This window comes from Lygodium microphyllum, chromosome 26 (assembly GCF_053477565.2).
Source record: "Lygodium microphyllum isolate KBCC chromosome 26, Lygodium_microphyllum_v1.1.10, whole genome shotgun sequence".
Taxonomy (NCBI): Eukaryota; Viridiplantae; Streptophyta; class Polypodiopsida; order Schizaeales; family Lygodiaceae; genus Lygodium; species Lygodium microphyllum.
The window spans coordinates 91,077,918-91,222,096 of NC_141160.1; the positions used below are offsets into that span (position 1 = coordinate 91,077,918).

A 144,179-nucleotide genomic window follows, 5' to 3' on the forward strand; every position below is an offset into this window, starting at 1 on the left:
GTTTTTGCCCCTCAACATACCACTGTGCTAATAAAGCTCACATGAGACATCATAATGAGATCAACTGGGCAATGCATTCCACATACTCATATACTCATGTTGTTTCTACCCTACAAGTTACCAATAATAGGATTGCACTATCACAACCATAAAGAAATATGTATGCTACATGGTTTTCCTCAACTCTAAAAAGGTTATCCTATTTATGGCCTACCTATTTCTATTCATCGTGATCTGGTCCATAGCCCACTTGGTCAAACTTGCGATGTTAATAAAGCTCATGTGGGACACATGATAATGAGATTAAACTTGCAATGCATTCCACCACTAGCATTAATTTCACCCCTACAAGTTCCCAATAATAAGATTACATTGTCAAAACAATAAAGAAATATACGAAAAGAATGACCCCACTTTCAAGTTCAAATTGTTCAAATTTGGCTTTCCTCAACTCTAGAATGGTTATATTTTTTGTGGCCTACCTATTGCAACACCTTGCGATCTTGTCCATAGCCCACTTGGTCAAACTCCATCGGCATCATGTGGCACATTAACCTATTTGAGAAACTTAGAGAGTTAGTTTGAGTTTATTGTTGAGACATCATTAACACAAGGTATGTAAAACTTTAATGTGTTAGAATAGAACACATTTTATCAGCAACCACATTGTGTTGCAGAAATTGCAAGTTGCAATGTTTGCTTTCAATTTCATTGTGGCCTTTTCCATATACAATTTACCAGCTTGAGCCAAGGCCTGTAGTGGAACATTCATCTACAAATTGTAATTTATATCAGGCCTCTAGCTGGAACATTCAAATCGACTATTCTTGCCGCACTTTTCTTGAAATCAAAAGCTTCACCTTTTGAAGATGGTTCTCTGTAAACATCTACAATTTTGCTAGTCTCACATGATTTTTATAAAAACTTGCACTGCCACCCTTAATACCACTTAAACTTTTTTCTTCAAATTTATTACTCCAAAGCATACAGATTATTTATCTAAGATTGTGATCAATCGATCAAAGTTAATGTGTCGTTAAATAAAACCATGGTCTTTTCGGTTTCTGAAGAAACGAGAACCTTTGCATGGTTCTGCAAGCAAACATTACACTCGCCTCTTTTTGGTGAAACCACCTGGGACAGATGTGTCAAACACACATCCTCCATCCTAGTGCAAGAATATGATCAGTGATAAAATATGATCACAAAACCCAAAAACGATCAGTGATAAAATATGATCACAGCAAGAAACAGAATGACTACAATAGGAGCCTTGGAAAGGTCAACAAACCCACATACATAACGAACACTAAATCAACAAAAGTATGAACCCGAGCGACTTGAGCTATGGTTGTAAGTCCAGGTCCAAACACTACTTGAGAGACAACCATTGTCTTAAAGAAATTTCTTGGACACTTCTTAAAATGCTTTACAATTCTAGGCTCTTCCAATAATACAGATAAAAAGCCACACCTAAGCAACGAAGCAAAAAGCCCCATATTCACATTGAAACACACAAGCTATGTCACCAAATTCTATTGATATTTATCGATCAGCAGACCTACTTTTCTAGGAACCATTATAAGAGGAGAACAGAAAACCTTTTCCACCTTTGACATAGGATACCTTCAAGATCAAACAAATGAGACATGCACTAGTACACAACTTTGGAGATCAGATTGTGAAAAGCTGCACTCCAGCCTGTAGAGCTATTATGTCTCCATTCATAGCTGTTGGTTCATCAAAATTCTTGAAATCTTGACTTTCCAATTGTGATCTTGATAAATTGCAGCCAACCTTGAGCTGAGAACTCGGATGAATTTAAGGTTGGACCATTACAAGCAAGCCTGAGCAATCCCCCTGTCAAAGAGGTCTGTGATCATTGTAAATTACTCTAAATGCTCCATGAATCTGACAGAATGAACATTAATCTGTTGCTTCAAGAACCATGTAGCTATATGGCACCCCGTCCCTGTGCCAGCAATGCATCAGCTGGTATATCAAAGTAGAGGGACAGGTTGTACCTTGTATTAATATACATGCTGATGTATTCAATCAGCAACAATCAAATAGATGGCTGAAGTGTTCCACGAGCAAGGGTGTAATGTGCCCCTAAGAGCTATGCCATTCCAAACCAGGCAGACATGTACCAGATAAATGTTTTCCTTGAATAACCGGACTGTTAGCATCGAGCTGTCCTCAAATCTGCAGAGCCTATGTGTTGCTAGGCCTGCCTTTTCAGAAATTTAACCAGAGCCAATAGAATAGCTCCTCAATTCTGTACTTGCCCAAGCTGCTGCTTCACCGTCAATTGATCAGAAGAAAATGGCATAGAAGCAGTCAATTGGAACAGATCCCACAGCAGCCACATGTTTGCACTCAAATGAGGTAAGTCTGATCATCTTCTCCTCATTCACTAGCTTGGTTGACTTGGACTTACCTTTGAAATTCTTGCACGAGAATCCTCTAGGTTTGCCTCTGTTGTCAACATAGAGGATGTCAGAGAGGATGCACAATTCACACCATTTGTGAAGTTGGAAGGGTTAAGGGGCATTTCTTTTAAGCCATGTTCGTTCTTGGATTCTTCAACTGCAGGCCTTGAACTAAGCTTTTCATCTAGGGCATCCAGCTCTTTACGTCTACTCTCTGACGGGATGTCTCCTTCACAATATCTGTGCCACAGTTTTCGATATGCTCCTTCCAGATTACGGACGAAGCTGTTTCCATTACAAAGGTGAGACTTCAGCATACGCTCTCTGAGATTCATCCTAGTGTGTGTTAGCATCGGCAAGTCTGATGCAAGATCCAGTGCTTTGCTGACATACTCATCTTCTGTCTTTGCAATCAGTTTTTCCAATCCTGAGGGGAAAGAATAAATGTCAAGACCCAGGTTTTTGTGAAAACAAGCCCCTCAAAAACAGTATATAAATGAACTTGTGATCAAAGCGTACCAACTTGATGCAGAAGTGTCACACCAACATTGTTGGCATGCACTGATCCTGCCATTGTGACACAGGGAACTCCCATATATAGTGACTCACATGTAGTGGTGGTACCAGCATATGGAAAGGTATCCAAACTACAAACAGCATCATAAGCAGTTATGATGAAAATGTTTAAAAAGACTGCGGAACAAAACAATGTTTTATATGCAGAAGAAGACATAAACATAAATTCTGTATATTTGCAGAAGGTAACAAAGATTCTGCAGATTATCTGACATGTTATATTTGCAGAAGAACGCACAATCACACAAATTCTGTATCAAAGGCTCATTCACAGGAACTCTCCTATTTAATTCCATAAACATGTAGCTTGCAAAAAATGAACATATTTTTGTGCGATCAGCATGCAAGCATCAGCTAACAAGCCATGCCAGCTTATGATATGACATAGTAAAAAATCCACAACAGTATAGCTGAAAGAATGCCACCTTGAACTAGTTTTAATCTCAAAACATCACTCACACGAGTGACCCAAACTACCAAATGCTCCACGCAGGTTAAGCATAACATAATCATAGGTTTGCAACTGCATTTGGCAATGTCACAACTCAGTATAGGCTATGGTGGTAAACCCACATAATGGGATAGAACATGTCCACCAATGTGACCCAATTGGGTGTGTGTGACCAAAACTTGACTTTCAAGCATATCAAGTTTTACTTGAGATACCGACAAGATTAATATATTGGAGTGTGGACTAGGTCCCTAGAATGCACAGTTGCGAGTCTGATTGTAGGCACCTTTGCTGGCAAGGACTTGACTTTCAAGCATATCAAAATCAGACTCGCACACAAACAAAAATCATACTTCGAAATGGGCTAGATTCCCAAAATGGACACTTGCAATCAATACAACAATAGAATCGTAAAGGTTTATTCAAATGTGCATGTGGCTGATAGATTAGAATGCACATATCTATTCATAACAATTTCCAATTGGGATTCTAAAATTTGTCTTTGCATTGTACTTTGAAGGGCTTGCATTCGATAGACATATTGGGAGGTCTCTACTTTTTTAAAGCCCTGAAATGATAAGAAATGGGGATGATAATTCATATCTATCCTGACAGTTTTCAGCAGAATAAGGAAAGCATTGAAGGAAAGACTAGTGTCCCGATGCTTCTCATTCAAGCTACCAAGTGTCCCTCCATTTGTTGGCCTTCATGACATAAGAGAGCTAGTTTTCCCCTGTCTCATTTTCAACAAGTTCATTTGCTGTAATCCACCATACAGCAACTGATCATGGCCCCAAAACTGGTTACAGCTATCTAGAACATCGTCTTCCACTTCACCATAATCAGATCTCTCAACTCCCCTCTTCTCTTACTCCTGTCTTTAAGAACAGCAGGATCTATATACTCACTTCCAGGCCCTACTTTAGAGCATTCCAGTTCTCTTCTTCTACTTTGGAGTGACAAAGGAAGCCATGCGAATACACAAATCATTAACCACAGAAAAAGCCTAAATTTCTGTCACTCCGACTCTCTAGTTTCTAAAATAATAGTTGTTTCGATACATAGTCGGAAAGCATGTGAGCACACGTGCATTTGTACATCTTTGCATGATTTGGGAGGGCGGATGGTGCTAATCCTCACTTTCACAGTTATTTTAAATTTTTACCTGAGCTACCCTCAGGTTGAGAAAAAATCACAATAACATGGAACGCAGGATAGGGACAGGGATGAAGTCAAGGAATGGCCAAAAGCAAGAGACCAGGATGATGGGCAGGGATGGGCGGTGAGACAGCACACATAGATCACATTTTAAATTTCATTATTACCAAATCTATATATGTGATGTGGTGAGTGAAGGGTTGCATTCTGTTCGCATACACCACATTTCGTACGGTGTTCATACCGTACGGTACCATACAAGTTCCATGTGTTCGAACTTTATTTTTTTAAAATGACCATTATAAAGAGACCGTTGGTGCTTTTTCCCAAAAAAAAAAAGACCTTTTCTTTTGGCTGTTATAACTTCAAATTTGTAAGTTGTCCCTCCTTTCAAACTTGTAATTTCTCCCTCATCTCTCCTTACCTCACACACAAATCTGCCTCCATCTTCTTCAATCTCCCGCTATTGAGCTCAAGCCTCCATTCAAACTTCATCGCCCTACTCTCCTTAATCAATTCACACACAAATCAGCCTCCATCTTCTTCACTCCCTCTCTTGAGCTCAAGCCGCCATTCAAGCTTCATCACTCTCCCTCTCCCTCCTCCTCTCCCTTTTCCTCACCTTCTCTTCCTCTTCTCTCCCTCTCCCTCTTCCTCTTCCTCTATCCCATCTTCTCTTCCTCTCCTCTCCCTATCCCTCTCCCTCTCCCACTCCCTCTCTCACTTACAAGTTTCATACATACATTTTACACCCTCTCCCTATCGCTCTCCCCAACCTCTTTTCCTCCCCTCACCTCCTTACTTCTCATTCTTCTCCACGATGACTAGGCCTCTTCAATTAGAGAACCTAAGTGGTGGATGCTCCAATTCGAGAGTTGGAGTATGATGATGATGGGAATGTCATCAGTAATGGCTCTCCACCTTCTGATGTATCCGGGCCCGATGATGACAAGTCCTCATGAGTCATGATTCATTTTGTAGTTTGTCATTTTGAGTCCTTTTATGAGCATTGAGTGATAGCATGTGCCATGGCAGATGCCCTTTTGTATCTTACAGTACTCAATCAAACATTTTACATGACTCTAGTTTCAACTCTTATACGGCCTTGCAATTTTTTTCTAAACTCTTCATGAAACTTTGTAATTTCCATGATCTATCTTTAAGTTGCACATTTTATATGTGTGTAGGCTGATTTTATATATAAATTTATATGTTTTTTTAAAATGAGCATATGAAACTACGTATTTTATTCTTAAAATTTTTGTATACATTCCATACCGTACATATTCACATATTGAATGTTTTGTACTAAATGTACGAAACTACCCTAGGTGAGTGTAGACATGAGTGGAGGTGTGCTATTACAAAACATGTGTATGCAAGCATACGTACGCTTGTCATTTTAGAAAAATTGTGTGCTGGTCTATATGTGTATGTGATGTGGGCACATTTTGTAAGAGACTATTTCAACTTCTTGGGAATCTAGAAAGATCCACAATACCAACTTATATCAAGTTATATAATGCATTGGTTACCCCAGCTGCACCAAAAGCTACTAGCTTGCATCTGGTTAGCTCAAAGTCACTACAGAGCATTCACTTATGCTCAAGTGACCTACGCATTGATATGGCTACAACATTCTATCCAATGCACGAAGTGCTAGGATAAATGGTAAATATTGCTTACTCCCATGCTTGCTTATAATAATTTACATGTTGCTTATTCCATTCTTCATTTTTTAAGTTGTAACTCTACAGAATCCATAATTAGTAGTTATTGATGACAATTCTTGACTCTTAATACTCGCATAGACATTGACACATGATCCATATCTTGGTATCATGATGTGCTAGTATGTCATAGGGACGTGAAAGTTGTAAAATGCTTTAATCTTACTAGTAAATTTTGATTAATTTAATAATCAAATCTGCAAGCTTGTAAGGCACATGTGATGCACATGGCAATTATTTCATAGTAATACACCAAGGGCCTCAAGGAGTTAGTGGATATCAAAGGCAAAAATTGTGACAAGTTATGCCACTAGTGACTAGGCATTAATTAATTAATACCAGCTTGCGGGTCAAGTGAGATTAGGGACAACTCCATGTTTGAAATGGCCTAGCCAATTTAATTATGGATGGGCACATTTAATTTTGAGCAGGGTCAAAAAGGCTTAAATTAATTTTCAGAATTAATTAATTCTGAAAATTAATTTAATGGTTGGAAATAGCTCGAAATGGGAGTAGAAGGCTGCCATTTGGCAAAAATATCCATGCAAGTGAGAAAAACGTTTTTGGGGCTGGTGGAGGGGCATTAAGTATATCCAAGCCGCGTGTCAGAAAGGAAGGGAGCTGCTGATTAGTTCTCGGCCTTGAATTCAGCCATTGGAGGCAATGGACAGCAACCTAGAGGCTAGAGGAAGCAGGCAACAACATTTATAAGGCCATTAGCTGCTGGCGACAGCATTTACAGGCAAGCCACAGAATTCTAATTACAAGATAATCTCATGTAGGGGCAAAAGGTACAATGATAACTTAACAAGATACAGAAAATCCCACAACTTGGGACCTTAAGTATAGACAACAAGACTCGATACGATATGAAGGATCCCACAACTCGGGACGTAGGTATGGATACAAGATATAAAAATTACAACATCTCCCTCGACGGGGATGAACAAGATACAAGATAGTACTAGACAAGATCTTGTACTACGAATACAAGGTGACAAGACAATAGGAGTATAATGGAAGACAAGACAAGACTAGATGCCATGACTAGACAAGAACTAGAAGTCGAACTCAAAGTTACTTGGAGGTCTCAACTCCTTGAGCTCCCAAGACTGGCATCAGCAAGACTAAGGAGCTCTATAGCGAGCCCCTCCTTTTATAGGTGTTGGAGGGTGGCTAAAGATCTTCTAGAATGTTCCATGATGACATCATTGATGATGCATGCAATGACATGGCATATCTTCTAGAAGGTTTTACGATGACATGGCAAGGGTGGGTTCACATGGTTGGCTCGAGGATGTCCTGTTAAGGGTGCATTCGTATGGGGTGTGGATTCATATGGCATGAGCAAGAATTAATCTATACATATGATCATGGCATATCCGTGATATCATCCCCTTCTCTAGCGACGAGTTCCACAAGGAGTAGCTCAGTGGTTTGGTCCAAATTTCGTTGGATTCCTCTTGTGAAATTCTTTAACTTTGAGAGGTGCTCTTTGGAGATATTCTGTAGGTTCCCAAGTGCGATCATTGATGTCATATCCTTTCCAGTCAACAAGGTATTCTAGTCGACCTCAGGAGATCCTCAAATCTAAGACATGCTCAACCTCAAATTCCTCATGATCTTCAATCTAGACAAGTGGTGGACAATTAGATCTCTCCCCCTTCAGTGGTGAGCTATGGTATGGCTCGAGCAAGCAAACATGGAAGACTAGGTGGGGTGGATCTTCATGGTACTAGGGAGTTTGGAGTCGATAAGCAACTGGGTTGATTTGGGCTACGATAGTGAAGGGCCCAAATCTTTGGTGGTCTAGCTTGGTAGAGAGCCTTGTTGTCTAGAGGTTATACCTAAGTAACCATACTTTATCGCTGACTTTGTATGTTGGATGTTGAAGAGGATGCTAGTCCGTATATTGCTTGTATTGATTTTGAGCCTTTTGGATTTATTGCTTGAGTTCTTGGTACATATTTGGTAGGTGTAGAGCTTTATCTTGGGCGGCAAGGTTCTCTACTTAATTGGAAAGATACACATCCATCCTTGGATGCTGGCTATAGTTTGCAAAGAAAGGAGTTTGCTTGATAGATGCATGGATACTATTATTATAAGCAAACTTTGCGAGGACCAAGAGCTCAAACCAATCATTCTGAAGGTAGTTGATGGTGCAACGGAGATATTATTCCAAGACTTCCTTTACCCGTTTTGTTTGACCATCAGTCTATGGATGATTGGTTGTGGATAATTTAACTTGGACTCTAAGGAGGTTGCAAAGGCTCTTTCAAAAACTAGATATGAATTGGGGAGCCCAATCACTAATGATGTCGTCTGCCAGTCCATGTAATCTGAAAATGTATCTGCAATAGCTACGCTTGTGATGGTCTTGGTGGTAGAGATGAAATGTGTCATTTTTGTGAACCTATCTACCACAACAAGTATAGAGTCATATTTGTCTGATTTGGGAAGATCTGTTATGAAATCCATGGACAGAGAAGACTAGGGTCACGCTCGAATGGGCAAGGGTTGCAAGAGGCCATGTGGTTTGTGACGATATACCTTGGCTCTCTTGCAATTATCACATGATTTTATATATTGCTTAACTTCTTTCCACATCTAGGGCCACCAAAAATCTCTTGAAATAAGCTCTAAGGTCTTATTAACTCCAAAGTGTCATGTTGTTGCGGTGTCATGGCGTTGTTGGAGTACCTATCTGGAGTCTCGGCTTTCTTGGAGGAATGTAAAGTAGATTCTTATAGTATAACAATCCATTAGTTTCCCGAAACTCACAAATTTCATTTCCTTTTCCCTCTTGATTTTTTCTCTTGACATTGTTGGCCAAATCATTGTTGACAGGGCTTCATGGATTAACTGAATCAAGGTAGGGTCATCTTGGTGACAACTAGAGATGGCTGCTAGCTGAAGGTGCTCTTGCTTGAGTAGTATTACTCGTTGTTGATCAAAAGCTTTTTCTCCCTTCTTAGGCGCCTAGTAGGATCTTCTTGATAAAGCATCTGATTGGCATTGTTGGCGTCTTGGGCGATAGGTGATGACAAAGTCAAACCTAGATAAGAAGTTACTCCAACAAGATTGTCTTCAATTCAAGATGCGGGTTGTCATAGAGTATAGATGATAACTTTATGGTCTGCACCCTCTAGACGCCAAGTATCAAAGGCATCTACAATGGCAAGGAGTTCTTTGTCATGGATCTCATAGTTTACCTCTAAAGGGGAGAAATTCCTTGAGTAAAACGCCGCTAGATGCATATGGCCATCATCTCCATACTAGGACAAGATGGTTCCGAAGGCATAGTTTGATACATCGGTCTCCAAGAAAAATGGCTTGGTAGAATTTGGGTGGACTAGGATTGGGATAGTGGTGAAAGCAGTCTTCAGGGCCTGAAAGGCCTTCTCAGCTTCTGGGGTTCATGAGAACTTTGATATGAGTCTGGTGAGTGGGGTGACTATCTTTGAGTAATCCTTGATAAATATCCTATACAAGTTGGCAAAGCCAAGGAAACATTGGACATCGCGGACACGTGGGTGTCTGCCAGTCAAGAATAGTCTCGATCTTATTGGGGTCCATGAAGATCCTTCTCTGGGAGACATTATACCCCAAGAATTCCACTTCTATCTAATGGAAAAAACACTTCTCAAGTTTTGCATATAGTCCTTTTCCTTTGAGCTTTTCCAAAACTAATTTTGTATGGTGCTCATGCTCCTTTGAATCTTTTGAGAATATCAAGATATCATCCACGTATATAACTACAAAATCATCTAGATACTCTCGGAAGATATCATTCATCATATGTTGAAACAGTGCATGAACATTGGTGAGAACGAATCACATAACAGCATACTCGAAGTGACCATACCTTGTGCGGAAGGTTGTCTTCCATTCGTCTCCTTCTCTAATCCGTACAATATTGTAAGCCCTTGTAGATTAATCTTTGTGAAGATCTTGGCTTTTCCAAGACATTCCAAGAGCTCTAGTATCAACGGCAAAGGGTATCGATTCTTGATTGTTATCTTATTGAGTCCTCAATAATCCATAGACATTCGAAGTAACCCGTCTTTCTTCTTCATGAACAGAATTGGGGCTCCAACAGGAGACTTCGAGTACCTAATAAACCCCTTGGTTAAGTTCTCATTAATGTTCTTGCATAGTTAAGCTAGTTCATCAAGGAAAAGCTTGTATATGGATCCGAAGGTGGTTAACCCCTCTCATGGAGTTCTACGGGACAATCATATGGTCTCTGTTTGGACAAGGAATCTGCATTCTTTTTTTCAAAGATATCTTGGAATTCTCGATACTAGCTTGGTAGCTTGACTCACTCATCATTACTAGATTCTTGAGCTGGTATATCATACATCATGTAGGTCCGTTCCTGCCTTGCTGTGTGCATAAAGACTTTCGCTCCTAGATATACCGACTTTCCTTGATTTTCACGACCTGTAATCTTTTGTTAACCCACTCAATTTCTGTGTTGTGCTTCTTTAGCCAAGGCATCCCAAGGATGATTGGATTTATGGGACTAGATATGACATTAAAGCATACACGAGATTTATGGTTGCCAAGAGTTACCATGAATGGTCAGGTTTCCTTGGTAATATCTCCAGATGCTAGAGGTCTTCTAAACACGACTTCAACTCTTGCAGGATTGATCTTTTGGAGTATTGGAATCCGATATCTATTCACAATGCGAAGGCCCTAGAGTCAACCAAGGCCCTAGAGTCAACCAAGGCTTTAAGGAAAAGGGTCTTTCTCAGTAGGATCATCTGGACTATGACAAGGAATGTTTCCATGGATGTGACTGGGATCAAGAGACCCTTTCTTATATCAAGGTCCGGTTGTATGGTCTCATTTACAACCAAACATCCTCGTTTTCTTACTAAAGGATGGTTGCATCAACTCTTAGGGTTCTTGCTCTCTTATTTCGGCAATTTAGGGCGATGTGTCCAAGGTTTCCACAATATAGACGTAAATGATTTTCTCTTCCTCTTTGCTTCTCTTGTGAGGTCAGGGGTTGGAATTTGGTATAATCTATTTGTACCAGTTCAGGCTTGGTTTCTTCTCTGATTGGGGCTAGGTTCGATTGGCAAGGCCTTAAATCTTCTCCCTTTTCTTGCTTTCTCTCGAACAATCTACTATCACACTGGATGCCTTACATGATACAATCGTTGAGTGTTTTTGTCTCAAGCATAGTGAGCATGAGGTCCTTGATGTCATCTCGAAGACCCCGTCTGAATTGGTTGGTAAAATACTACTCATACTAAGTGAGGTCACAGATTAATTGCCTAAATTCAAATACATAAGCAAAGACAAGGGGGTTACGTTGTCGTAGCTTCCAAAGTTTTGTTTCTACTACTTCACCAGTATTTGCAACTCCAAATGTGAAAGTGAGCTCGCAAAGAAATGCCTCATAGTTATAAAGTTTTGGCATATTCTTTTCTACGATTCGGGCCAACCATCATAAAGCTTGACCACCAAGCAAAGTTCCAATGAATCCCTCCTTGGAAGCATCATTTGGATATCTATTTAGTTGCATGCAAATATAGAGCTTTACTTATTGGAAGAATCCCATGAACTTCAAACGGTCACCAATGAACTTCTCTAGTATGCTGATCTTGGGTTTTCTTGTTGGGGATTGATCAACACACGGAATCATCTGATCACTTCCTCTATTGTTCTCCAAGTCTCAGATCTTGTCTTGCATCTCTCGAAGTCCAAGGCCTAGATGCATAAGGTGTTTTATTTGAAGTTGCGCTTGTCGTTCATTCAAGCCTTGAACTTGTTGCTGGAGGTTTTGAAGGAAGGCCACAATTCTTTCAAGGGTCGCCTCCATAGTGCTCGGTAGGGCTAGAAAGTAGTCTTGCCAAACTGTTATGGGAGCACTAGATTGTGCTCGAGAAACTAGACTAGATGCAAGATTTGTTACAAAAATTTTGATTATAAGACTCAATACGATATGAAGGATCCCACAACCCGGTACCGTAGCTATAGATACAAGATATCAAAATTATAAGATCTCCCTCGACAAGGATGAACAATATACAAGACAGTACTAGACAAGATCTCGTACTACGAGATTACAAGGTGACAAGCCAACAAGAGTATAATGGAACACAAGACAAGACTAGATACCATGACTAAACAAGAACTCCAACTTGAAGTTACTTGCTTGGATGTCTCGACTCCTTGAGCTCGTGAGATTCACTCAATATTGAGAAAAAAGTTTATGTTCTAAAAGGAATTCTCGAAAAAAAATATCGCTTATCTATAGATTTTGAATTGTTAATCAACTAGCAACCTGCAGTATTCGATCTTTATCAAGCACACAGTAGGATGCAGGCGATGACATGGCATATCTTCTAGAAGGTTCTATGATAGCATAGCAAGGGTGGGTTCACATGGTTGGCTCGAGAATGTCCTATTAAGCGTGCGTTGGCATGGGGTGTGGATTCATATGGCATGAGCAAGAATTAAAGCCAGATTTTTGGATAGCAATAAGAATTATGTTGCAAACCCTACATTCTTGCAGAAATTATGGTTAGGTAGCCACCTTGGGACCCGTGCCATCAATCATGGGTGTCGTACACTGAAATCAGTTGTTGAAATTCAAGGAATTGTCAGGGATTTTAAATGGCTAGCTCATCTATTCTGAATTGGGGTAGAATATCCAGTTGTGGGTTCCATTTATGCAAGTCTTAGGTGAAAATAAAGGGGCAATTGACCCAAATTGCTTGTTGATCATTTGTACAATAAGGGGCATATGGATCAACAAAGGAGATTGTGGAATCTTAGCTTGTACTCAATTCATTGGCAATTCAAGTTAAAAACATCCTGCAAGGGGCACAGGTTTTGGGGCCAACAAGGTGTCTATTGTCCAAAATTGTTTAGGTAAAGTGTGCATTTCAACTTATGTTTATTGATTAAAACCCATAATTGAGTGATTGATCAAATTTTATCATTCTCTCTAGAAAGAAGGTTGGTTGCATGGTTCCATTGCCGAGATACCCCTCAATCCATGATTTGGTGGGGCCAAGGCACCTTATTGCAAGCCAAAAGCTTTGTGCTAGTGCTGATTTTTGTCCTCAGCTGAGTAATTACAACAAGACGTCTTCATACAGTGGCATGGAATCAAGCAACAATGATGCCTCTTAGTATGGATATTCACATGGGAAAGAAGGAAATGCAAGGAAATGCAACACCTGATCTTGGACAAGGCTCACATGATGGAGACGAAGCTTAAAATGTCGCTCTTGGGCAAGATGCAGGGCCTTCAAGGTAAAATGAGATTGATGGTCCAACAAGAGGAAGAGGAATTTTATGATCAATTCAAGAATTGGATGAGAATAGCATCAAATCTCTTTACTGAATTGGCAAAGGATCCTTAGTTTGTTCGCTTTTTGAATGCTCATACAAATGACAAGGGCAAGAAGAAGAAGTCACGTGTACACCATAAGGACAACAAGGTACACTGAAAATAATACCAAAGCCTTCACTTGAAGCTCCCAAAGAAGCCAATAAAGAAAAACAGTTGATACCTACATGGCAAGGTGTGCAAATGCGAGGGCATCATGGAAGTGCCAATCCAATGAATTTTGGATAGTCGGACATGTATGCATGCAATGATGGGACAGCCAAGATACTTTGGTGGTAGCACTATCTTTCATGCAATGGTTGGACAACAACCACATACGGGAATGTATGCCACAACTCCCTATGGTATGCAACAGCCAATGCATGGTGTGCAAGGCCCAATGAATTTAGGTATGGCTGGAAATGTGCATAATCCTATGTATGCTAGCATTGGCTTGATGCCTACGGCACAAAGTGGCATGTTTGGTAATGCATCTATATCCCCAAATGCATATGGAGCTCAAGGAATGAGTACCGATCGTGCAAATACTTCTTTTAGATTTGCTCATAATGTAAATATAGCAATTGCACCCTTTCTACAGTTGCCGGCGTATGACAACTTGACTCCTAGGGAACCAACAAAACACTATGATGAGGGTGCAAAAGGAGTGAAGTTTGAGTCCTTCAATGGTATGCAAGATAGGCTGAAAGCTTTGACTTTCATCCAACAATTTAATGTAGCATATACAGGGGGAAACTTCACTGAATCCTCTAAGATTCGGAAGGCAACGACTTTCTTGAAAGGAAATGCATTGCAGTGGTGGTCCACACTCTTCATGCAAGGAAAAGCACCATCAACATGCATACAATTCAAGCAAGTTTTTGCATCAAATATGTTGACAAGTACCTTTGAGGTGGACACCATGATAGCTGGGAGTAAGCTTGATGTAAAGGAATGCAAGAATTTAGAGTAATACAATAAGAAATATTGGGCTGCATTGCTGCCCGACACTTCTTATCGTCCAATATCCCTTCATGAGCAAGTGGCAAAATATATATGTGAGCTGCCCAAAGGAATCAAGGATTTTTGCATAAAATCTACAGTGTCTAGCATGTCTCAGCTCATAAAGAGACTGCTACTACAACCAATGCTTTGCTGCATAGGAAGAATCTAGGCTTCCAAGAGAGTGGGAAGAAGCTGAATAAAAAGATCTCTAAGCCTAAGAAAAGGGGCAGATCTGAAAATCGACCTGAAGGAGGTCAAAATAGCAAAGAAAGGGCTGGAAATCATTGGCACAGCGTAGGGAATTAATGGCTGCAAATAAATGCTTCATTTGTGAACAGGATGATCACATTGCAAAGGGCTATCCCAATAGGCAGCAAGCTAGAAAATCAAAAAATCAAGGAGAAGAATTCAAAGGGTTGCACAATCCCTCACTATCATACTCTGACGACAACCCAAAAAGATAATGCACATAGAATAATGTTTGCAGGTCGTCCATGGCCTTCATCTTGTGTAAAAGGTCCTTAAACTCCTAGAATACACGTCCAAGGTTTACCTTCCTATATCCAACTCTAATGATTTGTGAAAATCTTCAAACTGTTTTATAAAACCGATTGAAATTGGGCCCATGTCTCGAGCTTAAGATAAAGCCCTACCCACCAAGCATACGCCTTCCTTTGAACCATTATTTATATATCTGATGCATTGCATATCATCAAATTGATACGAGTCAAAACATGCCATCCATTTGGCCAAGCACAAATCAATATTAGTCTCATCAGGTTCCTTCTTCTTCCCTTTGAAGGGTCATGTTGCAACTGAAGAGGCAACTTACACATGGCTGTGACACAAACGGAAAATGACGAGAGTATAGCTCAATCAACTATCATTATAACCCTAAACCCTCAAGATCACACCCATCTTATGTTCAAGATCAGGAGAAGTCAAAATGACATTCTCCATACATTGGGATTCATTCACAACAGGTATCTCAAACTCAGCCATGTTGTGAGAAACCATGGTACTTGAGAATAAGGAGAGAGAGAGAGAGAGAGAGAGAATGCATGAGATAGAGAAAGCAAGAGAGAAAGAGTATTTTAATGTATAAGTGTGAGAGCAAGGTTCAAGAGAAAGTAGATGAAAGTAATGGTTTTTTAATTGCTGCTGGTAAGACGAGACTGTGCAGAGGACTGCATTTAATGCAGGTCTAGGCACCCGTTTTCTTTTTGGGTGGGGTGAGCTTTGGACCATTGCAAAGGTCTATAAGTGGTTTAATTGGGGAAGTTGAAAAGAGTTGAACCATCGAGTGCACATCAACACAAAACATGGTGCTGTTCATGCCAAAGACCATGTGGCTTGCGACAGCCCCAACACATGGAGATTGAAGACATCCCGAACCTTCATCACATCAGGACACACAAGGCCTGTGTATACCTTCCCCACATGCCTGTGAAATCATCCCTGGGCCACTGACTTCAAGTCAGCACCCAAGCGCCCAACCACGAGCTGCTTGCCCAACGCTCGCCCTCCTGTACTCCAGCTCCCACTGCCAGAACACAGTTGGTGCACTGCTCTCTGCCTCCAGTGTTACCATCACAATGCTGTAATCCTCCCCTAACTTTGACAACAACTTCACTTCTCAACAAGTTCACATCCTACCATCACACCAAGAGGTAATACCTGCCCATCACCATGGCACACTTTCATATTAAATTCATTTTGGTAAGAGTTTGAACTGCAAACAGAACAACATTAAAATGCCTCTAAGGTACCTCAAACACTATCTGCTAGCCAAATTAGGTGCCTAATTCCAATCAATGGTTTTATATCACATATTGTTGCATCATGAAACTGCCAAACTTCCAGCTGCCTTCTTGCAAAATTTAATGAGACTGAGAGCTTCCAGCATCCCTGCTTGCAAAATTTATTGAGAATTAAGCTTCATAAGTCCTGTGTTTCTGTAGATCTCAGCATGATCTTGGATGCAAATCAAAATCACTCACACAAAAACGCAGAACACAGACTATTTAGAGGTTATAAGGAAAGACTCTATGTCAACAAACTGCAAAAATGTGTGTGTGTTGCAGGTACATTCTTTGTATAACAAGGTATGCATCTGAAGATCCAAAAGCCCAGGTAGTTCTTTTGGGTACTATCCACACTTAAGCCATTTCATAGGTTGATGTGGTACACCAGTAGCAACAATAGCCCAAAAAGATGATGACAAGGTGGAAAAAAATTTATAAGGGCAACAAGGATGACCCTGTAACTTGCAAGGACAATCTACTAATACAGAACTTTATTCAGCTTAACAATGAAATCATTTCTCAAGGTTATGCATGAAAACCAACCTGATATCCATGAGTGCATATGCTTGCATATGATCGTGATTCAAGAGAATCAGAGGCAAGAGATCCACACGGAGCGACTCCACTCCTAGCCCCTCTAACTTTGTAAGGAATGTCTCTCTAACGCTTTCACAGCAAAATGGTTTGCATTTCACTATCAGTCTTGCAGTTGGAATTGCACAAAGTATTCTTGCCCATACACGGAGAACACGGGATGTGATCTAGTTATGCAAAAAAGCATGATTTAGAGTCATTAACTACTCATGCCGCATGGCCTACTTGCAAGTGACCAAGCTGGTGATGTTAAAAGAAAACTTTAAGACAATTTTTTAGACTATGATTCCAGCCACCTTTGCAAGATTGTTAAAGCTTCCGAATGTTATAAAACCATTTGTCAGAGCTGGTGCCTGCACAACTGGGCCTGCTTCTGGAGATGGTGTATAGCACAAGAAGCAACCTGGAAGTCTCACAAGCTCCTCAATGTGTCTGGCAAAAGAAGGAATAAAGCAAATAGGTTAGCTTCCTGCACTGCACTGGGCACTGGGCATCACAATCTTCACAATTACAACCCTATTTAGTTAAGTACTCTGTTTACTTTTGTCTGGTTGTTGGAGGATCAGCCAAGGCATCAGTGAAGCGGTAATCTATTGTTGGAAGCCCAGTTGTGTTTGGATAGCCAATCCAAGTAGCCTGTGAAAATTCACTTACAACTTCAAGGAAGTAATAGATTTGTTCTCCTCTTGCTGTTCAGCTAGAACCAAAAATAACAAATAAACATTTATATCAGACCTGAACAGGTGCAGGCCTGCATGCCATCACACCAAGTTTATTATTTGCCGTGTGCCCAGTTAGTTCAACCAAGATGTCAATTTTATCCTCCCTTACAAGGCTGGCTACCACCTTCTCATCAATACCGTAGATCTCTCTCCATGTACCACCTTTCTTGATAACCATATCTTTCAGCCGGTAAGTTTTGGCATCAGCCTAACATTAGGAACCAAAAAACGTAAGTACTTACAGCAATAGGTAAAACATATGCACAAGGATCTGTCCTAAAAGACTTGATATGGATATGCACATGGCACCCAGCATCTGCATCCATTGTTAAAGACAAGCATGAGAAAACCTGCTCCAATACATTCATCATGCTTGGCTATATTTCATCACAGGATAAAGTCAATTGATATGCATGTCCATCTGCAAGCTGTGCATATATAAAGGAGGTATCTAATCAAATGTAAAGAGGCACTGAGAAACTAATGAATGAGCAACCTTGCAAAAATTCACAAGAATGATGAATTAGAAAATTCAAATGCTAGGATATCTTTAGCAGTTTCAAGTGCCAATTGATTTTAATCCACTCATGCTCTAAGGCACTCAACAAGATTGAATCAGCATAATAGAGGAGAATGCTCTATTAGTCTAGGTCCAGATTACAAGGAGAATGATGATGTTTTATTTCCCTGAGCATTTAGATCCTTAATTCTCTGCAAAGGGCTTGGAGTATGTTTTTTGCATACTTGGTGCATTTTGTGGACTAGTATATCCACACTAGGTCCACTTAAACTTGCACCAAAGTCCAATCAAATTATACATGATTAAAGCTGGATTCAGCCTGAAAAGCCGCATTGCTCAGCATCAAAAGAATGTCAAAACGGCTTCTTACCTTTACCACTGCAGAATACACCACCACTTTGTAGCTAGAGTAATTATGGTAGACAAGTGGGGCCTCAACAAAATAGGAAACTGAATGTGTGAAGTAATCAGGTGAAATGTATCCAATCACTAGACAACGGTCAGCATCTTTCTTATTGTCCCATGATGTGAACTCTGGATAAAGACGACAAAATCGCTTTCCCCACTCTCTGCAACAAATTCACACAAAGACAAGTCCTCTCACAAAATCAGCAAAAGAGAGGTAAAAATCTGACAAATGAGAATCAACAAGTCACCAGACAAAAAACCACCATACACAGTCACAGAACTTCTCTCTATATTCAATCTAATCAATTAAAACTAAGCCCTTACTTAATGAATACAATATGACTTAAAACCTAGAAAACATATATATCTCAACCTAAAGTCCAAGAGTAAATTGTAATTGTTCACTAACTAGTTAGAAAGCAAACCTCTCTCACATAACTTGTAAAGTAGCAACTCTAGTTTCATCTGCGCAACTCTTTGGTAACTAGTTTCTATACTCAAGTTTTGATGCACATCCTAGCCAGAATCATAGGAGAGATTAACCTAAAACCATAATCAGATTTGACACAATTCTGTACCCTGACTAACTGGAATGAAGAAGATAGACTGTCAGAATGACAGCCAGTAGAAGGAAAATGTAGCATGAATGAGCTGAACACAACTGACTGCACAAACACAGGACTGTTTGCAAGGAATATATGTGAATGAAGAAATGCTGCATAAACTGAGCCCATCACAGAAACAGCAGGCTGCATACAAGGATAACCAATAAATCCCAAAGGCAACAAGCAGGTAATAGACAATCAAAAGACCCACAGAATCAATGAATGATTAAAGGGACAAGCTCCTAATGTGCCCAATAGACTTAGGGCCCATAAACACCACCTCTTAGATAAAGGCTGGACTTAAGCTCCGAAGGAGCTGAAATGACAAAGAGCTGCACTCCCAAACAAAGTAGGTTACGCATCATATGAACCTGGAACATAGGGTTTGCACTAAGAACATGGAACATATGAACATCAAAGCACAGTGAGCTGCCACAGTGCAAAACCAACGACTACAAGCAATCTCCCTTAAACACATTGTCTCCTAGTTAGCCACACAAGCAGCAGTGCACTCCACATCAAATGAACAAAGAGTAATGGTGGGTTGCTTCCGTCCACTCCAAATCCATTGAAGAAAGAAGAATGGTGGGTTCCTTCTTACTACCACATGAGATTGCCCTTGAACCAAGAATGACTCGAAATCCAGATGATTGCTAGTGTCCACATCACCTACCCAATCAAAATCTGTGCTGCCTGCCCGAGTGATCACCTCTCCATAGATGATCCCAGAGGAAGGATGGTGTTATATTTATAAGGTAAATTACGGGAAACATGCACGAGGGATGACCGTCCGGGGCCTTGGGTGCCCGAACGGGGTTTAGGGGAGCCTAGAATTAAAGAGAGTCCAGGAATAGTAGGACTCACCAACTAATGACGGTTGGCAATTGGATTATGATGCGAGTGGCTAGCAATAACTAGGCAAGGCTAGGAGGCAAAAAGTAGCTCGTGCCATTTGAAAGTCGGACTATGTTCCCTTCCGTTCTCTTCATTTTTTTATCAGTCGATTTATGACATTGGTATCAGAGCTGCCATCGCATCCTGTTGGAGCCGTCCAGTCCTGATTTTGTTAGTCATTCGTGAAGTCTTTTTCAGGTGATTACAGGCGAGGGCCAAGCGTTTGACGGACACGTCACCCGTCATATGTTAAAACTGGCCGTGTGGAGACGAAAAGCGAAGAGACCTCGCATGGGGGGGGTGAAAAGCGTGAGACGCTGCAAGGAGACGTCTCTTCGCGTGAGACGCCGCAGGGAGATCAAAAGCGTGAGACAGTACTTCACGTGCCTCACGTGACACCAATTGTCTTGGGAGAGCAATCATTCAATGGTTCGTCACCAGCCAACTGAAGTTAGGAGCCAAATCCGTTATCAGCTGATTGAAATCAGTCAGACTCGTCCTACACATAAAAGACATACTGGTGGTTCACGTGATAGTCCCGTTTTCTGCCAAAGAACTTCATTTCCGGCGTGACTGGCTTAGTTCGGGAAGATAAAAATTATTCCTCACTCTTCCGGTTTATTAATAAAACCAGCAACAGTTGCCCTGTCATCATAACTAGGGAAGTACTTTACTTTGTATGCCAATTTCTTATCTTTGCTTTCCAATTCCAGTGTATTAATGGCAGAAAAAGGGAAAGAAGGAGTAATGGAAGGTTCTAGTCCTGGGGACCACCCTATGGTAGATCCCCATGAAATGGAAATGCAAGAAGAACAGTGGGAAGAATTCTTTGCTACACGAGAACAATTTGATGATCTTACTGCTCGTGTGCCGGCTCAGGGGGTTCAAATGGAATTTTTAACTCAAACACTCACTGAAATAAAATCTCAATTAACTTTATTGTTAGAAAGGGATAAAAATAAGATAGAAACCTCGAATATCCCATCTTCATGGAAACATTTAGATGTGACTATGCGAGATCCTAAGGAACCCCACCACAAGTTGAGGGATAATCCAGTTCTAAAAGATATGAAACCCCCTCAGTTTCACGGGGAGGAAAAAGATAGAAATAAAGACACAATCTTTAATTTTCTCCAAAAATGGGAAGATTTACATAAACTTAAAAATACTCCACCACATCTCCAAGCACTGGAGGCTAGTTTAACTTTGGGGCCAAAAGCGTATAAATGGTGGCGAACTTTAAAGGAGGCAAATAAAATACCTGAAACTTGGGCTCAATTTGAATCCGTCTTTTTAAAACAATTCCTTCATGAAAATGAAATGGAAAGAAATTGGGAAGATTGGGATTATGTCAGACAAAAGGGAAGACCCCTGCTGACATATTTGGAGGAATATCGTGAGATAATCCTCAAATTGGAAGGAATAGATGAATTTCAAAAGACAAGAGGATTCATTAGGGGACTAGATAAGGCCTATAAAAAGGAAGTAAAAAGGAGTTCACCTAAGACGCTGGAAGAGGCAATTAAATTTGCATTAATCAATGAAGATAGTACGCGTCCAGGTACACTCACTAGGCTCACTAATATAGAGCCCAAGTCTAAGGAATTGGAAACCTCAAAATTTGTGGGTAAATTTAAAAGGAAAATGCCATTTTTTAAGGGGAAAACACAACCTTTTGAAAAGAAACAATATGTAAGGCCAAAGTTAAGTCCAGACGACTTTGATAAGGCCAAAAAGGAAAAGTTGTGTTTCAATTGCCTATCCCCTAACCATACTGCTTGGAATTGCCCTCAAAGGAAAAAGGGGGAAGACAAAGGAAAGGATAAGGACAAGGGCAAGGGAAAGGAAAAACAAATCCATATAGTGCAAACCTTAGAATTAAAGGGGCATGAAAGGTATAAATCTTTAAAGGTCTTGCACATGGATGTACAACACAAGTGTTGTATGTCAACTTCTATGTGGCAGCCTACCTTTGGGCCACATGATTTAGTTAGAGTGCATGGATTGATAGCTAGAAAGAGGATTAGAGTCATGATTGATGACTCTGCTACCCACAATTTCATAAATTATGCACTTGTCGAAAAATTGAAACTTCCCCAACAAAAGAGTGGACATCAATATGTTGTTCGTATGATGCAAGGTCAAGATAATAAAATATGGGATACAATGGTATCCAATTTGGAAATTGAGATTCAAGGATATAAAGATAAACTTGATTTCCAAATTATGAATACGGAAAGAGCCGATATTGCTCTAGGGAGGGAGTAGCTATGGGGATTGTAACCATCCTTAAAACGTAGTTATCATCATAATACACTGGAATTTGAAAGGGATGGTAAGACTTTTGTCATTCAAGGTGAACATGAAGTATCTGATAATCCTTTGTTGTGTTACGCTGAGGTTCAGAAGCTGATAAAGAAGGAAGTTTGTGAGGTATACATGTTATGGTCTCTTCCTGTACAAAACACTTTTACTTTCCGTAATATAAAGCAACAATTTTTTTATGTTTATGAGTTGAATGTAAATAATGAATTAAGTAGTTTGTTAGATGAATTTAAAGATGTGTTTCCTTCTGATTTACCTAGTGGCCTTCCACCAGATAGGGGTGATATAAATCACCCAATTGACACAAATAAGCATACACACCCTATTTCTAAACCACCATATAAGTTAAGTGAAACACAGCACCAAGAAGTTGAAAGACAAATTAAGGATTACCTTGATAAAGGGTTTATACAACCCAGTAATTCACCTTGGGCTTCGCCAATTTTATTAGTAAATAAAAAAGATGATTCTATGCGACTTTATGTTAATTATAGAGCACTTAATAAAATAACGGTGAAGAATAAATTTCCTATGCCCAAAATGAAAGATCTTTTTGATCAATTACAAGGGGCAAATTTCTTCACAAAGATAGATTTAAAATCAGGCTATCACCAAGTAAGAATTAAGGCACAAGATGTTCCTAAGACAGCATTTCGTACAAGATACGGGCATTATGATTTTTTGGTGATGCCTTTTGGCCTCACTAATGCACCAACTACCTTTATGAAGCTGATAAATAGTGTCTTACGGCCCTATCTAGGACATTTTATAGTAGTCTTCTTGGATGATATCTTGATCTTTAGCAAATCAAGAGAATAACATTTGGACCACTTACAATTGGTATTCCAACTGTTAAGAACACAATCCCTTTATGCGAAGAAAACTAAATGCGAGTTCTTCCCACAAGAGGTCAAATATTTGGAACATATTATCTCGAAAGAGAAAATCAAGATGGATCCAGAAAAAGTAAGGGCAATTATTGAATGGTCATCTCCAAGGAACCTAGAAGAGCTGGAGATCTTCCTAGGTTTATCTGGACTTTATCGTAGATTCATTCGAGATTATGCCAAAATAGTTGTTCCAATGACAGACCAACTTAAAGGGAAAGGAAAGAGCTTTAATTGGGGAACAGACCAAAATGAAAGTTTTCAAAAACTTAAGATAGCTATTGCTACAACTCCAGTACTATTAATTATGGATCCCAATAAACCATTTGTGGTTGAAGCTGATGCTAGTGATAAGGCGATAGGCGCGGTCTTATTACAAGAGGGTCGACCAGTTGCTTTTGAAAGCAAGAAATTAGACCGTGCAAAAAAGAATTATTCTGTTTATGAGAGAGAGCTGTATGCAATAGTACATGCAATGAAAAAATTGAGGCACTATCTGTACGGTGCCAAACTTTTGATCCTGTCGGATCATGAAAGCATTAAGTGGCTTAATGATCAACCGGATCTACAAGGGCATAAAGCCAGATGGGCCGAACTCCTCCAAGAGTTCAACTATGAGATAAGATATAGAAAAGGAAAGTATAATATAGTAGCTGATGCACTCAGCAGAATGCCCATCATAAATTAATTGAGTTTTACTCAATTCACTTCCGACTTGCTTGAATCTTTAAAAGGGAAATGCCAGGTTGATCTGGCATATTCCAACATATGGGAAGCAATAAAAAATGGGGATCCAAATGAAAGTGCTTCTACTGAGAAAGCAATATCTGAGGATGTTCAACAAGGAAATGGAGCATTAGGGGTTGCTCAAACCGGATTCAAGTGGAAGAATTTTACCATTGATAATGGTTATTTACTCTACAAGGGTAGCGTATGTGTCCCGAAAGATACAGAAATAAGGCGCCAGATACTCTTTGAGTGTCATGATATCCCTAGCGAGGGACATCCAGGAGTTAATAAGACTTATAGTCTTATTAAAAGACAGTTCTATTGGCCTGGAATGAATAAGGACGTCCTTGACTATATGGTCAAATGTAATAAATGCGAGGTTAATAAAGTTGAAAGATTGAAAATGGGAGGACTTCTGCATCCACTAGAGATTCCTTCAAGAAAATGGGAGAGTATCTCCATGGATTTTATTGTTGTATTACCCAGAACACAAAGGTGGCACGACTCTGTGTGGGTGATTGTGGATAGGTTAACCAAAATGGCTAGGTTCTCAACTGATGTTAAAACACCAAAATTGGCTAGATTGTTCGTAGAGAACATATATCAATTGTATGGCCTTTTGGCAAATATAGTTTCTGATCGGGATAGAAAACTTGAAAGTCAATTTTGGCGTGCGGTATTTAGAAAGTTGGATACTAAACTTAGCATGAGTACGGCGGATCACCCGCAAACTGATGGGCAAAGGGAAAGGGTTAACCAAATCCTTGAAGATATGCTTAGGGCATATGTAAGTAAAAGGCAAACTAATTGGGAAGAGTATCTACGGATAGCAGAGTTTGCATATAATAGTGCCAAGCACTCTTCCACTAGATATAGTCCATTTATGTTAATGTATGGGTTTCAGCCCAAAGCTCCTCATGCAGTAGGACTGCATAAGGAAAAGGTTCAGGCAGCTAAGGATTTTTTGAAGGATATGAATAGTATGTTAAAATTTGCTCAAGAAAATATTAAAAAAGCTCAAAATTAAGCTAGAGCTTATGCAGATCCTCACCGAACAGACATCTCCTTTGAAGAAGGAGAATTGGTCTATCTTAAGGTGCCTGAACAAACCAAAACCATGAAAACGGGACAATGTCCAAAGCTTTCACCCAGGTATTGTGGTCCTTTCACAATACTTAAAAAGGTGGAAGAACTGACTTACAAGCTCCAACTACCTGCTGGTAGTAAGATACATCCAGTTTTTCATGTAAGTAAGTTAAGGAAGAAGTTGGGTGATTTGGATAATCTAATCTTAAATGATAATATTGAGGAGCTATTAGATGACCAATCTAATCCACATGAACCAAAAAGAATATTAAATGTTCGTAATAGACGAACAAGGAATACTATTTATCAAGAATGTTTGGTTAAGTGGAAAGATTGTTCAGAAGAAAGCTCAACATGGGAGCGAGTAAGTACCCTAAGAAAAAGGTTTCCCAATTGACAGTTAGACCTTCCAAGTATCGTTTTCAAGGACGAAACCAATTCTTAAGGGGAAGAAAATGTTATATTTATAAGGTAAATTACGGGAAACAAGCACGAGGGATGACCGTCCGAGGCCTTGGGCGCCCGAACGGGGTTTAGGGAAGCCTAGAATTAAAGAGAGTCCAAGAATAGTAGGACTCACCAACTAATGATGGCTGGCAATCGGATTACGATGCGAGTGGCTAGCAATAACTAGGCAAGGCCAGGAGGCAAAAAGTAGCTCATGCCATTTGAAAGTCGGACTATGTTCCCTTCCGTTCTCTTCATTTTTTTATCAGTCGATTTATGACAGATGGTCTTGCACATATTGGAGAACTTGCAAAGTTGCATGCCAATGAACCAAGAGAGCTTCATTATCATGAGCATGTGTACTTTCAATGCCTAGCTTTGGCATTATTAAGTTGTGCACATGTGAGGAGCACATGTGGAATGCAACTCAATTAAGTCACAATGACAAACTCGGTAACCCAAGCAAACAGTGGGTGACATTGGCAAAAGTTGTACTAAGTTATGCCAAGCATGTACTTGTGGGTACTTGGAGTTAGTTCGGGGTCTAGGCCATTAATTGGGCCATTGAATGTCCAATAGTGACATTGTGGGACTAGGCACTAATTTTTAAATTAGTGCTATTAGAAGGCTGCCACTTGTCAAAATCACCCACGCAAGCTAACGCAAGGCTGTTTGGGGGTTGGTTGGGGGTCATTCCACCATTTAGAGGCTAAGGGAGGAAAAAGCTACCACCAAATGAGATCTGACTTCTGAGAGAAGCGACAACTAATTGCGCAGTGCGAAAAGACAAGGGTAGCAAGTTTCCTTCTCCACCTCAATGAGAGGCAGCAGTGCTGAAAGAGGAGGGCTCATCAATCAAACTAAAGATTTACCCCCCTTCAAAGCTCTTGGCACCACCAAAATTTCCATTAGACCTACCATTCAAAAGATACCCCTTTCAGCTGATTTTCTGTCTCGTCCTATGACATTTCCTCCGCACTTCTTAGCAAATTCCAGCCATTGGTGAATAGCACTTGAAGAATTTGCTGCTGAAACCCTAATTTGCAGCAATCATTAGGGTTTCCACAGCCACCTTCGGATCTCTGCTCAATTACTCAAGATCTAGGTACTTCGTGTACTTGTTCAAGGCATTAATTTGCGATTGATACGAGGGGTAGCCCATTCCAAAATGATTGTGGCCCACATTCAAGAGATTTAAGCCCCAAACTGAGCCCCAATTGTTGTACAATCAAGGGGAAATTTCTGCCCAAGCACTGCCGGTCATTTATGATGACAACCATTTGTATTGAAGATTGAAGGAGATCAGCCTACATTTCAATATACTTCAACCTTATAGCAATACAAGAAAAAGAAATAGTGCAAGAGGTACCCATTTGTTAGGGCCAATCATGTGTTAATTGTCCAAGATAAAGTGGTAAAGTGTGTATTTTACTTGTGTATCTAGTGCCTGTTGTAATTCGAGTAAAATCCGGTTATCACCACCCTTGCCAAGAAGGAACGCTGGTTGCATTAGTGCATGCAATGGGTAAGGCAACTAGCAAGGCAAAATCAAGCACCCAACCAAACACCTAAAGAAAGTGGCTCATCATGAGCTTGCAAGGGTTGGGACCCATAGGTAAAGCAATAGCACAGCAATCAAAAGTGAAAAATGACTCTAATGCATACATTTCATGAGAAATGAAGTTACTCATAGTTCCTCCCATCCGTCTCTTCATTGGCAAGCCCCCATAGCTTGCATTTTCCTCTTATTCTCTAGCAGATTCAGATTTCCTTTCAATTCAGATTTCCTCAACTAGAATGCTCGGTCTTAAACGATGCATGAGATTCTTGACAAGAATGGGATGGTAGTGCCTCTAGATCTTCAGCTAGCACCACTCTTTTCGAAGCCGAATTCATACTTATTTCAACATAGTGACGAACACAATCACCCAATTTTAGCAAAGATCGTTGAAGTCCAAGCATTTAAAGTTCAGCATGCCTTATAGCCTTCCTAGGAATAAATTAGCTCTTTCTACCGATGGTGGTGCTAGTTCCAATTGTTGAACCTATTTTCAAACCTCCACTGCCAGCTTTTTATTTAGTGGATGAGTGTGAGAGCACTAATTTAAGACTAGACAATATACACTTCTATAACAATGTAAGAGTCCAGCACCTTTCCTCATGAATAGTGAGGTCAAGTAGGGGAGAAGTGTATCACTAATGTGACCTGGCAACATTTTCTTTAAGAACATTAAAAGGCAAACAATTTTAAGTGAAAAAATGTGATCAAACCCTTTTAGAAAGATCTTCACAACAAGAATCCATAAGTAATCTAGGTTTTGATATGGCAAAATGGCTCCAAACTATCAATTTTAAGGTTGAAGGGTGGGATTTCCTAACTTGGATAATCTTGTAATTTACATTCCTAGCTTGGAAGTCGTTCAAGAATTTCTACATATTTGAACCACTCCTCATACTCAATTCCAATCTTGTGAATTTTCAAATGTAAGTCTTCAACTTTAGATCCATAGGAGAACAAAGGGGCAAGCTGGTTTTAGACGTGGATACACCACATTGGACCATATCCTCACACTCAAGGCAATCATTTGGGAGGATTGAGCCGGAGATGAAAATTTATTGTTGCTTTGTGGATTTCTATAAGGAATTTGACATAGTATCCCAAGCACATTTCATGCAAAGATTGCAAGAGATTGGACTGCGAGATGGTATGCAATGGGGCATTTGTGCATGGTACAAGAGAATAAAACACGGATGTTTGAGAGGATTGATAGCACCACAAGAATAAAACATGGATGCCCACTTTGCCCACACTATTTGGATTATACAGAGACGAGGAGTCTAACTACATTGATAGGAAAATGAAGCTAGAGGCAATCTCGCTCGAGTATTGTTATCGACCCTATTATATGCCAATGATATTGTACTCATTTTAGACTCATCCAAGGGCTTGTAGCATCACTTGGATGCACTATATCTATTTTGCAGAGATAGAGATCTCATAGAGGATCTTGGAAAAACCAAAGTCATGGTATTCAACACTTTAGTAACATGGGTAACTTGATCTATGTACTAAGGAAGGCAGCTAAGGCCTGACCGACTGGTGAATGGCTAAGCAACACTAGGAGCCCTTGAGAGCTAGTGTATGGTTGTCTAACACTCTAGTCACAGCTATTCTATATGAAGCCGAGGTTTGGGATTGCAACCTAAACCACAAACGATTGAGGCTTCTTCTTGACTAGACTCGCCAAGAGCAAAACCACTATGATGATTGGGATTGCATAGAGAGGTCATTGATAATGATGATATCATGCATGATCATGAGTAAGCCCTCCACCGCCACACCCTATCATTAGTGCAAAGTTAGCGGCAACACCTATGGTTGTGAAGCCACACTTTAGAGCACTCACTTTCTTACAAAGGCTATGATAGCTACCATTGCCTTACTTACAAAGGCTACAAGAGCTCCCACACCACAAATATCCCAAATTGGCATTGACCTCCTCTAAACAATTAACAAGTGAGAGCCTAAAGGAATGTTGCTACTCATACATGACAACTTGGATGAGCTTCTATGGATTGAATAGCGCCTCTACCTTTAGGACCAAACATAGGAGTTGAGATAGGGAGAACATAGATCCAACAGTCTCTACCTTTAGGACCAAACATGGAGTTTTACCAAAGCCACTTTCTACATGGATTTGTTGTCTCACCACATTATATGGACACACATCTCCCAAGTCATACCGGCTGCTATTAGACAGATGCGCATCTCCTCCCATCAACTAAGAACATAGACAAGCAAATGTATAGATATCCAACCAGAGGATCAAATGTGCCAACTCTGTGAGACAAAGCTCTAGATATAGGAATACTATATATGCTAATGTACGATGTACTATGACATACAGGGGAGGTATCATTGCCTCTTGTAAGAGGACTTCAAACCTCTCTGCCAAGTCATTGAGTACAAGAACCAGAGATGTCTAGGGCTTTTACTTCTAGAGCTTCAAAGGCACCACACATCACTACTACAAGAAAAGAGACCAACTCGCCTAGAGGGACCCAAGCAAAGACTAGTGTAGGATTTCTTCCACAAATCAAATTTCGTAGGCACTCCTAGTTGAGTAGGCACGAAGTAATTCCACAAGGTTCCACCTAGAAAAGTGATATATGGCATTCCTACACTTGTCATTTTCAGCAAATGCTTGTCATTGTAACCTCTACCTTCCACTTTTCAGCACCCAAGGCCCATACCTATAAATTGGAGATCTCTCTCTCTTCATTTCCAATAAGCTCTTATACTGAAATCTCAGCCACATGCTTTATATTCTCCTACGTATCACTCATCCAAGAAGTACTTCTACCTAGCTTGATCTAGTCCAACCACTAAAAGAAGAAAATCAGCTTATTGCCTAGAAGTATGCCGAAAATCGAGCTTCAAAACCCTAATTTTCAAAATTGCAGCAAATCAATCATTTTGTATATGGTTAAGGCACTTAGTCCCCACGTTCTCTCTCTCTCTCTCTCTCTCTCTCTCTCTCTCTCTCGTAATGGAAAGTTATATTATATCAAATCACATAGAATGCAAATGACGGCAAAGAAACACACGAAATTTTTGTATGCCAAGTAAACCAGGCCCTCCTTAGAGAGAATGTTCATCTGCTAAAGAAGGAGAACTAGCTCCCGCTATAGAAGACCCTTGAGTCTACATATATGTAACTAGCCTTCCTCCTCGGATAGGGTGGTAAATAACCTGATTAAGCACTGTTTACAGCAATTAACTTCACTCTGCCATATAATCTTCGAAATTGAACACCCTATTGGCCCCAAAACTAGCACCCTTTTGATATTTATTTAACTTAATTGAAAAAGAAGTTGATGTACAATGGGGTTCTCCCAATCCCTTTCAATATTCCAACTCCCCTTGCTGTCCAAAATAACCAACAAGTCTTCAATCTGATTTGCCGCTTGATTCCGGCAAGCAATTGGCCTTCACTTGCTTTGATGGAGATGGAAAATGCCCCAAATTCATTGATTTGCTAGTCCCTCCACCTGAATTTGACTGAACACCTGAATTTGAGTGAAAACAGCTTAAGCCCTATTGAATCCAAGTCTTGGAGCTTCCAATTTCTGGCACGCTTCCCAAGGCTACTGCCAAACCCTAATTTCTTCTTCAAATTAAGATTTACGGCAAAGATATCTGAAATTTCCTAGCCTTTTTGTAATCGCAATGTTGTAATCTTCAGAGCAAGACTATAGAAAGGCTAGGGGATGAGAGAGAATGCTGAGGACTAAGAAAATTCAGACTTTCTTCGCAAGGAAGTGAAGAAAATATGTCATTTAGTGCTACTACCCTGTCTCAACAGCTTGTGGATGCAAAAAACTAAAGAAAATTAGTCATTTACTACTGTTGCCCTATCTCAACAGCCCCTCTAGATGCTGTCACCTGCTATTTATTGGTCTTCTCCTACCCCTGGCTGCCTCAAAAGGTCCTTCAATGGCTACAAATCAGACCAACAGCATCTCCTCCCCCTCTCTTGCAAGCTGAATATACTAAAATGCCTCTCTCCAATCTCTAAAGATGTTTTTAAGTCTTGTATGGGCATTTTTGACAAGTGGCAGCCTTTCCAACTGGTTTTTCCAACCTTATTCATAATTAAATATGAATTTTCAATGATTAAATCCTAAAAATTAATCTGATAAATATTTTAATGCCTTGAAAGATAAACTGACTGGCCAATAATTAAATGGGCTAGGCAACTTTCATTCCCAAGTATCTCTGTGCCATCTTTGACTATTAGATTGGCGTTAAGTACTATTAAACATCACTTCTCTAGTGCCACTAACTGTCACTTATTGCCAAATGAATGACCTAAGTCAACAACTAGCACCAGTAACCACCAAGTACTTGTGCGGCATAACTTATAGGAACTTTTGCCTTTTACACCCCATGATTTCCTCCAGTCCTATGCTCATTAATTTACTCGAACCCTAGTTACGTCTCACATGTGCAACATTCACTTAACCATGTGATCAAAAATTAATCCACATGTTAAGTGAGCTTGCAAAAATACATGTCCTCATGACATATATATCCCAGCATAGTTAATGACATATGTTTCATACTTTCATAGATGTATAGATATAAAAGAATGATGATTCAAACCCCCACACTGAATCATATGTTGCCTTAATCTATTTCTAACAAAACTAGAAAAATATAAGAATGATAAGTTGAACCTTAATATGAATTGTAAACATTTCAACAAAGCTTACATTTTGAAGCATAAAACACATTGAAATTTGACCAGGGGACTATATGAATTTTGAGAGAGCTCGTGCAAGTTGTAGAGCACTCAGCATACCAACACGAGAGAGAGGGAGAATGAGACTGAGCACTCAACAATGAGCACACTGCATAGTGCAAGGACTAAGCACAGACTACCATGTCTTTGCACAAGCTGAGCATACTGCCCTGAATAAAAATTTCTACACACGTTGCTCTGGTTCTGCACATTGCACATGCTATTGATTGATCTTGTTGGATGCACATGAAGAGGCTAAGCCTTGAGCACAAAGGTTCCACGCGTAGCTAATCCGCAAGATACCAAGACTGCAGGAAAAACGTTGCTAAGTAAAAAAAATAGTAGTTTTAACCAATCAAGAGTTGTCTTCTTTAAGCCCAAAAAATGGGTACATATGAGATGACTTTTCATACACCTACATACCAGATATCACTAGATGCAAATGAGATGGCTTTTTATACGCTTGCATACTAGACATCACTAGATGTCTAGTATACTGAATCATACTTCTCTGAATACAACAATGTGTCCCTAGACACGAGAGGCCAAATAAAAACTGAATGCATTCCGGATGACCAAGTTATGCCAACACCCCCAAAATTTGAGAAAGTGAACAATATCTTCATATGTGGCTGCGCAGAAGTGGTTAAATTTTTCCTTGCCAAAGGCCTAGTTAGAGGGAGTACAAAGCCAGCCCAATTACAACGATCAAAATATCAAACAAGAAGAACGATATTTTTTGGCCACAGAAATCTATGACGAGAGGATTCCACACTGGTAATGCAAAAGAAACAATTGCCATTTGAGATTCGGGACTTGGAAAGAACCAAGGCAAGTGGAAGTTTATCAATCATCACTATCCAAAGAAAGCCTTGACATTTCAAGAGAGTCTTATTTGGTCATCCTTCCATTACAGCCATTCTCCACCAAGCCTTAGATTTGTGAAGGCCCAAAACAACATTGGCTTTGGTGACCAGTCAATGGTCATCTTTGATCATGAGATGATTTACCTCATTAGCCAAAACCTTTTCAACATTCAACCATCCAACAACATCCCAATCCTGTCAAGGACAATCAGAGTCAAGGGTGCATACTTCGGGAAGTAAGCTGATTTTCCTCTTTAGTGCTTGGACTAGATCAAGCTAAGTGGATAGTGCTTCTTGGATGAGTGATCGATAGAAGAGTACAATGTATGTCATTGAAATTTCAACATAAGAACCTATTTGAAATGAAGAGAGATCTTCAATATATAGATATGGGGCTTGGGTGCTCAAAAGTGCAAAGTAGAGACAACAATCGTCAAGTGTTTACTGAAAATTACCAAAATGGCACATGTCCTATGCTAGATGTCACTTGTCACTTTTCTAGAGAAACAATGTTCTAAACCTTCTACTCTAAAAATTTCTAGAATGATTAAGAATTTGAGATAGTTACTCAAGTCAAATTTAATCCTTGCAAACAGCATTTCCATTTGAGTAACTTCCAAAGATAGTAGCCTCCTAATTTTTTAGAAGTTTCTAAATTTTTATTCTAGAGAGCTTAATTGTATAGGTTCGCCCGTTCATGGTTTGTTCCTTTGATCCTAAGCATGATGGTTTTGCTTTCTGAAACACTCATTATATGGGCATCTAGTCAATGTGACTACTGAAGTGAAAAGATCTTAGTCATTTGGGCATTATGGCCAATGTGACCGCTCGACTAAACTTATAATTTCTCCTCGACATCTCGTGAATGACGACCCAAGTATAATTAGAGGGCATTCTAGCCATTCACCACCATTGAATAGCAAGATCAACATTTAACTATATTTTGAAACAATCAAATAATATAACTTGCCTTTCAAAGTAAATGAGCATCAAATTAATTTGAATCATTGAGCCAATATGTCTTGGTTATAGTTGATATACAAAAGGTTGGTTACATCTAGAACGAGTAAGTCAAACAATCCTTCATTGGGTGCCATTGGACCTTCTACAGAAGTCGTTTCCATGAGGATACTTAAGGATTCACCAACAAAGAGAAACATATGTAGAACTAACCGATAGTGTTGGGAATGTGGCAACACGGGCCCTAAATGGTGGTATTACCTACACAAGTCCTCCATCTTCCAAACAAAAACGGACAAAGACCCAAGGATGATGATTAGTGCACATAGCTCAAAAAAGTAACCAACAAAGAGCCGCAACATGAATCTCAACCTCCAAATTACGTTTTTCTTCCATGCTTTTCGGGGTGCAAACACGGCTTCAAGATACCCAAGAAATATACGTATACAGCAAGTCCTTTTTCCATAGCTCCGCATGGATATGTTAGGTAAGATCATTCAAGGTAGTAGCAAACCGAGTAGAAGCGGCAAAAAATAAGACCATAGGTAACATGATAGTTTCGGCAACATATGACATTGAATAGCCAAGCCTGAGATTTCTAATAAACAAACTTCGCCTTAAATTTTGTGCGAGATACAATCTAGCAATGCTCGGTTGTATATCAAAACCCAAAGGATACCCTAGATCTCTAGTGGCATTTCCATGGGGAATTACCACGCCTTGCCATACCAATTTTGCAAGTTTGATTTAGTAAAATTGATAAGAAGGATTTCGAGGCATTAATATCGAGGCCACATGCATGCCCAAAAAGATTCCAAACATCCAATGCCTTGCGGAGATTGTCCCTTTCAACTTCTCTCTCTCTCTCTCTCTCTCTCTCTCTCTCTCTCTCTCTCTCTCTCTCTCTCTCTCTCTCTATGTGAATCCATAATACTAACATATTGTAGCTAAAACAATTATATACTAGGCTATCTAGCCAACATTACATGTACATGATAACAGTAAATCTCAAGCCATGTCAATATTATAGCATAGTAATCAAAGCTACCCGAAACGATGGTTGAAGCTTCTCTTTTTTAAAACATAGTAGTGCTCGCAAAGAATAAATTTGCCATAGTTCAAATCCTTGAATCCTTGCCACATGTGATAAAAATGCCCAATGCAAAATTACATTTTAAGATGCTTTAATCTTGCCAATAATATTTGATTAAATTATTAATCAAATGTACAAGGTTGTTTAGTACATGTGATGTACAAGGCAGTTATTTCATAGTAGCAAGCCAAGAACCACGAGGATGTCGCAGGTGTCAAAGATAAAAGTTATAATAAGTTATACCTGACAGCTGCTAGCAAGTACTCCGTATCAAATTTTGGTCTACACCAATTTATTGGCCACTAACGTCAAGGGTGACATTAAATACTACGCATTAATTAATTAATCAATGTCAGTCTAAGACCTAATAACTACTCGAGGATACTTGGAAGACAATTTTGCCTAGATAATTTAATTATTGGCTAGTGAAATTAATTTTTTAAACACTAGCAAAACTATTAAATTAATTTTCACAATTAATATTCCAAAGATTAATTTAATAAGATGAATAATACTAGAAAATGGGATTAGAAGGCTGCCACCTGGCAAAACTTGCCCATGCAAGTGGGGAAAACGTTTTTAGGGGCTACTGTAGTCTATTCCAACCACTATGAGAGAGGAGGAGGTTGTTGATGTGATTTGCAGCCACAAAGGATCAATCCTACAACTAATAAAAATTTGGAGCTCTGCAAGAGCAGGTGACAGCAGCCCAAGGTCCTTCTAGTCCAAGTGACAACATACAAGAGAGCGCAACAATCTTTTTAGTAGTCCTAAGCTGTAGCTGACAACTTCCATGGCTGTGTGAGTAGAGCAGCAATTGTTTTTCAACTTTTCTGGTGATGAAACTCTAAAATTTCTCTCTATAGCATTCTCTCTCATCCCCCAACCATTTCTAAAGTTATTTCAATCAATCTCTAGTGCAAACTGTAATTTACAACAAAAATTAGGGTTTTAGCAGCCGCCTCAAGATGTGTGCTCAAAATTGAGGGCCTAAGACTTTAATTCCAACAACTGAAATTTAGAAATTTCAGTGATATTCAAGAGGCCGGCTATCCAATATCAAATTTAGGGCTGAATTTGTCTTTCAAGGAGCAGGGTAAAGGCTAATCCAAAAGCAAACCAAGGGAAAAATTGGTTTGGGGGCTTGTTGGTTAGTTTTGACAACAAGAGACACTTGGATTATCAGAGGAGGTCACAAAATCTCACTTGTACTCCATCCATTTGCAATAAAAGTTAAAGAAATACCGCAAGGGGTGCCAGTTTTGGGGTTGACATGTTGTCCTATGTCCATGATTGTATGGTAAAGTGTACATTTCAGTTTTGTGAATTTTTTACTTGCTGTAATTAGTGCTTAATCAGGTTTACCTACCACCCTATCCGAGAAGGAAGGCTGGTTTCAGCAGATTACATCAGTCCTCACCCTCTCTATTGCTCTTGGCACACTATATCCAACCTACAACCCATTACCATCTGATGTCCAGCCATCATCAACTGCAGCCCCTCCACCTAGCGATTGTCCACTACTATTGGTGCACTTACTGTCCCAAATCTACCGCAATTGCTGTCCCTGTTGGCCGCCTTGTCGATCAATATCATCGTTTGCTTCAGCCGATGTGTTTAGGAGAGCAGTATATTCTTGTGCTTATGGAGTCTAGCCCTCCAAACTACTATATTTTGATTTATAACATACTACCCTTCCACACACGTTTACAGATCTCAAGATCTGTCTTTGATGGGCATCACTTTCTGACTACTTCCATTGCTCTGCTTTTAGGCATCTTGTACACTCGTTCATTTACAGCATACATTTATAAGAGTTCCCTTTGTTCTCTATTCTTGCTTTGTGTTTTAGTGTTTATTGCATTCGTTTCATAGGAGAGTAAAATTTTATTGCTTTGCTTAGCATTTGATTAAAAGTCAATCAAATGTGGTAATATGACTTGCACATGTGAGATGCAAGTCTATGTGACCGAATGGCAAAAAGGGACCTCTATGGATATAGCCTTTGGGTTGGATAGAGTAGTTATATTAGTAGCAACTCAAGGCATAATGCATTGACATGCACTGTGTGGGAGTTATCAAGGACCATAACATGGTCAGACATGCCAGCTAGACTACCTTGCCAAGCTATAGAAGGAAGACCCCTCCAAAGCCATCGTCAATCTAGCTTTCATGTTGTTAGAGTTCTTCCAACTACCCTTAAGCTCTTCGTCTATCATCTGTCTAGATCACTATCTAAGCTTCACAATGGAAGCGCACAGGTGAACAAAGCCATCTTTGTATCAGTTCATTTGAAATTACATAGTTTCTGTTCTCATTCTTGCTGTGTATTTTCTACTCCTTGCTCAAAGTCTATCCATTGTGCGTGTAATTTCTACATGGTACTAGAGCCTAGGGGGCTCCAAGAAGTGAAGAGTATCCGAGAGACAAGGGCTTCAACATCGAAGATGAGAAATGTCGACTCTGAGAAGTGGAGTATGCGAGAGATAAGGGCTTCAACAACGAAGAGAAAAATTTTCGTCTGCTACATCAAGTGGCGGTCCGAGCACATCAGATGGTACACCTGCTATACCAGATTCAAACACCGAGGATTCGTCCACCAACCCTCAGCAAAGGCATGTTAGTTGCTCAGATTCTATTTGTTGTGCCGAGTAATTTCTACATGGTATCAAAGCCCAAGGGGCTCTGAGGAGTGAAGAATACACGAGAGGCAAGGGATTCAACAACTAAGAGGAGAAATCTCATATGTTGCATCAGGTGGTAGTGTTGGCACATCAGATGGTGTTGTTATACCGGCAATGTATACTGAGAATTCGTCCACCAGCCTTTAGCGAAAGCAAGTTAGGATATACAAACTACACTTTGTGGAAGTTTAAAATCGCAACTATTCTTGATTCTTATAAGCTTCTAAAGACAATGTTGGGGACTGATCCAAAACCACAATCCACCCCTAACCCATAAAATTCAAGTGTTAAGACTCCTCCAAACTGACCCAAAACCACAATCCACCCCTAACCCATAAAATTCAAGTGTTAAGACTCCTCCAAATGCAATTCTTCTACGAGCATGGAAATGAAAAAACGCAAATGCATTGTGTGCCTTAGTTACAAGCTATTCTTATAGTATTTTGACATTGATTTAATATATAGCCAAGGCATTAGAGGCTTCGAACGTGCTCATGAATTAATACAAAACATGAAATCAAACAAGGATTTAGAACTTGGAGAATCAAATAGCAACAACAGAGAAGTTTGTTGAAGGAGAGACAGCTTAAGCATTCATCACTCAAATCAAGAATCTACGCAACCAGATGACTGGCACTAGGATACAAATGATTAGTGAGGAGCTAGCTCAAAAGTGTCTTTGGATTCGTCCACCAAAGTTTTTTTTTTTTGCAAATAAAATGTGACTGATTATATATACTCAAAAAAAAAAAAAAAAATGGAGTGCTCCTACTCAACAAACTAGCTAGAGCTTATGAACGTCACAAATACATCATGTATACAAGCCTCTCAAGGCTGTCTCGAGGGGATGGGGGCAAGAAGCCATGGAGGGGGGGTATATCGCCATCTGGGGCTGCCTACATGCATCACGAAAAACAGATATTGGTCCCCCCAAGTGTGCATGAAGTGTCATCAGAGCTCCTGACGAGCCCTGGACTTACCCTGCACCTGATCCTATCAGCTGCAGAGGGAGTGGATGATGGAGGTCCAGAGCTCTGCTAAGGTTGCCTGTACTAAAAGTCTCTCTCTACCAAAAGCCTCCTGATATCGCGACTTCCAAATATGCCAACCAGTAAGGCTCCCTATGATCTCCCATACCTTAGAGCGGTCTATTGTGGGCTCCAGCAGTAGAGGGTCCTTCACCACTTCCCAGTAGGTAGTGAAAAAGGCCTTAGAGAGGCCATCCTCTCCCAGGCATTTCTGCATATCCTATGTATGGAAAGCCTTCTCTAGTTCCTTCTCTGTGAAGGAGGCTAGGAGGGAGCATCCCATCTCCTCTAATACGAGGGATAGGATGTGATCCCAGACCTGCTGTCTACATCACTGCCCTCTAGCTGAGGCTGTCTCCTACTGGAACAAGAGACTATAGTAATCGGTGGCAATCTCCATCACCTCGTCTGAACGAGTCCTCCCATACTAATCTTGAAGGTTGCGTATCTGCTCTCCTAAGGTGCGAGGCTAGTGCACCTGAAAAAACTCCCTGCACATCGTGTCTCCCTTCCGCACCCAAAAAGCTGCTGAGGTGCGGAAAGAGAACTCCAAGCGCCTGTCCTCTAGACCAGCAATGGCTGCTTACGTGCGCACCTCTTGTACATGGAAGGTGGGACCCCCCGGTGTCTCCTGTAATAATCTCTGCATGGCTGCAAGGTCTTGCGAGAGTGCTCTCTCCTCTTCCTAGCTCTGTTGTCTGGCCTGTATGGCTGCCTCTTGGCAGATTCTGCTCGACTCAGCTAGGACCTCTGCAACCTCCTCTTTGATCAAATCCCTCCTACCCCACTCCTTGATCCAAACCTGTTCTATCTGTCTCGTCACCTCCTCCCTTCTATAGATCGAGTTAGGAATCCGACAGGATCGTGTATCTAGGGCAGATCCTGGGGATCTAGTGTCAAGAGAACCGGGCAATGATCGGGACAATACGTATCGGCGAACTGCCCAATCTGACCTCCCAAGAAACCTGTCCAACCGCTCAAGCAAAACTCCACCTAGCCGCCTGTATCCCCAAGAGAGGTCCAGTGACCTCTCCCACTTGTGGAAGGCAAGGTCTCTATAGGCATCGCGTGCTCCTACTACCACTAGAAAGACCTCGCAAGCCTCCTACTCCTCCCCAGCCATGCCTTGGTAGTTTCTGCCTCTACCATGCTGGTCCTCCAAAGGTTCCACGTTGTTGAAGTCTCCTCCATCCGCGATCTCCACCCATAACCTATTGCGTGCCGTAACCTCCGTAGGGGCATAGACATTGAGAACTCCAAGACACGACTCCCCATTATCCAATCAGATCCATAGAACCCTCCCTGCCACTATCCTCACATGATCCCGTACACAGACATTGAGACTCGGGCCAATAGAGGTGCATACGCCTCCACTCCTGCCATGGGCACCTATGGCATGCTCCCAATAGGTGTGCGAGCTGCCCGGCAGAACCTTCCCTACCCGCTGGTAGGCCTGGGTGGGAGTGAGCTTGTGCTCCTGTAGATGTAAGATGTCAAGCCGTCTGGCAAGACTAGGCTGCAGCTCCTGCCAAACAATCAACTTCCTGAAACCATGTGCCCCACTATAGTGGAGACTATTCACATTCCACGATGCAAGGTGTAAAATCATGCGAAAACCTGCAACTGACCGAATAGACATCTGTTCTGTGTTGAGGCTGCTAATGAGAAGCAAAAACTATGGGACATGCAAGTACGCTTTACCGCGGTCTGGACAGCGAACTCCAATCCCCCATGGTGGCCCTCGGCCAAACCATAGGGGTGATAGATGCTCCAGGTGGTACTATCAATCCATCTAATGCTGAGAGTTGTGACTCTATACACTAGTAGACACGGGCCGCATCTTCCAGAAGCCACTACATCACATCCCTCGGAGCTCTCCATTGTGGGGGGTCTCAAAAGATCATGCTCAAGTGTGGGACCTCGGCACCAACCCACGAGTTAATGTCCATGAGGCAACCAAGCCAATGCTGTGCAAATAGTGCTAGTCCTTTTCCCATCCACTGGGCATAGTTGCACTCGTACGTTGTACAAACTGGTTGGTACTACATGGTTCGTACCGTACCGTACCGTACGAATTCGTATGAAATCGTACCAAAAAACAAGCACCTTTTTTTTTAAATTTACGTGGTGGTTGTTGTTGGTGATGGTTTGGGTTGTTGACTGTTGTTGTTGTTGGTGGTGGTTTGAGTTGTTGACTGTTGTTGTGCTGGTGGTGGTGGTGATTTTGTAGCCTTGATCGATCAACAAAGAAAGGGGGTGGAAGCTTGATTAGACTCCTCATAAATGTTTTCTTATGATTTATCCTAGAGCCAAAGGCCATACATAAGGTATTCAAGCAGTTCCAAACGTTTCTAATTGATGTCCCATCATTTTTCACAATATGTTAGTGTCATCAATAAATAAATTCAGCACCATTTGAGAATCATCAAGTAGCTTAATCCTATTGATTTTACCTTTGTTCACAGCTCATTTTGCACCACCCAACCCAAAGCATTAGTACACATTGCTAATAAAACTAGGCCAGAGGATAGCTTGGCCTAATGTACCTTCTGAGAGTACACGAATTAGTGAATATACCATCGGTAGCTACTTTAGCCTTAGCAATGCTATAAATCTTTTACCAAAACCTTTGGTGGTTTGTTTGGTAATTGTTGGTCTCACAGGTCATTTTGGCGTCTTGTAGATGTTAATAAAGCATCTCATGTCATTTCACCTCTCTCTCTCTCTCTCTCTCTCTCTCTCTCTCTCTCTCTCTCTCTCTCAAGCATGCATACCTCTTATTTGTATGATCATTCATGTATGATGTATCCACTCCTATGTATGTACTTGTAAGTTGTAGCGCATGTTGCGCATGCGGCATATGCCATAAAGGTTTTGGCATGTTACCCTCAAGTATTCATCTTATATACTCCAATAGCATTGCTGTTTAGACTCTTAACATATATTCTATCATCTATAGTTCAAAATAATGAAGTTTTTTTTTTTTACTAATATCATACCGTACCTTATAACTTAGGTACCATTTAGTACTGTATTTTATCGTACCGTACCGTACTTTTTGTACGTGACAACTATGTCACTGGGAGATGTGGTCCACCACCTGACTCTTCAACTCCTCAATCTTTGTCGTTGTCCAATCCCTTAAGTGAGAGGACCGAAGGAAAAAAGCGTAGTTTGGTCCATCCGATGGTGCTAGTAGATGGACCTTGCTACTCCTTGACTTACGAACCATAAAAATCACCACCTATAGAGGTAATGGAAACTCTCCGCACTCCGCAACTCTCAGGTAGGACCATGGGCCATTGCGAAAGAACTCCTGTGGCAGCAACTGTGCCTGTCTCAGGAAGGTGTGACAGGCGGCAGGGGCAAATGAACTGATGGCTGTATGGGATGGGGAACACTGCTGGTGCAAGGAGGATGTGGGCATGTATGGGTCATCACCTCCTGTGGGAGGAGGGGGGCTAGGTCTAGGGGGATCACCTAAAACGGGTGCGGATCAAGGGGGGTGCTCAGCAAGGGGGGTGGTGGAAGGGAAGAGGATCGAGGGATGGTCAGAGGTATGTGGCAGTGTTTTATCTGGGGGGGGGCGGTGGCGGGGGGGATGGGTGTAAGGGCTTTGTAGCTATACCATGCCGTTGCTATCGATTGCACCTATATAGGGAGTAGTAGTGACTCAAAGCCCTGCCTTGTTTCCACTCTACGTGTGATTCCCTATACCCAATGGTGAACCTCTTATGTGCAGCGTCACGAGGGTGTAGTCCTGGGATGTGTCTATGTTGTCCTGCTTTTTGGATTGAATAATACAAGTGTATACCTTGAGCTCATATATCGTGTTACCTTTCTATGCCGTGTTGAGTGCGTAACGAGTGCAGGTTTATCACACTTGGTATCAGAGCGACTGTTGCTCGGAGTGAAAGACAATTAGATGGTATGTCAGGCATGCTGGAGTCAATATGGAGGAACATGCAGATGAAAGAAGAGGAGGAAGAAAGGAGGAAAAAACTAGAAGTAGAGCAGGGCTATAGAGAATGGGCGATTCAACAACAAGAAGAGGAGAAAAGACACAGAATGCAAGAGGAGATGGATAGAACGGGTAGAGAGGAGACATCTAGGAGGGCGCAAGATACAAGGAAGGAGAAGGAGAAAGTAGTAGAATTAGGAAGCAAAAAGAAAGGCAAGAAAAAGGAGAAGAAGCACCATCGCAAAGAAGAGGAAGATAGTAGTAGTTCAGAAGATGATTATGGAAAATTCAAGATGCCCCAACCCGCCAAGTACAAGGGAGAGAGAGATGGGTTGGTTCTGAAGAAATGGTTCGCAGAGGTAGACAGATACTTAAAGTATTCACGAATAACGGAAGACAGGAAGGCGAAGGTGGCAGCCATTTACTTGGAGGAGGACGCTGCCAGTTGGTACCTGCTGGAACAAGAGCAGGGCCACACCATCCTTTTCGTGGGAAGAACTCCAGGAAGAACTAAAGGACTACTTTATTCCAAAGATGGAAAAATTCAAAGTGAGAGATGAATGGAGGAACCTCAAGCAAACACAGGGAAAGATGAAAGAATATGTCAACAAATATAGGCAGATCATGCTGCAGCTACCAAACATGGATACAGACACTAAGCTACATGGATTTTTGTTTGGGATGCAAGAATGGGCTAGAAGAGATATGGAGAGACAGGAGCCAACAAGCTTAGCAGAAGCCATGAGAATGGCCGAACGACTAGTGGACCTGGAAGGCAGAAGAACAGCACAAGGGAATCAAAACACGTTCAACAACAACTTCAACAACACCTTCAACAACAACTCATGGAACCAAAGGCACGGTGCTCCTAGAGGAGCATTCACAGATACAAGGAGCCAAAACACCACCACCACCACGGCCGTATCACAGACCGCCTTAGTACCAAGAGGAGCAGCAGGAAGATGGGGAAACAATCACTACAGGCCAACCCCTAGCATATCGTATGGGCCCACAGGATCAAATACGTCATGGTGAAGACCCCCAGGCACGTCCGTCGGAATCAGATGTTTCAAATGCGGGGGTCCCTACTACCAAAACAGATGCCCAATAGAAGATACAGCTTCGTCAAGTGAATCAAGGGTGAATGCAACTAGTGCATACGGAGGAGAAGAACCACAACCACCACGAATCCAGGAAATCCCAAATGGGAGTAAAGAAAGCATGGACCACCCAAGGGTAGGGTCAGTTAGCGCCCGACCCCAATGCATGGCAGCCAGAGTAGCAGCAGTCCACCATCTATACATCAAAGGCCAAGTGGGTGAGGGAAACCAACCTATCATCGTGGACACAGGAGCAACACACAACTTCATGACACCAGGGTGTGCAACAAAACATGGATTAAAACTGTCGAAGACCCCAGAAGGATTAACAGTAACATTCGCACAAGGAGAAGCCAAGGAGGTGAAACAAGTCTTTGCAGTCCAAGTAGAAGCCGACAAGTGGAAAGCGAAACTCAACTTCTTGGTAATCCCCATGGATGATTTTGAAGTGATACTGGGCTTGGAATTCTATGGCAAGTATGTCATTGCAATGTTTGGTAAAGGTGTAAATGAAATGATGCTAGATATGCAAGGAGAAGGCGTCAGAGTACCATGTGAAAGAATGCAACTGCCTGGCAGGACCCCAATCAAAGTGCAAATGAAGGAGAATAAGCCAGGAGTATCATGCCAAACAGTGAAACCAACTACAACCCAACCAAAGGGCCAGACCCAAAATGCACCGGTCTAGGGGACCATTATCAGGCCATGTATCATGACATGCAGTGCCAAGCAGGTCGAAAAATCAGTCAAACAAGGAGATATGGTCTATCTGTGTATGATCCGACCGATTGAAGAATAAGAGAGTGGCAAGAAACCCAGACAACAGAACAAGCAAACAGAGGTGGCAGAAATACTTGAGGAATTCAAAGATGTGATGCCAGCTGAGCTGCCCAAGGGTCTACCACCCAAGCGAGATGTGGACCACAAAATTGAGTTGATCCCAAGGTGTGCCCCACCGGCCCGAACCCCTTATCGCATGAATCACACCGAGCTCATGGAACTGAAGAAGCAACTACATGAACTAGAAGAACAAGGATTCATCCGCCCTAGCAAATCCCCCTTTGGTGCCCCAATGTTATTTGTAAAGAAGAAGGATAAGGACTTAGACTCTGTGTAGATTATAGAGCCCCCAACAAAATCACCATAAAAAACAAATACCCCATGCCCCTAGTGGAAGACCTCTTAGATAGATTACACGGGGCCAAGTACTTCAGCCGTATTGATCTTAGATCAGGGTACCACCAAATCTGCATAGCCGAAGAAGATATCCCAAAAACAGCCTTCCGCACCCGATATGGTAGTTTTAAGTGGTTAGTATTAGGATTCGGCCTAAGCAATGGGCCAGGCACATTTTGTGGCCTCATGGATGGAGTCTTTAGACCGGAGATAGATATCTTTGTCATTATCTACATAGATGACCTCCTAGTCTATAGCAAAACCTTAGAAGAACACAAGCAGCACTTACGCCAAGTTTTTGAGAAACTACAGCAGCATCAGTTATATGCCAACCTGGAAAAATGTGAGTTCACAGTAAAAGAGTTGGAGTTCTTAGGCTTTATTGTAGGAGCAGATGGAATCAAAGTGGATCCTAAGAAGGTGGAAGCCATCCAAAGATGGCCTGTACTAAAGACTGTAAGAGAAGTGGGGGAGTTCCTCGGCTTCACAGTATTTTGCCAGAGATTTATCAAAGATTACAGCCTCATCACTGCCCCCCTCTCCCACCTCACCAAAAAAGATCACCCTTTTACATGGGAGAACGCGCAACACGAAGCCTTTGAGCAGATGAAGAAGTGCATGAGCCAAACTCCCATCCTAAAGGTGCCGAACTTTACCAAACCCTTTGAAATTTCTACAGATGCATCCGACTACGACATAAGAGGTGTACTGGTACAGGAAGGTCACCCCATTGCTTATGAGTCAAAGAAGTTCACCGGTGCTGAAACAAGGTGGACACGCATGAGAAGGAAATGTTGGCAATCATACACTGCTTAGAAAATGGAAGCATTATGTTCAAGACAAGCATACAGTCGTCTTCATCGACAATATCTCCCTTAAATACTTCCAATCTCAGCCCAAGTTATCGGCAAAGCAAGCCCGCTGGCTAGACTTCCTAGCCGAATTTGACCTAGAGATCAAGCACAAACCCGGCTCTACTAACAGGATAGCAGATGCCTTGAGCCGGAAAGCTGACCTGAAAGCTGTCAGTGTGGTCAGTAGCAACTTCATAGAACTAGTCAAAGAGGCCCTAGAACAAGACCAAGAAATGCACAAGATAATCAAAGAAGTGGAAGCAGAGAAGACCCCACATGGAATGTACACATTAGAGGAGGGTATCCTATTCTTAGGCAAAAGATTGTATATCCCCAACAATTTGGAGTTGAAGAAACTCATACTGCATGAGATCCATGATGGTAAAATTGGAGGCCACAAAGGGCAAAGCAAAACCTTGGAGGCCCTTAGAAAGCAGTTCTTTTGGCCAAAAATGAAGGAAGAAGTAATAGACTACATCAAAACTTGTCCCACTTGCCAATTGGTCAAAGCACCACGATCAAGACCAACAGGTCTACTACAACCATTACCGGTACCCAACCACCCATGGGACGTCATCAGCATGGACTTCATTGTGGAACTACCTGAATCACATGGGTACACAATCATCTTTGTAGTGGTGGACTATTTTTCCAAACAGGCTCACTTCATCCCAGCCAAACCACCACTGAATGCCAAGAAGGTAGCACGCCTCTTCTTCACACATGTATTTAAACTTCATGGCTTACCACTGGCCATTGTACATAGAGATGGAAGATTCATGAGTGACATGTGGAAGAAACTTTTCAAGACTCTGGAAACACAATTGAGATTCTCATCATCCTTCCACCCAGAGACAGATGGATAGACAGAACGAGTCAACCAAGGCATCGAAGATTATCTCCGAAGCTATGCCCGAGTGGATCAGAAAGATTGGGCCTTGTACCTTGATGTTTTGGAATTCCACTAGAATAGCTCCATACACTCGGCAACCGGATACACCCCCTTCGAGTTAGCAACAGGGAAAGAAGTCATTACACCATTGGCCTTAGCATCCGGAGGATGCAGAAGAATTCTTGAAGAAATGGAGAGACCGCAATGCATCAGCTAAGCAAAGCCTAGAGCAGAGCAAGATCACCATGACAGAGCAAGCAAACAATAAGAGAAAGGCTGTACTATTCGCCAAAGGAAACATGGTCCTAGTGAGCTCTAAGAATATGTCACTTCCCAAAAACATGACCCCCAAGTTCAATCACCATTACTATGGACCCTACTGAATCACTCAAGTGCTGAACGAAGTCACCTACAAGCTAGACCTGCCAGACAATGTCTGTGTTCATAATGCATTTCATGCTCGTCTTCTACACAGGTTTTATCCCGACAACCAATGGGGACGGCGCGTACCAATGCTCCATTTCAACGGTCCCTTCAAAGTAGAAGCATTCCTCCGACGCCGGGAACAAAGAGGCTTCCCCAAATACCTCACCAAGTGGCGCGGGCGTCCACTCAAGGAGACCACTTGGATCTCAGAAGCGGAGGGCAACGAACGCGGAAAGGATGCCTTCGCCCTTTGGCTCGAGGACAACTCCCCTGCTCCTTCCAACGACCCTTGAGCCTCTCTAGCACTCCAACAAATAATGCGGTTCTCAATCATAGACCCCAAACGTGCCTCCACTCCTCAAATGTAATCGAGTCGAGGGTGGACCCGCATGGTAGAAATCATCAAAAATAACTCCATCAAACAAAAAGCCCCAATATCCTAGTGCGGCAAACACTGGCCAGTCTGATAGTATAGACTGTGTTAAGACCCCGCGGTCCCCTTAGACCGGCAGACACTAACCAGCTTGCTAGGAAAAGCTGCGTTAAGGCCCCGGATGAGTCAAATAACAAACGCTACCCTTAGATTGGTGAGGTCAGCAATCCAGTAAGCGGGGGTGAGTGTAAGGGCTTTGTAGCTATACCATGCGGTTGCTACCGATTGCACCTATATAGGGAGTAGTAGTGACTCAAAGCCCTGCCTTGATTCCACTCTACGTGTGATTCCCTATACCCAGTGGTGAACCCTCTTATGTGCGGCATCACGAGGGTGTAGTCCTGGGATGTGTCTATGTTGTCCCCCTTTTTGGATTGAATAATACAAGAGTATACCTTGAGCTCATATATCGTGTTACCTTTCTGTGCCGTGTTGAGTACGCGTAACAAATGCAGGTTTATCACAAGGGGGGGGGGGGAGTCCTGCCGGGTGGCGTGGACAAGGGGTGTTGCGGAGTGCTCTGCCGAGGAGACGCAGCTCGCCCTCATGCTCCCTGCTGTCGAGGCTGCATCTGAGAAGTTGACTGCAGCTCCACCTGTCGTCTCTGGACCCGTGTGAAGCTAGCAACGACCACCTGCAGCCCTGTCGGCGAAGCAGCCTTGGCTCCAAAAAACGAGCAATCTGCTGCCTAATGCCCAAAGTCGTAGCAGCCCAAGCATTGCCCTAATTGCCTACTCACAATGATCTCCTACCTCAATCTCCAAGAACTTTGGTATACTATTTGTGTCTTTCATGGCCACTCAAACCTTTAGGACTAGTGCAGTAGTCACTACATCCCCAAAAGACAGGAAGAACTATACTGAAGAGTCGTCCAAAGTCTTCTACTAACTGGCGATACTCTACCGCCAGTCCGAGGAAAAGTAAAGTCATTGGGTATCTGAGAAATCTCGTGGAGCGCAAATGACTCCACAGTGAAGCCACTATACCAGGGAACCATGTAGATGACCCCTTTCGTGGAGACATAGGGCAAGCTCTTTACTAACTCACGAGCTGCGTCCACTGAGGTAAGTCGAAACATGAAGATCCCTCGACCCATGAGGACTGCCTTCACAATCAGTGTTGTGCCAATGCACAGCGTGAAGTGGAGCCAATCCCGCAGCTGGGCCCTCGATGGGGAGTGTCCAACGACCTGACCAAAGATTCTTGTTTCTTTCAACTCCAACTCTATGGCACGGACGGTTAAGAGCTGTTCCTCAAAGAGAATGATGCGCAAGGTGTTTGATTGGCAGGGCACTTCCAGAATGCGCCAGTGTCTGACCAGAGGTTTCCATTGCACGTACCTGCTGGGAACCTATCTTTCACGCTCTTGTGCTAACGGGGGGGGAGTGGCTACAAGGGGAGAAAGCAACTAGCGGGCCCAGGGCAGGGGGGAGCAGGGCACGCAGCCACAGCGTAAGCCTGGCGAGAGGGCAGGGCCCACAAGGTAGGCCTCGCAAGAGGGGGGGGAGGAGCGCAGGGGAGGCGGCCATAGGGTAGGCCTGGCAAGAGGGAAGAGGCCTAGTGAGAGGGCGCAAGGCAGGGAAGAGGACTAGCACTGGCAAGGGGGGGGGGGGGGGGAGGGAGAGGGAAACCGGCACAGTCGACAGTCGAGACGGGGGGAGCAACATTACGTCCTGATGGCAGGAGCTTCTATCGCTTTTTCTGAACACCCTTCTTAGTGTTTTCCACCAAAGTTTGATGGATTCGTAACTGCCCTAAATAATCAAAGGAGACCCCAAGCTTTGAGATTTGAAGAATTTTATGCACTACTAATGGAGAAGTTACATCTTAAAGCCCCAAAAGGTAGCAACAACGAAGATGATGCATTCTTTGCCAATGCGAAAGAAAAAGGTGATTCCTCTACCAACATTGACAACAAAAACAAGTGGTAAAAAAAAGTTTCAAGGAGAATGCTTCTACTGCAAGAAGAAAGAACATGCAATTGCAAATTATGATTTCAAGAATACAAATTAAAAGAATGGCACCATGAAGACTAAAGGAAGGTGACAGCCCATACGACTAAAGCAAAGTTGGAGTTTTTCATGGCAACCATTGAGAAAGTGTATTTCTCAGTCCAAGAAATATCCACCACTAACTCATGGGTATTGGATAGTGGTGCCTCCCATTATATGACCAACAAAAAAAATGTCTATATAGTTCTATGAAGTCTCTACCATAATCCACCACTGTGACGGTTGGCAATGAAACAAAATGCCCTCCTAAGCACATAGGTACTATTTCCTTTGTTGCTTCAAACGATAAGCTCAAAAATCTTTCAAATATATTGTATGTTGCAAAGATTAAGACAAATCTGCTATCAATTGTTTTTATAATTCATCGTAGCCATGAGGTAAGGTTCACTAAGACAAGTGTAGAAATTATCGACAATGCTAGTAAAGTTCTCAATAAAGGAGAAAGAAGAAACAACCCGTATGAGCTAAGTGCTCTTATAGCTACCACTGGTGTGGGCACAAGTAAACTTTTGCATGAAAGATTTGGTCACATTGGTTTTGTAATATTAAAGAAGATCCATAAGAAAGCTATGGTTATTCGCCAACGTGCAATATCTAGAATGAAGAAACCATGTGAAGCTTGTATGATGGGCAAGCAACACAAAAATGCACTTCCACAAGAAAGAAAGAATAGAGCGAAGGCACCTCTAGAGTTTGTGTATGGTAAGTTGTGCGATAAAATCACTACACAAGCCTTAGAAGGATCTTCTTATTTTATGTTGATCATCAACGATACAGTAGAAAGATGTAGATGTACTTGCTTCATGATAAGGCTTAAGCTTTTGGCAAGTTTAAAAAATGGCTAAAATTTGTTGAGAATGAAACAGGAAAAAGTATGACGAAGTTTAGAACACATAGTGGTGGTTAGTTCAACTCAAAGAAGTTCGAGGACTTTTGCAAGAGCAAAGGGATTAAGCATCAATTGACAACGCCTATTACACCTCAACACAATGGCGTTGTTGAACGCCGAAAAATGCACCATTGTGAAAATGGCAAGGTACTGCCTACACCCTAGACGCGGAGGAAATCGCGATCCAAGCTAGCCATTGCTATCTACAACAGTTTGCGCCTGTTTCCAGCCCACCACACATTCTTCCAAGCTGATTTCAGCATGCTAATTACTGCTGCTGGTTTTTCCTGCGTTTTTCGTCTTTCTCTCTCTTGCAACTTGAGTTTATTGTTTTCTCTCTCTTGCAGCCAGCGTTCTTAATATTTCTCTCCTCAATTGAATTTTTAGTATTTCTCTCTCTTCACCTACGTTTTTAGACATTCTCTTTCATACACTGCACGTCTACGTCAAATCCAACCTTTCTTGGCTGCATTTGTTGGTGTTTGGCATCCAGAGGCTACCTTGCTACAATTCAAGATCCGTTCACAATACGACACTCTCTAGCTTATTACCCCTGCCCTAATCCTTGAGATACAAGAGTTCAAGGTACAATATTCAAAAGCTGCATAGTGTGTTTGTTGCATAAGCATTGTATATTCAATGATTATATCATTTCAATCATTCTCTGTGTTCATTGTCTCTGAGTTACCCTATCCCTAACTATGTTCTTCTATCAATATATGCTTTGTTGTACAGTGTTATTTGTGTTTGTGTGTTAGGGTATTTCTTCACATGGTATCAGAGCCAAGTTCTCTAAGAGAAACCTAGGCCTTGATCTGAAAGGTCTACACAAGAAGCAAGAACAACAAAAGGGCATACACTTGCTGCCAATGACTAGCTAGTCGATCAACACACCTTACCTTGGATTCCCCTTAAAGCAATTTCCCACCACTTCTCACATTCAACCTAAATCCATCGAGGAACGAGTCGGAGTGGACCTCACAACTTGCTTCACAAGCTCTCGATATGGCCGGACATTGGACTACCATGGAGTTCCACAACCTTACGAGATCACTGCAACTGATTATAATCTCATTTTGATGCATAGAGCCGAACAGCATATAGAAGGTAAGTCTGAATTTCACCCTTTAGATTCGGTGCACCGACCTACTGACCATGCAGGAAGGGCAGAATCTCCACTTAGAACTAACAATCATACTTATCCTCTTCAATGCCTTCATACTTATCCTCTTCAATGCCAGGTATGTCTACCATTTCAGATTCTGTTAATGATGATTTCGCTTCTTCTATTGGTATGGATGATTTTCATCATGATGAACGTACGCAAAACAATTTCTCGTTTATGAGCAATGAGGAAGACAGATATTTCTTTATGAACTCAAGACTAGATAAGCAATTGAAACAACAAACTATGAGTACTCCTTCCTCTTCTTTTCCTTCAAAAAATTTTGTTTTCAAAGATCAAAATGAGGTAGGTGCATCTTCATCATCATCATTTCAATTTAATGCATTTAATGGACAAAAAGAACCCACATTATTTCCCACATCTACACCTATCACAAATCCATTTAATATCCCTCCCATCCCACCCTCTTATTCCACTACCACATCCTTTCATCCTTCATTAAGTGCACTGCATATTGTCTCTCATGTAGGATCACGTGTTTTCATTCACCACACCGAGGGGTTCTTCAACCTTAGGCAGAGCCATTAGGACCTCATCTCTTCGTCGGATGGTGTTCCACCTTTTTCTCACACACTTTCGAGATCATTGTAGCCTGGGTATTCCCCTCAGTCTCTCTGGAGTGTGGATCAATTGATGCCACAATTTGTCTCCATGGCATTACCTAATGGATCCTCTGGTAATTATGCCGTGTCCCAACCAACACTTCGATAGGGCTTATGTGTCCCAGTGCCTCCACCTCCACCGGCACCTTATGGAAACATTCATGTTTCAATGCCTCCATATCAATTGACACTCATTGGGCACTCATAGCCTATTTCTCTCTACCCACCTCTTCCCCCTCCTCCTTACCAAACACCTCCTCCACCACCACCACCACCATCTTATCCTCCACATCTATCTTACCCCACATTCCCGACACCTCATGGTTCTACCTCATCTTCCGCAAAGCATGCATTCAATAATAAGACTCGTTATAACATGTCAAACTTTACAACGTAGTCGAACTTGATGAGACATGTGCTTGACTCACGGAACCTCTAGGATCTTGTGCAGAGGTTGCAACCCCAACCCGATCCCGCGCTTGTTCCATGCGAGGCAATCCGCTCATGGAAGGCTGAAAATGCCTCCGCTATTGTCGAGTTGATACAGGGCTTATTGCATGAGTTTCAATCTCAACTTCAATATTTTTCTTAGCATCAAAGTGATAGACACACTTGACTGGCCGCTATCCGACTCGGGATAGGACCCATCGAATGAATCTTGACCATGAGCTTTAAAACCTCAAAACGTTTGACCGAGCTGACTTGAAAGTCAACTTGGTTGAGTATTGATATCTCCTTGCCGAATTCTCCACTATAGTGACTCCTAAGTCCTCTCACGATCAAGTCACATTGTTTCTTAACAAGCTCCCATGTAAGTACTTCAATTTGATGCAGCAAGTGGTTTCTCTGTCCAATTTACCCACATTCTATGAATTTGAGTATTAGCTATTGCGTTAAGTTTCATTTGAATTATCCCTTAAAAGGGACTCTTGTTGCTCATTCTCAGAAGGGGTCGCATGGGACGAGCAAACCAAATCAAACTTCAAATCAAAATCAAAATCAAGGGAATCACAAGAAAACTCCCAATCTCAACTCAAACCCGGGTGACAAAGTGTACCTAAGAAGAATAGTTATTATCAACATTATCAAAAGGCTAGCCGTTTTAACGACAAGTGTCCATCAAAGGCAACAGGCACAACACTGAAACCCAACTCACAAACCCCCACCCCTAAGTCCGACAACCCCCCATCAGGGGAGACAGGGTGATGGTAAGCGACAGTGGAAAGGTCAGACCCACACTGCCACCAGTCAACCATCTCAATTGACAACATTCTCAACTCCAGAGGGTTTGTTTGACTGGTCTGCAGAGGCCCACATTGTCTCCGTAGACACATCCGATGCGAGTCTCGTCTACATCTATGAGTTGCCTCCCATCGAGGTTACCGCAAAGGCCCACTCATCACAACCGAGCACATCAACACATATTTGGATTGTGGACAGTGGAGCTACACATTACATGACTCCTATAGCGGACATCTTCCATACCCGAGCCCCTACAGCCAGGCAGATCCATAGAGGAAAAAACTCCTCGGTCAAGATCCAAGCTGAAGGTTACGTCAATTTTACCACTGACAAGGATTCGGATTGCTTCACTGGACAATGTGTACCGTGTCCCTCAACTTAGGAAAAGTTGTTGTCTATTCAGCAACTTTGCCAGTTGGGGCAAGCAATTTTCTTTACAGCGACCACAGTCGAGGTCCTTGACTCTCAGACTGGTCTAGTGATTGCTCGCAATGAGGTACAACCCAATGGCCTATATCACATGACCCATTTTCTTACCGAGCCAACAGCCGCTGAGGGCTTCATATTCCATAGCTTTTAGGCATTAGCCACATCTTAGGAGCCTATGAACAATGAACGTCTTAGGCATTTTGGCCTAGGGTATCTTGGCTATGACTCTCTTTATGAGTTGTCTCATCGTGAGATGATTCAAGGCCTTCCTCGCCTAAAGCTAGCTAGAGATATCTGTAGAGCACGTCCACTCGTGAAGCAGAATCATATCCCATTTTCTCAACAGTCTATATATAGAGCTAAGGCTTCTCTTAGATTGATTCACGTTGACCTTTGTGGGCCCACATCCACTATTGCCTTGAACGGCACGATGTACTTCTTTTTTATAGTAGATGATCATTCAAGATACATGTAAATGTAGTTCCTTGAGAATAAGTCCAATGCTTTCACATATTTATTTGCTTCGATAATGTCGGTTCATAATCAAATGGATCATCGTGTTGATTGGATGAGGAGTGATAATGATGGTGAATTCATCTCCCATAAGTTTTCCAAGTTTTTACAGAAACATGGCATCTCTCGCCAGCTCACCTCTACCAATTCCTAGTCTTAGAATTAAGTCGTAGAGCGTTGGAACTCGGAAGTCATGGAAATGGCATGCTCTATGCTATTTGCAGCATAACTCCTTGTGTGCCTTTGGTTTGAGGTTGCTAACACTATAGTGTACATCCTCAACCGGTGTCCAATTGCTGCAGCTCTTCCTCAGAATACCCCATACAAGGCATTCATTTGTTCTCGGCCTGTCATATCCCACTATCGGAGTCTTCCAGTGTCGTGTATACACGCACACCCCTAACGATAAAATAGCGAAACTTCTTTAGTTAATTCGTACTAGGCCAAACTTAGCTTCCTCGGTCAGTATTTCACATCACCTAGGATGTCACGTTGGATTGCATGTCTTCATGTGTTGTGTTATTTATGGTATACTTATTATTATGGCCTCACTTATGGTTCAGGTTCATCTTTACAGGGGTACACTAATTCTGATTGGCCACGAGATTTTAACACCCAGTGTTCCCATGGTGGCTACCTCTTCATTTTGGTCACAGCTCCCATTTCCTGGTCCAACTGAGACCGTGGCGGCTTCCATGGCTGAGGCTGAGTATAGGGCTCTCTTCTAGTGCTGAAATTATATGCAGCTAAGCATTAGAGCAAAAATGTCTTTAGATAGTGAGATGGGATCAAGGAGAGATGATGCCTCTCGATTAGAAAATTCACAAACTGATGGGAAAAATGCAATTCCCGATCTTGGACAAGGCAAGCAGCATGAACAGCAAGCTGATAATGTTGGTTTGGACCAAAATGTGGGTCCTTCTAGGCCTTCAAAAGTTGATCATCGCCAAGAGGACGAGTCCGCCATCTCACACATCTAAGTAGACACCCCTCTCTTTCTGTCTCAATCACTGTGGTTGCCAAGGAGGCTAACCTAAGCAAATTGGCGAGGTGTTGGCATGGGGTGTTGTGGTGGGGACGCCTTGGACATTGTGATACTACACTAGGAGATTAGTGGGGGGCCCTAGGTATTGTGGTAGGGGATTGTGAGTTGGGGGTTGAAGAGTATTAGTATTTATTAGTTAAAGCTAGTTACTAGGGGAGCTTACGCATGGCTTATTAGTTATTAGTAAGGCATGGGTTAATCAATAAATAATAATTAGTTAAAACTAATTAATTAGTAATTAGTAAGGCGTGGCTTAATTAGTTACATTAAATGATTAATTATTAGTACAACATGAATTACTTAATAATTAGTTAAAACTAATTAATTAGTAATCGATTATTATAAGGAGGCTTAGGTATAGATTAATTAGTAAAATTAAACATTATTAATTATTTATTTATTAATACTAAATAATTATTAGGGGACTTAGTTATGGATTAATAATTAGTTAAAATTAATTAATTTGTCATTAATTATTATTAAATAATAAATTATTAGTATGGCATGGATTAATAAATAGTATTTCTAGCTAGTGTTGTAGTTAATTGAGTAATTGGTTAGAGATTGTGTGTAGTTAGTAGTTAATATTATAGTACAACCGTGCATATTATAGTTAGTAACTAATAAGTTGATTATATCATTGCAACACACACACACACACAGTGAGAGAGAGAGAGAGAGAGAGAGAGAGAATGTGTACTTAGAAATTGTCTAGTTTGCTTATTGGGTTTTGTCTCATCACTACAAGCTTTAATGAGGAGAAATTCGATGACCAATTTCAAGATCGACCGAGGACAATACCTGAAATGTTTATGCAATTGGCAAATGATCCTCACTTCATGCACTTTTTGAACCCCTTAAAGAAGGGCAATAAGGGCAGCTTCAAGACAATAAGATGCACCAAAGGAAGAGGCAATATAACAACATGATGTTCCAAACAAGTAGAGCACAAGCAAATGCTGCTAGTGGGGCAATTGATGCATATGCAAGCCCAACTTGGAAGTGCCAATCCAATGTTTTTTGGACAGCAAGGCATGCATGCAATTACTCGGCAGCCAAGTTACTTTGGTGGTGGTTCAAGGCCAACTTGGAAGTGAAAATCTTATGTTTTTTGGACAACAAGGTATGCATGCAATTATGGGATAGACAGGTTACTTTGGTTGTGGCACTAGTTTCCATGCTATAGTGACACAAGTCCTTATCATATGTACCAACCAATGCATGGTGTGCAAGGCCGAATGTATATGGGTATGGCTGGTAATATACATAACTCTATGTATAGCAATGTCAGCACAATGTTGAGGCAAAAAGTAGCAAGTTTGGCAATGTATATACGCAGCCCATTGTGTTTGGGACTCATGGTATTAATGCTGGTTCTACAAATGCTCCATCTAGTGTTGGTCATGAGAAAAAATGCAGCTAGTAATGTATGCAATTATGGAAAAATATATCTTAATATGGTTGCTAGTATGCAAATTCCCATGCACAATCATATTGCAATGGTCTAAAGTATGCAAACAAGAATGTTTCCTAATGCATCTGGTGCTCCTAGCATGTCAAGTACACATATGGGGCTAGTTAACTGGATGCAATGTTTCATACTAGTTAAGTTGGAATTCCAATAATCTGAAAGTATACAACATCACAACGCTTAAGGGGAGAAAAGGCCTACAACCTAGTGGACGTTTCGAGGCAAGTAAAGTTAGCGATGAACTTTCCGTATACTTCTTGATAAAGCCTCAACATTGTTTCACCAATAGATGCAAAGTGGATGGAACAGGATGACTTGGCAAACCATCTTCAATTGCTACAACTTTACTGAGAAGCCTTTCAATTAGAATTGCCTTTGATCAATTTAAGAACTATTTATGGTCAGTTTTGGGATCAATTTTTTATCAATTTGAGAACCGTTTATGATTAGTTTTAGGATCAGTTTTTGCATTAGTTATTGATCGATTTTCGCAATGCGTTTATGATCAGTTTGGGATCACATTTGCACTGACTTGTGATGAATTCTCAAATCAAAAAGTGATCAATTGCTACTCAATTTTCAATGGTCATATTCCAACGAAATATCATGTATGCTTTTCCATTGGCACAATGGAATGCAATAGAGGACAATTCTTGAGATTTCAAGGGGATGATCTATCTCAAGGACGTGAAATTTTATTGCTTTGCTTAGCATTTGATCAAAAGTTAATCAAAGGTGCCAATGTGACTTGCACATGTGAGGTGCAAGTCAATTATTTCATAGTGTGGAACCTAGGACCTCAAGATATCAATTGGTGCCTATGGCAAAACATGTAATAATCTATGTCTGACAAGTACTAGGTGGTATTTGGTATCAATTTTTGGCCTAGGCCAATTTATTGGCCACTAATGTCAATGGTGACATTAGGAACTAGGCATTAGTTAATTAATCAATACCAATCTAAGGACTAATAATTGCTCAACAATACTTGGACAAGAAATTGGCCTAGCCAATTTAATTATTGGCTGATGGAATTAATATTTTGAGTACTAGAATAATTATCAAATTAATTTTCAAAATTACTATTCTAACAATTAATTTAATAAGCTGGATAATGCTGAGAAATGGGATTAGAAGCATGCCACTTGGCAAAACCTGCCCATGCAAGTGAAAAAAATGTTTTTAGGGGCTAGTGGAAGTCTATTCCAACCATTGTAGAAGGAAAGGAAGCTGTTAGAGAGCAAGCACGAGCTACTGCTGCGATTTGCAACTACCATGGATTAGTCCTACAATACGTGACGGCAGTTTGGAGCCCTCCAAGAGCACGTGACAACAGCCCAAGGTGCTTCTCGTGTAAATGACAACATACACGAGGGGGCAAACTATCTAGCTAGTGGTTCTAAGCTATAGGTGACAGCTTCCATGGCTGTTTGAGCAGGGCAACAGTAGCTTTTCATTCTTTCTCAAGATAAAACTCTAAAATTTCTCTCCCTACAGCATTCCCTCTCATCCCCCAACCATCTCTCATGTTATCTCAACGCTTTCCAACAGTTTGAGCCATAACACGAAAAAAATTCAATCAATCTTTGCTGTAAACTCTAATGTATAGCAGAAATCAAGCTTTGATAGCAACCTTGAGATACATGCTAAAATTTGAGAGCCTAGGACTTAAATTCCAGGAGTTGAAATTGAGAAATTTTAAGGACTTTCAAGAGGCCATCCAACAATATCAGACTTGGGGCTGAATTTGTCTTTCAACAAGTAGTGTGAAGGCCAATCCCCAAGCAAACCAAGGTGACAGCGAGAGACACTCACAAGGATTAGGATCATCTATTTGTGTTCCTATCACTTTTTCCTTTTCCACACTACATGTAGCTATCCACACATGAATGTCGCTTTGTACCCTGGTACATTGTTAGTAGGAATGCCACCCACTAACATTGTCCCTTACACACACCCACAAGTGAGAACACCTGTCTATCCTGAGACACCTAGGATGGGTATCACCCTCACTTCCCTTGAACATTCATCACTCTTTCTCTTGGCCTCTCAAATGCAAGGATATCCATCCTCTACTTATAGTGTGTCATCCCATACTCAATGGCTCACTCCCATGCATGGATTTCCATCCTTTGTCTACAGAGTCTCTATCCCTCCTTCTCTCGCTGCTCATGGGGTTACCATACCCATACGCAATCAACCCATATCCAACTTTTGAATCCACTGTGCATACATCACATATGCATGTTGGGTACTTCATTCCCAAGTGTACTCCACTCCCCTCCCCCCTACCCACCTTACCCACCCTACCCATACTATTCTTCCCTCAAGACTATCACTCCTATTGCTTTGGCCAAGAATGCCTTTATGAGCAATATTCATTTCAACAAATAATATTTCACTACTTGGTCTAACCTAATGCTACAAGTGCTTAGAGTCTCAAGGTTTTTGGGACTTGTAGTTCAATTAGAACCTATGCTAGACCCTTAGCTGGCCCAACCTGACCATATTCATCAATGGAGAGCTTGCAATGTCACAACAAATATTGAGTTAATCCAAATTTAATTCCTCAATTCCATTCTCACTTAGTTCGCTTTTTCCTAGCATCCAATCATGGAAGTCATCTCCTTAAACCAGTATGTGGCAAGAGATTGTCGACCCCAACGCATCAATATTAACTCTAAACTCCAAGAGTTTTAAATTAAGGAATGGGATGAACTAAATATCAACTCGATTGAACAAAGGCGGTTACTTGCCAAGTTCACCATTGCTAGCTCACCGAAGCCAGATGATGGGTCACACTTTTCTTAAACAAGTTGCCTTCTAAATACTTTCACTTTCTACAGAACATCATTTCATTGTCCTAATTGCCAACCTTCTATGAATTCAAATGTCATTTCTAGTGTTACACAAGGCTACATGACCAAGTTCACAAAAACTCCTCATTTAGATGGCCACAACTGCATCCATGAGCAATACTCTCCCTAAACAACCAAGTGCGACTACGGGTCCAGATCCTACACCACTTGCTCCTTCAAGAACACATGCCGCTCGACATAATATATATGGTCAGCCCTCTCCTCCCCTACCTTATAGGTCTCCTGAAAGCTTGGATGAGTGGTCTACTAACCCAACTCTATTAGCTTTCTCACTAATAGCATTTTTGGTATCCATTCAAACGTCTCATCTTGCACCCCCACCTCGAATTCGTTCCCCCCTTGCCATGAGTTTCATTAGTAGAGATTTGATGATGGCCATGCACACCAATGACCACACATTTAGGCTAGCACCCTTAGGGTGCTCTAGGCTAGTCTAGCTTTTACTTAGCACTCTTTACTTCCGTCAGCTAGTCTAGGCTGGTCTAGCTTTTACTTAGCACTCTTAGTTCCTTAGGCTAATGATTCACGCTCATAGGCAACTCTGTCCTTAAGCCACTTGGGCTTAAGGATTTCCTTCATTGTCTTCCGTTGCATCCATATATTCCCACATTTTCACTACTTTATTACTCTTTATTTTGGATTTACTTTTGTTCTATTTTTCTTTAAGCATCTCACTATAAAGCTCTATTCTTGTAGATTCTAATCTCTTTTGCAAGGTTGCATATTGCCATCTAGAAATAACATGCAAGTTTGCATTGGCCCTTTCTAGGCTGCAGACATGGGAAGCTCGTTGTTGCTTTGTGGTTTCATCATCCTTGGACACTTGCTCCTCTACTAGCTCAGAGACACCCCCTCCCCAAATGGATCTTGCAACCTCTCTTGATGCTATCACACTTGTATCTTCTCCCAAACTCCTCCAATTGGGGTGCTTCATCTTCATCCTTCATCATAGTTCTCAGCACCATAGGAGGACTGATATTAGGTTCCTCTTCCTGCTTCGATCTCGACATCTATGGTTGAGAGAAGGTTCTTACCCTTCCCTTGATACGTAGAGGTTTCAGCACTTATCTTCACCATTGGCCTCCCTTCCTTGTTGCATCTACCCTTTGCATTGCATGATGATCATCTTCTTTGAAAAAGATTGCTCCAGTAAAAAGTGAACAATTTTCCCACGAGGGACATTGTCCAAGTGGTACCTACTACATGTGCATCCTCACCATATAGCATTCCTCTATGCATCTCATTGTGCAAATCACCCCTAAACAAATCCTGGGCTATTTCCACCAAGAGCACTCTTACCACTATACTTTCGTACTTCAACACTTTTTTCCTTCATCTCACCAATACCCTTTACGGGCGGTTGGAATACACTTCTATTTTTTGGTGTTGGAGTTTACCATCTCTTTATTTTCCCCCCTATGGGCACAATTATTCCCTTTAAAAAAAAGTTCAAACTGGTTCCATCGCCTTTATAAACACATTTATGATATTGAAAGCTAGCAAGGATAACCTTTGTAAAGCATTGGAAGTTTGGGATTTGTTTGGCCATGCTTTGGGCCATCATATTAATGCCACCAAATCATCGTTGATCAGCTGCACCAAATCAAATTTGCAAGCATTTGGAAGGCATGGGAAAGTAGTTCCACGTGGTCATGTTGCCCGACATTTCAGCTACCCTTTGGGTGTGGATGTATAGCCTCAACAATTGCTACAATGGATTTCTCAGAAGTTGAGTGCCAGCTTTCTCTATTGCAAACCTCAATCTTGGTTTCATGTCTACCTTAAAGGGGTACATGCCATTATGCTACCCATGCTTGCTTATTATTTGCCTCTTTTACCTTGGCCCAAGAGTGCCTAGCGTAACCTTACGTTGCATATTCGTTTCATGCTATGGGAAAAACATTCAATGCATGCTAATATTTCTTGGATTTACTAGAGCCATGTTTATACTCCAAAGAACATGGGTGGTGGGGCTATCTTGGAGGTTGAGACTCACATGGTTGCTCTCTCTTTGTCACTCTTCCCATACCATGTGTGCAAGACATCACCCCCCATGGGTCTCTGTTGCTTGCTTTTTCCTGTAAGACCAGGGAGTTGTTCATGGTAGTACTAAAACTTCAGAGTTTAGAGTGGCGCATATTCAATAATGACTCCTTGCTCTCAATTTTGTCTTCTGCTCTATTGACCCATTTGATATGCTCATGGAACACAATCCTTCAGAAGGTGACTTGGCATCCACCAGAAGATAGATTGCATACTAATTCCATGCAGACCGAATTATTCACTATATCTTGCTTACTCTCATCGAAAGGGAAATAGAAAGACCATTCCAAGTTCAATCATATGGCGTGTCAAGGCTCGGTTTCTATTCAGATGCAACCCTCAAGCTTGTGGCATGCTCATGTCCTTCCACACAGCTAGATTCCTCGTGGATACCATAATATGTGGGACATGGTCTCCAGGCTTTAGCAAGATCACCACCCCTTTCCCACTCTTGATTTGGATTGCGCTAGGCAGGATTGGAGACTTGTCAAGCAACGTTTCTGGGCCAAGGCACCCAGCTAGTGCTTATCCAAGTCTAGTGATCAATTCCTCATTTTTCTAAACTTGTACATCTTCCAAATGGGCCACACAATGTAGTCTACCTAGATCGAACAGCCATATTTGCATTTTCCAAAGTATCACACACACAATCATCCTACCACGGGGATAAAAAATCCAAAAACTTGTCATCCTCATAATCAAGTAGCTAATCCAACCATCTCCACACCGGATCATAAGGCATCAAGAGCTCAAATATCCCAAGTAGCATGTATCTCTCTACATCCAACCCTAACAATGATAGCTCTTCAAAGCTCTGTAGCATCCCAATCCCCATAAATCCTCCTAGATCATATGGCATTAAAAGATCAAGTCCAAGTAATGTGTATCTAGCTACATCCTACTCTATGGAATCCATAGGCCCTCCTAGATCAAATGGTGGAGGTAACCCATCAAACATATTGTATCTTGTAAATCCCCTTGGATAAGAAGATAACCAAGAGGTAATAATATCGGTATCAATACCCCTGTTAGGCCGGTTTCGGCTCCTTCTTCTTGGTCAATGTAATCACACACTTCATCTATATATTTGTGATATCCCCCCAAGAGCATGTACATGACCTGTCACTCTCTCATACAATGTATAGATACCCCATCGTATAGTTTCTCGTACTCTAATATCCTACATTCTCTACATAATGCATGTACTAGGCACTATATCAAAAGATTTGCGCAAATCTACAAAGCAACAATAGACCCTCTTATCTCAAGCTTGATCCTCCTCGATAATGACTCTTAGTATGAAGATATAGTCCAATGTAGTATATCCGTGTTTGAAATAAGTTTGTCATTGTGCTCTCTTTCCTTGCATCTCAACCTACTCATTTAGTTCATGTTCCGGTATAGATCCATATATCTTGGACGAAATATGGCCGATCATGATAGCCCAATAGTTGCTAGGGATCAAAGGATCACCACTCTTAAAGAGTGGAATTATAGTATTGTCTGACCTGCTCGTAGGGAAGCCCTCACATACTGCTCTATTGTATATATGTGCCAAGATGGGTACTAGTATGTTGCAAGCATGTGAAAAATGTTCTACCAGTAGCCCATTCTCATCCTGTGCCCTCCCATTTTGTAATTTATAATTGCATCCCTAATCATTTTCCAAGTGAAAAAATACCACTATGTTGACCTACAAGCCTGTAAGGACTGCATAGGTGGCTGTCCTAGTAGATCATACAACTCTCTTCCATAGTCAAGCCAAGCATATGGTGATGTAATTCTCTTTATGAGGGGTTGTCTTTCATGAAACATCTTCCATACACTCTTGCTATCCTGTACCAAAAATAACTAATATATCTCTACTTCTCCTTTCGCTAAGTAGTCTCACTTCTTCTTCCACACAAGGCCTTTGAAGAAAGTCCTTGCTTGACAATGTGCTCAAATGCCTAGCTCCACTTCTCTCTGTAAGGTAGCTTGAGTAACTATGCACTCATTATCAAATCAACTATTGTGGGAAGCACTAGAGGGTGTGGGTCTACATCCAATGTATGTAAACTATTCTGCAAAAAGCTATTGTAGATATGTGAGGTGTCTTTCACAAAGTGGTATTAGAAAGGCGTGGTGCTCCATGTTTCATATGTCCACAAGAGAGCATGAAAGTCAAAGCATGATCTCCTGCTATGAGAATTGGGTTCTTAAATACCTAAAAGTTTTGGATGTCTGGCATCAATGCTAGTGAGTCTATCAAGTAATTCATAGTACTTACCCCTCCTTTGTGATTCCAACATGTCAAAGTGTCAAATGCTGGTCGTTGTGGCAGACAATTAAAGATGGCTAGTCTATGTGCACTTCCGAAAGCCAATACTTATGTCCCATAGGTACTCACTTCTTTATCCTGGGCTCTCTTGCATAGGCCTATTTTATCTATGTCAATCTCTTTGAACATGGCATTATCATGCATATAAAATTCACTTTGCCTATCTCCAGTGCATGTATTGAAATCTCCCACTAGAAATATGTCCCCAATGCTAGCATATCTCATAATATCCTTGTAAAGTACAACAAAAGGAGATCCATCTCATGTGGCGTAGGCTAACTTTGCAAGCAAAAAGCAACAAATTGCAATCAATATATCCCGTAGTCTTCCTGCATGTATCCTAATCCGTAAGTATCATGTATCATTATCTCTCTTCATTACCTACACCATCCCTGTGAGGTCTTCTTGATGTAGTATCGCTACACCTCCAAAACCCCTAGTGTTTCCTAGTTTTCTAGCTGCTCGATAGAATGCACTCTGCCACACGTATCCTTGGACGTCTAGCAATCGGCTACCTTTACATTGGTGTGTTTTTCTGCACATGGCTATGACTATATTTCGGAAGCTATCTTCAAAGTAACCAACATCCAAGCATACAGCTGCATTACAATTCCATATTTACATCCTAAGTCTCTCATAGGCCTCATATTGTCATGCAATCCTTAATGACCCATCCATCTCTATAAACAACCCATTTTCTCTCTTAGCAGTCTTCTAATAAATTAGGCATGTGTTCTCTACGATGTGCTATCTGTATTGGAATAAGATCCTCATCCAAATCAATCTTCTTACCTTTGAGGGCTCTCCTCTTAGAGAGGAAGGCCTTTTTTTGTCTATGTCCACAAAGCGAAAGATTAAAGCCTTGGACTTAAGAGTCCTCTTTTCCCACTCTCCAAGCACTAACTATAGGTACATCTAAAGCCCCCATTTGTTTGCAAGTGTCTTAGCATCTTCCTGTGGGCTTCTTTTCTCCTCCCATCCTACTACCCGTACAATTAGTACCCTAGCTCATCTCTGGGTCTCTTTTTCTAGAGTAGCATTCATTACCTCACTCTTGTTCATTGATGTTTCTTTATTATTTTCTTACTACCTCATCCATGGGCTGGCCTCTTCCATCTGTAGTTCTACCCATGACTGAAACTTCCTTTCACATGCCTTTAGTGCCTCTTTCTCTCTTTGTAGTTCTTCTTGCACATTTATTTCTTAATTTTGAGATGTATCCAATTCTTCCCTCACTTCCAAGATTTCAAATTTGCAAGCATCTACCACTTTCTACATTTCAATTTTCACCTGCAATTACAGACAATATTTGCACCTGCAATTCATTCTTAATCATTACTTGTATATCTTGTATTTCTACCTTCTCATTCTGCTATTAGTTCGTCCTTGACCCGCTCTCGTATTTCTTTTTGCAACTCTTGTCTCATAATTCGTAGTTCCAAGCGAATCATGAGATATGTATCAAATATATACATAGATGCCACACTATCCATCACTAGACCTATAACTATCCACAGCTCTATTGCAGCTATGCAAATCCACAACCTTGCAATTGATATTTTTAAGATTTGCCAAAGAACCTTAATTCGATAATCTATACTGGAACGTTTTATTGTTGCCTTTAGACCCAAAAATGTCATAGCAAATGTCCTTTCCAAAGCATGCTGAAAGGCTGCAATTTGATCAGTTGTTCCCAATAACAAGCATATTATAAACATAAAGAATGAAAATTGCGAAATCTAAATCGTTATGCCGACTATAAATATAAAGTTCCCCTATAGGATTAACATGGACACCAAAATGCAGCACATGAGAACGAATATGGTTGTACCAAGCCCAAGAAGCTTGCTTTAAGTCATAAAGAGCTTTAGACTTCCTTCCAGCTGCATCCCTTGCCTTTTGAGCCTTTGACTTCAAAGCCTACAAGTTGCATCAGACGAACGCGGTCTTAATATGGAGCTGATGTACATGCCAACGGACTGGGCAGCAAGTGCAACGACACATCTAACGGTGGTTGTGCAAGAGGTAGGAGCAAAAGTCTCCTCAAAATCATTGCTAGGCATAGCCCTTAGCAATTAAGTAGGCTTTGTACGGTGTACCTATCCACATAACCATCATATTTCTTTTATAGCATGCTTGCTTGGCAGTAGGTCGCAAAGCTCATTCATAGCATCCATCCATTGATCATCTGCAAATACATCTATGTGACAAATGGGTGTCTTGATTGCATATTGTAGCCACTAATGTGCATGCCAAAATATCCCCCTGATCTTGACAGCTCAGTTGTAGGCAGCCAATGGAGGGATTGTTTGTTGTCCTTTAAAGTCTCTAGGGACCTGCTTTGGCTGCTGAATCTCAGCCCATGCATGCTCCAAAGCATCATGTGAAGGAGAAAGATATTCCAAGGTGAATTAAGCTGAAGTTTCTACTGTGAATCAGGCTGACTAAGTGGCTGAGAATGACCTGCAATGGGTGGAAACGAGGCCTTAGGAGACTCATCAAAGGTAGAACCACTTGTGCACAAAGGTAGTAAATGCCAAACACATAAGAGGCATCAATAATGGTCTGTTTTTGACGGTCCAGCAATGGAGAAGTGGAATGTTCAGCAAAAATATCATCTTTGTTGATAGTAATCTTGCATATTGAAGGGCGAAACAAGCGATACCTTAGAGCATGTCCTAGCCCCATGAGGAGTGATGGTCTTTGAGGCTCTTGTAGGGCACCTCTTCAAAACATACATGGCACACATAACTGCATCCAATCAGAATTCCTTAGGCAAATTCCTACTCTTAAGCATGCACCTGGCCAACTCCATAAGAGATTGATCCTTGCGCTTTGCTACTCCATTTTGTTGTCAAGAGTAAGAAACTAGATTGTGCTCATGGCTCAAGCAAGCTCAACAAAGCATACGTGTGGAGCATTGACCTATGCTCATGACGCATAGTTGCCAGGAGCTATGGAAATGGAGAAACGAAAACATGTTTTGGATTCATGAAATTGAGTTTCAGCCTAAAGGCCAAAATGGCAAAATGGGGAAACAAATTTTATGTCAACTTTTAGGGAGCTTTTTATATTAGATATATATTAAGGGGTAATACCATTTGAAACTTCAACATCTACACCAAACACACCTAAATTCCTCAACAATACAAAGTGTACATTTAACAAAGTGTACATTTAACATGAGAAGAGATTGAGGAGGATGCATGGTACTACCACACTCCGTAAAATCACAATACATGAGTTTCTAGAACTCTGAATATCAATACTCAATATAAAGGACAGCCATGAATGATGATATCATCATATTATGTCATTTACACTCAAAAAAGAGAGTAAACAATAATGTGGAAATATAATAAATCATCCAAATGCCAATGATCCATGAAATGAATCATGATTCATAATTAACTACGAAGCAAAGCCTAGAATGTACTATCAAAATGATCATGATCTCACCAGTATGATGCATCTACTATCATCTAAAGAGAGTGTCACTCTATATCATCCAAAGGGATCTCCTCTGTCTCATGCTCCTCTAAACTACTATCAATACCACTAGCACTACTAGTGGTAGAGGAAGAGAAGGCAGCATTATAATTATCATTATCATCAATCTAAGAGGCCAATGAAGCTGTAGGCCTACTAGATGAGCCTTGTAAAGACGTAGAAGCAAAGGTACATCAAAGTCAAGCTCTTCTCTATTACATCCCTAGACATCTAGATGGGCGCTAGTACAATTTATCACATTGGTTACAAATTGACTTCAAGCAAAATGCACTAACCACACTTCAAGATTAGGGCAACCAAGTCTTATTTACAGGTCTTGAGGCCCTATTGAGCACATGCATTATGTGATCACCACTCTTTGGACTCTTAGCCCATTGGCCCACACATCCGTACACCAAGATGGTGTGGGCTGGTGGTATGGGATGCCAACCCTTGGGATGTGGTCGTGACAGGAAGTACTCCACTAAGGGGAGCAAGCGAAACACAAAGACAACACCCAAAAATGCACGCCAATACTGAGAGTGATCAAGTAGCCTATATCCAAAACATCTTTCCCGAAACACATTTCCGATCCAAAACGTGTCGACCGTGTCTCTTTTCTATATCGGCAGCCCAAGATGCTCTTCCGTGCAACTATTTCATGAGGGAAATGGTGCTTCTACTTCATATAGATATGCTCAATTATTTAGAGATCCTGTTCAAGTCTTTCAAATTCCATCCATTATATACTGATAGTATTACTACTTTGAGACTTCTATGATCAATGCAAAGAACGTTTAAATTTCTTAAGTTGTGCTTGGTTAACTGCTTCCCAAGTAACTACCAATTGGATAAATTGTGGGTCTTTTCACTTATGTTTGGTTGTTTATTAATGCATCCACAAACATTTTGATAGTTGTATATTGTCGGTATATGTATAGACATGCTTGTGATAACATTGTTACTCAGTTACCTCGTCACATGCATTTGCTATTTGGAATGCCTGGTTGGATTCTATCAAAGAGCAATCAAGGTGAATTGCCATGTTTTCAAGAGAGAAACATGTAACCAAAATGGAAAAGAACTCAAAAATTGCACATAATATTTTTCATCAATGTAATTATTTTGGAACCCCTAGCTTTGGGCATAATGACCACAACATGGTAGTGAAGGAAATGGCATTGGGCATGAATGGACAAAGTCTAAGCCATGTGGCACAAGTGCAAAGCCACAAATGAAGGTTAAACGAAGCTTTCATTAGTTTGAAAGTTAGGACCTTAGAATTAAGTCACACTAAAAGTTCCACACAATGAGCAACTGTCATTAATGCCACTCATGGGATTTCTCAATTGGCTGATGCATTTGTAGAGCCTATCTAGCTATTTGCAGCTCTCATCTCTCTCATTTTTTAGCAGCCACAAGTTTGCTAAAAACCCTTCTTCTTAGCTTGCTTCATAATTTGCAAGTTTCAACTTTGGAATGTGAAGACAGCATGCATGTGAGACAAAGTAGCAGCCAATCTCATCTTGGCATGTGGAATCAACTATGTAACTCCACAACTCCGTTAGCAATAGGTATAGCTGCTGTTTTTTAACCTAAATCTCTTCAAGGCAAGTTATAACAGCACTACATGCTGAGATCTTTTGTCTTCTCTAGGATCTCAATTATCATGCACTTTCTGGACAATTATGTCACAAAAGAATGCTCACACTTCTGTTGTCACTGATATGTGGAATGTCATCTTGTATGTAAACACCCAGAACAACGTAGTATGCTTAACAATTATGAAATTCGCTTGTTTTCGAGACTTAATATAAAAGAGAATGAACACTTAAAGCTGAAAATGAATTTACTCACAAAATTTCAGCCATGAAAATGTAAAAGTAATGAAGACAAGATTGAGGGTTGAAGATGGACAACCCTCCCCGAAGGAAATGTATTTCTGCTCAACCCAAGTCCCTTAGGGAAGAGCTCAGTTACAATCAACCTGAGAGTGAGGAGAAGTAATTCTCACTCTCACAAGATCATGCAAAGATGTACAAACACACATGCATTATCTATTATGCAATGATAAAAACTGATTTTCTTTACAGTATGAGAGAAGAAAGAGGGGAAATCAGCCTTTCTCCATCGTTGATCAGCAGTACATGGATAGGGCTTGCTTCTTGTTGCTAAAATGGAAGAAAGAGCTCAAGAAGGAGGTGCTGTAATGAATTTACAGGCTTGCTGTCCTGTAAAACAGCAATGATAGAAGAGGGAATATGGAGGAATTTGATAATGGAGAAGTGGGGGATGATGATGGGGATGGATGGGGCCAGTTTTTGGCTATCTGTGGGTGCTGTACATGAGTTTACAGCAAAGAAAAATGATGCTGAATGAAGAAAAACGAGCTTTTATTTATAGGATAGGGAAGAGCTAGTACAAAAGGGGAAAGTGGAGTAGCACAAGACAAGTGTCCAGCCACATGTCATAAGATGTGACAAGTGGTGGGACACTTGGAAACTTGTGTGACAAGTGTCTTGACACTTGTCTCTTCTCTATAGCCTTCTTTTTTGGACTGAATATTGTCAAGAATAGAAACAACCAAATTTAGTAAGCACAATCAGAGTACAGAATTTACTATTTTTTAGGACTAGCATTTTTAGGCTAATTCGAGACTCCTAAAATTTAGGGACCTCCTAAAATTTAAGGACCCCCCAATATGGGTGTCATATGAAAGCTTTTTCCGTGTACATCGCAAAAACGGTATCAGAATCTTCATGTGACTTTCCTATGCAAAAAAATGTGCATTTCAAGCTTTCAGCCCACACATGCACTTTATACGAGCATTTCATGATCATGCTATCTTGTTGATTGTAACTGTCTGTTCTGGCAGATCTAACCCACACTTCAAGGCATCAATCCTTTCTGTGTGCAAGTCTAACCCTGATATGCGTGAGTTCTGGTCACAAGCGCCCAATCGACCCATATAGGTGGAAGTGTGATTTATCTTTTCTCTAACCCACTGCGTGGGTCCACCATAACCTATGACCACTCATCAGTGGCCAGCTCCAATGCGCTTTTCTTTATATCTAATTAGTACAAAGGAAACAAATTTAATAAATCATTATATAGACAAATTAATGAAAAAGGATACAAATTCTGTTTCTATAGAGTTGTGACATTGTAGTTCAAGTATGTGGGACTCTGCATGGGCAATTATAGATAAAGGCCGTGCCACTCCAACAAACCATCCACAGAAATAATTAAGAAAATGTGAAATGTGAGCCTTTTAAGTGCACAATGAAGCATTCAATGACAAATGTTTAACACATCGTACATGCACATTGTAACATTTAATGTTTCGATGGCTTAGACATCTTAGTATCACACTAAACATTAGGCATCATTTAATGTTATTTTAATGTGGGCATGGCAAAAGGGTCATTCAAGTTAATTTCACATGTAGAAGCTCAAATGAGAATGGAAATCTACCAAGTGACAGATCTAATCAACACTGGGATGCATGCAAGTGTATCTTCCATAGATGCTTGCTGGTTTATATTGTGAGCAGCAAGAGAAGAGTGTTTTGCTGCCATCCCTAGGTCTCCAACCAGCACGGTAGCATCTCTAACAGCAAGGCTGCAGGTTGTAGGCTGATACAACCATCAAGACTTAACTCCATTGTCAAGTTGCCACAATCAAGGCAGACATGTTGAACAACAGAAAATAAATCTCTATCTTTTTCTTCTCCTCTCTCTCTCGGACTAGGCAAACTCTATAATATAGCATATCAAAAATTAGGGTTTGATTGTCTACAGCCAATCAATGGGTAGGGTTTGCAAAGATTGTCTTTTTAAGTGTGGAATTGCTTGTTGAAGACATTCCAACCAAAATCCCCAATTTACCCCTTCTTTTGGGTCGCCAAATCGTTCAAGATTCAATGGAGACATTAAGGCAAATGTTTATGGAAATGGAAGTTTGATTTCCAACTATTAACAGTATCAAATTGAGCATCTAGTCTCCATGCAAAATGATGTCAAAAATTAGGGTTTATGAAACTTCTTCAATTTGGCAATGAACTCAAGGTGTTTAGCTCCAAGACTACAAGACAATCAAAGTTGAGACCTCATTTGACAAATCGAATCAATTTGGGAACTAAGATTCATGTGAATTCCTCATTGATTGTGGTCTGGCAACAATTCCAAGCAGGGTAGTCATGTACAATCTGCCCAATCCATGGACTTAGTACGGTATTGAACATACATTTAAAAAATGTCAAATGATATCAAATGTTTCGTACAGTCATTAAAAAATACATAAGAAATTAAGGGATAGTCTAGTAAAGATTAGTTTTTTCAACATGAGAGTGGCTACCCATGAAATAGAGTGTCACAAGCCATTACCTTTTCAATACGGTTACATGCTTTGAATTTATTGGTTCAGGAGGCTTAGCGGAGATAGAGGAAGAGGAGATGGTAGCCCTAGAGAGAGAGAGAGAAAGAGGAAGAGGTAGAGGAACAAGAGGTGGTAAGAGAGGTAGAGGAAAAGGAAGAGATAGAGGTATGGAGCTTGAGAGGTTGAGGTGCGAGCTTGAGCTTTGAGTAGAGAAGAAGCTTCAAGATGGGGAGTGAAGTTCGAGAAAGTGCACTTTTAAAGGAGGGCCAGTCAAAAAAGGTAGCTGAAAAACTGTCATTTTGGACTGCAACAGTTAGAAAAAGTCAAACAAGCACTTTTGGTTCAAACTATCAACAGTCACATTTTGTGTGCAAACCGGATTGGATAGATCTTGGATGGATCTGATGGACCTGAACAGCTACAAACCAGATGGGATGGATCTGTCCACATATGAGATGCAACCCTTAGAATCATCTATTTCTCTTGCATAGTATGTGTTGTAAGTTTACGTAAACTTCCCCCCTTGTAGATCAAATCTACAAGCCTCTTTCATTTGTCACAAGATATCCCTCTATAGTGCAAGGATTCATGGGAACTGTGCAAGACAAATATCTGAGCAAATGCTCCACAAATTTGAGCTTATTTGCTAGTTGTCATTTCTAGGATTTGGCAGGCTGAAGTCTTCAAGTAGACATCTAAAAGGTCAAGAGTTGGTGAGAGATCAGCAATGAAAATGACCAAGTCATGGAGCACCTATATTGATTGTGTCACAAGAGACTGCCATTACCTAAGTTGTTGTAACTTTACATACACTTCCCTTTTTGTAGATCAAATCTACAAGCCTGTTTCACTTGTCACAAGATATCCCTCTATAGTGCAGAGATTTGTGGGGACTGTGCAAGACAAATATCTGAGCAAACGCTCGCTTAATTTCTGGTTGTCATTTCTAGGATTTGGCAGGCTGAAGTCTTCAAGTAGACTCGTAAGAGGTCAAGAGTTGGTCAGACACCAACAATGAAAATGACCAAGTCATGGAGCATCTATGGATTGATTGTGTCACAAGAAACTGCCAGTACCTAAGTTGGAGCATTCTTTACTGTTCTAATTTTTTCTGAATTGATGCAGAACAGGCCACCAAGCACGGGGGCCAATAGGTGTCATGTGTGGGAGCACTCTAGCTCCAATTTTGTGTGGATTTCAGTAGCTGAATTTACTGTTTGCTGAATTAAGTGTTTGCTTAATTAAGGGCCAAGGCTTACTACCCTTTGGGTCAGAAGGCCTGTTTCAGTTCCTAATGCTGCTCGTCAGGGGATTTCCTGCTATGTAGGACCTGCTGATTGTGGAAACTGCTCTCAACTGCTTGCATTGCGTACTTTGATCAACTCGATTTCGCAAGTAATAAGTGATAATGAATTTTGGCAGCAAGTTTTAGCGGCACATTGACTGTTGCATGTTTGAAGAGTGTGTTCATTCAAATGTTTTACATATTAACAGTAAATAGTTGAATACTGCGTCAAATTCAGCAAAGGGGCATTCCATCTTGTTAGAATGCCATCTTGTTACATTTTTTTAAACTAAAGAGTTTGTGCATGCATACTATGACCATATTTATAAGTTCCAGGTTCACAAAGAAGAGACAACCTGTGAGCATTGAATAGCTTATCATTGTCTCCCTCATATATGTAGTTCATTGCTAGCAAACGATTCTGCAAGGACCTTCTAGCAATCAGGACTTAACACACAGTATAGCAGAAAAGTGTGCACACAAAATATCCAGGCTGATTTCCTAATATATAGTTCTGTAAGCAGCAATTTAAAAAACGAAGTTAATAACAATCTGTGTAACTTAAGGACAGACCTGACCAGCATTGCGGGAGTCAGGATCAATCTGCAGGCACCGCTCATATGCTTCGATTGCAAGAGAAATGTTCCCTGCATCTCTGTGGAGCACCCCTGTCCATAGGATATACATCTTAACGATTACAGCTGTTTAAGAAGTATAGCAAGTAATAACTCCTCATGTATACAACTAGAGTGTCCATTAGTTGAGACAGTAGTGGCCCTTTAGCACACAGTTTCAAGCAACAATCCATGGGATCTTAATTGCTAAGTAGGTTGCATGCTAGCAGATGCATCCACTGCACTGACCACAGAGACAGTTTGCCATATACACCAGTAATATGCACAGCTCAAAACTTTTACTCTCTCTCCCCATAATGCCCCAATTTAAATCCTGTATAAGGATAACATCTTCACTTTCTTACCCATCTCCTACTAAACTTGACCTCTGAACACCTCCACGTGCAGAGCTATGGCTAGTGCAACACACAACACCAATGCCTCCAACAGCGACTTGGGATTGGTGAACTAATGTATAAACATAAAGACAACATATACCATTGAAAATGAAGAACCACACAACCTCAAGCCTGCTTGACACATTATATCTTGGTCAGTTATATTCCAATAAAGTAGGTTGTCACTTTTGCAAACTCTGCCATTAATTGATGCAAGCTTCATAACTATAGGAAACCTGGCATTACCAATAGCACCTAAAACAGAAGCCTACTGTCAAAAGCCTAGTTTGAAACTTGACTAAACTGCCAGAAATTTGGCACTGCTTCTTTCCAAGGCCCAGCTAAAAGCAATCGCCAATGCCCATATAAAGCTGCTGTTATCACAAGAATCATGTACTTGTAACAGAGCAGGAAAAGGCTGGTGACACAAAAGTGGGATAAAAGTTTAAATGGAGGTGGTCCAGTGCTACCAAAAAAACCACCTGTAACTAGGTGACTCAGTCCAAGCACAAAAGAGGATGCACACAAGCAGAACTGCTCTAAAATGCACCTAAATCCCATGTCTTCCATAGTATGGCTGGCAGAATGAGAGATAAGATCATTGACCAGGAACTGGAGCAAATATAACCCTGGAAGTCAAGGAAAGATGATGTCGAACACATTGGTTGCTTACATAGCCATGCCAAACATTGTGAAACCCAACTGCTAGGAACAGAAGACCTGCTGTCCATGAGCAAGAACACAGCATAAGGAAAGCTATGGGGCAAGCCTCTTTATCAGAGAATGCTACTGGATAAAATGTGGCACAAGTCAGTGACTCACAAGTGAGCATTGTATAAACAAATAAAGGCTAAAAAATTAGCATAAAACCAACTCATATTATTATTCAGACCTTTGTAAACCTCCTTCCACATAGAAACGCATATGAGCTTACCCAAATTATTGTAAGCCTCCGCATATGCAGGATTTGCCATAATGGCCTTCTCAATCATGCTTGCAGCAGCATCCATTTTACCCTGCATCCAAATTCAATGGGGGATATTTTGAGTAATACACTTCCATTTTCATAGCAAAGCCAGGACCATAATGCAAGGTTCCACTTTTTATCTGAGTAGTTATTGACCCTTTACCTGAACTGTATACACTACACCAAGGTTGTTGAGGGACTGGGAGAAGTTTGGCTTTATAGATAAAGCCATCTGCAAACGAACAACTTTTTACACTTCTGCATGCCTATAGATAGCTTCACACATCCACTGCAGAAGCAATACAAGTCTCTCTACGAGCACTAAACTGACTTGATTAGGTTCTCTCATACATAGGATATTCCAAATACAACAAACATACAATTAAATCTTCTTTAGGAAGTATCTTTATTGAAACCTGATAGCACTCAACAGCCTTGTCAAGATTGTCTCTATCTTTGTATATTACTCCCAGGTTGTTGCAAGCCTCTGCACAATGCGGATTGAAGTGCAATGCAAGTTCATACATGACAATAGCCTGAAATGGAAAAATAATGATTTCAGAAAGTGGAGAATAGGCACTCCCTAAATATATCTTTGTTGTAAAACCTAGCAAAAAATTGTACTCATCTAGCATTAATCCAATAAACTGAGATGTTTTGAGATTATAGACTTACAAGATATACACCATGAAAGCAAAGGTTGTCTTCCGTACAAACGCACAAAAAATTGCTCAACCAAATTCACACACAATGTAATTGCAAACACAGTCATCTACCTGACATAGCCAGATCATATAGACTCAAAGAGAGAATTCCCTGGCACTGACCCTAACTTGACGACTTTTGAGCAAGGTAATCTCTAAGGGAGTAAACTGACTGTAAGAACTAAGCAAAGACAAACAAAACTGCTAGCATGAAGTTTGGTATCATATAAGAGCTAAGTCTATGCTGTCCATGAGAAAGCTAACACCAGCAATGTTACCGATTTTCCACATAAGGGCCAAGAACTATTGTCACAAGGGCAGGTATTTTTAATGCTTTGTTTAGCATTTGGCTTGGGCATTAATCAAATGTGCACATGTGATGTGCAAGTCAATTAAGTTACAATGATGGGCAAATGACCCTAAATTTCCAATGGCTGTCAAAAGCAAAAGTTGTAATAAGTTATACCGGTCACATACTAGAGGGTGCCAAGTGTCAATGTTTGGGCCTAGGGAATTTAACTAGCCTCTATCCTTGCCCTAAAAATTGAGAATGCCTATTGACAATTAAATTGGCTAGGCCATTTCAACTCTAAAGTGGTCCTGGGTATTAATTAGCCCCTAAACTGGCATCTTTAAACTATCATTAATCATTTAATGCCTAGTTCCTAATGTTACCACTGAAATTTAATGGCTAATTAAATACCCTATGCCCAAACTAACACCAAGCACCCACTAGTACCCAACCAATATAACTTATTACAACTTTTGCCTTTGATATCCACTGCAAATTTAGGGTCCTTGGCCCATCATTGTAACTTAATTCACTTGCACATCACATGTGCACCTCATATGTGCACACTTCATTAATGCCTAGAAAATGAAAGTGCCCATCCACAATTTTGACCTTTATCCCTCCCTAGAAAATTGAAAGTGCCCATCCACAATTAAATTGACTGGGCCATTTTGACTCCCAAGTGGTCCTAAGTATTAATTAGCCCCTGAACTGGCACCCCTGAACTCCCATTAATTCTTTAATGCCTAGTTCCTAATGTTACCGCTGACATTTAATGGCTAATTAAATACCCTAGGCCTAAACTAACACCAAGCGCCCACTAGTACCCGACCAATATAACTTATTACAACTTTTGCCTTTGACATTCACTGCAAATCTAGGGTCCTTCTCCCGTCATTATAACTTAACCGACTTGCACATCCCATGTGCACCTCATATGTGCACATTTGATTCATGCCTAAGCCAAATGCTACGCAAAGCATTAAAAATGCACATCCCCATATACTATAAATGTAAAAGTGGATCAATAGTCATGGTTGGCTACGATCTTCAATAATATAGGACAGTAATGGACCCAAAACTAGAGAACACATTATCTCAAAGTTGTGCAAAAGATGAAGGAGCTATAGCTAAACATTTAACTTCTCTGGCAGCAAAACTGTTTTTGACACGACACGAAACAATACCCTTTCAGTTGTGTAAACAGCTGCAGCTCTTTCAATAATCAGTAAAAATCAAACAGATTAGATAAATAATCTGGCCTGTTAAAGCTTGTTAAAACCAGCATAAAGACTTACCATGTCAAATTTGAGCATCTCCCCATAGGCAACCCCCAGATTATACAAAGCATCTGCATAATGCCAATTGTATAGAAGTGCCTTTTTGTAGTAAGCAACCCCTTGTTGAATGTCCCCTTCAAGCTTTACCTACAAGGTCCACAAACAACCTGTCAAAATCAGCTACTTTTGAAGGATTGAAAAATAGGAAGTATCTCCATAATATATTCATAGGCAGCTCTGATTTACACCTTAGTTCCCAAATCCGTCAATGCTATGGCCATGTTATTTTTGGCAATCTCAAAGTTTGGAGACACCGCCAAACACCTGGCATATCAATTATCATTACTTCAAAAATGCTGTTCTAGTTTCCACTTTTTCGGACAAGTATCTACAACCTGAAAAACCAGTTTTGATCCAGTTGAATTGTACCTCTCATAGCAAGTAATAGCTGCATCCAAATCACCACGGTTTTTATAAATGACACCCATATTGCAGTATGCTTCAGCATACATTGGCCTGTGCTGAGCTGCCTTTTCATAACACTGCAGAGCTAGATCATATTGCATCATCTCTGAGTAGACTACACCTAGATTGTAGTAGGCAGGCTGTAGATTGCAAGAGAATAAGATTTACAGAATGTACAATCAACCATGCAATTTTGAGACAGAGAGACAGAGAGAGTGAGAATGAAAGAGAGAAAGAGAATACCCATGTTATAGATTGCAGGTCCATAATTTAACAATTAATCAACTGTTATTAAAAAGCCCAAAAATTGTGCATTTAAGCTCTTCATAAGTGTTGATAACTTACTGCATAGCTACCATCTGCTTTCAAAGCTTCATAATACTTTTGAAGTCCTTCTTGAACATTTCCTGAGAGTTTTAGGCTTGTCCCAAGGTCTGTCAAAGCCATTGCCAAGTTCTCAGAGGCAGGCTTGTAGCTTGGATCTGCAAGTAAAGCCTTGTGGCAGGCCTACATAGCAAAATAAAGAAGAGTCTTAGGAGCATGCGACTACTTAAGGAGGTGAACCACCACACAAGCCCCTATCCTTTGCCATAGTTGGAGAGCAACTGCTTTAAAAAAAACACAAGCTCAGTCACAAGTTGCAACACATAGGGCAAAGAACTCAATGGAAAACAATAGTATGCTACAATTCAATCGAACTAACTTTTCACAGAGCTGCATGATCATTCAGCACTTTACCAGACTGCGATGGCTAACAAACAGCAGGACACCTGCATAATGCTTCACTTGACCCTACAATTAATGAGGTCTTTCTCCAACATCAATGTCCCACTAAGTGGGAGAAATTTGGAGGATTGTGCTTCACCTGCTATACCATCCATATTTCCCCCAACTCCAAGGTCATCCTTTTCTCAAAGAGAGGGTCACACAACCACCAATATATATAGGAAACTAACCCCCTATCAGGAATTTGAAGCTTGCCAGGAATTTGCCTCAGCTCATGCTACTTTCAGGCATCGTGTCCAGTGCAAGAAGGAGCATGGGGCACAAGCTGATGAGCAAGAAGTTCTATATCCCATGCAAGTTCACAATACTAGAACCACATCCTATAGAATGCCCAACTTTTACAGCATGTGGGCTTGCTTCACTCACATCTTCACAACCAGCTACACTATATATCTCAGCCAGCTTGCGAGCTCCACTGTCCACATTGCAGCCTTTATCACCACCACCACCCTCGCACACCATGAATCTCTTCTAACTCAACCACGAATTATGTGTGTTTAGTTTTGATACCATAGGCCGTCTTACAACTTCAGGTACTTAAATATCGTCATCGTCATCATCATCATCATCATCCCATGTGCTGTCAGTCCATCACTCCCAACTCCAAGATGATAGGAGATACTCTAGAGAGGCACAAACACATAGGGTATATCAAAAACCCATGGAGACATGAAACAAATATGTAGATATCCTACTTACTACAAAATATAAGATGTTAGCATTGCCCTAATGCAAGAAAATTCAGCACCCGTTGTCATGAAGACATGTATTTTTGCAAGCCTCACTTAACATGTAGATTGATTTTTAATCACAAGTTTTAAGTAAATATTGCACATGTGAAGTGCAACTAAGGTTAGTGCAAATGAATGAGCCCGAGACCCGAGGGAATCAAGGGATGCCAAAGGCAAAAGTAGCAGTTAGTTATGTTACATAGATACTAGGTGGTATCCAATGCTGGTCCATGGCGTAAGTCATTTGTTTGGCCATAAGTGTCAATTGGTGACACTAGAGATGTGGCATTTAATGGTACTTAACATCACTTTGACGGTCAAAAAAGACCCAGGGACACTCAAAAAAAAAAGTGGATAAGCCAATTTAATCATTAGCTCATCAAACTATTTTTCTTGGCATGAAAATAACTATTATGTTGATTTTCAGTATTTTTAAACTGAAATTTAATATAATAATGTGGATAATGCTGAAAATTTGATTTAGAAAGCTGCCACTTGGCAAAACTTGCCCATGCAAGTTTGGAAAAGCTTAAACTGGGCCTGAAGGGAGAAAAAAATCTTGTTTTTGCATTTTGGAGCAGTTGAAAAGAGAGATTGGGTTGTTGCTGCTGCCAGCTTTTAGGGCCATTTGTCAGGCATTGGAGACCATTCTAGTAAAGGCCATTGCATATTCCTAACCAAGGTAAGCCGATGATCACGGCTGATGCACTTTCTCTTGAAGATTATAGCCTCGCATGCTCCCTTTGCTATTAGTGAATCCATCTTGAGCTGGAAAACTAGGTTAGCAACTCAATTTCACTAATTTCTCGTGACAAATCTCTGAATTTTCTCTCTATAGCATTCTTTGCTCCAACCATTTCCCAACTTTGCTCCAAGTTTTACGACAACCCAACCATTGGAGGTGGAGATTTTGAGTGGATCTCTGCATTAAACTCTAATTTACAGTAGAAATTAGGATTTAGCAGCTGCCTCGGGAACTGTTCCAAACATTGAAGACTCCAAGACCTGAATTATTTAAGTTTGAAGGTGATTTTCAACTAAAATCAAGTGGAGGACCAGCCAGCCATCAAATTTGGGGCATTTTCACTCTTCTTGAACTAGGTAAAGGCCAATTGATTACTCGAATCAAGGGGCAAATCAAGTTGAATTGGTCACTTTCGACAGCAAGGGGAGTTTGGATTGTGAAAGGGATTGGGAGAATTCCATTGTAAATCAACTTCTACTTCAATAACGATAAAGAATTACCAAAAGGGATGCCAGTTTTGGGGCCAACTGGGTGTCCATTGTCCAAAGATAAATAGGTACATTTGTATTTTTCAGTTTTTGCAATAAATGCTTGGTGTTGTATTTAAGTTGTAATCAAGGAATCACCACCCATCCACTGAAGGGAAGCTAGTTTCAATGGCTCCATCACCGGGATACCATCAAATCCTTTGAATTGGTCATGGGGCAGCAAGGATACTTTGGAGGAGGTACCATTTTTCATGCTATGGTTGGATAGGCACCGCCTATGGGAATGCATTGCACCATAGTTGTCTCCATACATCGCACGGTACTGATCGTACTGTGTGATGTGTACTGTACAATATCATATGGATTCGTACAATAAAACGGATTGTTTCTAGCCACCGCTTTTGCACGTCCTTCTATGTTCCCCCTGCGCTTTAATCCGGCGCGTTCCGCTTGCATGGAAATTTTTTGGGAGGGGGAAGCCTTGGATATTTCATCTCACCCCCTTTTCCAGCTATGCACTCCCCCCCAAAAAACCCCTCCTTGGATTCCATCCAACTAGTAGCCATCTTTGAATATTGACCCCTCTTTGACTGTTTAACCCCTCTCTCATCTACAAAAGGTGCTCCTATCCTCCATTCTTCCACACCAATTCAGCAAGCATTTGCCATTCTCATCTTCCTCTGTTGGTTCTTGAATTGACTTGTGATTTGTCATTCTCATCTCCCATCCCCTCTTTCCCACACCCTATCAAAGCATTTGCCATTCTCGAATCTCATCTCCCATCCCCTCTATCCCACACCCTATCAAAGCATTTGCCATTCTCATCTCCCATCCCCTCTCTCACACTCTTGCTCTTTCAACTTCACTCCAATACTCGGGCCTCTCCCTCTCTTTCAACTTTCAAGTTTCACTCAAGCATCTCTCTCTCTCTCTCTCTCTCTCTCTCTCTCTCTCTCTCTCTCTCTCTCTGTGTGGGCCTTTTCATCCGTCATTGGCACAATGACTCATGACAAGCACAAGGCCTTCAATTTGCATGCAATCCATGTGGAGAGGGACACAAAGAAGTCCAACTCCCACCATTGGACATGTAAGTATTGTGGTAGGAAATGCAAGAGAAATGCATAACCCCATGCACGGCAGCATAGGCATGATGCCTGAGGCACAATCTAAGCCATATGGATATGTATCTACACCCTAAGGGACTATTGGAGCACAAGAATATTGTGCTGGTCATGCAAGTGCATCTGATAGTGCAGGTTTCATGTAAATACAACAAATGCACCTTTTTGGCAGCAGCCTATTTATGATAGTTTGACACCCATAGGACCACCAAAGGACTACATGCACCCTTTTTGCAACAGCCTATTCAAGATAATTTGACACCCATAGGACTACGATGAGGGTGGTAAAAGTGTGAAGTTTAAGTCTTTCAATGGTGCACAAGATAGGCTGAAAGCAATTACTTTTATTTAACAATTTGATGCAGCTTATTCTAGAGACAACTTCAAGCATTTACAATATGCAAGACAACCACATTCTTGAAGGGAAATGCATTGGAGTAGTCGTCTACACTTCTCATTCAAGGGAAAGCACCTACCACTTAGATCAACTTCAAGCAAATGTTTACTTCAAATTGGTTGATAAGTACCTTTGAAGTAGACATTATGACAATATGCAACCGATTGGATTCCAAGGATTGCAAGAACTTGGATCATTATAATAAGAAGTTTTGGAATGGTTTGCTGCCCATTACTTCTTATTGGTCAATACCCCTCCATAAGTAAGTGGAGAAGTATGTTTGTTGTTTCTCACAGGATTTTTGCATAAAGTCCACTGTTTCTAGCATGTCTCAACTCATTGAAACTCCTACTATAGTTGATGCATTACTGCATGAAAAAGATGCAAGGTTCCAAGACATTGATGCCCAGTCACATGTCAAAGAGGCTAAGGCTGAGAAAAAGGGGAGATCTGAAATAAAGGCTGAAAATGAGGGTAGATCTGAAAATAGGCTTGGAAAGAGGAATAGATGGCAAAGAAAGAGTGGGGAAAAATGATGCATAACCTAAGGAATTGATGGCTGAAAATAAATGCTTTATTTGTGAGCAAGAAAGACACACGGCAAGGGGCTGTCCTAATAGGCAGCAAGCTGAAAAAGACAATGGCTGATCATATCTTTTTACATAGCATGTGTCTAAGTACCATCGTATGCCAGGGTCGATCATTACTGATCGTGACCCATAGATGGCAAGTTTCTTTTGAAAAGGATTGCTTGAGAATATGGGCACAATGATGAAATTCTCTTCATCCTTTCATCCACCAACCAATAGTCAGTACAAGGAGGCTAACTCCACAGTTTTAGATCTTTTGAAGTGCTATGTATTGCACTGCAAAGCGCAATGCAAATAGTATTTGCCATTGGTTGAGTTTGCATATAACAACACAATGCGTAGTTCCACAAGTAAGGCTCATTTTGAGGTGGTAAAGGGTGGTAAGAAAGTAACCCCTATTTTGCACACAAAACATAAGATCTTTGAGGTTGATCACTATGTGGAGAGCATGGATGCAACTTATCAGAAGTTTAAGAATGCATTCCAAAGATCGCAGCATTAGCAAATGAGAACAGCTAATCATCGTAGGCGTGCTTCACACTTTGCAAAGGGTGATTATGTGTTGATGCATTTTGAAAAGGCATGGCTGAAAAAGATGAAGGGCAAAGAGAGATTATATCCAAGGCTCAATATGCAATACTATGGGCCATTTCAAGTGTTGGAGAGGATCAATTATGCATGTTATAGACTGAAATTGCCTCCACACTCGTAAATACACGATGCCTTTCATGTGAGCTTGCTTAGGCGTTTTCATGGTGACATGGCCGAGCATGTATCTGTTGAAATTCAGCTTGAGGTTAAGAGCTCGATAAGCTGCTGGTACCTGAGCACATTTTGGTGCACAAAGAGTGGAAGATCAGAAGTAAAGTTTCCATACAATATTTGTAAAGTTTTAGAACTATTTACCAATGGATGCCAAATAGATGGAGGTTTTAGAACTTTACCTTGATGCTTTCCAATTAGAGCCGACTTTAGATCAGGCTCAGTCACATTCAACAGAGCAGGGTTCCAAAGTATTACATGATGCTCGTAAGGGAGCTAGTACTTCCACTCCTCAGTGATGGACAGATCTAGATTTAGTGGATCTTGGATATATTCAGCATACATTCAAAGTACTATAGCTGACACTATGTTTGCCATGAGATCACTATTCAATGCCCTAGGCACTATGTTTGGTATGCATATGGTATGGTTTATTATCTATGGCTCTAAAACTGTACATTTACATCACTTAATGATCATGAGGGGCTGATTGTCAAATGCTGCTTTTCAGCGTATGGTCATTACTTTTCACTGATTTTATGGACAGCAGCCTATGTTATGATGTCATTGATGTTTCAGCCATGGTTTATGCTATACTATGGATTAGTTTTGTTAGATTAATTGAGGTCATGACTAATGGATCCATCGCATGATAATCTCACAATGTCTTTGAGTTCTTTGTGAGTCTTATGTTGTGTTATGTTGGCTGGTAATTTTCAGCATGTATTGGGCATATAGAAAGATTGAACAGCAATGCGCAATGTTGTGTCAACTATGATGCCTTGTGGAAAATTTTACTACAGCATATTGCTTTTGATGCATCTAGCAGTGCAATCAGGGACGATTGCAAGGATTTTAAGGGAGAGGACTATCATGAGGACGTGTTTTTGCAAGCCTCACTTAACATGTGGATAAATTTTTAATCATATGTTTAAGTAAATGTTGTACACGTGAGGTGCAAGTGAGGTTAGTGCAAATTAATGAGCCCGAGACCCACAGAATCAGTGGATGTCTGAGGCAAAAGTTGCAATCAGTTGTGCTACACAAATACTAGCCGGTATCCGATGCCAGTTATTGGCATAAGTCATTTATTTGGCCAAAAGAGTCAGTCGGTGACACTAGAGATTAGCGTTTAATAGTACTTAACACCGATCTAATAGTAAAAAATGGCACACGAACACTTGAGAGATGAATCCTAGCCAATTTACTTACTGGCTGGTCCAACCATTTTTCTGGGCATTAAAATAAATATTATATTAGTTCTCAATGGTTTTAGACTGAAATTTAATACAATAATGTGGATAATGCTGGAAACTCAGTTTACAGGGCTGCCACTGGCAAAACTTGTCTGTGCAAGATTAGGAAAGCTGAATTGGGCTTGAAGGGAGAATAAAATTTAGTTTTTGCATTTTGAAGCGGTTGGGAAGAGAGGTTGGGTTGCTACTGCCTACTTTTGGGGCCATTTCTCAACCATTGGAGACCATTTTGGTGAAGATGGTTGCATATTCCTGACCAGGGGAAGCTGGTGATCACGGCTAAAGCACTTTCTCCTGAAGATTACAACCTCTAATGCTCCCTTTCCTCTTGGTGAATCCATTTGGAACTGGAAAACTGGGTCAACAGCTCACTTTCACTAAATTCTCGTGACAAATTTCTGAATTCTCTCTCTGTATAGCATTCTCTCTCTTTCTCCAACCATTTCCCAGCTTTGCTTCAAGTTTTACAGGAATCTAGCCAGATGGAGATTTTGGGTGAATCTCTGATGTAAACCCTAATCTACAGTAAAAATTAGGGTTTAGCAGTTGCCTCAAGAAGCATGCCAGACATTGAAGATTCCAATACCTAAATTATTAAGAGCTGAATCTGATTTTCAGCTGAAATCGGGTGGAGGACCAGCTAGCCATTAAATTTGGGGCATTTCCACTCTTTTCAAAGTGGATGAAGGCCAATTCGTTGCCTAAATCAAGGGGCAAATCAAATTGAAGACTTGTTGGTCACTTTCGACAGTAAGGAAAGTTTGGATTGCGAAGGGGATTGGGAGAATCCAATTGTAAATCAACTTTCACTTCAATAAAGCTAAAGAAATACCGAAAGGGGAGTCAATTTGGGGGCCAACCACTTAAGTGCCCACTCTCAAAAGATTAGTAGGTAAATGTGTATTTTGAGTTTTGTAATAAATGCTTGGTGTTATGATTAAGTTGTAATCAAAGAGTTACCACCATCCAAGCCATTTTTAGGGATTTATCATTTCCCGCATGGAAAATCATAAATTTCTCTCTCTACAACATTCTCTCACCTTCTCCAATCTATTCTCGAATAGTCTCAGCAAATCTTAGCCATTTGGAGCAGATATCAGCCAAATTTGGTGGACAGCAAAGGAATTTCTACCGTAAACCCTAATTTACAGTAGAAATTAGGGTTTAACAACCAACTTGGGACCCGTACCCAACAATAGAAGACTGAAATCAGCAATTGGAATTCAAGTAATTGCCAAAAATTTCAGATGCCAACCCATCCCATTTGATTTGGGGCAGCATTTGGCTAGTCAAGGGTCCAATTTAGACAAGTCCTGAGTGAAGATCAAGGGGCAAATTGCCCAAAAGGCTTGCTGATCATTTATGACAACAAGGGGCAATTGGATCAACGGAGGAGATTGAAGAATTTCAGTTGTACTCCTTCCAATTGCAATATAAGTTAAAGAAATATTGCAAGGGGCGCCAATTTTGTCCAAGATTGTATGGTAAAGTGTGCATTTCAGTTTTGTGAATTTATTTATTATTGTAATTAAGTGCTTAATCAAGTCATTGCCACCCTATCCGAGGGGGAATGTGTTAAGAGTCATTTCCTAGACGCGGCCACGTCAGCAGTGCCACATAGCAATAGTTGTGGACTGCAACAACAGTCTGCACGACTGCAACAGTTGGCTGCATTTAATGCAATCGACTTGATCATTTATGGGCATTACTTTCAGCCTATAAATAGGCTGAGTTTCCAGCAGTCTTTGTACATTGTCTTTGACAAATTTCAATCTACTGACTGCGGAGATTGCTCTCAGGGCTGAGAGAGATCAAGATCCTCGAGGTGGAGACATACGTAGATATTTTCTCTACCCCATGTATAATTCTGCATCCTTATACAGCATTCTTCACAACAGATTTTCTATGTTTCACTCTCTTTCTCTCTCTTTGCTCTCTTTGTTCACTCTGTCACAGTCATTCGCTTCCACATTGCTTCACTTTGACATGGTATCAAAGCAATGAAGGACTGACCTAGGGTGGACCTATTTGAAGAGGAGTTTTCAGCGCAACACAGGGCTGCGTCTTCAGTGTTCAAGTGCGAGCAAGTGGGCTACGCATCAAAACAAGGCTGAGGCGAGCGTGGGCGTGCAAGAAAAGAGAAGATTTGCTGAAGTTGCTGCTGTTTCTACTGTTAGAGAAGGAAGAAGGCTGTGTTTCTAGCCTTCAAGTGCAGATTTTACCTTTTCATCGCCTTCAGCGGGTGAAGAAGGAACAAGACGAGCGAACCTCAAACCTAGCACATTGTATTTTCACAATCAAAAGGAGCTGCTTTTTGTGTTTTGTGCAAGCATTGTAGGTGAAGATGTCTTCTGAGGCCGAGACAGAGTTTCAAGCGATCATGGACTGGAAGGTGCCTATCCTACCGACTCTTCCTTCAAATCAAAAGCTTGATGGTGAGAACTATCGCATCTAGCGGGTCATGATGCTTGCCATATTGGAGTCCTATGATTTGGCCAAGCTGGTTACGCAGGCTATCAATTGTCCTTCGCGAGATGAGTCCAAACTCTCTTCCAGTGAGAAGGCAAAGTTGGCAAAAGCTCAAGCACATTGGGATAAACTCAATGCTCGCATTCGCTCGTTTTTATTTCTCTCATGTACTACAGTTGTTCTCTCTCATATAGAATATTTGACAGTGGCTAGGGAGATATGGCTAGAGTTGGATCATATGTATAATCGGATGACCGTCATGAAGCGAGTTTCTTTGGAAGTGCAAATGAGGACTATGAGTGTCAACAAGTCATCATCCATGCAAGAGCATATCAACAAGCTGAGGCAACTTCAGATGTAGGTTCAAAACGCAGGAAAGGTGATCACTTCTGAAGACATGGCAATAACTCTTCTTTCACAGTTACTGCCTTGCTTCAATGGTTTTTATTCCACCTTGACTGCTTCAGGGAGGTCGGTATGAGACGCTTCAGTGGGAAAAATTGGTTCCTATGGTCTTGGACCAAGAGGAGCAACTGAAAGAAACCAATGCTTCGAAATCTGAAGCTTTGGTTGGCCAGTCCTCTCAAAAGAAGGGGAAGGACTAAAAGAAGAAGAAGGAAGATAAATCTAAGAAGGACAAAGACAAGGTGGTTGAGGATTCGACCCTGTTAGCTTCTAATGCTGCGTTGACCACCCCATTTACTTGGGAGTGGATTGTTAACAGTGGTGCCTCTAGGCACATGACTCCTCCTTCAACGGGTGTTACTCATTTGCAGCCTTCTCATGGTCAGATTCTTATCGGAGATAGTTCATCTCTTCTGATTCAGGGATAAGGCAACATGTATCTTATTCCAAATGAGCGTGGTGGTGCCCATACATCTGACGTACTTTCTATGCCGGCTTTGGGGTATCATCTTCTCTCAGTGCACAAGATTTGTGCCCTCGGCCTCTTGGTCAAATTTGATGTGGATTATTTTTGGATTCTTGATCGAGGATCGAGAGCGGTTCTTTCTTTAGGTTATGAGGAGAATGGAGTCTACAAGTTGTGGTCTATTTCTGCCTTGACTTCTCTTCTTCTTACCTCCCAAACTCAGTCCGAGCTTTCGTATGCTCGGTTTGGTCACCTCAATTATGAATACCTTCAGAAGGCGTTTAAGGATCAGTATGTTCGAGGTTTGCCAGATATTGTGGTGAGTCGGCACCCTTGTATATCCTGCATCCGTGGAAAGCAGACTTGTGATGTTGTTCCCAGCAAGGCTTCGAGGCGGTCTTCAGCACCCTTGGAGCTTGTTTCCACCGATCTTTGTGGACCGATGAGGATGAAATCCCTTAGAGGGAGTTTGTATTTCATGCTCATTGTAGATTATTATAGTAGGATGACATGGGCCTATTTCTTGAAACTGAAGTCGGCGGCTTTCTCCAACTTCAAGGATCCGTTGCTCTTTGAGAAGAACCGATCCGAGCGGAAGCTGAAGACCTTACGATTGAACAAGGGCGGAGAATTTATTTATAATGAGTTTGCTCGGTTTTGTGCAGATCATGGCATACATCAAGAGTTTGCCAATACAAACATCCCTCAAGAGAATGGCATTTTGGAGCGGAAGAATTGCAGTGTGATAGAGATGGCCCATACCATGATGGAGCATCGTCAAACACCTCAGTGTCTATGGGTTGAGGCTCTGGCTACTTCAATTCACATTCTTAATTGTTCCCCTACTTCCACTGTTGTTGGTATGACTCCTTTTGAGGCGTACTTTGGATCAAAGCCCGATGTTTCTTATTTCAGGGTTTTTGGGTGTGATGCTTATGTTCACATCCCGAAAACACACCGTGAAAATTTTGAAGCTACTTCTAGAAGCCACGCATTTGTGAGCTTTATCTCGCAATCTCAAGGCTACCGATTGTATGATCCTGTTAAGCGGGATGTCTACACAAGTCGTGATGTCCGATTCGTGGAGGTTCCAACCCCAAAGGGGGGTGAGGATCACCCTGTACTTGGAGATCCCAGTGATAGATTAGCCCCAGCAATTGTTCCTCTCAAGCCTGTGTCTCTTGAGGACTCTTCTTCACATGAGAAGCCTACTACCCAGCCACCGGATTCATCAATCGGTCCTCTGTTGATAGTGGACCTTCCAGAAACTTCAGCAGATGGAGAGTGCCGAGGCGAGATTCAGCCTCCTCCTCGTTGGACTCGTGACACACTCCGAGATTTAGGGATCGAGGGGGTCCCTGGGGAGTGGCAACCGCAAGATGGACCATGGAGGTCACGACGGCACCAAGCACATACTATGAAGCTTGTTTGCTCTAACTACTGTTTGATGTCCCGTGTTATGCAGGATAGAGAGCCTACATCAGTGAAGGAGGCTTTACAGTTTGATCATTCACGAAAAGCGATGGAAGCTAAGTTGGAGGCTATTGAGTGAAATGGCACTTGGTACCTTGTGCCTCGTCCCTCTCATAAGAAGGTGATTGGTGTCAAATGGGTCTTCAAAACCAAGTATCATAGTGATGGCTCTTTGCACAAGCACAAGGCTCGACTTGTTACTAAAGGTTTTGCACGGTGCCCATGTGTTGATTTCCATGATACTTTTGCCCCTACTGCTCGCATGGCGACTATTCGTGCTATTCTTGCCTTGGCTGGTCATAGAAGATGGCCTGCCTTTCAATTGGATGTGAAGTCAAGACTTCTTGAATGGTGATTTGAAAAAGGAGATCTATGTAGAGCAGCTTCCTAGCTTTGGTTCCTTGAATGGGAATGTTTACAGGTTGAAGAAGGCCTTGTCTGGCCTGAAGCAAGCTCCGTGTGCTTGGAACGAGAAGATTGATTCGTTTCTCTAGGCCAAGTTGGGATATCAGCGCTCTGGGACTGATCCACAACTTTATGTGCACACTTCCAAGGGTGGTCGTGTGTTGTTTGTTTTGTATGTTGATGACTTGATTGTTACAGGTGATCATGCCCAAAAGGTCGAAGAGACGAAGGCAGCCCTACATCAGAAGTTTGAGATGACAGATTTAGGACCTCTCCATTTCTTTTTGGGCCATGAGATTTATCAAACTCAGAGGGGGATTTTCATCTCTCATCAGATATACGTACAGGAGCTCTTGGTGACTTTTGAGATGGAGGATTGTCGGTCCATTTCTACTCCTATGGATCCGAACTGGAAGGCCACTTCGCACGCAGATTCTCCTTTGGTGGATGCTACCCGCTACCGCCAACAGCTGATTGGATCATTGATTTGGCTCCTCAACACACGGGTTGATCTATGTTTTGATGTAGGTCTCTTGGCTGGGTTCATGAGTGCAACTCAGTAGGTGCATTGGCAAGCTGCTCAAAGGATACTTTGATTTCTGAGGGGGACCTCCGACCTCAGGATTTCCTATCCAACAGGTACAAGTGCTTCTGATCTTGTTCTTGCAGGTTGAAGTGATTCAGATTGGGTTGGTGATGTGGATCAAAGGTGGTCTACTATAGGTTATTGGGTGTTGGTGCTATCTCTTGGAGTAGCAAGAAGCAGCCCACAGTAGCCCTATCTTCGACTAAGGTAGAGTATCGGGCTGCGTCTTCTACCACATGTGAGACTGTGTGGCTTCAGTGGACCGCGGTTGTTGAAGGAGTTTCGTTGCCCCCAAACTCGTCCTACTATTTTGAGGTGTGACAATGAGAGTTGCATTGCCTTGGCACGGAATCCCATATTCCATGCCCGGATGAAGCAAATAGAGATCCAGTATCACTTCATTAGGGAGAAGCTTCTGGATGAGACCATAGATGTGGAATACTGTAAGACCAAAGACAATCTTACAAATTTGTTTGCGAAGGCACTTCCCCACGCTTTACTTCACCGACACTCTAGATCCCTCCGTCTGCTGCCTTATCCAAGATCTGAGAGCTGCCACGCGGCAGCAATCTGACTGCATCAATCAGCTACTTGATCATTTATGGGCATTACTTTCAGCCTATAAATACGCTGAGTTTTCAGCAGTCTGTGCATTGTCTCTGACAGATTTCAGCCTGCTGACTGCAGAGATTGCTCTCGGGGCTGACGGAGATCGAGATCCTCAAGGTGGAGACATATGCAAATATTTTCTATGCACCCATGTATAATTCTGCATCCTTATACAGCATTCTTCACTGCAGATTTTTTGTGTTTCACTGTCTCTTTCTCTCTCTCTCTTCTCTCTCTGTTCACTCTGTCACGGTCATTCGCTTCCGCATTGCTTCACTCTAATAGAAGGCTGGTTTCATAGTGGGTGCTTCCCGCCAATCCCGCTAGAGTAGCTAATGTGCTGCCTTTTGGAGCTGATTTGTTGTCACCTTGATTCAGCTGGCCAATGCCCAACCTGCCTCATATCAAAGGAGCTGCCTGACCTACGTTTTTTATATTATGTTTATAGGGACATAGTGAAAAAATATATCTTCTTTGTTAAATTTATCAGCTTTCTACGTAATGAATATAGAGGGGAGAGCTTTAATTTCAACGATGCATGAGCTCATCGTCCATGCTTTTAGGCATAGCCTACTTAAGGGTGAACGAACCGAACCTCAGAGAGAAATAAGCCCTACTAAAGACCACCATAATGCACTATGGAGGTTTCCCCCAAGCTACTTTTGGGTCCAATGGCTTCCATAGCGCGTAGTTCTACAATCCACCCCACCAAGAGATTGAGGCTATTGGACACCACCTTTTCAACAATCCTTTCCATTGAGAGAGCAAGCCTTTTTGACTCCTCTGGCCCCACAGTCTGCTCCACCGAGACTGAGGTTGTTGCCCACCTATGGCCCCACAGGACCAACATTTCCCCTCCCCCCTCATATGACTCCACAAATACCAAATCTAATGAGGGCATTGAGGAGATTATCTACGATAACCCTACCTCCCATCCCTCTTCTACTAAGTTTCAAGAGGCCATCTTTGAGAGCTGTCTAGTTTCTATTCCTTTGAAGCCTCAAATACCTTCTTCAGCACCGCTAGTGGTCCTTCCTTCATCATCATGAGGTCTAGCAGCAATGATCCATGAGTTATCAGCTTCCCTATCTCTATCAAAAGTGGATCCTATTTCTTTGTCTTTTGACGGGGATTTGCTTCCTCCAATTTCAAAGGGAGTCACTACTCATCATGTAATCCTTTGCACACCTCGGCAAAAAGTCTTTGCATTCTTTGTCTTCCCTTGGATGGGATGATCGACATCAAGTTGTCATCCCACCAATTGATGCCCAAGATCTACAAGTTCAACGTAGGTCAGGGCCTTGGATGTCTTAGCCATGACTTGGTGGCTATGCCTTTGCATTCTTACCAACATGGAGACACAAAGCTAGTGGCTTCTCTCCCAAGGTCGAGTTCTCAAGCACCATCAACTCACTCTATCTATTGCTCTTCCTTACATGTGTCCTTTCAAGTGGAATACCTAGATAACTTAGTCAAGAATGTCTCTTTTACTCCTTCTAGGGCACCTTTTGAGCCTAAGAGGAGGTATTGAGATAACAAAGACGTTAAGTTCATTGTATTCCATTAATTCTTATTTTGATGATTTCCATATACAACCCCAAAAATGCCTTCTTTGTATCATTTATAAGCATTTGGGTAGCACCCGAGAGAGTCGAGCACCACCCTAGTGTTAGAGAGTCATTCCCTCGCCACGTCAGCAGTATGGACAGCACAGGAGCCATGTCAGCAGGACGCGTCAGCAAGCGCAGGTGCCATGTCAGCACAGTCAGACAAGTGCCACGTGGCACAGCAGCAATCGGACAGGTTTTTGGGCAGTGGGCTGCATTAAATGCAGCCGACCTGTTTCTGCCCATTTTTTGTGATTATTTTCTCTGCTATTTCTCCAGTTCAGTCCAGCACTTGGACACACATTCTGATCTTGAGATCTGACAGAGACAGACTGCAAAGACGGAAAGCACCTGGGCTGACGGAGATCGAGGTCCTCAAGGCGAAGACACACACAAATATTTTATCTGCACCTGTGTATATTTCTGCATTCTATACAGCATACTACACTGCAGATTTTCTGCATTACACTATCTCCTTTTCTCTCTCTCTCTCTTCTCTCTGTGTTCACTCTCTCTAGGCCCTTGTCCTATGCTTTTGCATCGCTGCACTCTGACACCTAGATGGTTCAGTGACTTATGTGCCTATAAATAGAGCATGGGTATTCTTCACTCTCATTCTTGAGTCAATCTGCCTCTTCACCGACTGCTGATCACCTTCGCCTGTCCAACGCCTAGTGGATGCTTCCTGCAAGAGTGGCTCATGCTGCCTTTCAGAGCTGATTTGTTGCTGCCTTCATTCAATTGGCTGTTGTCCAGCCTACCGCCCTATCAAAGGAGCTGCCCAACCTAAGTGTCAGCCTAGTGACCTGTTCATCATCATTCCCACTACTGTGTTTGCTGGTTTCACTCCTCATTGAACTAGTACAGCAGATCATCTTCATCATTATTGTGTGTTTTCAGCTCCCACTGCTCTTCATTCTTCTTCTATATTTTGAGTTTTCTTATCAAACTGTTTGCCATACACTCTATGTTTATCCCTACAAAAACCACCATCTCTTGACATGGTACCAGAACATGCCATTCCATCTCTTGACAGTGGTTCCACCATAAGGAATCGCCTTAGACAAAGACACTGAGAGATGCAAAGCATGCCACCCATGGCTCACCAAATCACGTCCCCGCTTAAGGCACCACCAAATGATACAACTGATACTGGCATGCATTCAAGCAGCTCTACCTATGTGCTTCAACCTCTCTCTCTCTCTCGGAATCGGCGTGGACTTGAACATCCCTCGTGGGAGTCAGAGTTGCGAGCAGTCGGGCTGGACAGCTTCACACCCTCTCATCACAGCCCCCCCCCCCCCCTCTCTCTCTCTCTCTCTCTCTCTCTCTCTCTCTGCGTGTTTTTTTTTTTTTAAGAAGAAAAAAACAACAACAGCGATCATAAACAAACAAACAAAACAACAAGAGGGTGCAGGTGCATTGTAGCCTCAAGCCATATCATAATTACATTCAATCTTGCATGACTCCAAACTGTTCTAGTGAGTGTTTTGATGATATGCCTCTGGGTCCAAGGATGTGTGCTGCAAGCTTGCTATAAATCCTGCCATAAACCATTCCAGAGTCCCACAAAAATGTAGTTCTGAAATTTGACGAGAGCCTCCTTCTATTCTACTATTTTTCATACAAACAATGTTATGATATTGAATATGGTGGATGCATTATGAACCCGAGTAAAATCCTCCTTCCCTTTCCTCTTCAAGTATACATCTTAAAAAAGACAATACTTTACTCATCTGTTCATCATTTATGGAATCCAACTTCAGCTAAAACATAGCCTACAATGTCAAGAGATGTGGATATGCACAGACATCTTTGACAAACAGCATCCATAGTCTGTATTTGTCTACAGCCTCATCTGTAATCCAATGCAGTGTTTCAACCAATGACAGGCTTCACGTAAGAAATCAATATCAGACATAAAGTTACAATCAATAACAGGTGAAATCAGACAAAGGAAAATGGCATAGATATGATAGACTATAAAGCTTCAATAGTTTTGAGCTGCAACTAGGCTACATGACTAAATTTATTTGTGACTGGAATCAATGAACCACAAAGACCAGCAGTAACATAACTCCTAGGAAATTTATACTTATTTGCCTGAGTAATGCTATTCAAATTACACTTGAAACCACATGAGTGAGATTTGACATAATACCTCAGCTGCTTCCAGCAGATGTCCCTCTTCTCTGTATAATATCCCACAATGAGTAAAAGCGCATGCATTTTTTGGATCCAACCTTAAAGCATCTGCAAAACTTTCAAATGCCTGCCTAGCAAAACCTTGCATCTGAAGACAAATGCCTTTTCCTACATAAGCTTCCACGTTTCTAGGATCAACTTCTAGTATACTCTCATAGAGAGTGAGAGCATCAGCAAACTTGTTTCGTGACCTGAGTATCTCTGCATAAGAAAGGCCATCCTTTCCACCAACACGATGAGATGTTGAAGAATTGAGAGTTGGAGTTGAACCTGTTACTGTGAAGTTTGCACTGCCATTTGCAATCAGACCTGGTGAGCCACGTCGTTTGGTTCTCTGACCTTCCCCTGTGCTTTCTCTCTCCCTCACTCCACTGGTGACCTGTGGCTGACCAATCTGTGACTCTGGCCATGCCATAATAGATCCAACACTGCCCTTCATTTCTTTTCAAGGGCCATGACAGTGTCCTGTTTGGGTCCTGAACCAAGTAAACAGCAATAAGTCATGTAGTACATGTATTTTATTCATCTTAACAATTACCCGCACTTCTTTGAAAGTATTTGGTTATGGTGAGTGGTTCCGGGGCATGATGTAAGAAAAGCATATATAAAATGCCAGAGAAAATTTAGCTTCTTGAGTTCCCAGGTGAATATAACATTAAACAAGAGGAAAAGAGATTGACTGACTGCGTTTTGTGAATTTCAATATTTCAATAACAACAATATTAATCAATTTTGTAAGCTCTATAAAACGGCGATCAGCTAAAAAACCTGCAATGTCTTTCTTACACAATGAAGGCAAACTGTCGCTGTATGCCAAGATTGAAGAAAAACCCTAACTGAAACAGCTAAACTACGGTAGATTCTCGCTCTTTAAAAATCAGGAAATACAAAACGTAAAGGTTTTGAGAAGCACCTGTAAGATACCATGGAATTTCCTCGAAGGATCAAAAGGAAGCCACCAGTACAATGATCCACTGACAAGGAGGACAAAAATAAAGGACACCGCACGACTGCAGAGAGGATTCTCTCTGGAGAGAGAATGTGATGAAATCCAGGATGAACAGCTGGCGATTGTATGAAATTTCCTTTGTCCTCTCGGCTATCCGCTCGTCCTGCTGGTACTTTAAACCTGCCTTTGCTGCTGACGGCACTGTTAATGGAGTGATGACGACGGTGACAATGATACAGCTATGCTGCTGTATAGGCAGTTTGTTTTGTCTGCCCAGGAAGAGGGAAGAAAAGCAGTCCTGTGCTTCCTTTTCCCCCTTTCTGTATTCTCGCCTACTAGTCCACTTCATTCTAGCATTGTTTGCATTTTAATGTCCTCCCTCCCTTGGAGTACCCGCACACATCCAGCCTGCATATTACATACGCTTTGCATAACATTACCTATACACCCTATGTAAAGAAAGAATCTAATGGACGAGTGCATTGATGTTTAAGAAGGCGCCTTGATAGGTCTCCAAAAGGAATGCAATGTAGCAAGCAATTGAGAAGCATTGAACAATAGATGTTACGGCTTGTGCATGTGTGTGCGTGTGTATTGCATTCGATTCCTAGCAATGGACCTCATATGTACTTCCTACTTGTATGGGCATTGCAAGGCACTTTTAAAACTTTTTACACATGTAAGTAAGAGGCATTGCTATTATTTGTTTCCATTGCACACCTCATTCTTTAGGGCTTCCATGCTCAACAGTAGCATATCTAATGAAACCCATCTGCTTTGCATCTAAAACAGAATTGCCTTTGTGCCTAAGCATAGCGATAGGCATGTTAACACTTGTTCAATGCGCCATCAAACACAAGCCAACTAACTCATGTGCAAGAATTGTTATGCTCATGTAGCAACCTACTCGCTACACAAGTAATGTCTCATTGTTGTGAGTGAAGCAAATTGGGAGTGTAGCAACTTTTCTTCACTTGCAACAACCCTATCTCAAGGCTTAAAACTTACCAATCAATAAAGCTGGATCAGCTTTGATGGAGGTGGTATGTAGTTTAGTTGTGGATCACACATGGTTTCCTAATTATAATTAGTGATGTTTCATATAATATCCAACTAAAACACTTTATAGGCTATGCAATGCTACAAACCCACCATGCCTCACTTCACTCACTGTTTCTTGAAATTTGAGCAAAGTGCTTAGAGTCATTGTGATGTGCCTATTATTGGAGCCAAAGGGAAGTTCTTGCATTCATCTAGCAACATTCCTTTACTTGCATTTGTGAAGTGCTATGTGCTTCACTTTACAAAACAAAAGAATAACTATTTGCAAATTGGTGGGTGGGTAGGGATAGCACGATGTGGGTAGACAAGAAAACAATAGGATAGGGTTAGATACATGTGAAGGAAGGACTTAGGTTTAGGGGTTGTAAAGAGAGATGGAGGCAAAGTAACAAAAGTGAGGCCAGAAGGACCAGAGGGGAAGAAGGGTAGACGGGGTTGGAGGGGCTAAAGAGATTCGCATAGAGGGATGTGGGAACAGAGAGATGTGGAAGGGGTGGAGAAAGGTAGAGGGGTGGATAGTGGATAGTCGTGAAGATAGAGGGGGTTGGATTGAGATGGACAAATGTAAAGATATAGATGGGTGAAGAGGGTGGGGTGATGCATGAGAGTGGACTCCATGGTAGATAAAATGCTTTTATGTTATTGTATTCAAGAGGCTCTATCCCCTCACTTCATTTGAGAGACAAAGAGAGGTTCACATTTGAATGATCCTCACTTATTAATCAATGAAACTACAAAGCATATGCAACTTTAGGTGAAACTGAAAAACAAGAATTGCATCCTTCGCAAGGATATCAAATGTCTATGTGAAGTTTTCGTAAGTAGAATAACAACGTGATAGGGCTGACGAGAATTGAAATTATCATACTTATAAAATGACCATTTGAATGTGTGTGCTAGCAGAAGGTAAAATAGACACATTCAATCTCTACAAAGATCCAAGATACCTAGCAGAGCAATCGGACTAAGGTCAAAATATTTCATGTGTATGCACATGCGCATGTGTGTGCACTTTGCATTTATGTGATGCTTACTTTTAGTCAATGTTATGTAATATTTTAGTTGGAATTAAAAAAGGAAAATATTATTGATAACTATATCAAATGTGTAGAAAGTTTACATAGACAAGTCACTAGATGACAACACTTAAATATCGAAAGGTTGAATTTGTGCATTTGTGATTGAACTCAACTTACAATGGTCTCATAGCAATTTACGTGCGCCCAAATACTCTTAATAGTATAAATAGTAAGTAATGGTTAAACATTTTTGTTGATAACAAATTTGCAAGTAGAGGCTATTTTTCTTGTGTTGTCCATACTTTGTTTGTGTGCTATATGTAGCTTATTTGTAGGTAATGCATGTATTTTCATTCATTACAGCCAAATACTCTTAAATACACAAACAGTAAGTGCTCGTGTGCTAGATATAGATTATTTTTCTCCACTCTTATGTTAAAGTTTGAGCATGAGTAGTTAGGAGTGCTCTTTAGTTCTACTTGCTAATATGTATTATCTCAACCATACTTCTTAGACATTGGAATGGATTTCATACGTTTACCCTCTTCAACCACAAGAATGCTTATCATCATCATTGCCATTTGGATTTCCTTCTCTATTCTTATAGGGTCTTCAATCTCCACAACCATTACCAAACAAAAGCAACTTTATTCCTTTGTGGGCTTCTAGTGTGCTCTCCACCCTATTGCCTCACACAACAATTTCTCATTTTGACTTTCTCTATGTACACCATCTTTCTCTTATGCCCAACGATGAAAAGAGGACATAAAACAAGAGGGAGGAAGAAAGATAAGATAGTAGCATTACCTTACTAAGTGTTCTTAAGCCTCAAACACAACTCTAGTATATTCATCCATCCAAGCATGACATCAACATAGCTCTGAAGCTCTTATGCAATTTGTATAATGTTCCCATGCCACTACCTCGAGCTCTTAGTGTTGCTCCCAATTATTCATAGTTCTCCAATACAAATGCTCAAGAGAGTGAAAAATAAGAAGAAGAGAACAAGGGCCGTGGTAGAAACTCAACTCCTCCCATATCACAACCTCCCTTAATACACCACAATTGAAGGGAATGGAGAATAAGAAGGGATTGAAGACAATGATGTTGATGATGATGATTATAGCTATCTCAACCTCCACGATTTTTCCCTTTCACTCACAAACCCTCGAGTATAGCAATTGCATGTATGATATTTAGTAAGAATGTAGCATTGGTTGCATTATGCCAAGTGGGTAGGCAAGGAATTAATATGCATTGTTTTTTGGTCAACAATTTATTAGTAGCTAGGATAATGTAGATGCAATGATTTTTGTATTTGCCATTGAAGCAATGTGTGAGACTATTATTTTGGGCACTGTTATTATGGGAAATAGAAAATAATGAAACTCTCTAAAGTGCATAGAGAACATCTAAATTACCAATAACCTAAACATTTTTCCTAGGCATGACACAAAACCTAGAAATATTTTAGAAAGTAAATCTTAAAGAGTTGAAAAGCTAAGATATAGCTTTAGCACATACAATAATGAAATTTCCATTAATATTAAGGCTCTTATAAGTAAGGGCTTTTAGTGGGCTAGTATCTTGATACCCTATTCCTCTCTTATGTTTAGCTTTTGGGCTTTTACACTACTTGTAGTTCTTTGTTACACTTCCACAAATCAAATATATATCATTTTCTACACTCTCTAGTTTTAAATAATTCCCACAATTAATTTACAAGTTTTTTTGTAATGCATGCTAAGCACACTTTTTTAAAAGTATACCAAAATTTCGCTAGCAGGTGCCGAGCCATGCACAACAACTGGGATGATTCAATCTTTCGACCGACGAAACTCACGCATCCACCTCTGCCAGTTGGGCTACGGCTCATTGGCATTAATTTGCAAGTTGCATGGTAGTGAGCCTGATGCTGTGATTTTTCTCTTTTGCTCCTTCTCGAGATAAGACTCTCTATACATCAATCATCTTCCATCCTCATGTGCTTATGATGCCTAACCATGCTCTCTCTATGCATGCTTTATCTTGATTAAGAGCACGTGCATCACTTTTATTCGTAGCACCAATCCGCCCTCTTTAACCATGAGAATCTCTATGATCCTTGTCATTATTGACATTTCCTTTTCAATTCTCTTTGCTACTTCATAGGGTATGTCTATCCCATGCCTTAGCTATCTTCTATCCCTAGGGACTCCATTGGTCTCTATTTGTCAAGTAATGCCCTTTCCACACATTGTCTACCTTGCTTTATGCATTGGTCACACGTACCATCTTCTTCTATACCACAAATTGACCTTGATTTAATTGGCTCACATTGGCATTTGTTAAGCTCATTCCTTTTAAAAGTAGCCACACATTGGGGAGGACTTTTGGCACATTGCTACTATTTTTTTGCATTGATTGCCTTTGCATTTGCATTGTTGTTGTAAAACCATGTGATTTGTTTCTTCTCGCTATTTTCATATAATCAATTGGCCTAAAACAAAGATGCATGTGCCCCATTAACATATCCAACTATGGTGTGTCCAAACTTCTTCCAACCAACCACCCTTACGGAAATCACTACATCACAATCAAATTTGACTCTTTGAGCCCTACCTTGTGCTTTCTCTCATTTGCATCGATGTTATCCTAGAGCTTGTGGGATGCATTGGCTTTTAATCTCGTTTCTAGAGTTGACTTTTCTTTTGATGGTCCATGATCACCACTCAATGGGAATCTAGTAGTGTATATGGAAGTACTATCATATTTTCCATGAAACTTGCACTAGACAAGGATAAAAAATGTTCAACATTTCAATGAGCTTCATTAAACTAAGGCATGTGCCAATAAACTTGCCAAGGATACCTAATTGAAATATATTGTTTATTGTGATGCATCGTGCAACACAGACATAACTAAAAATCATTCACGGACACAAGCCAAATCCCGTGCTTGCTTTTTAATAGGTCTGGGTAGGGTGTGTGCATATAGACCCATCACTCTTCATCATCTACGATACACACTTAACTTAGTTTATACATATACAATAAATATTACAATATTATCTAAAGCTCCCATTAGTTAAGGCCCACACCCATTGTAGGGATATCACAAACTCTCATGTTTCTGCTATACTACCAATTTTGAATTTTCCTTTACTGAGCCAAGATCTCTTCCTTGGCTAAGGCATATCACCATTTGTATCATATTTATTTCCACTCCATTTGTGCCATTGTTAGCACAATCTTTGTTATATGATTACTAAGAATCTAGGCCTAGACTAAATAGGCATGACCTTTCTTGACCTACCATTTCTTCCTCATCGTTGAATACGTTCCTAATAGGATTCCAATTGGCTTGCACCCAGTCCACCAATAACCCAAAAAAGTCTACCTTTCATGTCCATGGTATTTCATCATGTTATTCATAGAATATGCTTGGGAGCTTGTCTCCTTTCTTCATCTTACACGTGGCACCAATTAAAAGCTCTTACAACTTGCAAGACCACATACACTTGGGATATTTTAGATAACTTGTTGGGTGGGAATCCATGTTTCACAGATCCTTGTCATAGTTGTACATTGGATCATACATGTGGAAGGGCATTGGTACTAAATTGTGTGGGTGTTGAGGAACTACATCTACCTATTTAAAGGTCCCATTGCATGTTCATGGCATCCTATTCCTCAAATCCAAACACTTATTTCTAGTGGGCACATTGAATATGTACATATTGAATACAAAAATTTAATCTTCCAAGCCTCTCTATCTTGGAATATGCCTTCATAATAACTCACGTGCATTATCACACATTCATTAAGCAAGTCATGAAGACCCATGTTTTGTGCCCCTATAACTTGCTTGGCAATCAACATGGCACGTGGAAACCTTGAAAAAATGTGCAAAATTATAAAATTGAATCGAGTATTTTCTATGCTATATGTAAGTATGAAGGTTTCTTACCTTTCCCTCTACACATGGACCCAACTCTTTGAGCATGTTTTAAAATACTTCTAAACAAGTTCTCAATGTATCTTCTTTCTTGGATGAGCAATGTCACCTATTTACAAGTCACAATAGTTGGATTTTTTGTGAGTTCATATTTTTATTTTCTAAGGTAGATGTAATTACAATGGCTCCGTGCCATTCCCTCTATCAATGGATACCAAGTGTTCAAACATGTTGTTTAAATACTCATAATTGAGTTCTCCATCCATCTTTTGTATTAGATGAGCGATGTCACCTATTCACAAGTCACACTCGTTCGGAATTTTTATGTGAATTCACATTCCTCTCCATCAAATTTCTTATTGCATGATTTCTTTTGTCCACTCAATTAGACTTTTAGACATGCCTTCCACATATGCCGCACATGCTTACCAAGGTGAATCATCAACCTTGATAAGATAGTGTCATCTTGCATAACATAATATATTAATCACGAACAACTTTTACAATAAATCACTTGCTTCTTATCATAGTCACACATAACCTTACCACCATCATTGTTCGAAGAAAAGCTTGTTGAATTGGATTTCTCAAGTATACCCTTTAATTATGCATTGTCATGACTCCCATTTGTTAAGAGCCTAGAGAATGACCCCTCTACCAATGGCTTCCAAGACAATAATTGATTCCATGTACACCATTGAAGGAAAATTTTCACATTCTCAATTTGGTCCCTATGCATATTTTATTGGTCCACATGTTTGGTATATTCTTAATTTGGTCCTTGTGCAAATTCCATTATTCCACATGTTTGGTATTAGGTGCACATGCTAATTCCTTTGTGCCATATGTACTAGTGCCCATCTTGTACATGGAAGATATACTTGCTTCCATGCTATAGAGAATGGTGCTCTCCATATCAATAGTATCCATAATGGGGAACTTGACCTTCATTTTCAAGAAACGATGTTTGATGATGGCCATTTTATTCCTCATGGGGAAAGCTAATGCAATGTTTGACTCAGGGAATGTGGTAGAAGCCTTTATTATTGGAGAGTAAAGAAATGGGGGGAGAGAGAGAGAATATATATAAATTTGAGGAAGAGAAATGGTTGACGAGTTCAAACACAAATATATTATGTGAGCTCCAAAAGGTGCTACAAGGTCCATGATACAATTATATTCCGACACATTTATATTGCGATGACTTGAAATTTGAGATTTCTTCAGCATTATTTATTCATTATTAGGTTGTTATAAAGGACAACTTTTATATGACCCATTGTATAACTTGCACATACTCCATTGTTATCTCCCTATATTATTACAATGCTCTTAACATAATAGTTGTAATAACTAGGAAAGTACATGAAACTCATAAATTTTATTGTAACATTAGAGGTGAAGAGAGGGTTAGGGTTATAACGAGGTAGAGGAAGGCTTATGATATGAGGAGGTAAATGGGAGCTTTAGACACAGGTCTATGAGGTGTAGGTAGAGAGGGTGTGGAAGGTGTTGGTAAAGGGATTTTGTGCCAAGGTTGAGAATGATAAAAAGAAGTTGCAAGGGGGGTAATGTGAGTTTATAAAGAGGTTTAAATTTCTTGACAAATGTTGAAGGGTCGGAGGAAGGAGATATAGACTATTATTATTAGACATGCCCAAGCTCCTACCCTGGTGCCATCAATGATTCACAGTGCTCAAAGTTATAAGATCCTCATAACAAGGAGAAGCTATGTGTGAGTCTAAACATTGATTAGGTTTTGACTTGTATGCTAGATAAGGTCTATATGATTGGATGGCAAAAAGGTGACCTTTGTGGGTCTAGCCTTTGGGTTATAGAGTAGTTAAGTTAGTAGTGATTTGAGATAGTACCTTGAGTTGTAGGGTTATCAAGGACTCCTATTAAATAGAACATTCCCTGGCTAACTAAGGAAGGTTCATAACATGGTAGGTTAGATAGGGTAACCTGATGCCTTCATGAGCTATAAAAGGGAGACCCCTCCAAAGCCATCATCAATCTATAGGTATGTGCATGTACATATGTCTATGCGTACTTATGTCTATCCTTCTCTCCCTATGCACATGGACATATGTTTCTCTCCCTATGTGCATGTACATTTGTCTTTCTCTCCCTATATATATCTCTCAACCTCTCCTCTATCTTGTCTCCATACAAACCCCTCCCACACAATCATCTCTATCCAACTCTTCACACCCTCTCTATCCCCCCTCTCATTATTTTGTTTATATCCCTTTCAAGCCTAGCTAATGCAATACACATTGATAATACATTTTCAAGCAAGTCTTCACTAATCTATCATTGATTTAAGTTTGGATACATGTATTTGTCTCTAAAATATGTACATTAATTTGGGGGGTCTCAAACAAACACAATTTGACATGGATATTTTGCATTAATTCTTATATATATATCAAATCAAAATTCATATCATTGTTAGAGGTTCATTTGTCTTCTCATATGGGTCCGCACTAGTCAAACTAGTCGGTCACTTTTTAGTTGCTGAGATTTGGTGGCCAACTTACCCAAGTTTTGCCTGTCTATACTAGCCTTAAGCTTCAACATGATATACTTGTACTTTTGAACATAGATGGGGAGGCTACCATTTTTGCTCCTTACTATGGTGATGGGTTACTTCATCTTGTTATGTCATGTGTGGGTTAAATTTTACTCCTAAGTATCTCATGTTTTTGTGTTAAGTACTTACATGTCAAGATAACTACCCTAGGGATGGGAGATACATAAGATGCCAAATGTCACTTTTGTGAACCCTTATATCTTTCAAGTCTTAAGGTCACTTCCCTTGTGTCCTTTGGGTCTTGGTTTCGATAGTTCTAAATAGAATGATATCCTTAGTCTATTTGGCAATCCCTCTACTAAAAGAATTTTCATCTCTCATGAGGATGTTAGAATAGGTTTCATTCTTGAAACAAACATCTCTATGTTAGGATCAATAAACACAATCATCTACAAAAGAGTGCAACTTTACAAATCACACATGTAATGACACTCTTGTCTCATATGATTCCATGAGAGTGTATTTTATAATATCTGAATGTAAGCTTAAACAACATGGTATTTTCATAATTTCAATGAAACAAGTGGGCACCTATTGTTATGTTGGACTCTAGTGCCAATATCAATGAGGCTAGTTTGATTCTCAATGTGTATTGTGACCCTCTTAGAATTTATGTAGCCACGGTGATTGGAAAGCTAAGTTCATTTGATGAAATATGTTGATCTCTAGTTAATACAAGGGGGAAGTAGCATCTTGTGTCTCATAGGATGGAGAAAATGTGTTGTGTATGGCCGTATGAAAGGGTGCATGAGATGTGCTAGCTATGGAGAGCCCATGTGTACATCATCACTAGACATGCCTCAAATAGCATAATGTAGCTAGAAGAAATATGACCATAGGTTAAAGCACAATCACCAATATTCTTATCACCATTTGATTGAAGAGGGTAGCAACTTCCAAAGCCCCTAAGGAAGAACATGTGATGGTGTTGTGGTGTGTGAGGCAAACAAAATGTATTCGCTATGGAAAGCCAACATGCTCTTATTGTCATCCATGACTTTGATAGTAGGATGGTGGTTGGAAAATAAGAAACCATAGGTAAAATCATACCCATTAATATCAAGAAAGCAAGCCCATGTAGTAGGAGAGTGGACAAGCGAGAGCATGGTGAAGGAGGAGAAGGACACACGAGGAATCTTTGGCATGGAAATTACATTGAAGTTGCTAATAACTTTGTAGGATGAACACTTTACTAAGGAGAAGCATTGCCAACCATCAAGTTTTGGTGATATATGCATAAGAGAAACACCACTTTTCAAGAAGAGTGCATTGTGAAATTTAATGTATGTGTTGAACTAACCCATTTATGACAAATTTGGACACCCCAAATCGTTCTTTTTTTTCTTGGTGTGGAGGCACTCCTTTCGCAAAACCCCCTCTGCTAAGCACCCCCCCCCAAGCATTTGCATTTGCATGCATAGATGCTCCAAAGGGGACTACAAGCCCCCTTGTGCCATGTCAATTATCTTCAATGAAGGGTTGGGTGCCCCACCTCCATAAATTTTTTAAAAAGAGGGGTTCACCAACACTTGGGAACCCCAAATAGTTTTTTTTCTTGTAAGGCCACCTCCCAAGTGTTAATTTGGAGGGCAGTTGGTGAGCTGTGGGACCTATACACCACCTTCAAAGTAGGGGCACCCAATCGTCGTTGAGCACCCTGCCCCAATAATTTGTTTAAAAGGAAGGGATCAGGCACACCCCTCTCTCCCATATATTCTTTTTAAAAGAAGGGAGCACCCAACTCATGGGTGCCCTCAAAGTGTTCTTTTTTCTTGGTGGGGGAGGGGGGTTCACTCCTTTGTCACCTCCCCCCCAAATATTCATTTAGAGGGTGGGGGGCTTGACACCCCAACGTTTGCATGCGTAAACACTCGGAGAGGGGCCTTCCGCCCCTCCCTCGATGCCATATCAATGATCTTTAATGAAGAGGGGTTCCCAACCCCCCAAGTGTTAATTTGGAGGACTAGGGTGGGAGGCGGATGGGTGATGAGCCCCCTTTAGGCATCCAACTTAATGATCTTCAATGAGGGGGTGCCCAACGCTTGGTGTCCCACCCCTATAATCTTTTTTTTTTTTAAGAAGGGGGAAGGGTGCCTCCTTCTTCTTCAAAAGACACATCCCAATACCTTTGGTTTCTTGGTGGACAGTGACTCACATCCACCTTTTAAAACTGAATGTTTGCCTTTCCCCACCTTGTTCCCCTTTTTCATTATAATGTTCAAAAAGAAGGGGACGGGTGGTGTCCATCCCTTAGGCACTCCCCTACCCTTGGGTGTCTTGCAACTACCAGTTTTCCAATAGTGGGGACACCACAAAAGTGCCCCCAAATTAGTTAAATGAGAGGGTATCCCCCTTTAAAAAGCACTGGCAGATGCTCGAAATGAGGGGATTGGGATGCCTCCTAGTCCTCAAGGTGAAGGTGGGGTCCTCAAAATAATGGGAGGTGTCTTCATAAGATGAAAGGGGCAATGGTCTTCATAAGATAAAAGGGGGCAAAGGTGCCTATGACCCCCCCCCCAAAAAAAAAAAGAAAAGGGGGTGGGGGGTAGAGGATAAAACTTTGAAAATTTTTCCCTTCCTTGCCCAAACCTCATTTCCATTCAAGGTAGATGAGCATTAAACCCAAAAAATTATTTGTAAGGGCAAATAGAACAGTAAGCTAAGGATTTGTCTCATGCTTGTGAAGCACGACAATGTTGAAGATCCATTGTAGCTCTTTGCCTCCCTTCTCATGTCCCTTGAAGCTCTTTGCCTCCCTTCTCCTCAGCCTTTGTTCATTATGGCGAATTACAGTCTTGGGACATATATATGCTAGGGTTTTCCTTGTTAGTATTCTTTATATTCTATGATAAATTTTTTAAACTTGGATATCACATCTACTTTTTTCTTTGTTAGTTTGAATATCTCATTGATTTAATAGCCTACATGTGTATCTTAAATATTTTTGTGTAGTCTTTACTTAGTGCATGTGTATGTATCTTTATTTTTGCCTTTTTTGAGTACATGGAAAAATGTATTTATTTTAACTATAATAAAACTTTATTCGATGTGACTTTGTTTGTGTATTCAAATATTCGATGTGACTTTATTTGGGGTCCGAGAGCACTCCTAAAATATAAATAATTTGTGCATTGAATAAATATTTATGTACCTTCTTTAGTGTATCCTACTTTCCTCCATATGTTTGGACACAATACATTCATTATCTTCTCAATTTGGGCATAACAATTGTTTCATTGGTTAGGATTGGCATCCTATGAAAGGATTTTCACCTCTAAGGCTAAGACCCAAGACATTAACTCACTTGATTTGCAACTTGCATGAGGAGGAGGAGGATGTTGAAGAAGACTTCAATAAGATAGAGAAGCCTAGTGTTGAGGAGAATAATGTGTGCTACCTTGGAGAGCAGGCTTGAGTTGGAATCATGTCAAACATGCTCGCTTTCTTTTTTATAATTCAAAAAGAAAACCTCCACCCATTTTGTTATTTTGCATTGGTTCATGTCAAATCGTAAGGCTGGCTTGTTTCTCCACATCATGGTTAAAAAAAAAAAAAAAAAACTATCTCATATACAAAGACAATGGGCAATATCCTTGTTTCTCTTAAAATGCTCTCTGGTGAGATCATGGCTATTACATCTCAACATATGGAGGAGTGGGGGCTAGCATGAAGGGATGCTAATAGACAATCTGAGAATGAGTTAATCAATCTCAAAGAAAGAAAGAAAGATATAAGTTTGGGATAACAATCATAGATTGAAAATGTGGTTGAAAAGCATAAAAGATGGCATGTTCAAATTGTTGGAATATCAAAGTTAGAGCATAGAGGAGTGTGCACAAGAGGGAGAAGAGAGCTCACAAAGTATAAGAAGAAGATCTTGATTGTTTAGTTGCTCAAGAAGTACAATTGGTACACTCTCTCTTCTACATTGAGAGTGGCCTTTGGCCATGTATATATAGCCTTACCGGAGCTACGATTAGGGTTTCCCCTATCCTCTAGTCCATTCATACCTCACCTTCCCTCATGCACCCTTGGTTACATAGCATTCCCATGCTATACTCCTAACATGCACCCCCCCCCCCCCCCCCCCCAATGCCAAGGTGGTATTGGATCACATAGCATGTAAATGGTTCCCCCCCTCAACATATTAGTGGGATGCCTTTATCAAGTAGGCTACAAGGATGTTTATGCAAAGATGATACAAAGGATACTAGCAAAGATAGTCATTAGGTGCTTTGGAGACGTAGTTGACCTCCAATTCTTTTGGTGCTTCAGTGGAGTTAGGACATTTACTAGTGATATGTCCTGTTTGCTTACATTTGTTGCACTTCATCTTGTTGGGATATATTTTTTCCAGAATATTTCCTTTTTTATTGCGAAAGGAACATTTAGTGGAAACAATATGGACTAAGAGTTAATCACGGGTTGTTGAGGTATATACTGAGCTAGTGTTGCCTTTCGTTTGATTTATTTTCTCCTCATGTAGACAAGATTGAATGACACCTTCAAGTGTAGGATTTGGTACATTTTTTACAATAGTTACAAGAGTTGCGAAGCCTTTCCTTATAGCTTTTCAAAGTATTGCAATGGCATCTTCTTTAGAATTGGAGCTTGGAGTGAAGCTAATTGAGCCATCAATCCCTTCATGTGGGAAATGGACTTTCCCAAGTCTTTTCCCTGCTTGTATTCCAAGTTGAAAAACTCTACTTTGAGGAAGATTTTGGAGTTCTTTCCTCTTACACCATACAATTTCTTAAGCTCATTCCACTTCTCCTTTGTAGTTGCAAGTTGGTCAATGTGGTGGATTAAGGATTCATCCAAGTGCAACATTATTATGCCTTGGGCTCTTTCATCATCTTCTACATCTATAGGATTGGATGGGTCAATGGCCTTGGTTCCTTTGATGAAAGGCTTGTAACCCCTCTCCATCATTTTATATTTCACTAATACCTGCCATGGCTGAAAGTCTCTCACATCAAACTTGCAGATTTTAGGTTTTATATCAATGATGGCCATGATAGGAAGGTCTTACTGATTACATAGGGCAATGGTTATGTTTGATCCTTTACAAGAAGGTGGGAAATAAAAGTGAAAGCAAATGAAATGATGTTTAAACTAATAGATATCAAGCTAAAAGTGATTTAAGAGATGAAGTGGTCTATGTGTCTATAGCTTACACATAGCCTTACAAAAGGAAGATGATGCTTTAGTCATGCAATCAGTGAATGTGCTTCAGGGATTAGAAACCTTCAGATTTATGAATAACCAACAAGCAAATGATGCCTTGGATTACTCTATGCTTATACTTTTGCATAGCTTTTACAATGGTATAAAGAAAATGACGAGATGTAGGTTTAGATGTTGACCATACATTTGAAATAAATGCTTGTCCACTTGTGCTACTTTAAGAGTTTCTTCCAAGTGATAAAAAGCACTTATTTGAACAACAACTAATAGTGGCTCAATGTGTAAACACACTCTTTATGCTTAGAAGCACCAGTCAACCTAGTTTATCAAATGCTCGTTGAAGAAGGGTGATTGAAGCTCCCTGTTGCTTTAGAAAGACCTTCAAGGATGAGACTTCAAACTTGCAATGGGATCATAAGATTGTTTTACAATGATTAGAATCCTTGATAGTGACACTTATAGGGAAAGAACCTTTAAAAACTAAGCTTTTACTTGCTTGGCCATGGCTACCATGAAGATGACAATCAGGGTTTTGCTCTATGTGAGCAACAGAAAGAGAATTATGACCAACCCTTTTAGGTGGGGATAGCCTACCTTGTGGGCTACAAATGCCCCATGGAAGTTGCTAATATTGTGCCTCCTATAAGTCGTGCCAACTGACATAACACATTCATATTTGAAACTTAGTCGATTTGGGTATTTTTGCAAATGTTAGGGCAAGGAAGGTGCAATGTGGTTGATTTAAGTAACAAGCAAGTGCACCTTCAAGTGGAGAAGAAGTCTCCAGAAGAGACCATGAGTTGAAATGGCTTCCTTTTCTCTCACCAAGTCCTCCACTGATTGTTGGTCTAGTTTTGCTATGGAGGTTGAGGCGTTAACATGAAGAATAACACTTCCTTGTGCACTCAACTGAGATAGGATCAGGGGAAGCTTAACATATCAGAGATGGATCTAATATCATGTTGGAATATTAAAGTTGTAGCATAGAGAAGTGTGCACAAGAGGGAGAAGAGGGCTCAAAAAGTACAACAAGAAGATATTGCTTATTCAGATGCTCAAGAAGTACAATTGGTACTCTCTCTCTTCTACATTGAGAGCGACCTGTGGCCATTTATATATAGCCTTATTGGAGCTAGGGTTTCCCTTGTCCTCTAGTCCATTCACACCTCACATTCCCTCATGCACCCTTTCTTACACAAGGTCCCATGCTATACTTTTAAGACAAATGTGGATTTCTTTTCTATAAGACTTTTAATATGACACGGCTAGTATTTCTTTTTCGTTTATTGGGTGTAGTCTATGCAATGACATTGAGAGACATGTGAGACCCCATTGCCAATTCATAGAAGTTGAAGAAAGAAAAGAAGGGGAGCTCTTGCTTGCTCTTGATTCAACTAATGTGTATGTACATTTCATTATAATTCCATGTAAGGGACTATTATTTCTTTCGCTTCTCTCTTTACTATTTTGTTTGATTGACTCTTATTTCTTACTATCATGGTAATTAGAAGTGTTTAATAAGAGCCTCTTTCTACTTTATTGATCTCTCCCTTCTCTTGTTATCCCTACTATCTCTCTTTTTCTTAGATTATGATTTCTTAGCTACACTCATTTCATTTTCCCTTTCTCTTTTCTCAATTCTCCCCCTCTTTCCTTCTGTGTGTGTGTGTGCGAACTCCTCTCCCTACACTCTGCTATCCACAAATTGCTTTCATTCTATTTATGCCTACTCCAACTCTCCCTTTCTTTCATTCTCTAATCATAACTCTCTCTCTCTACTCCTCAGTAGTCTCTCTTTCAACTCCTCTCCACACGCTCTATTGCTCCTAGACTATTTTTCTCAATTCTCTCTCTACCCTTGCCTTGCTTTCTTTTCTTTACACTCTCTTTTTTTATATTATCTCTATATTTTTATTTCCAACTTTTCAATTTAAGATTTAATGTTAGTGTCTATTTCCACGTTATTGATTGTGAGGTTTTCGCTAGTCTCAGTCCATGGCATACCTTTTAGAAGTCCATCATAGGTTTTCCAAAAATGATGTCGCCTGGTGCTCCCTTGGAACATCACAGGGTTTGTCACTTAGGCCCTACCGAGTCTACTTCGCAACGGGAGAGTTTTGGCTAAACCCACTAGGATCAACCTCAAGATTTGGGTTCCTAATATCAGATGGGTCTCCTAGCAGCCAGCTAGCATAAGTAATTTCAAGTCCCACTTTTAGAGGATTACTCGATCTGAAGCAAACTTGCCATTGCACTTGGTTCAAAGAGAATGTGAGATAGAGGGGAGTGTGGTACGTCAACCCTCCTGCCCATAAGGCAAAATCCCATTCCGGCCCCCTAAAACAATGCAAGTCAGTTCTACCTAACGATTAGTTGGTCAATTTACTGTCTTCCTATTTCTATTACCGATTTAGAAAATCTCCCAGCTAATCGGGACCACCCTACCATTGGGCACACCCGTCGGGGGTTACGCCCACCCGCTTTTCTTTGATGATGGGTCATCTTTAGTTTTTTAATTACCTACAATACATTTATTGGAATATATACAATCAGCTTTCTTAATTAGTCCATTAAGTCATAGGTTCCTTCACATAATTTATCTCACCAACACCCATACAATTTGAACAATAAAGCAAACTTCTTTATTATATTGGAAGTTTATTACAATTTTCATATTTCTGTCCCAGCGGAAGATATACAGAATTCCATAAATATATTCTATCAATCAAGATTCCACCCTCATAACTAGTATTTAGGTTTTCAAGTTCCCATCCTAGGTCACAAAGGGGTTCGTCAGATTCTTGGAACAATGCAAGATTTACAGCCAGAGCTCCCTCTGGCACCTACAATTCCTACTGTCCGAGACTATCCCTACTGACAGACCCTTCGCCTACTGAGCCGGTCCAAGCCTCTCATAGCGAGAATCATGACCCCCTTGGAGTAGGGTCTCGCCGCTAGCTTGGGGATAGCTTAGCGTGATCCTTCCTTTTATTTTGTTTGACAATAATTTCAATCAAAGATCTAGATTCTAGCAAACACAAACAGTCTTTTCAAATGTATATCAAACGATGCAATGACAATCACCCCAACATGTAATTCATAGCTTCACATAGCCAAGGTAGACCTTATCCTAAGGTAACCTTACATTCTAATGAGGATTCTCCTCCCCATAAAGAAGTGTTGAGTACATCTCTTATAACATGTTAAGCAAGGCATGAATTTCCCGTTTGGGTTCACTTATTCAACATAACAAAATTCCTCAAAGAAATATATTGTGTCAATAACTCAACGAGATGACCTATAGGACTCTTAAATAGACAATCAATTTCTATAACCGTCTCTAGTCAACTCTTAACCTTGTCACATTTGACCATAACTATATCGAATGCGCATAAAGACATGTGTACAGTAACCTTTGGCAATTAATTCTATCCTGATTCTATGACTTAGAATCTCAATTTATCTAGCCGCAAATCATAGTGATTAATTGTTTATGCTTGTAGTAATATGTTTTCTACATGAGTTATCAATTTGTGTAAGTGAAGAATATGGGAGCTAATATAATTATCTTATATAGCAAAATAATAATCTAGTAATGAATAACCTAGTTTGGTAACATGACAACATTAGGAACTTTGTCTTTACTCACGCTCGCATTAGCCACACCCGATGTTCCGTTGGTAGTGGCAACTCTCGCAACCTCGGGCACACTCGTATTATTGGCAATACCCTTGATTGACCGGTTGCATTGATCCCCATAGTTTTTTCACTTCGTCACTTTGGATCCATCGTCCACGAGTGGTTTGAGAGATAAGGTAGGTGGAATAGATTTGAGATGAGAGAGCGTAAGAGAATATGGCTTAGTTAAAGATCAAGACAAGGGATTTGAGCTAACTCTCTTCCTCTTTTCCTCTCTCTCTCTCTCTCTCTCTCTCTCTCTCTCTCTCTCTCTCTCTCTCTCTCTCTCTCTCTCTCTCTCAGCCTCTCGGGGTCTCCTTATGTCCCCCTAAGTGCCCCCCATGCCTCTTATTTATAGTGAATTGGAGAAGAAGGGTTGTGGCTGAGAAGAGGAGCTCTTTGTGGAGGGGGATCTTGGAAAGATCAGTGATCTGATGCTTAGATCATAAATCTAATGGTTCCATTGGCTCCGAAAGGGGGGGTAAAACTCCAAGACACTTGATTAGAAAGCTCTCAGTTCACTCCTTTTTTTCTTTGTTCGAAGTGCTGGTGTCTATTGCCTGTAGACTGCGATCGCGATGCGCGCGATTTTGTCGGTCACTTTTCTTTATTTTTCTTTTTATAAAATCTTCAAACTAACTAACACATCACTTTCTTTTCTTTTAAATGACATCCAGTTCTAGAACTCTCCATATCTCTCTTTAAAAAAGAGAGGATAATATTTAAAATATCTAAAATATTCTAGTCTTGTCCAAAAGTCTAATATTTTTAGACCATCCTTACTATGCACATTAACATAAGTGATTAATATAGCTCATTTTTCTTGTTCACATTATAACTTCCATGAAGGGTGGCTATGGTCCTTGTTAATTCATAAAAATATCGAGTTATGACTCTCGATTTTATTTATTTATTTATTTTTAATGTTAGTTAGTTATTAAAGGTAGTTAATTTTTTACTTTAGTTAGTAACCTTACTAACTTATTAATTGACTAACTTTTGAACTAACCAACTAACTTTTATTACCTGGGAATATTACAGCCTCCTTCCCTTAGAGAAATCGAGATGTCCTCATCTCGAGAGAAATTGTGGAAACTATTGATGAAGAGCATCCTCATCTATCCATGAAGCATTTTCTTCAGGATAATCCTTCCAGTGGACAAGGTATTTTGTAAGGGTTCTACTCCTCAAATTTCTCTCCCTTACATCAATTACTCTGTCACGTTATAGCTTAAGGACTCCTTGGCTAGGTATTACAACTTGTTGATTATAAGGATATGGTTAGGGTTAGCTACGTATGCTTTCAATAAGCTAACATGAAATACATTGTGGATTTTTATATTCTCAGGGAGTTGTATCTTGTAAGCGCTTGGTCCTAAGCACTTGAGAATCTTATAGGGTTCACAATATCTTGGACTTAGCTTCTTAAATTCTCCTAAAGACAAAGAACTCTTTTTTGGATGGACACGGATGAAGACCATGTCTCCCTCTTTGAAGATTAGTTCTTGCCTTTTTAGATTAGCATATGCCTTTTGTCGGTCCTTGGCAGCTTGAATATATTGTCTAATACTCTTGATTTGATCATCCATTTCTTCTAACATTTTTCTCGAGGCTTCTACCCTTAGAGTAGGATCGGAAAAATTAAGTGGCATATGACAATCTTGACCATATAGTGCCTGAAATGGAGTCATCTGAATACTTCGATGATAGGAGGCATTATAGGCAAATTCCACGAAGGATAGATACTGAATCCACCTTTTAGGCTACTTGCTGCAATATGCACACAGAATATCATCAATTACTTGATTAAGTCGTTCTATCTACACATCAGTTTGTGGACAATAAGCAGTACTGAAACAAAGTTGGCTTCAAATAAACTCTTCTAGAAGTGTGATGTGAAAAGAGAATCACGATCATTGATGATCCTTTTAGGTAACCCATGTAACCTAAAAATCTATTTTACAAAAATTCTAGCAATATCTGAAGCTTTGTAATTGGTTTTTGTTGGGATAAGATGAGCAACCTTTGTTAACATGTCTATTATCACCATTATTGAGTTATATCCTCCTTGTACAGAAGGTAATCCAACTACAAAGTCCATGCTAATAAATTCCCATTTCATTTGGGGAATGTCAAGTGGCTGGAGTTTTCCTAGTAACTTGACATGTTCAGATTTTACCCTTTGGCAATTTAGACATTCAGTGACATACTTAAGTAAATCACCCTTGAGTTTTTTCTGGTAATAACTTTTCTTGATAGCATTAAGATTTTTTGCATACCTTGGGTGTCCTAAAAAAGGAGAATCATGTGCTTCCCAAAGTATCCTTCTCTTGAGAGTCTGACTTGAAGGAATGCATAGTCTCATTCTGAAATAAATAAGTCATTCATCTTCATCTATAGAGAATTCCTGATACTTATTCTTGAGTTTGGGATCTTGTTCCTTATTTTGAACTTCCCAAAACAATTGTTGATAGTCTGGGTCCTTATTTGCTTCATCCTTGGTCAACTCGATGATAGGATTAGTTGGCATTTATACCATTGTAGCCAGAGTTTCTGACCTAGATGGTTCTTTAGTGATAAGAGCATTAAGGAAGGCTTTACGGCTAAGGGCATCTACTACTACATTTTCTTTACCGGGTCTGAACTTAATTTCAAAGTCATACTCCTGTAGAACCTCGATCCAACATGGTTGCCTCATATTAAGATCGGGCTGAGTAAAAATCCACTTAAGACTTTTATGATCTGTAACTAAGGAAAACTTATTTCCAAGCAAGTAATGTCTCCATAATTTGAGAGCATGAATCACAGCTAATAACTCTAGGTCGTGAGTAGCATATTTCTTCTCATGGGTTTTCAATTTTCTTGAAGAGTAAGCTATAGGATGTCCTTCATGCATTAGTACGCATCCCAATGCAAGAGAGCTGGCATCTATGACCTTAAGATAGGAGCAGTTACCAAACTATGCTTTAGTTGCTCAAAGCTAGACTGTTGGATTGGCATCCAATTAATGGCAACTTGCTTTTTAAGCATGTTTGTAAGAGGTGCTACAATTTAAGCATAGTTTCTGATGAATACCCTGTACCATCCTGTTAGACCTAGAAAACTTCTCACTTCCTTGATAGTGGTTGGGGGTGGCCAATCTTGAACATCCTTGACCTTGGCAGGATCTACTGATATACCTTCAGCAGACACTATGAATCCCAAGTATTCAATCTTCCTTTTGAAAACGCACACTTCTTCTTCTTGGCATACAACTTGTGTGTTCTCATTGTCTCTAGGAAAATGTGAAGATGTGGTTCATGATCTTCTTCCTCCTTAGAATAAGTTAGGACGTCATCAAAGAATACAATAACAAAATCATCAAGATGAGGTCTAAAAATGTCCTGCATTAACCTGTTGAAGGTAGCTAGAGCATTTGTCAACCTAAATGACATCATGATGAATTCGAAATGACTGTATCTTTTGTTGAAGGCGGTCTTTGGAATATCTTCATTCTTGACTCTAATATGATAATATCATGACCGAAGATCAATCTTAGAAAAGATCTTTGCTCCTTGTAGATGATCAAGTAGCTCATCTATCCTCGGAATTGGGTACTTATTCTTTACTATCACTTGGTTTAGCCCTCGGTAGTCGATACAAAGACGGAGAGTTCCATCTTTCTTCTTTTGGAATAATATTGGGGCTCCCCATGGTGAACTACTTGACCGAATATACCCTTGTTCTAGCAGTTGCTTGAGTTGCTCTTTTAGTTTGATGGCTTCAGGAATAGACATTTTGTAAGGTCTCTTTGCCACTGGAGCGGCTCCTAGAACAAGTTTGATCTCATGATCAACTTCTCTTTCTGGAGGTAACTCGGTTAGCTCTTTAGGAAATATGTCGGCGTACTCTTTTAACCAGGATGGCTCTTCTTCTACATGACTATCTTGATTTATCTTGTTAAGCTTGATCAAGTAAACAGGTAATCCCTTCTTCAAGCCTTTCACAATTCGAGAAGCTTTTGCTAATTGAACTTTAGGTTTCCCTGTTTCACCTTGTGTAGTTGCTATTTTACCATTCAAATCCTGAAATATGGCTTGACCTTTTCCACAATGGATATGAGCATCATTGGGAATTAGCCAATCCATTCCTAGTAAACATTCATAGGCTCCTAAGTTAATTACTCTGAACCTCATACTTGAAAGGTTTTCTCCTAGGTTAAACTCTACCTTGGCAATTTGTTGTGTAGAAAGTACTTCATTTCCATTTGCTAATTCCACAAGCAGCTTTGATGCATTTACTGTATCTATTCCTATCTTCTTAGCAGACTTGAGTGAAATAAATGAGTGTGTACTTCCATAGGCAATCAAAACTTTAAATGATTTACCTTGGTGACTAGCATGTGTCTGTATTACCGAATATTGATGATTTGGTCCTTTCCTATGGAATGTAGCATGAACAATTGCTCTTTCAATATCTTCTTCCATAGTAGGGTCTTTCTCCTTATTAGTCTCTTTTAGGGTAATATTTGATGTTCTTCCTCTTGCCATAGCTACTTGACCACGGCCTTGGGCAGCTCTGCCTTGACCTCAGAATTGGCCTTGATGATGGTTCCTACCAAGCTTTGGACAATCTCTCCTGAAATATCATGTCTCATTACAGTGGAAGCACCTAAGACCATTCCTGTTTCCCTCGGTAGGAACAAAATTTCCAACTACGTTGGATTTTGCCTTCTTCTTCTGTCCTTGGTAAAATTGGCCTTGGGTTCTTTTTGCTTGACCTTTGAATCCTTCTTTGTTCTGGTTATTGTAGCTCTAGAACTTATTGTTGTTAGGCTTTGATTATACTTCCCGCACAATAGGAGCAGCTCGAATCAAAGCATCTTGGAGATCTATGGGGTGCATTGATTCCAAACGAGTGCTCAGAGGATAATTTAGCCCATTGCAAAACTTGGATACTTGTTGAACAGTATCCATGGGGGGTGCATATTTAAGAAGGGAAACAAACTTGGAGTAGTATACTTCCAAGGTCAGTCCCATTTGCTTCAAATTGAAGAAGTCATTCATCTTTTGGGTGCGATAAGATGGAGGTAAATACCTTCCTCTTACAGCTTCTTTCAGTAAATCCTAAGGAATGGTATTTTCAGGGACACCTTGATCTCAGCACCACAGATTCCACCAAAGTCGAGCTTCGCCAATTAATTTTAGCTTAGCTATCATGGTTTGGTTGGCTGGGATAGTTCCACCAGCAGTAAAAGAATCTTCCATAGATTCGATCTAAATCTCTGCATCGGCTTTCACATTTTCACATTTCTCGTCAAACTCCGGAGGTTTGACTTGCTTCAAAAGATTCATTTTCTCTTGAGCTTCGTTGGGAACTATTATGGGTGCGAGATTCTGGGAAAATTCCAGCAATTCGCAAGTTAAATTTTACAAAGTTTGTATAGCGTCAATAATAGAGTTCAATACTCAAATTATCTCTTGCTTAGTTTATTGAAACAACTCTCGGATAAAACTCTCTTCCCATGCTAAAGTTAAATTGCAATTTTAGAGGTTTCAAGGAAAAAAAGGTTGCATTATTTATCTCATTGATAAAGTATCAATCAATCTTTTATTGCAACGGATGTACAAGGTAATCAGATGGAAATAAATACATTATTCAGATGGCTCGCAAGCTCATCTTATCTTCTTTTAGGAAAGGATTCCCTACTACAATCTAAGTATGACACTCTGATACATCCTCTATGAAGTAACTTGGATTCAGAGAGTACATGTCTAGGAATCTGTATTTTTGAGGGAGTTTAGGAAATCTGTCTTTTTTGTAGTTGCAGTGGCTAGAGCGACCTATGACTTTTATTTTGTTAGTCGGAAGGATCTTCGTAACTTCCCCATAGATATACTCGTTTAGTTTGATCTTCTTGCCTCTAGTATACAGGGTTGAGTTTACATTGGCCTCATGAAATAGATAGATCTTGACAACTTTAAGATCTTCCATCCATTTTACCCTTTTCAAATTATTTTGAAGATAAGCTAGACAGCTTGCATTGATATAGCAATATCCTCCACTAATCATCAACCGTCTTTCACGATATAGAGGTGAGGGGTTGTACAACTGATCTAGTACCCGCATCATGTGAATTCTCCATGTAAAACTGGATGAATGCATAGATGACATAAACATTACTCGAAAGATCAAGAATCACTTCCAAGATTCATTATTCTGCCATAATTCAAAACATACATTAATAAAGAGAAGAAAACATGTCCTAGGCTATGCTTAGAAAAAATATTTTTCTTAAGCTTATGTCGTAATCTATACTAACCTGCGCTCTAATACCAATTGTGAGGTGTCCGCTAGTCTCAATCCACATCACACCTTTTAGTAGTCCATCGGTAGATTTTCTGAAAATGATGCCGCTCGGTGCTCCCTTGGAACATCACAGGGTTTGTCACTTAGGCTCTACCGAGTCTACTTCACAACGGGAGAGTTCCGGCCAAACCCACTAGGATCGACCCAAAGATTTGGGTTCCTAAAATCTGATGGATCTCCTAGCAGCCATCTAGCATCAGTAATTTCGAGTCCCACTTTTAGAGGATTACTCGATCTGAAGTGGATTTGCCATTGCACTTGGTTCAAAGAGAATGGGAGACGGAGGGGAGTGCAGTACATCAACCCTCCTGCCCATAAGGCAAAATCCCATTCCGCCCCCTAGAATAATGCAAGTTGGTTCTACCCAACGACTAGTTGGTCAATTTACCGGTCTTCCTATTTCTATTGCTGATTTAGAAAAGCTCCCAGCTAATCAGGACCACCCTAGCATTGGGCGGACCCATCAGGGGTTACGCCCACCTGCTTTTCTTTATGATGGATCATCTTTAGTTTTTTAATTACCTACAATACATTTATTGGAACATATACAATCACCTTCCTTAATTAGTCCATTAAGTCATAGGTTCCTTCACATAATTTATCTCACCAACACGCATACAATTTGAACAGTAAAGCAAACTTCTTTATTATATTGGAAGTTTATTACAATTTCCATCTTTCCGTCCCAGCGGAAGATACACAGAATTCCATCAATATATTCTATCAATCAAGATTCCACCCTCATAACTAGTATTTAGGTTTTCAAAATCCCATCTTGCATCACGAAGGGGTTCGTAGATTATTGGAACAATGCAAGATTTATAGCCAGAGCCCCCTTTGGCACCTACAATTCCTACTGTCCGAGACTATCCCTACTGACATATCCTTCGCCTACTGAGCTGGTCCAAGCCTCTCGTAGCGAGAATCAAGGCCCCCCTTGGAGTAGGGTCTCGCCGCTAGCTTAGGGGTAGCTTAGTGCGATCCTTCCTTTTATTTTGTTTGACAATAATTTCAATCAAAGATCTAGATTCTAGCAAACACAAACAGTCTTTTCAAATGTATATCAAACAATGCAATGACAATCACGCCAATATGTAATTCATAGCTTCACATAGCCAAGGTAGACCTTATCCTAAGGTAACCTTACATTCTAATGAGGATTCTCCTCCCCATAAAGAAGTGTTGAGTACATCTCTTATAACATGTTAAGCAAGGCATGAATTTCCCATTTGGGTTCACTTATCCAACATAACAAAATTCCTCAAAGAAATATATTGTGTCAATAACTCAACGAGATGACCTATAGGACTCTTAAATAGACAATCAATTTCTATAACCATCTCTAGTCAACTCTTAGCCTTATCACATTTGACCATAACTATATTGAATGCACATAAAGACATATGTACAGTAACCTTTGGTAATTAATTCTATCCTGATTCTATGACTTAGAATCTCAATTTATCTAGTCGCAAATCATAGTGATTAATTGTTTATGCTTGTAGTAATATGTTTTCTACATGAGTTATCAATTTGTGTAAGTGAAGAATATGGAAGCTAATATCTTATGTAATTATCTTATATAGCAAAATAATAATCTAGTAGTGAATAACCTGGTTTGGTAGCATGATGACATTAGGAACTTTGTCTTTACTCGCGCTCGCATTAGCCACACTCGATGTTCCATTGGTAGTGGTAACTCCCGCAACCTCGGGCACACCCGTATTATTGGCAATACCCGTTGCTTGACCGGTTGCATTGATCCCCATGGTTTTTCCACTTCATTGCTTTAGAGCCATCGTCCATTAGTGGTTCGAGAGATAGGGTAGGTGGAATAGATTTGAGATGTGAGAGCGTAAGAGAATATGGTTTAGTTAAAGATCAAGACAAGGGATTTGAGCTAACTATCTTCCTCCCTCCCTCTCTCTCTCTCTCTCTCTCTCTCTCTCTCTCTCTCTCTCTCTCTCTCTCTCTCGTAGCCTCTCGGGGTCTCCTTATGTCCCCCTAAGTGCCCCCCATGCCTCTTATTTATAGTGAATTGGAGAAGAAGGGTTGTGGCTGAGAAGAGGAGCTCTTTGTGGAGGGGTATCTTGCAAAGGTCAGTGATCTGATGCTTAGATCATAAATATGATGGTTCCATTGGGTTCGAAAGGGGGGTAAAACTCCAAGACACTTGTTTAGAAAGCTCTCAGTTCATCACTTCTTCTTTTCTCTGTTTGAAGTGCTATCTACTGCCTGTAGACTGCGATCGCGGCACACATGATTTTGCCAGTCACTTTTCTTTATTTTTCTTTTTATAAAATCTTTAAACTAACTAACACATCACCTGCCTTTTATTTTAAATGACATCCAGTTCTAGAAATCTCCATATCTCTCTCTTAAAAAAAAAAGGATATTCTAAAATATCTAAAATATTCTAGTCTTGTCCAAAAGTCTAATATTTTTAGACCATCCTTTCTATGCACATTAATATTAGTGATTAATATAGCTCATTTCTCTTGTTCACGTTATAATGTCAATATTACTAAGCTCTCTATCTATGTTATACTCTCTACTCTCTACTCTCTACTCTCTACTCTAATGTCAATTTCTAATAAATAGAATGTCATTTTCTAATAAGCTCTCTATCTCCTACGTATAATCTCTACATAGTCTTTCTAAAATCTCTAGTCTCTCCTTAGCCTCAATTTTGGTATGCATAGCTTTCTTGATGATATGTTTTGCTTGGTGGTTTTGTTTCATAATGTCACAAGGGCACATGTGAAGTGCAAGTTGATGCAATGTAGCAAACATTTGGTTTGCATATGACATGCTCTTTTTAAATGTTTTATGATAAATGCTTTAAACGCTTAGCATGGGTCCATTTAATCTAAGTAGTTATTTGATTATTTTAGATGGTTGCAAGGCCTATTGTTAAATGGAAGTATTATGGCCCTTCCTCCTCTCTTGGGTGTGACTGGCTTGATCTTCACAATCACAATTGTATGTTCTTCAAGAATGTATTGGAGTAGGGATTAAGACCATGAGAGTATGAGGAGTGCCCATCCCAAGCAAGAGATTGACTTTTGGAAAACTGTACTTGAGTCCAGAGAGAGTTTCCTATTTTGTTAAATAGAGGTGTTGCAATCACACATTGACAATTTTGTTTCTCATTTATTAAAGGATTCAAATAAGAGATGGGTCAACACAACATGGCACAAGATACATTCCTCTAAGGTGATGTAGAGGAGGCCCCCAAGGCACTGGAGATGCTCAATGTAAAAAAGGAACTTGGAAAATGATGAAGATTTTAGAACCAAAATTGTGAAAAAACTAAAGGTGAGGCGATTTTTAAATCTTAGCAATAGTGACTTTTAAAATGTTTTTCGAGACAAAAGGAAAACACATTTGATATTCAATTAGCAAGCAAGCAGCCTATGCACAATATCATGCTATAGATAGAAACAATCGAAGCTACTAGAGGATGAGATTGAATGTATGGGTTGTGGATAATTTGTATTGTTTCAATATGAAGTAATGTGATGTGTGGTAGAAAATAGGATAGGCATCATTAGCTTAGATAAAGAAGTGACAAAGGCAAAGACAGCATCAACATCCATCTCAATTGAGACAAAATCCATTCAAATATATGTCCTTGAGAATAAGGATTTATAATAGAGATAGTAAAATATATAACGATCACATTTAATAGTTTTCAATTGAATAACTCCATATGTTGTGCAAATAATATAGGTAGTAGAAAATGCTAGAAAAGAGAGGGGGTCACATGACACAAGGAGGTAGCGTTGTAGACTTTGTCGCATGTACGCTTCTTGATATCCTTAACATTTATGCCATATGAAAAGTTTACTAAACACCTTGCAAAGGGGCAAAAGGTTATTGTTAAGATTCCTTGGAATATAATAAAATCTTGAAAACATCATGTTATTTTAATAAGCTTGATAGGTCTTCTTATGTCTTATATAAAATTGTCTCTATGAAAGGCTTCCAATATCAAACTATTGTTGATGCCTTATTGATCAACATAGGTGCATTAGAAATTTTGCCTTGGATGGGTGCAATAAGCTTCTGTGTGTGTGTGTATGTGTTTTTAATATATTGAGATCTTACTAAATGAAAAACTTGTTTGAGATGTCTGTTATCAACTTAGTATATTGCACTTCATCGAGGACAACATCTATGACATGTATTTTCGTGAGAAGTTACCTCATCTAGGTGGGATGTCTCTTATTTGCCAAAATTTCCACATCCTTGCTTGTTGCAAGGATGAAGGAGCAAGGTTGTCACAACTCTTATACTCTTGATGTGTACTTCAATTGTTATACTAGAAGTTTAATATAAGATTAAACTAAATGTTTTCTCCCTCATATTTTAATGTTTTCAAGGTGTGCTTGAACGGAATAAGTTTTTCATGAAGCTTGTGAAGGGAACTATAGATTTAGCTAATAGGTTCTTGGTAGATGAAAGATTATTGGTGACATTATGTTTGGCACAAAACATTGGCTTGTGCTAAAGGGTTCTTGAAGAAGTGGAGGCTTGTAGCTCCATCATACATGGACATTGACACGCAATGGTGGTTACAATCATCCAACCACCCAAGAGGAAGTAATGCTTAATGGTTGCAAGCAACATCAACTAATTCCAAGCATGGCTAAAGTCAATCCATTTGAATGAAGTTTGTACACCTTCCTAGGGAAGTGCAACATAATGCTAAGTGTTGAGGGGATCTCTCATCACAACATCTTGTGTGTGGGTGCTTTAAAAGAAACGGCAAGAGCTAGTGATAAGGTCATGTGGGAAAGAGTTAGTAAACCCCGACTCTCTTTTAGCGAGGAGAAGTAAGCAAGATGTAGCATGAATATAGAAATTTGGAAGCATGACAACATGGAATATTAGAAAATCCAAAACCTCAACAAGGTTGCCACTAGGGAACTAAAGGCAAAGGAACTTGTAAAGTAGTTTGCCCTATAGAAGTACATGGAAAGATTTGAAGGGTGAGTGGATCGTTCCAAGTTCAGTAGGTTCTTGATGAGCTATGACCACACTAAGCAAATAAAAAAAGTAATATTGAAGACAGGAGAAGGGCTCCACCAAGTAGAAGTACCTCTAAGATCAAATGCGGTGTAAAGAGTACTAAACTTACCAAAAAGGTTGGAAAAGGTTCTTGATGAGCTGTGACCACACTAAGCAAATAAAAAAAGTAATATTGAAGACAGGAGAAGGGCTCTACCAAGTAGAAGTACCTCTAAGATCAAATGCGGTGTAAAGAGTACTAAGCTTACCAAAAAGGTTGGAAGAGATGACTATAAACTTTTTTGCCAAGTTGAGACTATCAAAACAAGAAGTAATAACTATTGATGGGATGACTCATTGAGGTCATTCCTAACCCCACTCTAAAGATCTACACTAAGCTAATTCATACATTGTTCTCCAACATGAAGTACAACTCTATAATGAACATGGTTCACCTAGGATTGTTGAAGGACTTGGTGATAGGAAATATTAGAAAGAATGAATTTATGTCTATATGGAGGACACCATCCATACATCAACAAAGACCCTAAGCTTAGAGGTTCAAGAAATTGAAAATTTAGAGTATACTCCACTTATAAGCAAGAGAGTAGTAAGAAAAAGAGTAATTGAAAAGGCTACCATAGTGAGATTCAAATGTATTCTAATGGCCATCATAGAGAAAAGCCAGTAACGTCCCCAAGGACTAAGAGAACTAGTCCTTGACGAAAAAGAAAGAGCCACCACGTCATTATCATAAGGGGTAAGCTCAATAATCAAAGGGGTGAAAATGTGGAAGAGGCATTCTTAAACCTTGAATCCATTGATGATGAAGATCTACGGCTTTAGAAGGAAGCAAAAGCTATTGAGATGGCAAGCTCAACACATGCAGATATTGATAATGGACGATTTGGCTAGATGGATCCACAGGTTTGCACTTAGCACATCAGTAGTCATTATGATTTTCACATGGTCACTGACTTATTACTTATTATATTTAGTTTGTATAATTGGCATAGTTATAGCGCTAGTTGATTAGTATAGTTAGTTATGTACTATTCGACTTAGTAAACCACATTAATTCATGTTGTATCTTATCTATATTTTGTGTACATTGTATTGCGAGAGGAAAAAGAAGAAAAAACCCAAGAAGAAAATGTTTTGGCCTCCATCCCTTTTCTTGTGTTTTTGAGCTTCCTCTTGTGTGTATGGTGTGTGTTTGGCGCATCAGCTCAAGAAAGTCCCCCCCACCACATGATTCTTGATATGGTATCTGAGTGACCCAATTGAGAGAGGCTAGGTTTGAAGGCTAAAGGGAAGGAGAGGAAGTAAGGAGTCGAGTTAGCAAGAAATGGGTAAGAAGCTATCCTATTCTTCTCCTCTTTCTCTTGAATAGTGCATGTGGAGGCACTGGAAGCAGGGTATAGTGAAAATCTCATATTATTGTGAGATAAGATGTGCATATAAGCCTTATTTAGGGATTAGTCATAGTTTTTTTTGGCAATTTGAGGCCACTTCGAGTCTCATTTTAGAGTTTCAAGGTTACATACAATAATTTTAGAGTATACTATGATTTTGGATGTGTCGATTGAAAGTAGATGCACAGGTTACAAATTTCAAATCTATAAATTATGAGGTGTTTGTCAATAAGCAAACACAAGTTTTATCTAGTAACAGGTTGTAGATTACATGTATTGTTGAGTAGTCATCAATGAAATAGATTGCTCAATGTATTGTTGTGCACTTGTTGTGCAAGGTTGCAGAAGACTTGCTTGTTGTTTTGTATCAATTTTGTGATAATGGTAGAGAACAATGGAAACCCCATCATTGAGAGGCTAGACAAGAACCATCATGGAAGTTCCGTGTGATGAATTTTCTAACACTTGACACTCAAATAGAACATGAGCCTAGAGTAGACAAAGAAGAAAATTGAGCAAATCAATGAGCACACCTTAGAGACCATTTGTTGATTGGGAACCAAATAGTCATAAGTAGACTCTTCATCATACATAATGTATGGACTTCTATACTGATCTTTGATTGGTACTTGGATGAGTTGTATAGAAGTGTCACTAATAGAATATGTTATGATTGGCCCTAAGATTCTTAGTATGCCAAAAGAATTAATCCTTACTCTCAGAATACAAGAAAGAGAGTTATTTTATTCATATCAAGATGGGATGCAATGAGTTCTACTATGCAACTTGCTAACTATAATTCTAAATGTAGGTGGCTCTATAAAGATATCGGGAATGCAATAGCAACTCAACAAGTCTAGAGGTCCCTCTTTGACATGATAGTTTCACTAGGATTGAGTTGCAATTTCCTAAATCGCCTACTCACAGATGTAGCAGCTCTCACAAACTCAATGAACACTAAATTGCAAAAGAGAATTCACTTGGGATTGAGCAAAGGTAAATATTCTAACCAAGTGAAGCTCCTCCATCTAACAAATTCATGTAAGATTGGCTTCAATATAAGCTAGGTGGCTTGCATCTACAAAATAGTAAACACTAATCCATACCCACCATTACTTGATGTAGAGGAACAATGGGTTATAGATCATATCAATAATCATCATAATCTCACATATCTAGTGAAAATTTATGGACATTATCACCATTGCATATATGAATTGGAACATTAGGAATCAAGACCATGGATCAGCCTCATCCTATCATGAAATATGGAGTCAATCCTTTGCCACACAAAATATTTTTAAGGCTCTAAATTTTTTTTCTCAATACATATGAAATGATCTAAATCAAAATCCACACATATTATTAGAAATTAGAGAACACAGCCATCCTTACTTCCAAGGTGGTTAAGGGATAGCCCATTCCAAAGATATAATCATTATAAGGGATACAAGCTTTGTGAGTGAATTACAATCTAATCAAGCTTCGCAACCTTTAGAAGTTCAGAATAATACACTAATTTTGGTTAACCAGTTGACCTTGTATCATGATGCTTGCATTAGGATCTCTAGTGTCCGTGAATTAAAAAAACTCACAAACATATTGTTATCCAATATCTTGGCTCTCATAAAAGCCCAACTCAAGTGGTTCAATCCTTCAAGGTCAATAATAAAATCATGAAGAAGATGGTATTGCACCCCTTCTTTATGAGTAGGCCATATCCATCAAAGAGCTTTGGATCCATAATTGCCTCAACGGTGAGTATGTAAATAAAGAACCAAAACCAATAGTTGCCTGGCCTACAAGCTAAAGTATACGTAGCCCAATACACCTCATCAACATGAGCTAGTCAAAGAGGACCTAGAAAGAATTGAGTTCTCAAATCAAGTTTCAAGCAGTATCATTTTGCCTTATTACTTAGCCAAATAGAATCAAACAAGGCTAGATTTCAAACTTTTATTTTTGATTTGGCTTTGATATCACATGAGACGATGTTTGATAGTTACCCAGTTGCATGATCTAAATGACACCACTCCAATTCCATGGAACATATGGGTTTATTCGATTAGATAGCCTATGGGGCTACCTCATAGGGGGAGTGCTCAACTTGACCCATAAGGATCGACCTAAGGTTCCTAGACTTAGCTAAGTTCGCTTAAATGGAAATCTACTATTGAGCTAAGAAAGCCACTTGTGTGATCACTCAAAAATTAGATTATGAAAGCACCATAATTGGTTGAATGAGAGTGAGAAATGAGGGGGACTAGAACATCAACCCATGTACCTATGTAATGCATAATCTCATGCCACTTCCCTAAATAGTATTGTGCTAGAATCTAAGAACTAGACCTTAAGAAAGTTAGAATTTCAACTCTAAATACAAACTCATTCAGAAGCCACTTGAGTAATCAAATTCACCCATTTGCAAGATAAGTTCTATTGGGAAGTCGCCCTCCTTGTTCCCACACACACACACACACACACCTCAAAGGCATTCTTTAGTTATCTAATTAGCCTACCATAATTAAGTGGGACATTCAAAACCAAATTTATTAATTAGCCCATTAAGTACATGTTCCTTCTATGAAACCTAGTTCACGTACACAAAAACAAGGAAAACAATCCTTTCAAAACAAGTCTTTTATTGCAAATAAGATAATAAAATTTATAGATTTGGCTATAGTCCAAGTCCAATCCTACCCAACAATAGGACATACAAATTGTCCCAAATCGGGCATACAAATCTATCCAAACCAAGCCAAAATTGCCAAAAACTAGGTCACAAACTACCCATAAATTGGGTATGCAACTAAACCCATGCCTGAACTTGTATGGGGATTTTTAGGCTCCCAATGCACTAATTACTTCTTAGCCAGTGTGATAGTCTCCATAGAGTCCCATTAATCATCAAAAGTCTCTAAAAATCAATTCAATAGTGGATAGACCTCTCATTTATGTGGTCAATCCTAGTACATGAGACGGAACCAATTCCTAATGGCAAAACTCAGCATGTGCTTAGGGATAGTCATAGCCAGTTCCCACACCATTTTTATGACCAATTCATCAATAGTTGCTTTTAAAATCACAATTATGAAAATCAATATTTTCCTTTAAATATATCATTTCTCAAAGGTTCAAAGAATATCAAGCAATCCGTTTCAATAATTCTTGTAATTGAAATGACAACAACATGCAAGAATTTCAACGATTCCATATTACATGAGAATGTCCTAGAGTTCTCATGGTTCTAGTTTGGCTCTTCCCTTTGTTATTCAAGGTTTCTAAATCCATTTAAATATCTTCAAAGGGAAGGATTCCTAAATCCATTTAGATATCTTCAATTTAAACAATTCCAAGTGTAGCATTTAAGACAATACAATCTACTTAAGAGTTAGTGAGTAACAAGACAACTTCTGGTTTACATATTTAGCTTATCAAATCTTAGTTCTTGTAAGAGCCACTTATTTCATAAGATCATTCAATTCATGATCATTCTCGACATCTAGTTATGGATTTTGATAATTTGATTTATGGAATTTAATCTTAATTCGTACTTTTAAATAGGTGACACCTTGCTAGAAAGCAAAAGTTATTAATAAATTAGACATACCATTTACATATTGATTAAATCATGTTAATATAATTACAAATTAATTTGTGATAAAAATTAAGCTTATGAAAGAAATCACCATTATTGTCTTGGATTCTTCAATGAAACCTAAGTATTTCCATTTACACTAATTATTATGGCATCTAACGCATAGGTGGTGGAGGCAGTAGTGGGATTGTACCCATAATTATGACACTTGGTTCCACTCTTATCAAGGCCATGTTGGGCTCTCCACTATGGTTGCATGATGTTTTGAGGCCATTAGCAACAATGGTCTTATTGGATACATGCTCTTGTTGGTCATAGGTGAGTTGATAGCTCCATTTATGGTAGATAGTAACTCGGCAAAATTTTGAGGGTGCATTGAAGTGATTTTGGAGGACTATGGCACTCAAGATCCTCGCAAATTCAACCTAATAAATAGACATAAAATGAGGTTTGATTTAGTCAAAAAATAGGCCAACTTGCTTCTCATTGAATTGGATGACATAGGTACTAAACCAACACTATGGGGGGGTGTTTTGGGCTATGGGAGCATTGCATATTGTTGTACACATTAGTATTTATGAGTTCTCTATGCATTAGATAATGTAGCTTCCCACTACAATTGTGTTAGAATCTAACTAATGAATGTACATTAATTCATGCACTTGAGCTATCAACCACTTGCAGTCTCCCACCCTGTGAGCTTCCTAGCCAATCTTTGTCTCTGATCCAACCTAACCATGCATATAAATCCATGATATGGCTAAATTCTTGAGATAGGATAAATAACAATACAAAGCAAAAGCACTCATGTTTGTGGTTGTAGCCTTCATGTGCCAAATAACTCCCAAACTTTATTGATTTGATGGAGTGTATTCTACACCTTTTAATCCCACAAACACGTGTAATGAAGTTGACCACTCCTTTCATTGCTCCAAGCAAGATGGACTCTCTCTCTCTCTCTCTCTCTCTCTCTCTCTCTCTCTCTCTCTCTCTCTCTCTCTCTCTCTCTCTCTCTCTCTCTCTCTCTCTCTCTCTCTCTCTCTCTGCCAAGAGATTTCAATACCCGAGAATTGCCAATCCGCTTTCTATGACACAAGAAATGAGATATTCCATGAACTTATATTGGATGAGGAGGGATTACTCACATTAGTCTAAGATAGAGAGTTGACAAAATATGAATCACGCCTTACTGACATTGAGGAGAGCACATAAGATAGCTCTTCTTAATGGACTATCATAATGGCCAAAATCAGACAATTTCACATGTTGGAATGATAAGAAGGGACCAAGTATTATCGATTATTGGATTAGTTCACCAAGCTTAATACTAGAAATCAAGACTTTCAAGATCTCAAGCAAACTAATTGGGTTAGTAGTAGACCGTGATATCTTGACCTTTACACTGGCATGTGATCGTATTTAAGAGGTATAATCATATAGCTAGGTTTCCACATTACGAATTTATGGACATAGCCTCACTTACATACAACATTACAATTCAAACATCATTGATGGTGTTAGATTTATAGACTCCACTAGGTGAGTTTATGAAACCATTGGTTGAAATCCTATATACTTCAGTAGCCAATGTCTTCCCATGCATGGTACCATCCATTGTGCCACCAAGATGCTCAACCCCATAAAATTGTTTGTATGATCATAGTTATAGAGAGACATGCACATATCTCTAGTGAGAAATGGTACTTGGTGTATGTACGCATGGGCATCTTCATACACTTTTAGATGCCTAATGCAAAAAAAGGAATGAGAATACCTGGTTAGATTGGAGATAGAGAGGTACTCTATGTTCTTGTTACAAAAGAGAAAAATAGCATGGAGAAGGCATTATGAGAGTTGACCATTGATATAGATTACTAGACCTAAGGATTGCTATGGCTACACTTGTATGCTTTATGGTGTTCTAAGTCAAGATCATGTGCCCCTCCTCTTGATCTCAAGGTTGACATATGTAGTTTTTTCATAGAAAAGAGAGTGAAACATGCCATATGGAAGTTAAAGAATGAAATAGCTCACGATCACAATGGTCTAGTGGCCTAAACACTTTGCATATGCTTGTGATATCTTGGCCCCAATATTGGCTCATATTTTTAACAAAGCAGTTTGTGAGGGATCTTCTGTTAGCTTGTTAGGCCATATGATTGCACCACTCTTTACGAGTGGAAACCTTGTTATACCTAGTAATTAAAGGGAGAAGCTCAAATGGAAGCACGAGCAAGCGAAAGCAAGAGAGGCGCAAGCTATGGAGGAGGGAGTAAGAGAGCGAGAGAGAGAGACACAAGATGTAGGAATTCTAATAGTCACAATGTGTGACCGGCCTTTCCTTATTCATTAGTCTCACTGAAAGAATAAATAATGAAGTAGCAATGATGTGTACCTACCATTTGTAGTGTATAGGTTTACTGGTATTGTAAGTGTAGGGAATGTGGAGGCAATGTAGGCACAGATGCCTTTTCCCCCAACAACCTCTCATTTAAAGGCAAATGTGCTTTAAGTGATGAGTGAAAAGAAAAAAGAAAAGTACAAATATACATAAAGGACAACAAGATGAGGGATAGACATCATATCATCTAATGCCCATTATCTTCTCAAATAAGACAAAACGCATTGTTGAGAGACTTTTAGTGAGCATATCTATAGGATTTTGGTCAGTTGATATATTCACAAGCTCAATGGACTATCCTCAATGACCTCTCTAATAAAGTGGTACCACACCTCAATGTGCTTTGTCTTCACATGAAAGACACGATTCTTGGCTAACTTAATAGCACTTATGGAATCTGAATGCAATGTAGGGACCACAATGGTAATACTAAGGTTTGCAACCTAGATGGCCTAATCAAAGAGCCTACTTGCAAGGCTCAATCAGTGCAACATACTCTACCTTTTTTGTAGATAGATCCATGCATTTTTGCACCTTGGACATCTAAGAAACAACACCTCTAGTAAAGCAAAGACACAGCCAGAGGTGGACTTCCTAATGTTACATAATTAGAGTCAATCTACCACACAACTTCTATATCTTGGCCACCATAACTTATGCACATATCTGGAGAGCCCTTAAGGTACCTCAAGTTACCCTTCACGGCATCTCAATGTCATTTGCGAGGTGTAGCCATATAACATGCCACAACTCCCATTGCAAATGCTATGTTAAGTAGAGTGGCACACATCAAACTATCCACTACGGATGGATAAGGGATCTTGGCCATTGTGGCCTTCTGCTCATCCAAACTGTGAACAATTGGATTGATGAACCTTCACATGAGAAGGTATAAAACAACCAATATGCTTAGCCTCCAGCATATGAAACTGCTCAAGGACCTTTTGGATGCAATCCTTCTCTAACACGTAAAGTAGTCCCCCTTAGAGTAATCGCATGTGAGGCATGTCCCATATTCTTCATGCGAAAGCTCTAATTGAGTCAACTTTTCAAGGTATCCAACTCATCATGAGCTCTCCTAGCAATCAACATATCATCCATATAGAGTACCAAAATTGTAAGCCTATCATCATGGGTCTTCTTCATATATAAATATAGATTCTTTCTTAAGGCCATAAATGCACTTTTCCAACTTGTACACTTGGTGTTCCATTTCTTTTTTCTCAATGTCCTTTGATTGCTATTTATAAATCTCATCATGCAAGTCTTATATAGTAAGAAAGCCATCTTTACATCCATCTCATCAAGATCAAGATCTATCTGAGTTACCAAAGCTAGTATTAAGTATAGGATAGTCATCTTAACTACAGAAGAAAAGAGCTCATCAAAGTCAACACCATGCTCTTGCTTGAAACCCTTAGAAACTAATCTGGCCTTATATATCAACTTGGAGCATCCAAGGGTACTTTCAAATTATACACCTGCTTGCATGGCAAAGCACGTTTTTCACTAGGCAAAGGAACTAAATCCCATGTATGATTTTTCTAGAATGAGTCATACTCCGATTGTATGGTTTTCTCCCAAGAGTGACTATCACCTCTGCACATAACTTCATATAAGTAAGAGACTCACCAGTATATGTTACTATAACATAGTCCACTAAAGGCTCAAGCTACTCAAGAGGATATCTATCTCTTCTAGAACATCTCAAAGGAGGCTATAGGACCTATACCTCGTGTCTAACATCATGGTCATGGGAAAATGGAGCATTGTAGGCTGTCTAGTGGGCTATACGCGAGTAGGAAGCTCCTCTTAAAATATCACCCTATGTACCTCAACTACCTGCTCAAGCTACCTATGCATTTTCTCTTCATGGAAAATAACATCATGGCTGTGGATGACCTTGTGAGCTTGTGGATCCCATAGGCAATAATCCATCTCACATGCATCTCCATAACTAAGAAAGATGCATTTCACTAACTTAGGATTACACTTATTGCACTTGTCCTTGGGAACATGGCAAAAAGCCTCACAACCAAAGATATGCAAATGAGCATATGATGGATGTTTTCTAGACCATACTTTCCCTATAACTTGATAGTCAATAGTAGTGCATAAGGATCTATTAATCAAATGTATGGCAGTAAGTAAACATCTCAATCTAGAAATGTTGTACTAAGTCTACCTGGCTAAGCATTACTATGGACTCTCTCTCTTGAATCATCTTGTTCATGGGCTCACCCATACCATTCTAGGGTGGGGTATATAGGGTAGTCAACTGATGTTTAATGCCCTTCTCATCACAAAATTGCTCAAAGAATTAGGTACAAACTCACCCCCATTGTTAGATGTATGCATTTTATTCTATACCTAGACTAGTTCTCAACAACAACAAGCCAACATTGAAATGTAGCCAATACATCTTATTTTTGCTTTATGGGGTATGCCCAGATCTTATGTGAGTAATTATCCACAAAAGTAGTGAAATACTTTACGGCACATAATGACTGACATGGCATATTTCCACATATATCAGAATGAACAAGAGTTAGAGGCTCACCCATATGTGTAATTCCAAACTTCTTCTATGAAATGCATGTCTACCTACCATAAAGACAATGATCACAAGAATCAAAACACTTATAGTCAATGAGTAAAAGATACTACAAATGGATAAGCATTTTTATTTCCTTTTTCCAAGGTGATAATGCCACAACAAGGTATTGCAACCATGGCCAAAACATGGTCAATATACACAATACAAATAAGGGATAGAGAGTGCTAGACTTAGCACCTTATACAAAGACAAGATTCCCATGGGTAATATTCCATAAGGAATCACCAAAATATACAAAGTAACCTACATCATCTGATTGGCTAGTAGAAACAAGACTTTTGGTTAAAGTTGGAACATGGCATACATCATACAAAGTAAAGATGTTGCATGCTAACACAAACTATAATCATACGTTCATAATGCCAACAATATCCAATGCCAAGTTATTATCCAATTTGACAAATCTTTTTATGTTATGATAGGAGTGGAACCACTCTTAATAAGGGGTAACATGAAATGAAGCTCTTGAATCAATTAGCAACACTGAGCGTAAGTAGATCGTGCATTAGTCAATTATGAAACATCAAGAGAGAAAGCTACAAATATATAATCATTGTCCGAATTAGGTTGCACTACATTAATTTCTTCAATTTTTGGACTTACTAGGGACAATGCTATGATCATCATTCTTTTCTTGCACTTTTTTCTTTTTCTTTTTCTTTTTGCACTTATCATCACACATTTTATGGTATCACAATCAAATATGACCTAGCTTCCCACAATAATGACAAGCCAATGCGGACTTACGGTCACATGACTTACTGTGAGCTTGTCCATGTGACTGAGAGTGAGAGTTTAGAGAGTCTCTTCCATGGTGATCATTATGGCTCTTAGCATCCTTAAGCATCCTTAATGTCTCTATCACAACATGAGAACTGTGGGAAGCCTAAACATTCTTTGTGTTAATTTCTTTATTTAATAATGTGCCCTCTAAATTTTGCAATTTCAACCCATCAATAGGTATATTTGCACACATAGTACTACGAATTTGGGCAATGTAACCACCAAGAACAATGGTGGAAAATTCTCTTAAAGTCAATCCCCTACACATAGACAAGTGGTTGAAAATAGAATGAAACTCATTTAAGTGGGAAGACATGGAAGCCCTCTCCTTCATATGAAGATCCATTAGTTGATTCAACTAATACATCTAAGAGGCGCGTTGCTCTGCTTATCATAGACATTACAAATCTTCTCCCATAATTATTGAGTATTTTTTCCTTCAAAGATAGCATTGTAGTATACCTTCTTGTAGAGTGACAAAATGATTGTAGATTTACATAAGTCATCCAGTTTAGCCCAACCCTCCACATAAAAGCCTTTGGGCTTTACACTCTCATGTCTTGATTGCTTAATCTCCAATTTTTGCACCAAAACTTGTTGTATATGTGCATTCTAGTAGATGTAATTAGTGCCATCCAATTTTTCAATGTTAAAGATAGCACAATACAAGAAAATAGGATGTTATAAATGATTGCAAATTAGCCCTAAATCATAGCCCAAGACAAGGTCTAAATGAAACAAAACACTAAAGTGTAGGGCTAACCAATAACTAGCAGTAATGAATTGTCAAATCAAAACATTTGCTCTCATAAAGAATACATAAACCTACAATTGCACTCCTATAATAAATCAATAGCGAATCCAAGATCAACTATGAGCGATTGATCAGGAAAATCCAAGTTCACATTACTAGGTAAATCCTGCAATAAACGAGATATGTAAGAGCAGCTAGTGGTGAAGATGCATTGAACTAGTACCAAGATCTATCACAACCTCAATGTGTTAGGGAGAGATACATCCAATGGGCATTCACATCATGCAATCCGTAGGTCTTAGGAGTAATAAAAGACAATTGCCAAATACACAACCGAATGAGCAAGGGTAACAAAGCTGAATACATAGCCAAGTAGGGTGTATACATAATTGACATCACTCTAATAGAAATAGGTGACAAGTCCAAATCATAAATCAAATCAGCCCACTAAAGAGGAACTACATCCAACAAGCATCAAGAGAGCATATAAATAACTCAACGAGTCCCATTGTCACAATGAAAGAAGCTAGCTCAATTGGACAAATCCAAAGCTCAATGCAATTATCCAAGTATCAAGTGACTCCCATTAGAACAAAACCAAAGCCATCTAAGCATGACAAGCTCAATACGTCATGCACATGACATCCAAGCATCCAAGATACATGGATCATAAGCCAGGAGCATAAAATCCAATAAAATCTTCAAGCTCATATGTAACAATCACTATAGCAACCAAACCATGTATGTAACCACAGCCAAGATAAATGCCACTAAGTTCAAGATCTCTCAAGAGCATATCCAAGCATGTAGCTCAATGTAAGCATCAATACATCCCAATCAATACCCAAATAGCATCAAGTAGCAATAAGCATAGAATTTCCTTGATAAATGGATTGTTGTATTGTTTATTATAGTAGTGAAATAACCTTTGAAATCTGAGTTAAATAAGCTCACTACAAGCGACAAAACATCTCAAAACATTTTCCAAGCATCTACCAATGATCTAGGCACCAATAGGCATGAAGATAAGCATAAACAAGTTGTAAACTCTGATGAAAATCCTTCCATAGACTTGTGAGTTACATTACATTAAGTATTGTATATAGCTGATGAAAATTTATTACCACTCCAATAGGTGCCCAAGCACAAGATCCAAAGTATCGAGATGCTTCAAGATGATTTCCAACGTTGATTTCCAAGTGTCAGAGGCCATAAAAACTAGAGGAGTAATGCAATGAGCTAGGGAAGTAGGGTAGCACATCATGCACAAATCGTACTAGTTGTGCTAACCCCTTTGTTAGTTATCTTGCTCAATATGGAGGCTCAAGCACTAATGAATAAGGTGCTTCAACTTCAAAGGTATGCATTTGATCTTTATCGCTTCTTGGCTTGGTCCCACCTGTTAAGGGTTGCTTGCTATGTGGCTCATGCACTAATGAATAAGAGCACCAATGAACAAGGCCTATTGTAGCCTTTTAGCAAGTCTTAAGAGGTGGGAACAAGCCGGGTAGTGAGGAAGATCAAATGCATACCTTTGAAGTTGAAGCCATGGTTGCCATGAGTGAATGGACTACAAGTATTCAAACTAGACTGAAGCAATGATGGGTGAAGCTCCTTGATCGAAGCAAGAGGGCAAGTGAGAGAGACACACAAGATTTGGAAACTCCAATAGTCACAGTGTGTGGTTGGCATTCCCTTATTCATTAGTCACTAAAAGAATAAAGAATGAAGTGATAATGATGGACGTCGGTCACTTGTAGTGTACACGTGTGCAAATACTATAAGTATAGTGAATACACATGTTGTATGTGCACAAGCACCTTTATCCCCAATAGTAATTACAAGACAAATGTGATTGGCCATATGTTTGCTAAGATATATAGATCTATTACGGAGCAATCCTTGAGTGACTGGGTTGATGTGCATGGCACAAGATTGGTAAATCAAGCGAGTTTTAGATAGGGATGTACCACACTTGACCATGTCTTCACTTTAAGGGCTATTATTGAGGAAGGGCAAGCGCATAAGAAAAAGATGTGTTGTTGCTTTTTGAATTTTTGTAAGGCATTTGATACAATGTCATGTGCCAAACTCATGAGGAGAGTATAGGATATTAGTGTCCATAGGGAGATACATGGAACATCTATGCCTTAAATGAGAGAGTGACAAATAGAGGACATGCACTAGGGGGTATGTTAATTTTAGTTAGCAACACTATTGGGGTGAAACAGGGATGCCCACTCTCACCCACTTTGTTTGGGCTCTATATAGAAGATGTATCAGATTATATTGATAGAGAAAGTGTTGTTGGAGCCAATTTACTTGGAGTGTTGGTGTCAACATTACTTTATATAGATGACATCGTGCTTACATTTGACTCGCTTGAGGAACTATAGATACATTTGGATGCGCTATCAACCTTTAACATTGATAAAGGCCTTAGGGTGAACCTTGAGAAAACCAAGGTTATGGTATTCAACACCTCAGTTGCTTGAGTGATGAGATTTGAGCATCAATTTACTTTTGAGAGAGAGCCGATGTAATCTCTTAAATAGTATGAATACTTGGGAGTCACTTTCAAAGGACTACAACCTTAAGTGTATTGGAGAGATGGTGTGCACACGTATAGTTCAATAAATCATGCATTAGGTTGTAGCTCTTTGATACAATAAAATCACCTACACTCCTATATGGGCCAGCAATTTGGGGCCCAAGCATCTATCATATGAATATAACCATTGATAGACTATGATGGACCAAAGAAGGAGTTTCTAGATGGGAGCACTTGGAGCAACCATTAGTCATGACGTGCCATGTATAGTATGAGTAAAGACCTCAATTGCACCCAAGATCATCAGAGAATATATGGGACAATACTTATGGTAGTTGATGCCCTACTCCAGGCAATGCCTTTCTTACATAGATTATGAGAGCTACGTCAATATAGATATCCATGACTTGGCTTCATCTAGGCAGTTAGCACCAAAGGGTGATTGACATTGCTGGTACGCTTAGATGGATACATGGATGGGTCTACATGCTCTACAAATTGGCAAGTTACCCCCTATGATTATAGCATGGATTGCCCTACACTTGGTTAGAGCTAGTCCATATGATGAGAGTAGGCATACTAAGACTAGATAGAGAGAGGACTTATATTAGATCCATTGTCCCACATGGCATGAGGATGGCACACTATCAAATCTACTTCCTTAAGCTCTTTGGGGATAGTTCTGTCACCCAATTGAGCTATATGGATACAAAACTACAACATGAATTACATATAGCTATTGGGCAAATCCGCACCTCAATGCAATACTTAAGAATTGAGATAGGAAAATGGGAGGATGTGAAGATTGAGGACTATATGTGCCAACTTTTTGATAGAGAGCCAAAGACTAAGGGGAGTATTACATTTGTGGATATGTAGTATATTATGATATTCAAAGTAGATACCACTATTTGTTTCGAGAGGGTTTTGGCTCTCCACAAAGATGATGCCATTTGAGGATCATAGATGTTTGGGACTTTTTCTTTTGGAGCTTCAAAGGTGCAAACCTACTATCCTATGGAATCGAATCCCCACAACTAGTCTTGATTAGACAAAGGATTGCCACTAACTTTTTTACTATGATACAATTGAGCACACAACTGAGCATGGGATTGGCTACACCATCCTTGGACATAGGATTGTTACTAACTTTTTACTACGATACAATTGAGTACTAGATTGGCCACATCATCTCTTGATAGGCAGTGAGTATGGCTACATCATAGAGGAGCTCTATCTTCAAGGGGCATCTCCTTGGATAGAACATTGGCACTTAGTCGAACAAGACACCGCATCCACCCAGAAGGAGAGCTAGACATGCTTATCATAGATAGATTAGAGTTATCATTAAGTGCCATAAAAGACAAATGTTGAGGCACCTCAGCCACACATAGCTACATTTCCACTTGAGAGAGAGAGAGAGAGAGAGAGAGAGAGAGAGAGAGAGAGAGAGAGAGAGAGAGAGAGAGAGAGAGAGAGAGAGAGAGAGAGAGAGAGAGAGAGAGAGAGAGAGAGAGAGAGAGAGAGAGAGAGAGAGAGAGAGAGAGAGAGAGAGAGAGAGAGAGAGAGAGAGGGAGAGAGGGAGAGAGGGAGAGAGAGAGAGAGGGTATGTGTGTGAAAATAGATTCTTGAAAAAAAAAGGAAAAACAAAGTGGACCATATAATAATTATTATACACGCAATCGCCTGAAGAAAGGGCTCTCTCAACAAGCTCTCAAGTTGTCATGAGATGTAGGCTATTTATTTTTTCCAAGCTATGCATGCACACAAGTAGAAGATCAAAGTGAAGAAAGAAACAAAACAAAAATGAGCTTAGTTAGTTTCCACGCACTAGATTTAAGGTATAGCCTGAGTGGAAAACACAAGCAGAAGCAAGAGCTGTAGTAGATGGAGCAACAAAGCAAGAGAGAGAGAGTCATTGTATGTGGAAATCCCAATAGTCACAATGTATGACCAATCTTCACTTATTCAAATGCCATTAAAAGAATAAAGAATAAAGTGACAATGATAGGCACTCGCCATCACACCTACAATGTATAGGTGTGTAGGTATTGTCAGTATAATGAATACATAGGTGGTTAAGCATATGTGCCTTCACCCCCAACAACCTCCTACTTAAAGGCAAATGTACCCCTGGAGAACAAGAAAAAAGTGACAAAGTACAAATGTACATAAAGTACAACAAGATGAGGAAGAGATGTCATCTTATCCTATGCCCATCATCTTTCTAAGGAAGGCAAAACGTTCCACTGAGAGATTTTTAGTGAGTAGATTTGCAAGATTTTATTCAATTGAGATTTTGACAAGCTCAATGGACTTGTCCTCAAAGACCTATATGATAAAGTGGTAACACACTTCAATGTGCTTTGTCTTTGCATGAAAGTCCAAATTCTTGGCCAACTGAATGGAACTAATAGAATTGCATGCAAGGTAGGGATCACATCAGTAATACCAAGGCCTATCATCGGCCCAACTAGAGAGCCTCCTTGCAAGCCTCAGTGGTTGCAATACAAATTGTCTCTATAGTGGAGATGCCCATGCATTTCTACATCCTATACATCCAAGAAACAACACCTCTAACAAAGATGAAGACATAGCCAAAGGTGAACTTCATACTGTCTGCATGTTATGCAAAATTAGAGTCAGTGTGCCCCATGACTCCTATATCTTGGCCACCATAATATATGCACATATATGCAATGCCCTTAAGGTACATCATGATACCCTTCATGACAGCCCGATGCCACTTTCTAGGTGTAGCCACATAGCATACCACAATTCACACTACAAATGCTATGTCAAGATGAGTGGCAATCATGGCATACATCAAATTGCACACTGTAGATGCATAAGGGATCCTGGCCATCTTGGCCTTCTTCTCATCTGACTACAAACAATCTATCTGACTAACCTTCACATGAGAAGTAAAGGACAACCAATAAGCTTAACATCTTGCATATGAAACCACTCAAGAACGTTCTAGATGCACTCCTTCTACAATAAGTAGAGGAGACCCTTAGAGCAATCACATGTGATGTGCATCCCAAAAATATGTGAAACGTGTCCCATATCCTTCATCTCAAAACTCTTCTTGATTTGGTTTTTCAAGGCATCCAACTCATCATGAGTGCTCCCAACAATCGATATATCATCAACATAGAGTACCAAAATCATAAGGCTACCATCACAAGCCTTCTTCATATAGAAATATGGATCCATATCACAACGAGTATATCCTTAGGAATGCATGGAAGCATCGAACTTCTGGTATCATTCCCTAGGTGTGTGCTTAAGGCCATAACGGCTCTTTCTCAACTTGCATACTAGGTATTCCTTGTCTTTTTCTCAAAGCCCTTAGGTTGCTGTATATAAATCTGATCATGTAAGTCCCCATGTAAGAAAACCATCTCGATATCCATCTATTAGAGGTCTAGATTGAGTTGTACAACCAAAGCCAAAACCAAGCATAGGATAGTCATCTTGATGATAGAAGAAAAGACTTCATTAAAGTCAACACCATTCTCATGCTTAAAATCCTTAGGAACCAAGTTGGTCTTATAGGCTAGCTTGGGACATCCAAGGATACTCTTTAACTTGTACACCCACTTGCAAGGCAAATCACGTTTTCTACTAGGCAAAGAAACCTAATTTCATGTTTTTTTTTTTGGTAGTGAGTCATACTCTAACTACATGGCCCTTTTCCAAGAGAATGGCTATCACCTCTGCGCCCATGGCCTTATCATAAGTAAGAGGCTCTTGTATTCATCATAATAACATAATCCATAGAGGGCACAAATCAATCACATTAATGTTTATCTCTAGTAGACTGCCACAAAAGAGATTGTGGGACCTCTACCTCCTGTTTAACATCATGGTCATGGGCCACACGAGCATTAGCTGCTACTACCTATATAGTAATAAGAGGCTCCTCTTAAAATATCACCCTACATATCTCAATGACTTGCTCAAGTTGCTTATGCATTTTCTCCTTATGGAAAACAACATCGGCTTCGGATGACCTTCTGAGCCTATGGATCTCGTCAGCGATAGTCCATCTCACATGCATCCCTATAACCAAAAAAGGTATACTTCATGAAGTTAGGAACTAGCTTATCGCACTTGTCCTTGGAAACATGGCAAAAAGCCTCACAACCAAAGACACACAAGTGAGCATATGATGAAGGTTTTCCAAACCTTTCCTTCTCTATAACATGATAGTCAAGAGCAATGCATGGGGATTGATCAAACAAATATACAATGGTACTAACTACCTCATTCCAAAAGTGTTGCTATAAGCTTGCTTGGCTAAGTATACTATGAACTCTCTTACGAATCATCCTATTCATGCACTTAGCCTTACCATTATGGGGTGGGGTATATGGGGCAGTCAACTAATACTTAATACTCCTCTCATCACAAAACTTCTCAAAGTCTTTAGAGACATACTCTCCCCTATTATTAGAACACAGGCATTTCATCCTATACCCAAACTAGTTCTCAAGAAAAGAAAACCAATGTTGAAATGTAGCCAAGACTTCTGATTTCATCCTATACCCAAACTAGTTCTCAAGAAAAGCAAACCAATGTTGAAATGTAGCCAAGATTTCTGATTTTTGCTTTATGGAATATGCCTAGATCTTATGTGAGTAATCATCAATGAAAGTAATGAAATAACGCATGCCACCTAAAGACTTGTAGGAGTTAGATCCACTAACATCAAAATGAGCAAGACCTAGAGGCTCACCCATATGCGTAATGCTAGAGTTTTTATGTGAACTATGGATCTACCTGCCGTAAAGACTATGATCATAAGAATCAAAATAGTTATAGTCAATGAACATAAGATATGGCAAATGGGTTAGCATTTTCATTCCCTTTAAGGACACGTACCCAAGGTGACAATGTCATAATGATACATGTGATATTGTAGCCACTGCCACCAAAACATGGTTGATAGACCCAAATACAAGTAAGAGGTAAAGAGTGTAAGACTTAGCACCTCATGCCATGACAAGATTTCCATAGGTAAGCTTGCATGAGGAATCAATAAAAGGGACATCATAACCTACATTATCCAATTGTCTAGCTGAAAGTAGACTTTTTAGTCAAAGTTGGAACATGGTGTACATCATGCAAAGTTAGCATACTAATTGAAGTAGACTA

At 40.1% G+C, this 144,179-nt stretch overlaps 1 protein-coding gene across 2 annotated transcripts; it reads right to left on the minus strand.

Moving 5' to 3' along the window:
- Positions 1-1,747: 1,747 nt before the first annotated feature.
- On the minus strand, positions 1,748-96,462 carry SPY (Tetratricopeptide repeat (TPR)-like superfamily protein). 2 transcript variants are annotated; one of them, XM_087668632.1, is made up of 19 exons: positions 96,023-96,462; positions 95,380-95,585; positions 95,066-95,096; positions 78,354-78,515; positions 77,973-78,148; positions 77,792-77,867; positions 77,562-77,690; positions 75,684-75,803; positions 75,431-75,499; positions 75,235-75,316; positions 73,862-73,956; positions 73,645-73,709; positions 18,718-18,916; positions 17,841-18,035; positions 17,647-17,741; positions 17,402-17,537; positions 17,055-17,272; positions 2,952-3,079; positions 1,748-2,859 (listed from the first exon to the last, which is right to left on the minus strand). In XM_087668632.1, the coding sequence occupies exons 2-19, from the start codon at positions 95,517-95,519 to the stop codon at positions 2,417-2,419; spliced, it is 2,559 nt and encodes an 852-aa protein (XP_087524758.1). In that variant the 5' UTR covers positions 95,520-95,585; positions 96,023-96,462; the 3' UTR covers positions 1,748-2,416. The 2 variants fall into 2 exon arrangements, with proteins under 2 accessions (XP_087524758.1, XP_087524757.1); XM_087668631.1 differs by having other exon boundaries at positions 95,066-95,585.
- Between the last annotated feature and the right edge of the window lie 47,717 nt (positions 96,463-144,179).

What these genes read in the sequence shown, in the direction of transcription:
- SPY (XM_087668631.1), bottom strand. Translation starts at nt 95,548, where the DNA reads ATGAAGGGCAGTGTTGGATCTATTATGGCATGGCCAGAGTCACAGATT. An exon ending in GCTATTACTTGCTATGAGAG is followed by an intron (nt 77,868 to 77,972) that starts GTACAATTCAAC and finishes TTGATATGCCAG; the next exon opens with GTGTTTGGCGGTGTCTCCAA. An exon ending in GTGTAGTGTATACAGTTCAG is followed by an intron (nt 75,317 to 75,430) that starts GTAAAGGGTCAA and finishes ATTTGGATGCAG; the next exon opens with GGTAAAATGGATGCTGCTGC.